We start from the raw sequence: 144,179 nt of genomic DNA on the forward strand, positions 1-144,179 counted from the left end.
TTCACAAGTTTATCAAATCAATAGTATGATGTCATTCACATCTACAATTTTGCATTAGCATGTTTATTCAATTGTTAGGCTATTGTTGCAAACTATACATATGCTTAAACTTACTTTTGGGCTCTAAATTTTTTAGAAAGTGAATGAATTATGTTTCAAATTATCAAAGACTAAAGGCTAACAAAGTGATTCAAGATGATTGCATAGACTACATTCCATGCATTCATTTAAATATTTATAATATAATATACAAAGGCATATGTTTTGGCAATTACTTCTCATGAATGTGTTGGATCTTATAGGGGCCATCCCATTTTTAGGATTCAAGATATGTGATTTTTGCCTTGCAATTCAGCTTTGTAAAAGTCAACAGCACAGGAGGTAAACATTAATTCAATGCAATTGCTAAATTTTGATATGTGAACATATGTTCTCAACTATATGTATTATGAACTAATGGTTTAATAGAAAAAAGTTATGGAAGAGTTTACCAAGCTATTGAGGAGTGCAAAGAAAACACCTGGCTTGTACTTTTCATATGATGCAAATTTAACTCGAAAGTAAGGTCACAATTTTTTGACATTAATTATTGGATAATATTTTGGGTGTATGCAAATTATATGAGTGTTTTTAGATTAAGGTAAAAATAGGTTTTGAAGGGGCCACGAAACCCTTTACATCAAAAAGAAAGATATACCATGAAGCCCTACCAGGTTTTAAAAGGACCTAAAACCAGTTGAACATCTAAACCAGGTTTTACTAGGACCTGAAACCAACAGACGTGTCCAAAAAAAGCAACCAAAAAATACGCTAAAACCTGGAAAGTAAATAGACTGGAAAGAAAAGCAACCAAAAAAACCTCCCAAACCAGTAACCAACGAGCCAGTGCCACAACCCGCTTACCACCACAAAAAAATCATTCAGAACAGGGGAACTTAAGATTTTCCTTTTGATTTGAAGTTTCCCTTACACGACAAAAGGTTCATATCTAAAGGGGGAGCATAAGGCTTAGATCTCTTACTCTTAACCACTATCCACCCATCCTCAATCTTCGCAGCCTCAGCAACCCAAGCCTTAGAGGAAATAGAACAGTGGAACCCTAGGGGCATCGAAGCCGTACCAATCTCCCTATGAGAATCAGACAACAACTGGCTCTTAGGAAGAGCATCCAAAATAGGGGTAGAGACCACCTCCTCTACCACCGGCTCCAAATGAACGTCAGGAGAGACCTCAACCACAAAATCCATAGAAGTATCCAAGGATTGTTTCACTGTATAGTGCTCAAAAGAGGCCCCTGACCACCAAGAAGGTGGTTGCCTTGATTTAGACTTCCCAGCAACACACCTAGCAGCAATGTGACCAGTCAAGTGGCAATTCTTGCAACGAAAGGGGATACCTTCGAAATCTAGCATTTGTGTCCAAGAACCCCTCAAGGAATCCAAGAAAATTGCCTCAGGGAGGTCCTTAGAAACATCCAACTCAACAAGAAAACATGCACAGGTCGAGTAGAAAATATCGGATGTGTCAGAATCCACATATAAGAAATCACCAATAGCATTCCCAATAGTTTCAAAAATTGAATCATGCCAAAGATGTATTGGGAGATTCGGAAGCCGGATGAGTGTTATGTCAATATTGTTCTATTATTAAAAAGTATCACTACTTATTTACTTGTATGTGCAATGCTCGTTCTAAAGTGCGCAAAGATCTGGCAATTTGAAGATTGAGTCCAAGTTATTGCCACTCTAACAAAGAGTTAATTAATGCAGATTGTTCAATTTAACATTAAACGGGATAAGCTATGGAATGTCATTTTATCTTTAGCCAACTCTAGCATTCACATTGTGGTCAACCATCTATGGAAAGAAACTTCAATATCCAATATAACTACTTCTTCTTTTTATTTTTCTTATTTCAATATTAATGAGTAAGTTCAAGTATAGAAGAGTTAATTCTAAATTATACGAACACTAAGAAACTATATCACAATCTTTGAACTTGGAGACCATGAACAAAATGTCTTTTCTAATTATTAAGATCAACTACATGATAAATCTTCCATTGGCTACCACAAAATGCATCTAAAAGTTGTTCTTCTTTTACAAGATAGAAACCTCACCAAATTTGGCAACTACTTGGTCTGCTCAAAAATTGGCTATGTAGACATCAACTAAAGAATTGTGATTTTTAGTCATTTTATGCATCTGAATTGGTTGCAAATTCAACTAGGATGGAGAACTAGACATGTGATTTCACTTTCTATATCTTTTTCAAGAATATATTGAAGATGATGTATTATTAATGAAGTCATCAATGCTATGTACAACTTTAGTCTTGCAATCATCAAATTAAATCTTGCAATCATCCGTAGCTTTCTCTTTGTCTAACAAAAATGATATATTTTTGTTTTCTTATAATAAACAAGTCATTTCTAAACCATACAAGGAGCATTTATGGAGACCTATTATGCATGTTTTTATTATTATGTACTCTAGCAAGAAAATGTTGGTATTATTTTTATATAAAAAAGCTTCGTTGAACTTAAAAATCTACCCACATATGTTGTTCAATTGTTTTATTTTTGTATAAATTTTTTAACTTTACTTTTCAACTTATGTGGAAGTTGGTTGCAAAATTTCTTATTACATAGGAAGTAAGATCATGGAAACAGTACGTTATTTATAACAAATAGTGTGAATTATCAAAATGAAAACCTTATATTTCAAAATTGGTGGGGATTAGTGGAAGTGACATATAATAAACTTGCAGATTAGAATGTTTTGAATATTTCTATAACAAATAAGTAAATGACTCAATGTTGAATTTATTGATACTTTATTACAAGGTGTAAAGGTATTGTAAACCAAAGTGGATGTTGTAACAAAACAAACTTTGTGGGAAAAAATGAGATCTCGTCTTCCTAAGTTTCATCCATTGAAGATACTGAAAAGTTTCAAGTCTTACTAAAAAAAACTATACAATCTCTTATTTTCTCTCACATAAATCACTAGAGGGATCTTCTAAAATTATAGGACATGTCCAAGGGGTTTAGCTTGGTTGGTTGAAGAAATGAGTTCTCATTGCGGACACCTTGGTTCAAATCCCAAGACGGATATTTTTGTGGAATTCTTAAGTTGTGACTCTTGGTCTTCTATTGATTGTATTAATCTCATTCTAAACCTTGGTTCAAATCCCAAGAGGGACATCTTTGTGGAATTCTTAAGTTGTGACTCTTGGTCTTCTATTAATTGTATTAGTCTCATTCTCAAAAGTGGATTCTAAATTGTGAGTCTTGATCTTCCAATTATTGTTTCTAGTGATCTTAATATAAAAATATAAGACATAGAAAAGAAAGAAGATGAACAAAGAAATCCAACTAAAATAAGTGAAGAATCAACTACACCAAAGAGTCTTTTGAAATTGCAAAGAAAAATGAACAAAGATAACACAATGATCTTTATATTTACATCAGAATTATCGGCTTTAATGTTATGCCAATATTCACTGCCTTCCTTCAACGTCTCCCAACATTCGTCGTCCCTATCTGTTACACAAGAAAACTCTTTCAATTTTTTCAATCGCTCCAATCCCACTCCCACTTTCTTCACTTCTGGACAGTTGTGTATCCTCAACACCTCAATTTCTGCCATGGCTCCATCCTCCAATTTTGATAACTCCTCTAGTTCAGAAAAACTCAAAATTTTGAAGAAGCAAAGGTTTAGAAACCCTCCCGACTTTCCAAACGCCTTTGGTAATTCTTTGCACCTCCTATTCCCACTCAATTCCAACCACATTAGATTAGTGAGTCTTTGAAACTCTGGATAATCACTACTACACTCACACAAATAGAGTTCCCTGATATTTTCCAAACCACAAATCCAACTTGGCACTAAAAACATCATGAATAGTTGAAGATATTCCATATTTTTCATTACTTTCATATTCTTTGGAAATTGATTTCTGATAATTCATCATCATTATGCATACTATCTTTCCTATCCCGCCCATCCCAATGACAACAATAATTGAAATGGAAGAATCGTTCAACAGGTTGAGTATGTCATCAGCTTTGGATTGTATTCCCACTGGGTGTCAATCGTTGGGCAGAAGACTACATCTCTTCCAGTTTGCGGGTGCATATTCAGATGTAATTGGATGCCAGCCTTCATATGAAAGATAACACAGTGATCTTTATATTTAGCTTAGAATTATTGGCTTTAATGTTATCCCGATATTCACCGCCTTCCTTCAACGTCAAAACCAGAGCGGATGTTGTAACAAAACAAACTTTGTAGGAAAAAAATGAGATCTCATCTTCCTAAGTTTCATCCATTGAAGATAGTGAAGTTCTATTCACGTTGAATCTGACAGAGTTTGTTTGTTCTTTGCAATTTTACAAGGAGTATATGCAATATTTTATAAGAGCTTGGTGCAAGCTTTCAAGTCTTATTAAGAAAAGATACAATCCCTGATTTTCTCTTACATAAATCGCGAGAGGGATCTTCTAAAAATATAGGACATAGAAAAGGAAGAAGATGAAAAATAAAAATCTAACTTCAATAAGTGAAGAATCAACAACACTGAAGAGTCTTTTAAAGATACAAAGCAAAATGAAAATAGTCTCAAGAATAATAATGTGTGATTCTTATAAGGTTTGTTAAAATTATATGACTTTTCATTTTTCTTGTAAATACATTTAAAAGAGTTGTTTACATGATTAGTAGATGATAAAATGAAGTTTTAAAATGAATAGTGATAATGTTGTTATCACAGTCACGAGTCATGGAAGACTATGAGCAGTAGTGGAGAAGGAGAGCCAAATAATGAGAAAATCAATGATTTTCCTAGTTACAAAATGAAGTGATAGTGTAAACAAAACTAAAGACAATGATAAGTCACTATTGCGGGACACCAATATCACATGAAGTTCAAAGCTAAACGAGAAAATGATTTCAAATAAGGCCATGTAAGTGATTCAAAAGAATCCCCATTGCACTGAGAGAAGTCAAACAACAATGGAAAATATGTTTCGTTTAATACATTAAAAATTGTGAATGCATATGATAAAACGCAAACTATTTTCTCAGAACCTGACAAGAATTTACCTGTCATAACTACCTGTTTCTGCTAAACTAGTGGAATAAATGATTTCACATAGCATAATATGTTGCTTGGTTTCTAACTTATCCTTGGTGAAATATGGCTTGCAAAGCTGATACCAGTTCTTACATTGGATGTTTTTGAATCCTTCTTTCTAACTGATGAACCATATTTGTTTTGCAACTCACTTAGATTTTCCTTTATAGAAGCCTGCCCTCAAAAATTTGTAGAATTGAATTTGGGGCTCGCCAAAGCTTTCTTATTAACAGATCTAGTCTTTTTTTTTTGTGAAGCTGGTGACGATCATTTTAAAGAAACTTCCAGTTGGAGTAGTAGCTATGGGTGAATTATGTTTTGTTGAGTATGTCAGAATATTCTTGGTACTAAGAACATTTTTCTTAGACAATGAGCTAAATCCTTTTCGATTTGTATTCATAGCAGTATGATATTCCATATTCTCCTCCTCAATCAGGTTTTCCTCCTAAATAGAAAAACATCCAATATGCTCTTGAACTTGCTTTGCAAACAAGTTGGAGGTTGTGTCTAGGGAATATGTGATAGTTTTGTCAAATAATATTCCACCTGCAGGGGCTAATGAATCTGAATAATCAATCTCTGATAGATATCCCTTCCCCCAACATTTGATGGAGTTTTATGAGTGATCACTAGAGTACCACTAATGAAGGCATGGCAACCAATAGAAGGATGAGTACCGCCAACCAAGGAACGATCATCACAATGAGTGTGTTGTTAACCACTCTATTATTCAGTGGATGCTTGCAAGTTGTGATGAGTTCATAGTCGATCCGGTGACTAATGAGCTACTCCTTCAATTCATCAATGCAAGATTCCACTATTTCCTTAGCAGGTAAGAGAAAAGAATGAGTTGAGAAGTGTGGGCTTTTAATCAAGTCATTGATCCCTTTGCAACAATCTAATAAATCTCTTAATAAGCATTGTCAAAAAAATCCATGGACATGTATACAATTCCCTGGTTATATTCATTAGGCATACTTTTTTTGCCACTGGAAGCAAAATTACTAACAATGTTAGGCTTTAGCACTGCAAACAACATCATGTTGTCCTTCATCCTCTTTTGAGAGCTCAAAATATGTGTTGTTCATTCTTATGCAGGACTGGATATATATACATAGAGAAAACACATGGCAAGCAGACAAACAGACATATAACATCTGATAACCAAAAACATGAAGAGGTCAAGGACAATCCAAGAATAGCTTGTTAGCCTAGCCTAGGCAGTAAAAGAAACTTTTTTTTCAATAATTTGACTAGCCATCACAATTTCGATGGCTTGTTCCAACGGCTAGCCATCACTTGCACAATACAATTGTCACAACAACATTGCAATTATGACAACTAGTCTTGATGGATGAATGTTGCTTCCACAGCACAACTGTAGCATTGATGTCACAATTGTCATCGTGGATTGGGTCGTAATTGTGATGGTGTATTGTCACAATTGTGACATCATGAATATGAATTCTTATCCTATATGTCTTCCAAGTTACAATAGTGTCATCTGTTGCTATTACGATGGATACCCTCGCTATCTCAATTTGTGATAGAAAAGGTCTGATAGTTGTCTGACATGAGCTAATTTGTGGTTCTATCACTAGTGTGACTAGTAGACGTCACAATTATAAGGGTTTGTTGTTGCAATTCAGGTCCAAATGTAGTAGTGCCATGTAAGGAACCTTTTAACATAGGACCACACACACTCGAGTGTACCCTTCAGATCTACTCTCACTACTTGGAAAATTGGTCATGACATATTTCCTAAGAGCACAACCCTTACATACTACATGCTTTTTTGCCTTCATCTCAACCAGACCCATCACTATTTCCTTGAGCACATTAAGTGCTCCATGTTGAAGATGAGTCATCCTCCTATGCCATAATCACCCTTGCCCTTTACAAATTCTTAACAATGCTTTTGCAGGCTCAAAATGTAACTGAAACAAGTTTCCAAGTCTAACTCCAATCACTTTTGCAACTTTTGAATCATTGGGATGAATATAAACTTTTCCCCTTTCAAAGGTTACAAAGTAACACTTCTCTTCCAAAGTAGAAACTGAAATTAGATTCATTGTCATGCCACGATCATACAACACATCCCCCACCAACAAGGGTTTTCCAAACTCCCTTTGAAACTTGACAGTGCCAAAACTAGTTGCATGGTAATTGGCATTGTCATTGAGCTTTATATAGAAATCCAACTTCTTCTCCTCCAACTTGATGAAACAATCTCTGACCCCCACTATGTGGCAAGAAGCCCCACTATCAATATACCAAACCTTTTTGGCAACTGAGCTTGAGAGACAGGCGATGAAGGAAAACTCATTTTCAATTTGTGATGTAAGCTCATCTGCCTCGACTATATAGCAACTTGCTTCTTCTGATTGTCCTTTTTCTTATTCCTATTCAGACATTGACTTGTGTAGTTACCCATTTGATGTTAGCACAAACATTTTATCCTGTTCAAATCTTTCTTATACCCACAATTAAAAGAACATTATGTTTTCCCTTTATTAAACTTCTTACCCTTGCTAGCAAGAGCAAGATTTTATTTTCCTTGAGCTTTCTTTGATTGGTCTCCTTGATGAGCACCTTCACAGATTTCTTCTTGAACAAAATCATCCCAAAGTCTTGGCCAATTAGGTAGTCTATCTCTGCCAACCACACTCTTGACAAAAACTTCCTAGTGCTTCAAAAAACCATTTAAAGCTATACACACCAACTCATCTTCGGCAATGGTCACTCCAACAGAAGCCAGTTCCTTATGTCAGTTTGGAAAAATAAGAGGTCACATTCTCACCTTTGGACATATCGTGGTATTATGTAATTTTTCCTTGAGCATCATTTGATGACTCTAGTATTCACTTGATAGAGTCTTGTAAGTGTATCCCACATCTCCTTGGTAGTTTCTTTCCTTGATAGATGAGGAATTAAATGATCTCTTACTCCATCAAGAATGATTCTTTGAGCTTTGGCCTCCTTGACTTCATGTGAATCCAAAGAAAAAGGATCACACACATGTGGTGTCACTATTGTACTAGCATAGATCCACAACCGGTTCTCCTTGAGAACGGATGTATTTTGAACCTTCTATTCCAAGAAGTTAGATGCACCCTCAAGTCTGTCCTCGTATCGAACATTGGTTGCCATAGCCACAAGAAAACCTGAAGACAAACATTTTTTTTGCTTCTGAAATATTCATCACAAATCTTGGCTCTGTAATCAAAGTTTAAAGCTCTGATACCATGTTAATTTTTTATAACGCAGTTATAGATTAATTGCACAATAAATTCATAAAAAGAGGTTCTATCTTATTTATAACAATTAATACTCTAGGTTAATTAACTGAAACTAAATAGCGGAAGCGAAAAAATAGAAGCCAAACACACAAATTATAACATGGATATACCCAGGAGACCCCATTTTGGGGAAAAAGCTGGAACTGTTGGATCTGTTATTCAGCCTAACAGAAAACTTTCTCTTCCAGAATACCATCGAGTTTACTACAACAACTTTACATATATAGAGCCCAGTTGCTTTACTTGGCAAGAAGGAAAAAAACTTTCCTTCCTTTCTTTAGCTTTAAACTCATATTAAATCATTCTTGCTTTATGCAACCTAACAAACTCATAATTATTATATATATGAATTAAAAAAACTAAAGTTGTCACTAAACAACTAGCTCGAGTTGTTGTAAAGCAACTCCACCTTCCAAGATACACAAAAAAAAATCAACAAAGAAGAGGTCCAAGTGGAGTGGGCCAAAGAATTATCAAGGGTGATTGTGCCCACATTAGAACAGTCACTCAATGGAAGAACTGATATAGAGATAAAATAAACTAAATGTTAAGGGAACAAATCAGTATGGATTTGCAATTTACTATTAACTTTATTCACAAGCTCGTTTGATTTCTATGTCCCATCTCTAACCTAGATAACATCATTTTGGACAATGTGTCTCAGATGCATAAAGTGCTTAGTGTCGTTGATATTAATGAAACTTGGAATCATTGTACCAACAAGAACATGATTTATTATTTGGGAGAGGTTATATATCTCTAGAAGGGTCACCAAACTATCCTTTAATAACATTTTGTGGTACACTCAAACAAGAATAGGATAGTTTAGTAAACACACAGTTATGTTGGATCTCGTGTGCCCTTCTTAGTCACCTACGGAGTTGTTATTACAATAGTAACAACTTTATTCTTCCTTGACCAACATAAAGAAGACACTTCTCAAAAATTATCAACTTGAGAATTTCAAATTAGAGCTTTCAATTCAACCAATGTGTGTTGATAATTAGTGAGATGAGTACAAAGATTGCATAAAATAAGGTATTTGTTTAAGGAGACCTCTCTTTATATCTATTGCAAACTAACAAAAATATTTTTTGGTCATCATCAAGAAAGGCATAAGAGATCTTATAGATGATATGTATTGTTATCTTGAGGATTAATTTGTTACCTTCTCATATGGCTATTGTTTACAATTGGCAAGGATAGCAATAAAAACCATATTGGTAATATTAGCCTCAAACCATTTAAGAAGTCCACCAACTAGTCAAACATTTGAATATAATAATCTAGTAAAGAGCTATATCATTATAATGTGGTCCCTTTGAGAGACTAACATAATAGTTTGACTAGAGATATAGTCCTCATTGTGGAAATCACTACAAGGACTAGTGAAATAATCTAAATGCAACTGAGAATATCCATCACCATCATATCGATCAAATTTTAGAATTTCTACCCATTAGAATCTAGGAACATTAAGGAAATGCAAGGCCAATTAACTATGGCAACAAATAAAGCAAGCAATGATTGTTTGGAAGCATCCATGATATTTGCAAGTTGTTATAGTTGGACCATATTTTACAATTAGGCATTTCAAAAAAAAAATGGGTGGAGTTGGAGGCAAATTACCCATGCCAAAAAACTTGGGTCATATAGTTACCTCTAATACCATTAATAGCATTGACATTGATATAAACACCAACATCGACACCAGTAGTAGAAATTCAAAGCGTAGAACTAGCAACAATAGAGCTAGGAGATGGCATGGAATACTACTATTGATTCTAACAATGCTACTATTAGATAAGGGTCCACACTAGGACCCGATTCTACCATATGGACTAACAACCCATGTATAGTGACACCAATTTAAGGACCGATGATGTTAGATTGAGTATCTTGGGGCTTAAGTGTAGCATGAGGAATGTGAGACCTTACAATCATGCTCAATGTCATTAACACTACAAGGCTCTTTTGATATGAGATAAGCATCTCTCATATTACTAATAGCAAAACCAACCCTAGGGAGGATATGATTGCTAAAATCCCTTAGGCCTCGTTTGGTTGTAGGAATTGGGCTAGAATAGGAAAATCTAAATACCTACATTCACCATTTTCACATTTGTTTTCAAAATACAAAATTAGAATTAGAATTCTCCTATCCTAATTTGACCCCAAAATGAGCATAGCGGAACTCCTAGAAAAAGGTGGAATAAGAATAGCTTATTCTTATTCCAATTTTTTATAAACCTAATTTAATGGGTTGTTGGGTCCATGACTACCGTTTGATTCTATTTTGCCACTCAAATGCATTTTTGGACCATTTTCTTCGTTCATCATAAGATATAAACTAGGACAACATTATTTAACGTTTAATATGTGTTTTATTTTAAATGACAAAAAAGACTAATATCAAATTTGGTATCTTTTCTAAACTTTCATAAAATTATCTTTACAAAGAAATCTTGTGTTTAATCTTATAATTAAAACTATGTTGAAAGATCATTTAAATATCATATTAATGATCTTGATTTATTTGTATTTTTTATTTTCTTTAATATATTTAGAAATAAAAAAATTATAGTTTTGACCTTATACTCATTAAAATAATTTGATTAAATTTATAATATACAATATAATATGTCCTTTGAATTTTGATGAATTTCAAAGGTTGTGGTATATCTTTCACTTATAAAGTCAATTTTAAAAATAAAATAAAGGCTTATTAAAATAATTTGGCTTTTAAAAAATTAATAAAAAATCAGTTTTTATAAATAAAAAATCTTGTTTATTTAAAATATTACCAAACTAAAATATATATAAATATTAAAATTTTAAAACAAAACTTATTCTAATTTCTATTTCAATTGTTGCAACCAAACATAGAATATGCATCTTTTGATGGAATACTTGTCCCATGAACCAGTGGTTTGATGATGCCTGTAAAACTTTCCACTGCTCCTTATGCTTGTCTTTTGATACTCATTTCCCCACTTTCACCAATTTACGACTCTCCTACAAATACTTTCTTCACCATAAGAAGCGATTATTTATTGCTTCATAGGGCAGATCACTCTGTAACATGCTTATTCAGTATCCCAAGTTATTTTGGTGCATCGTGTTCCCCCGGCATAGCCAAACCTAGTCCACCCCAGACCTTCATCTCCTTGCCTCTCATGTCTCCACGTTGTATGATATCTTGGGTCAGCTCGCTCCCCTTCCTAGCCCACTCCCCCATTGTCACTTAATTATCCACCTCCAACATTTACAAGGCCATCAGACTTATGAGATGCAGTAGGGCGGCTGATGAGGAAGGTTACTACATTTAACCTCATTTTTCTACCAAAATTTTCAACCATCAACTAAATAAGTTTAGGTTGTTCAAAATGCTAATGTAAAAAATTATTATTTTTACATGTAAGCCATGTGTTGGTCAAAATTTTGACCACCACCAACCAACACGGGGCTTATACATCAAAAAAAAAAAAAACAATTATCACTTTGTCTTTCACGCACGTAGGTTCATTTGGGTTTTCTATGAATTTTCACATGCTTTTTTCAGAGGGTAGGGTTGGTGTTGAAAGTGGATCTAGACCCTGCTACGACTATAACAAGATTAGCAAAGGGATGTTAGCTCTCCTAGGTCATCAACCGGTGAAACCCCATTATTGCTAGGGGTGCTTCAATATACAGGTTGGTCCTGCTTCTTCCTCTGTCTCCACCTTTGTTTATATCTATGCACCTAGCCCATCATACTCCCTTACTGGGGATGCAACTGTTGCTTCTGCATGCCCATAACATATAATTTCAGCTACAGTAGGGCAGCTACAACCACTAGATTTAACATAAGAGAATGTTAATCAAGTACTCGTCGAAGCAAAATTAGAGACTGCAGGTTATTTCTTTTTCCTTTTTCCTTTTTTTCCCCATTTTAGGGTTTATTTTATGTAGAGGGTTTTGGATTTATTAAAAAAAATTAACCATTCATAAGTTTTTTCAGGTGTGGTAGAGCTTGCAAAGTTGGATGGGTCATTGTGAAGCTCCATCTAAAGAGTCGCTTTTGGCACAAAAGATTCACAGTGTTAGTGAGGCTTGGCACTTACCTATAGAAGAGAATACCTATGAGTGACTTAATATGTATTCTTGAATAGAAACGCGTGAATTAGAAAAGAATACTAGTAGAAATGTTTACATTTTCCTTTTTCCAAATCCACTAAAGCCTCATTAAATTGGTTTGCAATAAATGGGGAAAATTTATAGTTTGTGATAAAGTGAGGATGCTAGATTTGAATAGCCATATAAATATACTCAATCAACATGATGGATCCTTCTAGACTATCCAACCTTAGCCAAATGTGCAAGCAATAGCCTTTCCCTAATCATTTCTCTAGTTTTTTATATCTGGCTACAAAACCCTCAAGCTCACTTTCTTCTATGAAGATTGTTGGATTTTTGGTATTAAAAAATTCCTAAGTGTCTTCTCTAGCAATTCCCAAAAATTTCTCACCACTATTATCCCTCACAATTCTTGTGTTTGGGTCACATGTATGAGAAACAAGCAACAAAATTCTATAGCTAAAAATATTGTTGACACCACAAATTTTCATAAGTCATACCTCCTTGCATTTTACTCTAAGTTTTCAAGGTTTCCCTACCCTAAAATTGTATAAATATTTGTAAACCCTTGGATGGTATAGGGGCATCTGAGATAAAACCATATTTATCAAACAATCCACCATCAACCTTCCAACCCTTAACTACTTTTGGACCTTCATATTTATCATTGGTCAATGGATTTAACTAGTACAAGAAATCATAAAATATGTTCCTTTTATGTAATTCATCTTGGTGGAGGATTGATGAATTCTAGGGCTTCTACAAAAATAATTTAAACTATATAAACTAGGGCTTGTGTAGAAATAATTTAAACTCTATAAATTAAGGATTTCTAACCTCATAATTTCAATCTAGTAAACAATGTACCCCAATTAAAAAAATTCACCTCACTACAATAGTTTACCAACCAAAAAACCACAATCCTCCATCAAAATTCAATATAAATTTTCCCAAGAATTATACGAACAAACTCTAAGAGAAAATCATACTTACAACTTTTTTGCTTAATCTTGCACTAAATTTTTCTTAGAAACACCAACTCAATAAAATGGATAGCTTCAAATAAATTTGAGGACTTGGTAGAATGTAGAATGAATTCAAAATTGGGCACTTCATGTCTTTTTATTACTTTTCATAATACCTTTTTGTCTTCTATTAATTCATGTGAATGAGAAATTAACTTGAAACCTTCAATTCTTCTATTTTAAATCTCCACCAAATTGGCTTGATCATACAACAATTATATTTCCAACCACAAACTTATTAAACATTCCCTCAATAAATCAACCAGAATGTTCCACATTATAAAAACCTCTAAGACAACATCCTTGTTAGGATCAAGCAATACTATGAGGGGGGTAAATCACTATTGCAATACTTTGCACCAATCAATAAATTTGAAACTTGGTCATAAACATCCACATACAGAAATATATACCTTTTATTGCCCCTGACTACTCTAGATATACTATTTGTTCAGGGATTGATGTTTAACCAATACTATTCTAGGCAATAAAATTCAAGTAAGCAAGAAGATTGAGTCCATATTAAGATCGGTCTGTAGGGATACCCATTAACAGGAGACACTTGATCCTATTAAGAATAATTTTCATGAAGACACAATGATATAGTATTCACATGAATGCTTCACATTTCAACTCAAAAAGCCTTGATGTTGTAGCGGGTTGTCTTTTGTTGGTATATCTCCAAAGCTTAATGGAAGAAATAAATTGCCAAAAGAAAGATTTCTGGTTATCGAGTAGATGGTAGCTACATCACAAAACTTCAAAACTTATAGTGTTGCGAGATGGTGAGGTTTTGATTGAAGACTTTCATCAGTCCTTGAACGAACGTGTCATGTTCTTGCACCCTTCAATTCTTCAAGGAGTTTGTAAGTTTGAATGCACATTACAAAGGCACTTGTTTGGTCAAAGACATAATTGTTTTAGCAATCAAGATATGTGGCTTGTCTCTTAAGGTGCAACAATTACTATGATTGCCTTATTGAGGTTCGAGTGAGTCAATGGGAAGTCAATGGGACATGTTTGATAGAATATCAACACCATCAAACAAGAAAATTCTAAGTTCATTTGCCTTGGCGAATCATATCACCATAATTGCACCATTGGGCATCTAAGATATTAATATTTGATTGATAAAATTCAAAGAATAAACACCTGCAAGAGCTCACATATAAAAAATGGACCTCAATTGGTAACAATATGAGATATCTGGTCACAACCTTCTATGAGATGATGTGACAAAGAACACACTTATTGTATCAAATATAGAAGCATGATTGCCATATGAATTTGGGATTTTCCACGTTTCACAATAATCACCTGAATAATGTAATGGATACATTCTCATGCTTCCCAGTAGAGGTGTCAACTCTTTGGCTTATTCTAATCAATGATAAACTAAGTAATTAGATTGTGAGCCATTAAAAGTCTTTAAAGGGGAGAAGATTCACAACCTGCTATTTCAAAATCTAATGTGATGAGTTTAGGCATCTTGTATCATACAACATGAAGTCTCTATTATTTATATGTCCAAAGTCATCTTCTTGCCAATAACCAATCAATACATATCATTAAATAATAATGTTTTATTCTTTTATAAGAATAAAATATTATCTTATCAATACAGGTAAAGTAATTTCAAGAATTGGTTACATAACCAACAAATTATCAAGAACAATATTTATTGTAATTAGAGGGGATATGCCATGGTTCTTTCAGGGGTTTTTTTACTTCAAGGAGGGAGTCTTTTTGTTATTGTTTTTCTTGTAATAGAGATACTCATTTTTTTAATGTCATATATTGTATAGATTCTAAAAATGTGGGTTCATTCTTTGGGATTGGATAAAAGGGGAAGCATTATTGAGTCTGTGAATTGATTACTGATTCTTTGGATGATGTTGAGTTGTGTCTTATTGTAATCATTTTTCAGTACCATTAATAATGCAAATGTGTATGTTAGTTTGGATTTTTATTTTCAGATAAAAGTATTCATTGAAAGGTAATATAAACTTTCTTGTGTCTTCTATTTTAATCTTCATTGGTGACTGTGAGGGAGCAAGTTGTGTACCAATTTCTTGTGTTCACTTTCTTTATATTTAAGCTTCTTCAATATATTCTATGTTTGTAGGTAGATGTATGTAAGTCTTTATTGCTTTCAAGTTTAAAGCATTCCCAGAATTTATATTTATCTGAAGAAGGGACATATACCTTCACATCAAAATTCAAAGAACATTTGCATGTAACCATTGTAAATGTCTCAATTGTTGGTTATAGATCTTGTCATAGATTTTAAGCATTAGAGGGTAATTTGGTTAAGTTTGTGAAAAGAAAAATCTATTCACTAATATCGTATCAAATGCTTCAAGGATCTGATTTTTCAAGACTATCTTCAAGACTCCTAAATGAAGGATTTGGTTTTGTAAACTTTAAAACACTTGGACTCAAGGGTTCTAAGGTTCCAATTCAATTCAAAGACCCCCAATCCACACAACTCTTCATCAAACTATTCAAACAACCTAGTAGGTTGTTTAGTAGACTAGCAGCAGAACAAAAAACTAAATAACTCAAACTTCTTCCAAGATACCTGACAAGGTAATGGTATTTATGGATACCCTGTTCAATGTTCTAAAACATATCAATGAATTTCATACAGTTACGTTGGACCAACACACCTATTCAGCATTGATGCCCTATTTTTAATGCATAAAAATGACCCAATTTACAACGGAAGTACCCCCCGATGATCTCCTATCAACCCCAACTACTGGACAATGTCTTCTTATGTCTTCAAAAGCTTAATTCCAAAAGGAATTAGACTCCAACACTTTTCAACCTAGAAATCCCCAAATTGTGCCTTCAAACCCTTGTAATCTAGGGCTTCCTCAATCTTCCATTCTCCACACTTTTGGTCCAAATTGGTGATTGAATCACCTTTTGTTCTTCATAATCAAATGTTCCAAAGCATAAAATGTATGCCTCAAGTGGACAGATCATCCACTGCTACAGGTTGGTGTTCAACTTCAATAACTTTCCCCACTATCCCAACTGTGATCACCTCTATTCAATCCAACTCTACATATGCTCAGTTAATCATTTATAATACAAGTTAAATTAATTCATTCCACAAGTATCAGGCCTTCATACTTATGGAATGTTATTCATTACTCTGAGAACCCTAATACAATAATAAACTTAAACAAAAACCCAATTGGTAACAGTTACTGGCACAACAACAAACTCAAAATAAATTGTGAAATTGGTCAAATAGAAAGTCAAATGATCAAGAAAATTATTGTCAGTGCATAAGGAATTCAAACCAATCCAATTGAGATTCTAGGAATCATACAATTTGTTGAAAATAGAGTAATTTTATTGCTTCGTTCTCCAATTCAATACACCAGTCTTCTCATACCAGTTTGTCTTGTAATAGAGACTTCACAAAAATATATAAAAACCTTCAAAGTAACTTCTCCAAACTGCTTCAACCAACTCTTATCGTTGAGTTGAATAGTTCAATCTTAAAGCAATAACAAGTTAAAAATTCCCTCTAACTTCCTAAAGTAGCCGTTATGATTTGAAAATTTGAATTAAAACATAGAATGGCTTTATTAAACATTAGAGCCTTTCTTGTTATTAAAGTCTTTCACCTAGTTTCCTAATACCCCTCCTAGACTTCTTAAACACAATTTAAGACTTGGACATCATTAGTCCATAACAATCAAGTTCTTAGTCCATAAGAGGACATTACAAAATGTAAAGTAGTCCTTTGAGGACATTGTAAATATGCTAATGTATTGTACTATTTGAAAGTCATCATAGGTGCTAGGATCCTCCAATTAATTTTTTGACCCTGATTGTGCATTCCATCCCCCAAATTTGCTTTGAAGGTCTTGAAAGTTTGCATAGTCTCCTTTTCCAAATTGGTTGTGTGAGGTGCTCCAACACCAATCTAGTTCATTTTGAAGGGTTTTTATTGTTAATATTACAACAACAAAAAAGACAGATTTGGAAGCGCAAGTTACAAATTATCCACCATCAATTGGCCATACCTTTTCCTCAACGATTTGTCCCACTTTCAAGAGAGACGTGGGAGTTTGAGTGCCAAGCAACTAGGGTTTAGGTGGTTTCTTACCATAATTGACAACACCTAGGTTTGGAAAATACATGGATATCGGTTGTGGGGAGAAGTGCAGATTTGGAAGGATTTGAACCATCATGGAACTGTAGTTTGCTAGTTAAAGTATTGCTTCATACCTATAGCAAAATCAAATTCCAAGTATGAGTTGAACATGTTGATTATTGTAAAACTCCATCTAGAGTCCTAAATTAATGTATATATTTCAAACATAACTGCATTTCATGAATTTATGGGCATTAGACAACCTATATATTCGCTAGTTAAATTGTATTAAATCTAAACTTGTATTGCAACCTATAGATAATGTGATTAGTCCATCTAGGTATTGGAAAATATTGTTCTATTTGAATATTGAGAATATTTGTTATTGGGAAACTCTGTAAGACAATTAGTAGTAAAGGTGTTCCATTTGCTAGTTTCCTTATTGGTTGAAGGAGAAACATTATCTCAGAAATGACACAATAAATATTTAGCTAGCATATAACTGAGAAGAAGATAATAAGAGGGTTGGCAATCAGTCAAAATTCACAAGAAGTTGTCATGGGAGTAACAAAGAATTTGTGATTAATCTCCTCCATCCTAAAATATCATTTACTAAAAAAGTTTTAACGACCCCAAATTAGAGTCCCATATCCATGATTAATCACTGATATCTTTCATAAATACACACATCATAGATTGAAACTGATCACACAAGCACAATAGCCAAATATTCCTCTGAGATAAGCCTTATCAATTATATGCTTTAAACTAGCTAAATTTTGACACATTTTCTGATGTTCTTTTGAAATTTCTCTAGACATCCAATGTCTAGTGTTGAAAATGTCCAAGTTACAAGAAATCTAGTTTAAGGTATTCAAGGTTCAAGACCTCAAAGATCAATGCTCAAATATAAATATAGAAGGAATAATGTAATTTGAATATCCAAGAGTCAAGTAGTTCTTGTCAAGAAATTCCAAAACAACAAATCATTAACTTTTTCCAAATGTTATAATTGAGAGTGCCCTAGTGGATATGTATGAAAAATGCAGAAGGTTGTAGAGGACACACAAACTATTTGACAGAAAGCCTGACTGAGAAGTGGTTCCATGGAATGTTATGATTGTGGGATATGCACAAAATGGTAGTTTTGGTGTTGCTTGTGGGATATGCACAAAATGCTAGTTTTGGTGTTGCTTTACTTATTTTTAGAGATATACCTCAACCAAATGTGGGATCATGGAATGCAATTATTGTTTGATGTCCTCAAAATGGGGTTGTGGAAAAAGTCTTGGATGCTTTTACTCAAATGCAACAAATTGGTAACAAACCCAATCAGTTCATTTTTTCTATCATCCTCTCAACTTGTGATAAAATTGAAGATTTGAAAAAGGGCATGAATATCAATCTGAACATAATAAAAAATGGATTTTTTTCTAATATCATTGTTGGGAATTCCCTGATTGACATGTATGCAAAATATGGAAGCATAGGGAAGGCATGTGAATTGTTTGACAGAATGCCTCAGTGTGACATGGTCTCCAAGAATGCAAAGATTGTAGGGTATGCACAAAATAGTGATCTCACTGAGGTACTAAGACTTTTCAAAGAATGGCCTCAACCAAAAGTGGTCTCATGGAATGCAATAACATCTAGATATGCACAATGTGGACTTATTGAAAAATCTATGGAGCTTTTTGAACAAGTACAATAAACTAATATCTAACTCAATTAGTTAAACCTCATTAGCATCCCCCCAATTTGCACTAAAATGGGAGCTTTGAAAAAGGGCATGGACATCCATGAAAGTATAATTGAATGTAGATTTTCATCAAATGTTGGAGTTGGGAATAGGATAATAGACATGTATGTGAAATGTGGTAACATACAGAAAGCACATAAAATGTTTGACAAAATGTGTCAACCTAACATGGTCACGTAGATTACAATCATTGCAGGATATGCACACAATGGGTTTTTTTGAAAGGGATTTGGAGATTCTTAAAAAAGTACAACTGTAAGGTACAAAGTGCGACTCTGTAACCTTTTCCAGCATCATCCCTATCTTAATCCTATATCCAAATAATGGAGCACATTATGTCTTTGTGCAAAAATGGGAGATCTAGTAATTTTCAAAAGGTAAGAGGATTGATAAAAGAAAGAGGAATAAAAGAGCTACCTAGATGCAGTTGGATTGAAATCTATAAAATGGTCCATTATTTTGACATAGGGTTAAGATTACCCACAAACATATGAGAGTATGCAAAGTTGGAAATTTATCTTGCAACATGAAGACAATGGATATATTAGTCTTTTAGCTATTTGTTATGTTTTGGTTGGCTAAAATGATTAGAAATCTTCTACTTTTCTTTTAGTTCCTCAAATTCTTTTGCAGTTTCGCAGTTTAGCTTGTTATGAAGATATTCTTGGTAGCATTTCAATGGTCAATTGTTAATGACTGATGCATTTCTTTATTACAGTAAATTATACTGAGAAGGAAAAACTTTTAACCCTACATGTAAAATTCTCATGAAAGTGATGCTTGTATGTGGAATCATCTTTGTGCAGGGCAGTGAGAAGTATTAGTCATGGAAGGAAAATAAATGAGTTCTACGATTTCCTACTACATAAATTTTGACACATTCTCCATGGTAACTACTGTTAAGAGCGACCTTGAAGAAACCATAAGCAATCCAACCTAAAATATTATATTGCGCTATTCAGGTACACTATATTATGTCTGACTAGATTTTTTTGGGAAAAATGGGCATGATTATTAGTCCTAATTTGTAATTGGGTTCTTTCATATTTTTGTTTGGGTAACAAAAATTCTAATTTCTTATATTCTACATCATTTTCCATCATTTATCAATAATTATAATAAAGAGATAAAGAGACCTCAAAAAAATCGTTGATTGCAGATCAATAAACTAAAAGGAAAGAGAAGGGGATGTCAGCCAAGGTTATAGGGAAAGGCCTTTTAGTTAACTATCAATTTTAGAATGGTCATTTGTCTGTCAAAGTAATGGCTTATAAAATAGGATTACTGTACTGAAGATTCAAGTAAATTTGATAATGAAAGATTATTTGAATAATTGGGGGTCACCACATTTCCTCTACTCAAGATTCAGGTAAATTTGATAATGAAATATTAATTGAATAATATGTTACATCGAATAGTTATAACTATATTCATAGGCTTCACTCAAAACATAAATTTAGGAACAATTACATTTTTTTAGAATATGGAAATCACATTACAGATTTGAAAGAAGAACACTTCAAGGGAGCACATAAATTCACGCCTTTACAATTTGATGATGAGGGAAGGGTTGCTCTATACACATTCTTACCCTTTTTGACAGGCCTACAAGTTTATGTAGGATTAGATTTTTCAAATACTGAGAAATTACTATTTGTATATCATTTCGTTAAGTTGTTTTCAAGCTTCACACCAATCAACCCAAATGAAAAAATATTAGGTTTTCCTATAAAACTTTTTGCCATATCCTAGAATCATTCCATGGAGGCAACCAAAATACATTTGCAAGTCACTCAAGTGTTGTTTTCAAATCTTGGTAGCTCACATATGCCTTATAAAATAGGATTATTGGATGGCTTGGAAAAGATGGAAGGTGGAGAATTTTTGTGGGAAACAAGGAAGATCGACATCTTAATGGAAAGGCCCTTCTTTACACAACCAAAGATTTTGTTCACTGGACCAAAAAGAAGCACCCTCTCCATTCCTCTAAGAAGACGGGAATGTGGGAGTGCCCTGATTTTTATCCTATTTCTCCATTGGGTAAACACGGTCTTGATACTTTTGTTACTGGGCCTAAGATCAAACATGTCTTTAAGGCATCCCTCGATGAAAAAAGATTTGAGTATTATACAATTGGGACTTACTTCACAGACATTGATAGGTATGTTTCGGACAATACAAATGTTGACAACAAATATGGACTGAGATATGATTATGGAAAATTTTATGCATCCAAAACATTTTTTGATAGTCATAAGAATATAAAGGTCTTGTGGGGATGGATCAATGAGTCGGACAGCGTCCAGGATGATATTGCAAAGGGGTGATCTGGTGTTCAGGTAAGGTTCAACCCAAATTTTCACTTCTATATATTTATGTAGTCTTATTACCTAGAAACTAATTGTATTGGATGTGTTTTGATGACTTTTAGTCTTTTAGCTATTCATTGTTTTTTGGTTGGAATATATTGTGTACATGTAAATTTGTTTAGTTGTCATTTGGTTGATTCTCTATTTTTTTTTTTGGTTCATTTTTATTTAAAACTGATGAAAGATTGTAGTAATGCAAAAATGAATGTTGGTCCTCATCTTATACTATTTTCACATTAATAACTTGTGGAGATTATATTTTTTTGGATTGTACAAGGTTTTCACAAGTGACCCAATATCTGATTGTTTTGCAAGAAGTGACAATGATTTAGAAGAATTTCTGAAGATGAAAGTGACAAGGATGTGAATCAGACGACATCCATGGTATGATGATGAATTGGACGGTTTCCATTTAGGAAGGTATTATTCAATTTTTTTATTCTAGCTTATAGCTCATTTAAGACCTTCTTGATGAAAGGTTGAGACTGCTAGCATGAAGAGGACTTTGTTGGAGTCATCTACAAAACCTAAAATTATTGCTAATAAAAAGGAAAAGACAACAGTAACTAGTGAAGCACAAAAGTCAGGTCAGTGCTTAAATACTTTCTCATTACCAATGTGTTGATATTTTGAAAACTAATTAGATATTGAAACTTAAATTATAAAATTGGTAACATGACTAGAGGGAAGTTTCAATTATTTGAAAGAAAATGGCTTACACTCAATTAATAATAAATCTAAGTGAAGATGAAGTTATTTTAGACTAAATTCTAGTTGATATGGGTGATCAACCTTATTTTTGTGTACTTGGTTACCTTCTACATCACTATTCTCTAGCAAATTTCATTTTCATGGAGCATTTAAGGAATTTGTTAGATATCTCCAATGTTAATGACTGAGTAAGTAGTTATAATTCCAATTGATTTATATTATAGGTTTTAGCATTTGTAAACAATCTTATGTATTCTGTATGGATGATGGCTTTTCCTTTGTGCTTGGTTAAAACACGGGGAATACACTAGTGGCTTTTCTGTTTACATTTGATATGAAATAGAAAAACAATGAGGATTTTTGTGTTTATTGTTGTTCCTATTATGTTTAGTTTTTATGATGGCAAAGAATTTCAAACAAGGAGGGACCCATAGTGGATACATTTACATCTTTTTCTGCCTTAGTCGCTGATTAATTCTTTTTAAACATATATGCACTTGAAGTACAAATATTTTCAACCAAGAAAGAGAAATATGGAAGTAAATAATAGAGCTTTAACACTATCGCATTGTTAAGCAATTAAGATTCATGAAGGCATCTACTAAGCTTGCTTCTATTCGTAGATTTGTCTCCAAAGATTCAAGGGAATGATGGGATGTCATATCTTTTTTGGTCTGAACTTGTTGCGACACAAGACAAATGGAAACCTATCTAAAGGTTTCACTTTGGCTTGATTAAATCATTTTGCTAAGCTTACTGCACTGAGTTGAGGATATTCAAATGAACTCAAAATCTTTGTTGTTGTCATGTGTCCAAATGGAATGTATTTTATATATTTTTATTTATTTATTTATTTTATTTTATTTTATTCTTCTGCTTGAGATTGACTCCACTAGTACATACATCTGGTGAACAGTTATTTTCTACATTCGTACGCTAATCAATTGAAATTGTAGAAGCTACTGTGAACTTGGGAATATTTGATTGAGCTTAGTCTTTATTGTAGTCATATCCTTCTAGGCCAAAAGAAGAAGCCAACAACTTATTTCCTCCTAGGGCTCTACATGTAAGAGTTAAAGAGGATGCAACGCTGTCCCTAATTGCCAGACATTGAAGAATTGCCCAGTCCATAGCCCTTAAATAAACAATGTTGTACAAGTTGAGATTAGAAACCTTATTCAACATGCTTTCACTTATTTTTTCTGCTTCAGCTTCTACATCAGCACTCACATAGGGGATAGGAGTCCACAACAAAGATGAATATTGTCGGTCTATGGTGCAAGTTAATCAATGAGGAGTTCTTAAACCATATTGTGGGATCAACAAATATGAAGTACCTCACACCCTTGTAAGTATTTCAATATTCTTAGCTTCTTTGAGGCATTCTATAAAATAGTTCACATGCCTTACCTATGATTTGACATTTTGCATGCATCCTGCACTCTCTCATCTGACTGATGATGGATTATAGAGAGTGATTTGAAATGATGGTGCTAAAAACCACACACAATCAAATCTAAAATGAACTTGCATTACAAATGGATTGTGAAAATCTAATATTGTTAATTTTGCATGCATGTCTACCAGGACAATCACAACTTAAACATATATAAATCTATGTGATTGTTCTGGTAGACATGCATGCAAAATTAACAATATCAGATTTCCTCAATCCATTTGTAATGCAACTTCGTTTTGGATTTGATTGTGTGTGTTTTCTAGCATCATCGTTTCAGATCACTCTTTGTAATCCATCATCAGGATGAGAGAGTGTAGGATGCATGCAAAATGTCAAATCATAGGCAAGGCATGTGAACTGTTTTATAGAATGGGTCAAAAAAAAAATTGACCAACCATTGGTCAAAATTTCGTCCAATGGTTGGTAGTTTCCTACCAAGCAATGGTCGAATTTTCATCCAATGCCTGGCAATTTTCTACCAATTTCGACCAATGCCTAGAAGTTTTCGACCAAGCATTGGTCGAAATGTCAACCAATGCCCGAAAGTTTTCTACCAAGCATTGGTCAAAATTTTGACCAATGCCTAGTAGTTTTCGACCAAACATTGGTCGAAATTTTGACCAATTCCTAGAAGAAATTGCACCATGGCTCTGGAAATTTTTCGACCAACGAATTGGTCAAAATTTTGACCAACTAGTAAGTTGGCCAAAATTTTGACAACAAAAACTTCGACCAATTGGTTGGTCCAAATTCAACCAACCTGAGTTGAAATTTTGACCAATATTGGTTGAAAAATGGGGTCAAATGTACTAGTGAATTATCTCTCTACACTCTTTAATAGAGTGGTTTGTTTTGGTTTTTCAGACTCTTGATCAAGACACGTTATTCACCTGATCCATTAGTTTGGGTTGACCTTCGATCCCAAAAACTATAGGACCGTGATGATTGGGCATATATTTGTCAAACTTTATGCTACAGCATTGAATACTGTTTTATCCAGTGAGCTCAACAAGAGGAATTGAGGGCTAAGGGTCAAGCAAGATTCAGGGCAGACTACCAGACCATGGATCATATCTTTACACTATGGGCAATTATTGAGGAGGCTCAGCATCACTCAAAGAATGTCTACTATTGTTTTGTGGATTTTTGTAAGGCTTTAGATTCCATCCCTAGAGCAGCCCTTTTTTAGAGATTGAGAGATATTGGTATTTCTGAGATCTTATTGACAGCTATCATGACGTTGTCTGACTCAAGACCACAGAGGACCTCTCCGAGCCTATCTAGAGCACCATTAGGGTGAAATAGGGCTGCCCTCTCTCGCCCACCTTCTTTAGGATCTACATTGATGAGCTTGAGGTTTTTCTCAGTGACTCCTCGCTTCCAGGTGATGGTTGTCATCCACACTAGGTATTGATCTCCATCCTTCTCTTTGTTGATGATGTGTTTCTTCTTGCTTCTTCTCTTGAGGGTCTTCAGAGGATTTTGGATAGACTTGCATCTTTTTGTGACATGAGACAACTAGTTGTGAACTTGGAGAAGACTCGTGTTATGGTCTTCAATGGTTTGAAGACCTCACATCTCCATTTTCACTTACAAGGTCGAGAAGTTGAGATTACACCATATTACACATACCTTGGGGTTAAGTTTTTTGAATCTCATTTCAACTTGAGATTAGCCATTTAGCTTTGGATCAGTAAAGGGTTGGGTTCCCTTGCCATGCTCAAGAGACAATGTTTTAGACACCACTTTCAAGACACATCGTCTAAGCTATCCCTCCTAGATTCTTTAGTAAGATCCACAATGCTTTATGGTGCGGTGGTTTGGGGTCCTTCCCTTTTAGACTCAGATTGGGCCATGATTGAGCGTACCCAGACTCTGCTCCTTCGTCAGATTATCAAATGTCACAGATCTACCCCCCACAATATTATTTTGGCTGAGTTTGGAGCTCACCCATTCAAGCTTGCAGTCATTTTTGACATGATATGGTTTCTCCACCATCTTCGTGGTTTTGCAAACTTCGTTGAAGGCCAACACAGATATCCTTACTTAGCCTATTGCTCCTCAGTTGATATTACAGCTCTGATCGAGCCACTAGAGCCCAATGTTGGTATGCTCAAGCTACTATCCTACTAAGTTCAATTGGAATCAACATTGACCATCTCCCTCCATACTAGTTCTCATTAGATGCTCTTGCTCATCTACTTCCCTCTCGGTAGGAGTTGAATGGGCATGTCAAACTTGATGTTTATAGGCAATATATCATACGGACCTTGGTGGATCCTCTAGGGGGACTATGTCCGAGGATGGTTTTCTAGGCTGAGCACTACTTAGATATTTGGGATGGGATTATTGTTCACCCTGAGTAATTACACAGATACTGGACACATGCCCTACGTATCTCCCTTGGCTCCTTCAAGGTGGGCTCACATAGACTCCGGATCTAGGTCGATCACCATATTGCTAGAGAGGATCGGGTGTGCACACTTTGTACCTTAGCTAAGGTAGAATCTGAGACACATTTTCTTTTCAGATGCCCCATATACTACGAGATTATAGGGAGATTTTACTGTCTGTTTAGAGATTGCAGATCCCTCTCAGATTTTTTTAGGTACACCGATCAGCATTGCATTGCGCTCTATCTGTGTGAGTCCTTGCAGCTTCGTGATCATACATTACAACTTTCATCTCCCAGGAGTTAGGCCCAAACACAACTTATTACGACCTTCTTCTCACCCTTAACTCTGGTTAGGGGTGTGAAGCATTCGTACAATTTCCTTAATACGGGTCATTCCATATCTGTGAGACCCCGCAAGGGACCTCTTTGCCAACAACACTCGTCTTGTAGCACTCAGCTTCATCACAAGGCCTCTAGTAGCCGCACTGATCAATTGATGTTGGACTTTTTCCCTGCGAGGACGAATACCTAATCTTTTCTGTGATGTCTCCCGCTTTCTTCTTCTTCTGTTGTACTTGTTCTTTTGTGGACATCATTTGGTGCTCCATTTGTCTGCTATTTTCTTGGTGTAAACTTCTAGTCCCATAGACCCTCGTTCTGGTCTTTTGTTGGACATTAATAATATTATCTTATCTATCTTATCTTATCTTATCTAGGTCAACCAAATAGGTCTAAATGATATTCCAGAATTTATATTAAGAATGTACAAATACCATAAGAGAGCTTATTCCAACATAGATGAATGTCGCATTTAGCTATTCTTGCAACCAAACAGACCCTTAGGTTCTCCCCAAGGGATTGAATATAATTGAATGGAATTGTCTAAGCAAAATAATGATTCAAAGATGGGGAGAACTTAGAGGGGAATTTGTCTGGTATTATGCTCAGAACTAGAATGTGAATGAGATGTAGTTAGATTTCATAAACTTAGAGGAAATGAATAAGAATCAAAAAGATTGTTACCATAATCACTAAAATAGTCTAGGTCACAAAGCTCATAGAAGACCTTCACAACACTCTTAGAAATATCATTAACGAGCAAGAAAGAGATATCAAGAAGGGAAGTTATTGTGTGGGTTATTAAAGTCTTTACTACTTTGGGCAAGTTTGAATGGAAGGTGACTTCATGTTGGCTCTCTATCCATGGACAAGGTAAAACAAATTGTACCAAAAAGTATACGGCAACCTAGACTTGAAACTAACTACTAAATATGGTCGATATAGTAAACAATAAGTTTAAAAAATATTAAGTAAATGGATGTGAAGATTAAAGAAAGAAAGAGATTACTCGATAAAGTCCAACATTGAAGCTTCTATTGCACACCACAATCTTCTTCCTTATACCTATGCACAAACAAAGGAAGACACATATTGGGTGGTGGTAATTTAGAGTTTTGTCACAATAAAACCCCTCCTTTGGTGTCTCCACCTCCAAAAACACCCAGATCGATGATGACAAAATTATATTGCAAATACAAGTAAAGAAGATACAAAGAAGCTACAAATGGAATAAATAATGCAATAACCCCAAAGGAAAAAACTCAATTCAACACCACAAACCAAAGGCTTGTTAGTGTGAGGAAAGACCAGAAATCCCAAGGCAGAGAAGATTTGATACATATGATAATGGAATTAAGCAATGGATGAGCACACAAAGCAACGTAAGGTCAAGACATCTAGCCCAAAGCAGGAAAATGTAAATCCTAGAGCTAAAGAGAATCCAAGAGAACTAGGGGCACCCAGAGACATTTTACTTTCAAAATTAGTAGGTGTAACATTTCAACAACCACCTCTAATTGCAATATTCACAAGATAATATGTGCAAAGCACAGATGTCTCCATGACACAGGTGCTTGCATTTAATATTTGTATCACAAGGGTAGTTGTCTCATTGCATGAGATTAAAGATACATGTAGACATTGGCTAAGCCTTTCTCTTATCTTGGCTATCAAAACCTTACACGTTTTATTGATATTAATATATTATTCAATCAATGCATTATTAAAGTCTTATATTCTCTCTTTGTAAGCTAATAGGGATCATTGGAGGTGTTACAAAATTATCTATTACTCCTACATGGTATCAAACCTCTCTAGTGATGTAAATATCTTGTAAATTAGAGAGTGGTCACATGGCTTAAAGATCTTGTTAGGTGTGTTATATTTATCAAATTTTGTTATCATTTGCAAGATTGAAGTGAATTTGAAGCCAAGATTTGTTGCCAAAATAAGAGTTACAATTTTGGAGCAATTTTGTTATCAATTAATCATATTTCACTTATTATGGGCTTTACAACACACCCTTAATTTTCAAATTTGCCCTTAATTTTCTTCATAAGAGAGTAGATGTTTTGGTTATAAGGGTACAACATTAGTTTAACTTTGTGTCTTAATTAAAACTTTATAATATAGATTTTATTTTGATAATATATGTTAATTATTTGCATGGATTCTTAGAACTTTGGTTCCTTAAATGAATCAAAACCCCAAAAGACTACTTTCAGAAGTTTTATTACTTGATCACAATTTCATAAGTATTGTAAAACTCAAGGAGCTTGTAACTCCTTAGTAGCTATGAAAATACATGAAATTTACTAACAAAAACATTTAAATTATAAATTGCACAACGAAAATCCTTCATGGTCATAACTTCAATACAAACTAGCGCAATAATTCTAAAACTCCCCCATATTTGCAAGTTGCATTAAAATTTTGGAACTCCTCAATAGTTACAAATTTGCACAAGAAGTTTGAAACCCTAATAAAGGTATAAAATTGAGCAAAAAAGATTTAAAATTCTCACAATAACAAACTTGTGTGAAAGTCATTGTTTCTCCCACGATGCCTCCCGCTACTGTTTCTCCTACTGACAGCGATGCCCTTTTTGGGTTTGAACTTGTATCTTCTCCTGCCCATTCTCTGGCAAGCTATGGCGCAGGATTTCGTCCTTTAGCCAAGGCGGTGGTTGGCCCTTCTGCTTCGTTTCGACGTGGGGCTTCTGCTCCTACGATTCCTGTTGGGGTGGCTTCCCCCAATGCTCTACCTCGTGGTGTTTTGGGAAGATCAACCATCTCTTATGTCGATGTGGCCACCTATGATGCAGGTATTGGAGACCAAGTTGTGTGTTTGGAGCTTCATGTTGTGTCGGTTGTTGTAACCTGATTAAAATTGATCTAGAGTCTAATATAGTTGATGAGATTTCTACATATGTGGTGGACTTCTCTTCTATAGTTGATATCTTTCATTTTAAGGGATTTTGGCCCTCTGTCAGATATGCATGCTTGGATATCCCAATATTAGGAGCCTACCATTTTGGATTTAATTCAAATTTACCCTGCGACAAGGAGTTAATTTATTGTGAAATTTGCTACTACTGAAGATAGAAATGTCATCCCACACCGTAGTTTCTCTTGGGAGGAGAGGTTCCCCCTAATGGCTAAACCTTGGTATAAGGATTTTGACCCGTTGACTGAATCCTTCAACAAGATTCCTTTGTGGGTTAGGTTGTTGAATCTTCCCCTTCACTTATGGCCAGATTTTGCACTGGAGGTTGTGGGGGAGGCCCTCGAGGACTTCTTGCTGGTTGATTTTAAGTCTTCCAATGTGTTTTGGATGACATATGTTGGCATTCTTGTGTAGATTGACGTCTCCAAGGGGCTCTCTGAAATGATTATGTTGGCCTCTCCTAATGGCTCTTGGATTCAGCTTCTTGATTATTAGGGTATTCCCTTTAGATGCAAGAAATGTCATAAGACCCACCACCTCGCTAAGTGATGCTCCTCTGAAAAGGTTAGATCAAAGAAGTCACCTTCTTGGTGGAAGGGGGTTTCGGATGATCATTACATGGTTTAGAAAGTATCAGCTGATGGGGATGGTTTGATTGGCTCCTCTCAAGATTCTTTGGTGGCGGATTATGTTGTTATCTCTGATGTTTCAAAGGATACCCCTAAGGATACCCCTATGGCGGTGATCAATACAGTTGTCCCTCCTTTGGATGTTTTAATTGTTGATCCAATTGTTGCCCCACTTGCGGCTCTGTCTTAGAACGGTGCTACTATCCCTTCTACTATTGTGGCCCCATCATCATGTGGTGGTGTTGTTTCTTCTCCTGCCGCAAGGGTTTTAGAGGTTGGTTGTGGTGTTGCTGACCTTGCATGGCAAAAGGTTGCTAGGAAGGTGGAGGATGGATAGACAATAGTAAAAGGAAATAAGTTAAACTCTGCAATCCTTTATTTGATGTCTTTACGTTCTCAAAAGACGGGACTGAAATATAAGTCTTGAGGCATGATTTTTTTTACTTAGTGCTTGCCTGTTCTTTTTGAGGTTGTCCCTTTTTGTTTGGTTCTCCTAGCTTTTTTGGCCTGTTATTCTTTGTAGTTTGACATGGTTCAAGATAGATCAAGCACCTGTTCAAAACCTATTTTGATGGTAGAAGTGTATTGTATTATCTGTGAGGCCACCCCGGTCACCTTGTTTTGGTTGGCAACCTATTTCACCTTTGGGCTGTAGTATTTTTTGTTCAGACTTCACTGAAAATATTTAGATTTCCAAAGGGTTTCAAGGAACCTTCAAAACCTATTTTGCTCAATCAAAAACTTGTGTGAGAGTCCAAAACTTTCATATAGTTGCAAAATTTGTGAGATGTCCATAATTTCCTTCTCCCTTGTTGTAAACTTGTGCAAAATGTTTGAAATACCCTTGTAAACTTGTGCATAAGGTTTGAAACTCACTCATAGTTGAAAACTTGTGCAAAATATTTGAAAATCCATCATAATTACATATGAATGATTTAGAGAATTCTATGAGAACACAAAATAGACATTCAATATCAATTTTGAGAGTTGAAGTAAACGGGTTTGATGGTGGTGCTAAAAACGAGGACAAATCATACACCGACGAGTTGTCACTATATCAAAGCATTCAATGCAAATTCAATCAAATCAAGAACATAACCCAGTAATCTCACATGCAAACACTCAGATATCAAACAAAATAGGTTATTCCTAATATCAACGAATACAGTTATATCATTACATTCAATATTATTGCATTGATCCAATAATTTAAGGGAAAAAATCTTAAAACTAAATCAAATGTCAAAAGACCTGATAGTCATATACTAAGAAACCCAACCATATCTAAGCATACAAAGAATCTTACTTATACGAAAGAGAATAATGTCTGATTTCTGGAAATTGTTTCAGAAATCAGATTTTTTCATATGATGCCTCAAAAGAATCCAACTCTCAATTAGAATCCCAACATCATTTACAGCTTTGGGCCCTCTGTATAAGGTTAGCCATATAAGATGCCATTTCCCTGCTTTACAGCTATCGTTATCACACCATACAGCATTCGATGTAAAAATTGAAGGAAAATATATATCCAACTGTTAAAAAAGTGAGAAAAGCCTCTTAAATATATTTTTAATCTCTCAAAAACTTACATTCTAATGATTGGATGCAAAATAGTTAGCTTCATAACAATTACAGTAGAAGCAAAAACTATTTTTCATAAGAGAACACTTCCATGGGAATATTCCTTAGCCCCCACCAGCAGTGTCCATGTCTGTGACATCATCTGAGATTCCCCGAAAAGAAATCCGCACTTTTCTTGTTGTTGTGCTCTTCTTATCATTAGTAATTACAGTACCACTTAAATGTACAGAGTCTTTTGGAACTTTGCCCATAAGCTCAAAGAGAGGAAGTTGTAGATTGGATCGTGTCATTTCCTCGAGGACAGGAGGTGCTTGAATATAAAGATTGTTTCCTCTATGCATCACACTTGGTCTTGACAACTTAAGCCTTGGATGTTCTCCAACAAGATCAATAAACTGTGACAGAAAAAATAAACAAACATCCATGAGCAACAAATCAAGGTAAACAAATTTGTTTTTGCATTGAAAACTTATGGGCACTATGGGATAATTTTTCTGCAAATAGTGAGCAGGTACAGGCAATTTCCGATGAAGAATATTCATTCTTACATTAATAATTATCTATTATGATTAATAAATTAAAGAGCAGTGCTGACTAGTATAAACTGGTCACCGTAAAGAAGGCATTTCAAGTGTACATACCTTCTGCAAAGTAGCACAGGAATCTAGTTCCATCAACACTCCAGGGCCACAGACCAGACAATCCTCATCTTTTGACATTTCATCTACCCTTGTATGAGTACCTTTTTCCCCATTATAACTGCCCATTATATAGTAAACAAATACATAATCATTTTAGCAATTAAAAAAATAATTGGGAAAATTCCAAACCATGTAAAAGTTCCAAATTTCTCTTCCGAAGTTTCTAACAATATGTCCAGATGGTTCTGTTACACTAATAGTTGATAGAAATAGTTGCAAATGTAGAATGTAACCCACAGAAACAACACTACCACATATTATACAAAGGCGGCAAATAACACAACCAAGATTAAAAGGAAAAATAGTAGTTTCTAACAATCCAATAGGAGTAAAAAAAAGACCAAGACTATCATATTTCCAATTACAGTTCGAATCAAATTGTCATTTTTGTCATGTCTCTTGACAACTTCGTTATGCATTTCCCTTCTATATGTGCATGCTAAACGTACCATGTTAAGAAGACGAGCTCACAACTAAATGAAATTTATGCAATATAGTTGATTTTCAGGAATGGGCAATTTCCAACCAGAAAGCACAAAAAATTACTCAGAGATGAAAACTTCAGACGCATCTTATATATCAGATGCCATCACCTGTAAATTCGAAGACTAGTTAAAACATTTAACAGCTGCAAATTACAGGATGTAATATAAAATAAATACATATAATTTGTCTTAAGTCTAAAGAAAAGCCATTCAACAAATGCTATGAAAATGACTCCGTTTTAATTGTTCTCACATAAATAGTAGATTATTTCAAAGACCTGCAATTGGAAAGCTCATTAACTCTAGGTCATCAGAGCAAATTGTAATTTGTGTCATTCCGAGCTTATAACAAAAAACATGAAAAGCTAATGGCCCAGTTTGCAGAGACCACCACATCATGCAGTACGTACCCAATTAACATTTCAGTATTTAAACTTTAGGGCATAAAGGAAACATACTAAATACAAGGTTTTGTGCAAATTGTTGAAATATTTGCCTTGGTTGTATTTATGATGCGCATACTAATCTTAAACAGGAAACTGCATCTTTTTTGTTCATTTTACTCTTAAAATATTTAATACCAAGAGAGCTAAAAAATATAAGTGCAGTGCATGAAACTGTAAACATGATATCAAAAAATCTAACTTAATATTTACATTCTTCATTTTGAACATTTTATGCCTTTGTAAAGCTCCTGATTTTGAGTATATATAAGAATAAAAGAAATAGGCATTGATGTTTTTAACCTACTTTAAATAATTTGACAATGATTTGCTGCATCCTGTTGCAATTTTCAGTGCCTCCAATGCACATGCAGATGATATGATGGCATTTGTTGATGCAATGGCTGGTATGATATTTTTGACAACACCCTGCAAAGAAAGTTCCAAGAATATTAAAAATTCAGACGAAAAGAGAGTTCCAAAAAAATTTAAAATCACACATTTCCATCAAAAGATCATACCATCTGAATCTAATGATAGAAGAAGCATTGGAAAGCTACTGTTAACCAATTTTATGTTTATCATATAAAAAATGGTCAGATTGCATGAGAATCTCTAGCTGAATTGGTACTCAGTCCTTCCCATAAGGTGAAATATTGAACCTTGAGTATGACATTTTAAAAAATGGTGCCTCGCATAATAAGCTATATAATGCTCTGTACATCCTATGTCTAGGAGAGTTTATGATATCAAAGTGGGCTAATTAATTTCTCATACCAAGAACGTATGCATTGAACGAAGGTATCAACTAAGTGAATGTTCAAGCTGTCGCATTAGCCTCCTTGCATTTTTAGGATTTTTCCATGGTCTAGGAACACCTATCACAAAGGCACAACAAGAAGCTCCAGAAGAATAGAAGAAATTTAATTATTTAGTATAATGTTTTAAATGTATTTTGAATCCAAATGAGTTAATATGTAGGGCTAAATAAAGCCATTTGTAAAAGATTGTCAAAGTTGCCTAGTGAGATCATGAACTGGTCCATATGGTCAAATTATGCAAATAAGCCCATGGAAGGGTTATAATGTTTTAAAATGTCATTTATAGTCTATTTTGATATGTTAGAAAGGGCTTTGCAAAGTTTAGGGGTCATTTGTATAAAACATGCACAAGCGTCAATATGTAATAAAATGTTGTCAATGCTGGATTTCTTTGTGCATGAGCTCTACTAGGGTTTGTTGGTTTCCTTGTACTGTAAGTCACCTCTTGCGTCCATACCCTATCATACTGCATTTATTGTAGGATTTCTCAATTTATATCATGCTTCTGGCCAGCTTTAGCCCAGTTGTTGATACTGGTGCTAGAGTTGCTGCTTCGGATGTTCATGGCACCTCCACTGAACAAATGTCTCCGCAAGTTCATCCTGAAGATTTTTCATGAGGTATGTCTTCTTATGTTGTGCTTCATGTTAAAAACTTCAATAAACCCTAAGAGTGGCTTGAAAATTTTACTTTGATAGGTTATTTTATGGGAAGGATCCCCCCACAAAGCATGTTGCAGGAATGGATTTCCAAAGCTTACTCGCCCCATGGCATTCACCTTGAGGTTGTGCAAAGCCTTACTGTTTCACTTTTCCAACACTTAGCATGTTGATGTCATTCTTGGCAATGGGCCATGGTTTGTCTGTTATTCTTTGTTGGCTTTCCAACGCCGGTCTCAAGACTTTGCAATCTCTGATGAAAAAAACTTTGTATTCATATGTGAGTTGAGTTACCTGGTCTTCCCTTGCCTTGCTTGTCGTTTGTGCAAACCATTGCAAAGTTTGTGGACAAGGTGGTTTGTCTTGAACCCAACAATTTTTTTAACACTCATCCCCAAAGAAGGGTTTGTGTTGAGATTGACCTTTCGTGTGACCTCAAAGAAACTATTGAGATTTAGGTGGGCAGCAATTCTTTCGCCCAGAAAGTTTTGTATCTCAAACTGCCCAATACTTGCTACCACTGTCAATCAGCAGATCACAAGATTAAGGATTGTCTATTGGTCATCCCTCGAACGAAATCTCCTACGGAGGACATGACGGATATGAAGGACACAGGTTATTGACCAACAAATACAATCAAGGAGTGGACTATTGTAGTCCACAAAGTTAGGCAACCCTTGACTCCCAAGTTAAACATGGTTCTGATGCTTCCAGCCCTTGCACAAGGTGCTTCTTCTTAGCTTGTGGTTGTTTCAAACCCTTACCAACAAGGGGTTTTGGCACCCAATGTGACCCTTGTTGCGGGAAAGATGCTTCACCATCAGATTTGAGGCCTCCTCAGGTATGCACACCTCAAGCAGCTTCAACTATTAGCACCTCTACCTCTCGACATTGCTCCCGTAGTCCTTTTGGGCGTGTAGAGGCTACTGATGGTTGCTCTGATAAGCATAGGCTTATTGATGGTTAGGATCCTTCCATCAACTCCACTCCCATTGTTCCTTTTTTGCATAATAATTTCTCCTCCTTGGGGGACAAAGATGGCATGCAAGATTTTTCATGGTGAACTTCCTCCCATGGAATGTTCAAGGTCTCACAAACCTCCATAGAAAGTATTTTTTCGTGATACCTGTCAAAGAATTGGTAATTTAAATGTACTTTGCCAATACAAAGTCAAAATCACAAGGTTTTTCCTTAATGTAACTTGCCACATGATCTGGCCTACTAGTTTTGTTTATTCTTCTTAGCATGAAGCTAGTTGAGGTGGTCTAGCTACTCTTCTCTCACCTCGTTGGCATTCTACAATTGTTAATCATGGTTTTGACCCCATGCAGAGAGTGGTTTGGCTTTTACTGTCTGTTAACAATCATTCCTTTAAGATTGTTAATGTTTACACCCCTCCATGATGCTATTGAGCCGTCATATCTTTGGTGTTGGTTTGCTGATCACCTACCACTTGGGTCATCTATGGGAACTTCAACATGGTTGAGGTGGCTTCAGACAAAGATGGGATTTTAGCTTTTGGCTAGACAATTGGAGAGTGGAAAGTTTAGTATTATATGTGCAATAAATTGGGTTTTTTTAATCCTAATAAGAATCGTCGTCGTTCTGATATGGTGTGGCGTACATGGTGTAATTTTAGAGCTAGGTCTGACAGAATATTCAAGATACTTGATAGTGCTATGATCTTTGCTGAATCCTTTTTTCTCTTTTTCTAAAGAAAAGGATTTACGTGTTACTTTGTTGGTCGATGTGACATTGTTAGAATACTATCCCATCACTTTTTCTATTTTATGGCAAATAGCTCATGAACGTCCCTCCAAGACTCAATTTTATTTCAACACATCATTGTTGCATCAACAAGCTACGTTGGCTCATATCCAACACGTCTGGAACTTAGAACCCAAGCCCCGATTTCATTTTTGGTGGATTCAATAGTGGAATGATGACATTGCTTGTACATGCGAGGTTTTTGCGCATTTATGGCAAACAACTTGCAATTTAGTAGTGGAGATCTTATGAGACTTCTGTCAAGGATCTCAGCGCTACTACTGATGCTTTGGTCATGAATCCATTTTATACTTATCTTCAAATCCAATACTCAAGCTCAGCATTAGAGGCAGATTGTTGATAACTACAATGCCAAGGGTGCTCAGATTAAGGCTCATTTGCACTAGCTTAATGTTGGAGACCAAGCCTCCAAAGAATTTTCCAAGACCCTACTGGGATTCAGAGGATCAAAGGTCGTCAAGTTCTTACTGAACTTCCTAAATTCTCCAAGCCTTTGTCCGCCACAATGAGCAAGTGTTCACCGCACGAGGAAATTTGCCTGCCCTAGATCAAGCCTTGCAAGATTGCTTAGTTGTTGTCCCTTCTCGACTAGCTCCTAAGCATAGAGCTTTCTGTGACCAAAAGCTCACTCAACAGGATCTTATAGAGGTTGTTTTCTCCATGGCTAATGACAAAGCCTCGAGTTTTCCTTCATGAATTCTACAAGGCCTTGTGGGATCTTGTTGGCCCTGACCTGCATAAGGTCTATGTGCAAACTTACCATGCTCAAACCCTGGGAGAGCTCATCAACAGAGGTAACATTAAATTCATTTTGAAGGCAGGAGTTCCTGAAGGTATTTGCAATTGGAGACTTATTACCTTGTCTCTTACGAGATCATTGCTAAAGCTTTGGCTCTCAAGATTTGTCACATCCTACATTCGTTGATCTACCATGGGCAGACTGGTTTTATCAAATCCCATTACATCCTTGACCACATTATTGTTGTTTGAGAAGGTATGGAATGGGCTAGGAAATCCAAGCAGTTGGCTATCTTTCTTAAGATAGAATTTGTTAAAGCCCATGACCGCATTGAAAGGCTTCTTATTCTTGCTATGCTTAAAGCTCTTGGCTAATGGGATTTCCATGCCTAGTTTTGTCAGAGCGATCGCTGAGTCACCTGTCCAATTGGTTAATGAGCACTTTGCGGATGATTCCTTCCTCACTCTTGCAGAGGATAAGGAGAACGTGAAAGCAACTCCCCAGTGCCTAGACACCTTTTGTCTCGCTTCTGGGTCGGTTATTCAATGGCACAAAACCCTTTGTTACCACCAATCTTTCCTTCCAGCTCCTCCCCAGCTTTCTCAGTATGGTTGGAAATGGATTTAGCATGGTGAAATCTTTACAATTCTTGGCATTCCTTTTGTCGTCCCAACTAATTCAATGGATATTTGGAATGTGGTTCTTGCTCAGATAAAGAAAAAGCTTAAATATTGGATCACTAGCCGCTTTCGCTAGCCGACAAATTCTAGATTTGCTTCAAAGTCCTTGCTGCTACCCATATCTATTATTCTTTTTGTCGGGTTCCTTCAAAGGCCTCCTACCTAAAGCTTGAGCATCTTCTTACAGACTTTCTCTTGGCTTCTTCTGATCATCATGGGTTTCACAAAGTGGCTTGGGATTTATGTTGTTTGACCAAGAACTCTAAAGGCCTTGGCCTCTTATCCACCCAAAAGCAAGGTTTAGCTTTGTGTGCCAAATGGGTCATTCGTGCTCTTACTCGCAACGAAGCTTGGAAGATCCTCGCCCACTTGGAAGGGGATTAGCTTTCAAACCCTTCTGGTTATGAAAGAGCCAATTCAAATCGAGGGTACTTTTGTTGCTAAAAGTATCCGGAAAACCTAGAAAGCTATCAAACCCTTGCTTCAGTGGGATGGGAATGGTTTTCGAATGGGCTTTCTATGAACCAACAAAACATTTGGCGGTCCCCTCTTTTTTTATGTTCAAGGCTTTCCTCTTGCCAAGCTATCACAAGTCAGTGCTTTTCTTTTTCACAAACGTGGCATTCGAACTCCCCATAATTTGTTTTCTAGAGCTTCTATGAGCCTTCATTCCCAAGAAGATATGCAGGTCTAGTTTCGTTTGTCTCGCCCAGATCTACAGACTCCTAACTAACTAGTCTTTGTTTTGCCTCCACGGTTGATTCATATACTGGCTATTGAATATGTTAAGCCTTGGTGTAAAGATTAGAAATGGTATCTACGTACTCCTCTTTCCAGTTATAAACCCAAGTTGGGTTATAATTGGTTGGTTTCCCATTTTCCTATGGTCATCATTCTCAATCAGTGCTAGCATTTGACTTGGTGTCTAAGGTTTCTTGCTGTGTGGTCTACTACCATGGAACCTAAAATTTTCCATTTTGCTTGGTGTATCTTGTTTCAAGGTTTGCCTATGAGTTCTAGACTCAAGCATCTGGGGATTCTTGATTCTCAATGCCCCTTTTGCAAGCAATAGAAAAGTTTCATATATATTTTCTGGTTTTTCCAAAGAGCTCAACATTTCTGGAGCTAGATACATGATTTTTATAGTTTGTTTAGGCCTGAACAGTTTTCTTGGCATATGGCTTTGTTGGGGGACCCAACCAAGCTTCCTCACAAGTATTCTCAAGTTTGGCATGCTTTCAAGATGGAAATCTTTTTCACTATTTGGAATGATAGAAATGTTGTCATTTTCAATCAAGTTTACATGGATATTCATGTTTCTATGTACACTAAAGCATGTATTTGTAATAATGTTATGTTACAGATTCAAGTGTAGGCTAACAAAGAAGCTTTGGAGGTGGCCCACCTTCAAGAGCTCCTTGAGCATTGGGGAAATGCCCCGTGTACAGTGGCGCAGGTGTGACCAGCCGCTCCTTTTGCTGACCGCACTCCTCCCTTTGCTGGCACTGCTCTTGCACCTTGAGGGTTTTTGAACTGGTTTTTTTATGAAAAGTTGTTAGTTATGGTTTTCCAACCTTGGTGTTGAGTGACTCTCGCAAGGTGATCTTGTATCCCCAGCCCTTTTTCTATGAATATATGAAACTTAATATTTTACGTTAATAGAAAGCGACTATTCATCAAAAAAAATGTTGCCAACAAAGGTTGTCACTATGCAAAGATTGATGTAATAGAAAAGGTGAACTGTCATGTGGGGTGTCTAATAAGTTAGAGAACTTGGAAAGGCTTTAAAGTATGATGTATTGGTCTTCATTTATAAAAATGAAAAGTTGGAGAAGTTTGGAGAAGAATAGAAATGTAAAGAAACTTGTTCTTTTATGTTTTATGCCAACTTTCTATGTTATCTTTCCAGAAATTTGTCTGATGTTTGTATTGGTACGACCAAATGTGAAAAGATAGAGACCTACAACTTATATTTTTGAAAAGGTTTACGAGTTAGCTTTCTTTTCCTTTTGGTTTGATCCAATTTCATTAAGTTTTGCAGAGGTTATGGTCGTTTTAGTACAGGAGGTTCAACTCTGAATCTGTTTTTGGATTAGCAGTTTGGGCAAAAGTGTAATAACTTTTATTCCACATATTGGATTTGGTTGTAACTTTGGGAAAATGTCTTTAACTCATTCCTCTCCACTCTGGTAAAAGGAATTTGTTTTATCAGTTCATTTGTAAAAGTTATGAACGATTGTTTGAGGAATTCTGATTCTGTCCTAGATGTTAATTTGTGAAGAAGTTTGCAAAATATACAACTTTTCTTTAGAAAGTTATCAAGCATCAATTGTTTGATTTTATGAATCCTTGTGCCTCTGAATCATATTGAAAGTGTCAATTGTTTGATTTCATGAATCCGTGAGCCATTCAATGAGGATACAAAGTGAAGATGGAATAGAGATCTCAGTTACCAAGGAAGAGAAGAGTTGTCCATTGAAAGGACAAAAGGCACAATTGATGGTGATATGATTTTTTATCAGAATATTGATGAGATAGTAAATAAACAGTGAAAAATACATATATGCAAGAGGGAGTAAAATTATGCAAAGGGGGAATTAGGAAAATAAACAGGGATTAGTCAGATATGGATAAAGTTCGTAGTTTTGGAATTATTTTGAAGTTTTGAAAATTTTGCAACTCAGCCAATTTTTCACTAAGTGTTGCCATCAATGCCAAACGGAGAGATTGTTGGCAAGTTGGCTAATGTGAATAGTTAGATGTTGTCATTAGTGGCAACACTATTGTCAATTGAAGTCGCATGATGTAAAGATAAAGTTTTTGTATGTTGTGATGAAAAAATTGTCCAAGTAAAAGTAGGAGAAAATGTCATCAGTAACACAGTTTTAGTCAGTGAGCTTCAGTGGAAGCAGATGAAAGGCCACAATTTTGGTATATGGTATTACAGAAAGTATACATGATGCGTTTATATTTTCTGATGATGATATGTCAGTTGGGATGAGAATTGGGTAAATAACATGAGGATAGTCTGTTATCGCAAAACCAAAGTATATGGTAAAGAATGGTTATTTAGACTAAGGAATTGAATTGTCTTGAGAACTAAATAACTTAGTAATGTAGGGACAACATACTAGTTATTTACCATCATCTAGCAGATTGTGATATAAAGTTTTGGAAATGTGTTGCAAATTTTGTTATTCAAGCCCAATAGACGGAGTTAAAGAAAAGGGTATATATGGAGATAATTTTGATATGCGAAGATAGACAACATGATGCTATGATATGATAATGCTATGTGAGCTTTGCTTATGCTAGGATATGTATGATTTGATGGTCAGAGCAGATCAGAGGTTATATGGGCATGATCAGATGAGAGGAACACAAGGACTAATCGGATATTGAAGATATCAGTACAAACAGCTTTTGGTACAGTATCTATATCACATGTATAGATTGTATATTGTTGTAAGAGCAATGAGCTCCTTTTGTTATACAACTCCTAACAAGGTTGAGGCCTCTAATAAGGTCAGGTCCTCTAACAAGGACTAATGTACTAAATGTATAATAGACTCCAAACAAGGTCAGAACTCTTGACAAGGTATTTTGATTAGTCCATCATTTTGATTATCCTGGGTTTCCCTAGTTAACAAAATATGGTGTTATGAATTTCTTTGTGGTATGCTCTTTATTATTCAGTTTATTTGTTTATGCATGTATATGGTTAAATGTTGATATCCTTAACTGGGCAAAAAGGGTTGGAATACTAATTCACCCGCCCCCCTCAGTTCCCTATTTCTAACAAGACTAACCACCAACATTTTGCCTCAAGATTCGTGACATGGCTTAACCGCTCCTATGTTCTATAAGCCTAGTGGTTGTATCACAGGTCGATCTTTTGGTGCAACAGCAACCCTCGCTTATAACAATTCCCCTTTGCTTGTCTTAAAAGTTAAAACTTTACGCCCCTCTATAGGACCCAAGTTGCTTTTTTTGTACTAGACAAAGTGTGATACGTCTTACACTTCCTTATTTGTTATCATGCTCTTTTATTTGTCGTATACAATGTTTCAACATTTGAGGGCAATGCAAACATTGCAAAGTGTTGGTGACATTTAGGCCTCCTTCCATTTGACCCAATTTTTTTATTTGTCTTAGTCTTCATGTGCTCTTTGGATCCAAAGACCTCATCCTTGATGAAATACCCATTAGCAATCATATATCAAAAATCTCTTTACTCCTATGGATTTTGATGTTGGATAGTAGGAACCCTCTATCTCTACTTGCTTATCTTGATTTTGTGGATATCATGTGTCACTTATTGTGGAGTGACATTCCATGAAAACATCTTGTTATTTTGACATTGGGCATGACACGATATCTCATTTCTCCTTATAATATATCACATTCCATTTTGTGCAACGTATTCCATTCTAAGGGCTATTATATCCTACTGTCTATACTATAGGATTTTTTAAAAATTTAAAAATATTTAATCTATCAGTCTGCCTCTGTGGGGGCACCTATTAAATCATTCACCCTATCATATGACCATTAGATTCTCTACCCATACCACCCCCTATCGTATGACTATCTAGCACTGCTAATTGTATCAAGAATATCAAAAACCTCTCACCCTATCGTAATACTATCTAGTCTTTGCTACTCGTACCAATACAATCAAAGTTGCCCTATCATATGACTATCTAGCCTTTGTTATCTATATCGGTGCAATCAAAATCACCCCATTACATGGCTATCTAGCATAATACAATTTGCTATTCATACCAATAAACCATTAGCAATCATTATCAAGTAACATTATCTCTTTCATCTAGCATGCTTGTCTACAACTTGTGTGTTGGATGCAATCTTGCGACACTCAAAGGCTTTTCCCTAGGGCAATTCCATGAGGACAAAAGACCCTTAAGTTTTCTCTAATCTAGCTCGTACATTCAATTATGATATGCAGACTAAAGTAGGGACAAAATGTAGAGTCATAAATTACACCATGTGTAATTCCTCATTACATAATGATTTTACCCCAGCCAAAACAATATAAATTCCACATAAGCCTATGTATCCCCCATTCCGCTTTGTACCAACAAACCATTAGTCATCATTATCAAGTAACATTATCTCTCTTTCATCTAGCATGCTTGTCTACAACTTGTCTGTTGGATGCAATCTCGTGACAATGAAGGGCTTTTCTCTAGGGGCAACTCCATGTGGGCAAAAGAACCTCGTGTAAGTTTTCTCTAGTTTAGCTCACATATCCAATTACAATATGCTCCCTAAAGTGGGGACAAAATGTAGTGTCGTAAATTACACCAAGTATAATTCCTCATTACATAATGATTTTACCCCACCCAAAAATCTAAATTCCACCCAATGCCTCTTGACCAACCACTGACGTCAGAAATCCTCCACTTGCTTAAAAACATCTCAAAATGTCTAGTTTGGGCAACCTTCTTAACCATCTAGGATGTTCTACACAGCAAATTTGCTCTCCTTTATGTTGCAGCTCTACCACCTTTTATTGTTCACCAACTCAACCTCACCTTCATCCTATCAAACTTTAGCTTTGTGTCTTCAAAAAGGAGTTTTCTCATCTCATCCCATCACATTAGAGCATATCATACTGTCTTCATCCTACTCTTGCTCCTTTTATTATCTTTGATCCATTACCTTGGCTATCTATGGAGATGGAAACATCAATGAGAGGATCTGACTGGCAAGCCCCTCACTTAAGCAAACCCAACATTTGTCATCTATTTGTGTGTTGGTATTTAAAGGAGGATGGAATGGGAAGACTTCCGATTAATCTACCTCCTTTCTATGAGCTTTCATCTTCCTTTGTTTGCCTAGTTATATTTAAATTTGTCACTTAATTGTAATAGTCTAGGTTTATTTTCTATTTAGTGAGTTATTTGTCTCGCACTTTTCTATCACAATTTCTGTATTTTCTATACAGGATGTACATGTGAGGTGTTGTCGTCCTATATACACGTAGTCCTAAACTTGCACTAACATCTAGTATAGAGAACTCAAGGAGCCACAAAGTCAGTCTTGACAGCTTGCTTTCCTATTTGTCGCTTAGTTACCGGATTCGCGTGTTGGACATCGGATCCGGATTCGGGTCCGATCTGGATGCGTGAGGATCCGAGCAGTCTCCTTGAGGCTCCAGCACAGATCCACATGAATCCGCATCAAAGGGAGGCAAAGAAACATAATCAAGTGGGCCCAATTAAGTTTTTTAATATTTTTTTCTTGTGCATATTACAGAAGTAATTGGTAAATATTTGCTTCTCTATTAATAGAGACCAAAAGGTCAATTTATACAAAAGAATAAAACGATGTTTCCTTAGGAAACGATCGTAAAGAATAGAAACATTTTATGCTAGAGAAAGCAAACTAAAGCTAACTAGATATTTACAATAGATAACCATTAACTAATAATAGAAGACTTATCTATTATTGTAATACCCTCCCTTAATGGTTAATCTATCTAAAACACCAAGCTGTCCTCAGAATTTGACAAACTTATCAGGACCAAGAGGCTTGGTGAGAATGTCTACAGTCTGATCTGTGGTAGGAACATACTGCAAATCTATAGTCTTGTCTTCAACCAGCTGTCGTATGTAATGACAGTGTACATCCACATGCTTGGTTCGTTCATGGAAGACTGGATTTCATGCTAACTTGATAACGCCTTAGTTATCAACAAATAGAGTAGTCGGTCCTGTTGGTGACATCTACATACCCCCAAGCATCCGACGAAGCCAAACAGCTTCACATCCTGCCTTAACAGTCCCTCTGTATTAGGCCTCTATGGAGGAGAGAGAAACTGCCTGCTGCTTCTAAATGGTCCATCTGACTGCATCGGATCCCAAACTGAACACATATCCAAATGTTGACTTTTTATCATCAACGGAGCCTACCCAATCTGAATTTGTGAACCCACTGAGTTTAGGATTAGAACTTCGAAAGTACAGAAGTCCATAATCTAAAGTGTCCTTCACATAATGAAGCACATGCTTTGCTGCCATCCAATGATCAGCCTTAGGAGCTGTCATAAAGTGTGAAGTATAGCTGACTGGAAAGTTGATATCAAACCTAGTAGCAGAGAGGTAGATAAGGCTGCCTACTAGTTTCCTGTATGTAGTATCATCAACAGAAGGAGAATCAGACTTTGCGGATAACTTGAGACCTTTCTCCATAGGTGTAGATGCATCAAATAATTTAATTTGATCAAAGAAATTAATGATGCAAATATTGATTTAGGCTTGACATAAATTATGAAACCGGGGCACATAGTCAAGGCGACCATTCTTGTGTGCTTACATTAGCCCCTCTTTGACTAATGTGTCCACATACATGAAAAGCGCATTAAGTCAAAGAACCATAAGATAAAGTGTGTATAAAGATTGATTTATTAAAAAAATATAAAGATTAAGAATCCAACTCTTTTTCCCTCAACATGTCATCAGGGGTCTTATAATGCCTGGAACACAGTATGCCCCTACAGGTCTTATAATTGTAGCTTTGCCCAAAGATTTTTTAGCAATACTATGTGATTTGAAATTCTAACATGAATCTTCCCAGATTTTTTTTTAAAAACTTCACTCATGTAATTTTTTATTTATTATTTTGGCATAAACAAAACTAACGATGTAATGTCCCCATTGGTTGCCAGTAGCAGAATTTCAAGGATTAGCCTAATATTGGATCCTTGTAGGCTAATGAGGATGGTTAGAGGGCCTTCGGAGGATTGATTCATCTCCAACATTCAACGATTTATGGATCTGCATACAAAATTTGTCTAACAAGGCCCTGGCATATTTGGACAAAGAGATGAATATACCAGAAGATTGTTGCCAAACTTCAACACCTAGCCAATAATGCATGAGCCCAAGGTCAGTCATATCAAAAGACTGGCATAAGTTTTGTTTAATTCCCCGAATCAAAGATGTCGAGCTACCAGTGATGATCAAATCATCCACATAAATAACTAGAAGGATGATGTCACTATTAGTAGTCATGATATACAGATTTGACTCTGAAGAACTCCTCTTGAAGCCTTGATCACAGAGGTACTTATCAATTTTTATGTACCATGCCCAAGGGGCCTGCTTTAAGCCATAGAGGGCTTTTACCAATCTAAGAACCTCATGGTCTTTACCAACAACCTTGAAACTAGGAGGTTGCGTCATGTAGACCTCTTCATGGATATCACCATTCAGGAAAGCACTCTTGACGTCCATCTGATGGACCTTCCAACCAAACTATGCTACCATGGCTAGGACTAATTTGATGGTGCCCATCGACGCTGAGAAAAGCCCTTTGCCACTAAACGAGCTTTGTACTTATCCAAAGTACCATCTAATTTGTATTTGATTTTGTAAACCCATTCGCAGCCAATGGGTTTCTTCCCTAGTGGAAGATCAGGAATGACCCAGGTGTTGTTCTTCAGCAGGCTCTGGTGTTCAGATGTCGTGGCCTATTCCCACTCTGGAATTCCTTTAGCCTCGGAATATGTTTGAGGTTCAAACACACTGTGAATGTTGTCCATGAGAACAAAGTTAACAAAATCTATGGTTTTTCTCTTTTTCCGAGCAGTTCTCCCATCAATGTGCTCATCATCATGAAGATCAGCAAATGTCTCAGCCTACCACTTAGGCCGTATAGGAGAATGACCAACATCAGTACCAAGAAATGCTTGATCAGCAAGATCCTCATCAGAAGAATCTTGATCAAACTCAAGTGAAGCATCTACAAAGCGAGGTGATCGTACAGGAGAAGCTGGAGGTGTCTGTACAAGTATCATTGGTATAACCAGAGCCGCAGGAGCTACTGGAGCTCTCCCATCAGATGGACCTAATGGAAGCCAAACTCCCAAATCATGAGCCTACATAGGCTGGTCTGTTTGACCAGGAACAGAAGAAACAGGCATGAAAGGTCCTCGTTGCTCATCAAAGACTACATCGAGACTATAGATCAAACGAGATGTCTCAACATCAATTAGGCGGTAGGCTTTGTGAAGACTCGTATATCCAACAAGCATGAGTTTCTGACTCTTGGCATCCAACTTAGTGTGTGATGCATCAGGGATCCAAACAAAAGCAAGGGAGCCAAAAAACCTTCAGGTGATTGATTCTGGGCTTGCGACCTAACCAGGCCTCTTTTGGAGTTTTACCTTTGACCGCCACTATGGATGATCGGTTCAACAAATAAACTGCAGTGTTAACTGCTTCTGCTCAAAACTGCTTTGAAACATGTTTGTGTTCGAGCATGAATTGAGCCATCTCGGTGATTGTCCTATTCCGATGTTCAACTACACTGTTCTGTTGTGGCGTGTGGGGTGTGGTTAACTGGCGTTTGATGCCATGTGTATCCAAGAAGCTGTAGAAAACATTAGAACAAAATTCCCCTCCATTGTCTGATCTAAGAGTAATAATAAATTTCCCAGACTCTTTTTCAACTAAAGGTTTAAACTTTTGAAATAAAGGAAATGCATATGATTTCTTTTTAAGGAAATACACCCACATTTTTTTACTGAAATCTACTAGGTGGATATTTTGCAACCAACAATTTTGGGTAAAAATCCAGTCGCAAAATAGGATGACCAGCCACAACGTGTGAGACAGAGTCTCTCCTACCTTAAAGGGAAGGCTCCCCCTTCTCACCATTCCTTGGATCAACTCAAGGTAAGCAAGAAGTCAAGAAATCTCGTAAATAGGGTGTTTCTAATATCCTTTCTTCTTAACTTTCAAGAAAGGATCCACTTACTTGTAGAACGAATAATGGGCAAGGTAAATCTCTAACTACACTTCTTTCAAGAGCTGGAAACAATGATACTAATAAATTTTCACTAATTCAAAGGCTAGCTAAAAATGTACCGGTTTGGCTCTAAGTTTGGTCGTACTTCTAGGGCACAAAGACTCCTCAGAGTAAGAATATTACTATTTTGCGAATTAAGAAGAAAATATAAGCTACAGATGAAGCTTCTAGATATACACTTTCACACTTACTCCTCGTCAAAGCTCTGACTTCAATTGTTTCTTAAATCTTTTCAATTCAATTCACTAGAACAATTGCCAATAACACAAAACAATATGAATCAAAGACAACCTGGATGAATCATAGACAAAGCTTATAATTCACTCAAATCACGATCTCACTTAATCAAAGTTAAGTCTCAAATGCTTCTTTGTATTCACTTTCTCTCAAAATAGTGCTTACACAAACAAAGTTATGCTGGCACAATTTCTCCAAAGTTTTCTTGCACAAAAGATAATGATGATTTTACAATGAAGGGGCACTCCTTTATATAGGCAACGAAGTTGAGAAAAAGGTGGAGGAAAAAGTGGGAGCCTTCAACCAACTTTGACCAAGTCTAACTACAAAAAATAAAAGATTACATGCAACTACACATGCAACTTGCATTACATCTTTTTACATACATGTAACTCGCATTACATGTAATTACGCTTTTTCACATAATGCATCTTCTACAACTACTAACATGAAACAAAACAACAATCTTAGAGATTGTTTCTTAGTGCCTTGAATTTGACAATGATGTCACGCACTGTGGGAAGATCAACAATTTCCATCATCTTCGATATGGCTTCAACTCTTACTACATTTTCATGTGTTGATTGCACAACTTTGGAATTTGTTGTTGTAGTATCTAACAAGTGTTTTGTCAAGGATTTGTACAAAACAAACTTATTCATTGTGCACGAACCAAAATCTTTAGACTCTACATCAGCATTGATTCTGATTGTATATTCGGAAGTCACTCTCTCTGTTGCCAAAAGATTACCAAAATCATCAGTAACACGGCATCTTATTTGTTCCAAATCACAAGTAACACTTGTCTCAATTGCTTGACAATCTCCCAGAGCCACCTGCATCTTCCTAATCAGCTTCCTTAACATCTCTTCCTTATAACCAATGAGCCCTTGAAATCTAAAGAACATCTCACATGATGGAAGAATATCACATGAGACCATAGCATCTAAATCAAATTTTATGATTTCATCCCAATCATCAAGGATTTCTTTTAGGTTATCTGCTTCCAGGGACAAAGAAGAAATCAAGTTTTGTTCCATTTCATCCATCTCTTTGACACATCTAAGAACTGCAAATGTCTCTGTGATGGCTCGAACTCTTTCGGAAATGATTTCTTGTATCCAAGACTTGGTAGCTTCAATTAACCTTTTCTCTTTAGATGTTTGAGATATTACAACAATTTGAGAAGATTGTTTTTGGATAACCTCATTTAAACGAGAAATCTCTTGTTTTAACTAATTCTTCTTTTCCCAAAGTTCATGATTGCTTTTTGATACATTTGTCAATGCATCTTGAGCATCTTGCAAATAACCCAAACGAGATTGCTTTCCAACTTCAACTTTAGTAAACTTGTAGTTAGAACAAGTAAGTTCTTCAACAGGTTTATCTACCAAAGGCTCAGCTATCTCAACAAATTTGGTTTTATCAGAATCAATTAAAATTCTAGAAACAATCTTATCTTTCAAAGATTTGAATTTAGTTTTCTTCACAGGAAGATTGTCAAGAGGAACAACCACTTTCCTTCTCTTTGTTGTTATTCTACTCAACCATGTAGGCAAGCTGAAACTTTCATCTACAGAAGTAGGCATAGTGGAGACCATTGGCATTGATCCAAATTGTATATCTGTAGCAACTGAGCATGATTCAATTTGTACTGCTTAAGGCATAGGAACATGTTGAGAAGACGTTGTCATGAAGAGTTCAAATCCTGTCAAAGATGTATCAAGTTGGAAAACTTGACCACTGGTAAGAGTCAAAAAATCTTCAAACACATTTGCTAAGTGATCATATTGTTCATGTGCAAGAACACAAGGAGCAGCAGATGAAATAGGAAGAGCCATGGTGTTAACTTTCAAAACTAGAATGGAATGAGTGAAAACAGTAGAGAATGAATCTACATCATCATCAAGCTCCTGCAAAAAGGGTTCTTCATGTAGAGAAAACGTGCAGGCTTTGGAGGAGATATGATCACAATTTCTCCTTCACCTGAATCTTCCTTATCAGATTTTGTTTCCAATTCTTCTTCAAACTCTGCCGCTGATTCTTGAATTGGCTCAAGAACTTGAGATGATTTAGTTCCTTTTCCGCCCTTTAATTTGAATTTGAGGGCACTCTTGGCATTTGAGGATGAGGCACCATCTTTCCCTGTAATTTCCAATTGTGATTTCCTATCAGGAGAACCAAAACTTCCACAATCCAAACCCATCTTAGGATTTACTCTTTTGAGGCCTTTACTTTTCAACCATTTGTTAGTGTTTACTAAGATGGATTGAAATATATCCACAATAGATGTACCTTCCTTTTGTTGCCATTGAATAGGGAAAGGGCACATCTTGTCAAAACCGGCCTTATGAAATTCCAGATCAAGAATGTCACCATCATCTTCAACTTGAAAATCTAGAGGGATTTCCAACATGTTAGGATCAATTATTTGATGCAATGTTAACCTGCAGTAATCCATCCTCATGATGTCAATTTCTATTCTCATATCAATCCAAATATCCTCAATGCAATGAACATGAGTGTAGGCTCTTTTAAACTGAGAGTTCATCTCTCGATAATCAAAATCAAATCTAGCCTTGAACTTCTTCAATGTAATCAACTGCAATTCTACTTCCATATTCTTTGCTTTAGGCACAGAAACAATTGAATAATTGCCAATAGACAAAGGCTTAGCTGAGGTAATGCCAAATCCAGGCCTATGTGAACCATGTTGATCACTCTGCACGTCCATGAGTTGTCTTGCTAATGCCATCAGAATAATTTGATCTATAGCATACCTAGGTAAGGTATACGGCTCTCCTTTAAAATATCCAACTCTCAAGTATGTGAAAGTGGGAAACTCAAGAAAAATACAACTGTACTGGTTCACCTTCTCCCATGCTGCATCAGATACTCTTTTGATAGACAATTGCTTGTTGAACAAACACTTGTAATGTCCAAAGAAGGCATCTTGGACTCTTATGTAATGGAATTTATTATTAGCCAAAGTGATTTGGTCATAGTAATCTCAAATAGGTACTTGAAGACGATCTCTTTTGGTAGAAAGACCCGAAAAAAATCCCACGGCAGTAGCGATGTAGACTAGATAAGAATTCATATAAAAAAGCACTGATGTTCCTACATTGCATATCTATTGGCAGAGTGCAATACTGATAAGTTCCCCCCAAAAGATGTGTTCTTTATTCTCCATTATTTGAAACATAAACTTGTACATCCACGACTCAAAATCAGAAGAATATTTAAGACCACAAATCCTGCTAAGAAGGATGAGGAGATCCTTGTACTCTTGTTTAAAATTTGATCGATGAAGAGTCTTTGGCCATCTAGAAAAATTGCTTCTTTTATTGTCTAACCAGTAAAGGTTGACATACTTCTGATAATTGCTCTTTTGCTCATTCCAACAAGCCAATGATGATTCTTTAGTTAAATCAGCACATACTGATTTATGCAGAACTTTGAAAATTTATTCAATAAATTCAGGATCAAGGCTTGCCGTCAGCATCTTTGATAGTCCTCGTCTTAGGAGTAAACTGCCGTGCACATCCATAAACAAAATCAGGTTCTATAGCTGCCATAGGAAACGTCGACACTAAGTGGATGTTGCTTCTTTTAATAAATTTCATTTCATGAGCAACCAGAGCTTCAATTCTTTGTAAAAAATCAACCATGTCTACATGACCAATCTTTGTGTCTAGCACGTTATCCAAAACAGAAGTGACTGAAGAAGGAGATGCATGCGCTAATTATTTATCATATTGATATTTCATTTTGCCTTTGGACTTAGGTGGCGAAGACATATCTTGTGCTTGTGCTGCAACACAAAAATCCCAAAACATAAATACATCATCAGAAGGAATCTCCATGCAAGTGAATTTTGGATCAGTAGTGAAAATTCGAAAAAGGAGTGACTTTCAAAGAGAAGGCATATACATATGCAATGGAATGGCAAGTGAAATGAAATGAACGGAATGCGGAATGAAATGATATGAAAGTGCGAAAATGGAAAATGGAAAGGAATGAAAATGTGCGAAGGTGAAACACATGGGAATGCGTGCAAAGTGAAAGTTGTTGATTTCAAAAATCACTTAATGTTTTCAAAGCTTTATTGTATGAAAAGTGCGTACATGTAAATGCAACATGTAACAGGAGGTAGAAGGTGAAATGAGATGCAAGTGTGAGTGAAAGATACACTTTACGTGTATATGCGGATGAAGGTTAAGATGTAAAACATGGAATGAGGTGGAAACATTTATTTACTCATGTAAGCGCGAATGCATATGAAGAGATGGAAATGAAAAATGGAGGTGAGATGATGAATTTTATAGTCACTTTTGGAGAAAAGAAGTCAAAGTACACAGGAAATGAAAATGACATCTTTTTGTCTTTTCAAAATGTGTTTTTTGATCAAAATCAAACTTTTTGGATGTAATTACACGTAAGACATTTTGTGTAATCGTATCATGCGAATGGAAGCGAAAAGTGAGATGGGTGAAAATGGAAATGGAAAATGGGATTACATGCATGTGCGGATGGCGAACGAGATGGAAAACATGTAATTGCATTTGTCGGTAAGATGGAAAATGTAATGACATGGAAATGGAAATAGAATGTGAAAGATGACGATGCTTTTGCATAAAAACAAGTTTTTGAGGGAAAAAACTAACTTCTCCAAATGGAGAAAAACCGACAAACAAGCACACAAAAACAAAACAAAGAAAAAACGTACCTTTGAAAACAACTCAAAACATGCCAAGACACAATGCACTCCAAAGTCCAAATTCGAAATTGGGACTTGGTGAAGAACCAAAAACATGAAAATGAAAGAAAACTTCATATTTAAAAGAAACAATGCACTTTCTAAGGCAACGATTTTTACAAATGGCAACCATCTAACGATTTCATGCATAAAATCAGCAAAGATAAACATGAATTAAAATGCAAGAAGGAAGAAGTCCACTTACATGAAGAATAAGTGCCAAATTTGAAGGAAAAAGATGCTCTTTGTTTGAAAAATTCATCAAAAATGATGAAACCTTTTCCAATCTTGCAAATTCGAATGATAGAGGGTAGAAAACAAGGAGATTAAATTGCAAGATGCCAAAACGTGCCCTAAATCCTCTCCAACTTCCAACGTTTTCAAAATTTCATGCTCTTGAAACGTTTTTGGAAAAAAAATGTTTCTTCAAGGTTTGCAAGTAAATTGATTTGGTGTTTAAACACCAAAATATTTATCACAATGCAATCCAATCCACTAATAAGGCCAAAACAACTAGTCTCCAAGCAAAAACGTTTTCAAAAATTGAAGATTTGTGGAGTTTTTTGCAAAAATTTGCCCTAGATTGGGAGATCCAAAAACGTTTTTGAGCTCATTAAACTCATTTTTTATGGAGGCAAAATGATCACCAAGCAAAAACGCCTTGAATGTAAGAGATTTCATTCAAATCCATGGAGAAAATCTTGAGTTATGGCCAAAATCGGATTCTTGGGGAGCAAGAACACATTTTCTTCTCAAAATAGGACATTTTCATGGCCATTGCATATTTTAAAACATGTCTTCATGTAAAATCGGACCTTTTGAGGTCTATTACATGTTTTAAAATAGGCCTTTATGCAAAATCGTACTTTTTGGAGTGCATTGTGTGTTTTAAAACATGTTGATAGGAAAAGTCGGACCTTTTGAGGCCACGTACATATTTTAAAACATGTCTCACCTTTTTGATGTTTAAGCATAAAAACTCTACTTTTTGTGTCATTACATCAAAAAGGTCCACTTTCATAAACTTTTGATGTAATGGCATGAAAAGTATCCTCAAAAGTGAGTTTTATATGTGTAATAACATGAAAAGTTTCCTCTTTTCATAGTTTTAACATGCAAATGCACATAAAAATTCCACTTTGAGGCCTTTAAGTCATGTATTTCACTTAAATTTATAAAAACAATATCAATATGGGTCAAAAATAATATTTATGTATCATATTACTCAATATAACAAATAAACATTAGTTTAAAATGACATTTAAATAAGTATTTGATTTTAAAATCAAAAATTAAAAATGTAACTAAATAGTTCTATAGTCACTTTAAGTGAAAAATTAAAAAGTAACTCAACTTAAAATTATAACATAAAGTGCACTATAGTCACTTTAAGTTATAAATTTAAAGTAAAAGTAACTTAAAAACATAACAAAAAGTGAGTAAAATGTTATATTTTTAAAAAAGTGAATGTCAATTTGAAAATATAACATCATTTTTTAATTCGTGTTGTTGCACCTAAAATGTCCACTTTTGAGGCACTAAAACGAGCATAACTCTTGACTGGCAACTCCGATTGACCTCTAGGTTAGATCGAATCAAAGGGGAAAACAAAAGGCATGACATGAGCAAATCCAAAGGACTAAAAACAAACAAACACAAACTCAAAAGCAAAGAATGGACTTGTGAAAGCTTCAAAAATCAAGCACAGGCTCGACAAAAAGAAAAACAAAAAACACTTGACGAAGGCCTTCAGTAAAACAATTTGACATCCAAATTGAATTAGATCAATTGATCAACATTAAGCAATTGAATATCAAATTCAAGCTTAGAGAAACGTGAAACTAACTTGAAAAAGTTTCGTGTTGTTACCAACATTTTGTGGTGATAAAATGCAGGACAACAAAATCAACAAACAACAAAAAGTACCTACACCCAAGAACAGGAGTGGCCATAGGGCCACAAATATCGGCATGGACAAGCTAAAGTACCTGAGAAGCTCTCCATGAATCGCCACTGGTGAAAGGTGTGCAATGTTGTTTCCCAACTTGGCATGCATCACAAACTCCAAGCTGTTGAGTCTAAATCTCTGGCAATCCAAGAACAAGCTCATCTCGACCAAGCTGTGAGAGATAATGCACATTTAAGTGCCCATATCGCCAATGTCAAAGTGTGCTAACAGAAGATCGCCAAGCAACCATAGCTAAGTCTTGAGAATCACCAAAATCAGTAAGTCTGAAAAGACCATGATCCTCAAGACCCATTGCAATAGTAGACTTAGTCGCCCTATTAGTAATGGTGCACTGATGTGAACTAAAGGTGACTGCCAAGTGTGGAGAATGTCGCAGCAACTAACTGACTGAGAGTAGATTTAGTTCCATCCCTGGAACATAGTACACATCAAAGAATATGAGATTCCTCCCAATAGACTGAATTTGAATGTTACCTTTACCGACAACCGTGTACTCTTCTCTGCCACCAAAAATAAGAGAGTCTAAATAAGGCTGGTAGTCAATAAACCAATCTCTGCAATGAGTGAAATGACGAGAGGCACCTAAATCAATGTACCAGGCAGACGACTTCACATGATCTACAGGTCTTTTAGCCATGAAGACGTAAAAGGCAGATTCTGCCTGCTCAATGTGCTCTGCACTGTTCGCTTTGGGCTGCGAACCTGATTGCTTAGACCGTGTAGCTAATCGTTTCCGACATTCAACCTTCATGTGTCCAAACTTGTGGCAGTAGTTGCATTGAATGTTCTTCTTTCAAGAACCATCTGATGCTAGAGCAAAAGACTTCTGCTAAGATGGCTGTTGAAACTTGCTTTTATCCTTCTGAAAGGATTTCGCAGCAAAGGCTTGCTCTGTGGAGGTGGAACAGGAGCCACTACCAAACTATTGTTTCCACCGATCTTGCTGAAACAACAGGGTCCAGAAATCAGTGAGCTTCAAATCAACACTAGAAGATGTGATGTTGAGAGTCTCGATAAAATGCTTGTAGGATTTTGGTAAACTCCGAAGAGTGATAACCACAATATACTCTTCCTCCATCTTGCAACCGATGGCAAGTAACCGATCACGTATTTCCTGAATCCGATTCAGGTGTGCCTGGAGCGAGGTGCTCATCCATGACAATAGAAAACAGAGTTTTTTAGAAAGAAGGCTCTACTTTTGTCAGAAGTCTCATGAAGACCTTTGAGATGTGTCCAGATCTCGACAGTTGTCTTGCTAGATGGAATTTGGGAAAGTTGATCATCAGCCACGGATAATTTGAGAAGCATCATTGCCTCTCGATTATTCAAATCCCATGTATCTTGATCAAGACCCGGAGAAGTCGAACGCTTCGTAACACCCAGAACAAGTTGATCAATGTTACGATATTCAAAAATTGTGATGATCTACTGCTTCTAGGTGCCATAATTTTGACCATTGAATTTTGAGTTATGCTCCAGCAGAATGTTTGTCAGAGATGCCCTGGCACATTTTTCAATGAAAAACTGTGAAAATCTGTAAAGACACGTTCTTTGAGACAAAAAAACAAAAGACCCAAAAAAATTAGAGTGACCTAGAAGAGAGCTTGAAAAACCCAAAAGGAATATGTTGTCATTTTCTGGACCCGTTGGCTTGAAAATCAAGGCACCCAAAGAAATCTAACAACCCAATTGAGCTCTCAAAAAACCCACCAAGAATCTATGATCAAAAAAATTTCCGAGGTCAAAAACTAGGGTTTCAAGAAAAACCCTAGCCCGCTGCAAAAAACTCCAAGTAATGGCAGTTTTGAGCAAAATTGATGCTCAGCATGAACAAACGACCAGTGCTAGAAGGATTTAATGCCAGTACGGAGGAAGAAGAATGTGGATTAGCTGATAAACCCGACGCCCAAAGGTTATGCAAAAAATGAGCCGTTTTTAGGCATGATTTGGTCCAATTTCGTTTTTAGCAGTGATGGTGCTTAAAAAATGCCTGCAAAAAACCATAAGGTGTATATTCAGACGCGATTTCTAGACAACCAATGAAATCGTATTTTGTAGATGAGGGGCAGAAAAAATGACCTCCAAAAACTTCCAAATTTTCGATTTTCCAGACTCTTGAAACCCTGGTCAAGAACAGTCAGCAACGAACTTCTCAAAGCAGAAAACCCTTATTGGTTTGTTGAGAAAAAGAAAAGAGTTCAGAAATAGTTTCGAAAATTTTAGAGCAAATAATTTCTAAAAAAATTATAAAATTTTTGAAAAAAATTTGAAGTATTGGCTCTGATACCATATTACGGAAGTAATTGGTAAATACTTGCTTGTCTATTAATAGAGACCAGAAGGTCAATTTATACAAAAGAATAAAACGATGTTTCTTTAGGAAACGATCGTAAAGAATAGAAACATTCTATTCTAGAGAAAGCAAAAAACGAAAGCACACTAAAGCTAACTAGATATTTACAATAGATAACCATTAAATAGACGACTTATCTATTATTGTAATAGTGCAAACTCTAAGAATGACCCTTTACGTCATTATGAAAGTTCATTTACACTCACCTTTGCTCTCCATTTTGCTCTCTCATAATTGCTAGTTTGAAGTGAAGTGCTTGGAATCAAAGGAGATTGGTTGTGGAGCTCCAAATACCTTGCAAAAAGTGTTTAAGGTACGCATTTGAACCATATTCTTTAGTTCTTTCATAGATTATTGATTTATTTCTAGTTTTCCTAATTTTCAAGTTTTTGTGTAAGTGTTGGACATGGTTTTCTTTCATTTTTTTTTCTAAATTGCAAGAATAGAAGAATGAGTAGTCAAGGCTCAAGGTGGGGCTGGATCACCAAGATTCAAAATCGATAAGGGGTCTCCTTTATGGAGACACAACAAGAATCACACAATGTCCTAGGGATGGGGAATACATAGGGAAATGTAATTATTGCAATGTACAACATAGAAGCTCCTACTCCTGAGTGAAACTACATTTTTTGGGCCCTACAGGTGAAGGAATTAACATGTGCAAGGGTATTGGGCCAAATAAGAAGGGATTACTAGCTACACAAATAGCAGCATTAACAAAAGAGCAAGAAGATGTTGATAGAGCAGTTGCAAAAGTAAAATGTGGTGTTTCCAAAAGAACAAATACACCAACACCACCATCCAATCATATAAGCACAAGAACACATCCTTTTTTGCCTATGCCAACTACAAATGATGAAAATGCAGACCCATCTCCACTCACCCGCAAGAGAGGCCCACTAGATTGGGCTTTCCAAAATGAATTGGGAGACATTGTTTATCACAAAATTGGGCGTTGTTTAATTGTAATTGATGTTTTATTTAATTTTGTGAGATCACCTTATTTTAGGGAGATGGTGCAAGCAATAAATGAAGTACCTCGTGGTTACAGACCACCTAGTTATGAGAAGTTGCGCTCTACCATATTAATGATGAGAGCAAATCTATAGAGGTTGAACTTCAAACAATAAGAAATTCTTGGGTTCAATCAAGTGTCTCTATTAATGTTGTTTAATTGCAAATGGTGTTTCAATTAATTTTGTGAGATCACCTTATTTTAGGGAGATGGTGCAAGCAATAAATGAAGCACCTCGTGGTTACAGACCACTTGGTTATGAGAAGTTGCGCACTACCATATTACATGATGAAAGAAAATCTATTGAGGTTGAACTTCAAACAATAAGAGATTCTTGGGTTCAATTAGGTGTGTCTATTAATTTAGATGGGTGGAAAGATTGTAGAAACCGTCCATTGATCAATGTTATTGTTGTATGCCCTAAGGGGGCAATGTTCTTTAAGGCAGTTAATTGTGAAGGGCAAGTGAAAGATTCAAAATTTATTTTGTGCATTCTCATTGATGCCATAGAGTCAGTGGATCTTAATAATGTTGTCCAAGTGGTCACGAACAATGCAAAAGTTTGCAAGGCTGCAAGGATAATTGTAGAGTCTACATATGATCATATCTTTTGGACATCATGCACCGTCCACTCTCTCAATTTGGTGATGAAATCAATTGGCACTGAAATAGATTGGGTGAAAAGATATATGAGGAAGCTAAAGAGATTCAAATGCATGTGACAAATCACATGTCAGAAGCAATTTTTAGGAGTTTCTCGGGCTTGAAATTATTGAACGTAAATTTGTAAATTTAATATTCAATTATATATTATTGGATTCCATAATATTTTTTTGTTTTTTACATTAACATTTTTTATTTTTAAATGTATTACTAACTTGAGTTTAACATGTTCTTAATTTGCCTCTCACAAAATCCTTTGAGACGACTTGTGAAGGTCAGTAAAGGAAGCATTGAAATAGTATTACTAACTTGAGTTTAACATGTTCTTAGTTTGCCTCTCACACAATCGTTTGAGACGACTTGTGAAGGTAAAGGAAGCAATGAAATAGATGGTCATTAGCCCCCAATGGTTCATTTGGAAGAATTCCAATACAGCAAGGGCCTTAAATATGAGAAGAATGATACTAGATGAGGATTGGTGGACTCTTGTGACTAATGTGTTGGAAGTCACCAATCCAATAATGGCAATGCTTCGGTTTGCAAACAGTGATGAATCATGCCTTGGGGATATTTATGATTCCATAGACACTATGTTGGAAAAGATTAAAATGATAAGTTCTACGCTCTTTTACAACAATTGTTTATTTGAGAGATATCTAGATTCTAATGTTTAAATTGACATAATCACTAATTATAATTATTATTCATATCTCATATCCTAGGTTATACAGAGGAGGCAAAATGATCCTCAAGACACCTTTTACAACAAGGCGGAAGCAATTGTTCATCATTGATGGAACAAGATGACCACACCTTTGCACCTCCTTGCATATGCTCTATCCCCAAGGTACTGTAGTGCTTATCAAATGCTTGTGCTTATGATATCCAATGTTTGTGCTATTGATATTTGATAGTGTTCAATTGTCTTTCGTTATCCCCAGGTACTAAAGTGCAAATATAGTTCACCTTCCTAGTAGAGTGCCACCATTTAGAGATGCAGAGGTTGCAAATAGGTATAAGAGGGCACTAGCTAAAATATTCCACGATCCAGAAATTAGGGCAATTGTGAGAAATGAATTTGCCATAAAGGTCCTATCCCAAGTTTGTAAAATTTAGCACCTAAAGTTGATTTCTTAAGCTTAAAATTAACACTCTCAATGCTGTGAATTTATCTGGACTATTGTATTGATATTTTTTTCTTTTTTTGATTTCTCTTTATGTTGCCATCTCTTCTGCGGTCGAGCGGAATGGAGTACTTACTCCTTTATCCACTCAATCAAACCCAACCGATTGGCTGCAAAAAAAGCAAAAGACCTTGTGTTCATTCACAACAATTTGCGCTTGTTGTCACAGAAGGATTCTAAGTACAAGAAGGGACTTGAAAAGCTTTGGGATGTAGCACCCAAGACACCTGATTTAGATATGACCATCCGGAATCTTGCTAGATCCACTTTGCTTGATGTGGATGATGAGGAGGATGATTATGAGTTCACAATCCCCTCTACTACTAGTGGAGGTGGTTTGGGTTCCTCTAGTGATACAGATATAGCACTTGCGGCTCATCAGTACCCCTCTGATGTGGATTTTCTTGAAAATTCATTTGATGATTAAATCAAAAACTTTAGTCTTGACTCTTGACTCTTTTATGAGTAAATCATGTTAACAAACTTTATGTTTAATGATCTATATTTTGAATGTTACAAACTTTCACTTTCATTAATTCAATGTGAATGAATTGATTTTCTTTATAATCGTGAAAATAGATCAATTATCAAGTATACTAGATTCATAGGTGCATGCTAGAATCATAGATTCATACTATGAAATGATTTAGTTTTAGAATTATGTGTATTTCTCTTTTTTTTTAGTATATATATATATATATGTGTGCACGAATCATAATTGGGAAAATAAAAATCCCAAATCCACGGATCCGATTCACATGCCCAAACCGGATTCATTTCACGAATCAGCAACTAAGGCTTGTCATAGTCAGAATATTTTTATTTGTTATTATCATAGATTTATTTCAGATTCTTTATCTTGCATTCCAGTTAACCAGTTAAGCTTGATCACTTTAGAATAAAGGTTTCACATCCAATAAATATTATAATAAGAAATGAAAAGATCTGTAACATTGCCATTTCTCATAGCAACAGAGGAGCCTTCATAAAGTTACTCCTTAATATCATATTCTGCCATGATCTTTTGCACTTTCATTACATATTCACCAAACATCCTCGACAACAGATACAAAATCTTGATTTTGTCATTGCTGACATGAGACACCGAAGACAGCAGCAATGTTGCATCCTCTGCTATCATTAATTGCACGAGTTCCCTGAACACCAAGCTCTGGCTCCTTTGTGCATAGCCAATCATGTATTTCAATAAAATGATCTAGTTGTCCTTTACTGCAACTCGTGTCTTTCATCTATGGTGTAGAGTTAGTTATAATATTATAATCTCTTTCATATTTTGAATTGTACTCATAGAAAGGAATAGAGTGCTTACTTTTTTCTTCCTTGATAAAGTAAACAAGACTAACCTTTCCTAGTCCTTGGAAAATAAAAGGGTCAATAACTCCAACTTGAAACCCCAAGACTGAGTTCTTTGTTATCACCTCCACAGGTTCCAGTGCAGGATGTAGGAGTACACAAGTTAGTATCTGAAGTCTTGCCTTTGTTATCCATGTAAGCAAATGTTTCCTTAAATTCTTACAAATGTTCTTTTGCTTGAGCAGCTATTAAAACTTAGCTTCGTTTACCCTTCTTTTCCAATCCTTCATAATTTCAAGATCACATCTGTTGTGATTAGCTGAAATCCTTTTTTTGCTGATTTTAACGGTTTTGAAGTGATACAGCAATCCTTGTGACCTACATCTGTAGCTTGAAGATTACTGAAGCCAAATTCCATATCCTCAATTGTTCAAACGTGCATGAAATTAAGAATGAATTATCAATTAAACAGAATGTAAGTTTGAATTTCATAATTGCAACTACCAAAATTCAACTTGCAACATGAACAAAATTTCCTTTTGCTTTTTACCACTTATATACTTGAATTTTAAATTAATCAGTAATATATTCTATGAATTCCATAATGTGTTTTTTAAGAATATTTCAAAACTTAAAAGGTATTTTCAAGTTTCAAAACTTAAAAGGTATTTTCAAGTGTTCGATAAATTTGTCAGTTTTCGTTGTGTTTTTCTCATTTTTTTGTCAAGACGTAGTTTAATAAAAACTTGAGCCTGGCAAAACCCTAAAAATAACTACTCTCCCAAGATGTGGTCTGTGCATGAAACTGCAGAGGCTAGGGTTTGTACAAGTACTCCCAGGCAGCAGCAAGCAGACAAATACAGCAGTGGGGTGAAGCCACATTTTGATGTCAGTGTTCTACAAGGGGTTCAGCCTTTGCCTGGTCCAACAGGAAAAAAGTATTTTTGCAGATCTGGCACAGATGGGAGATCCTAGTGTGCAGATCTTTGGCTTCAACCATTCAATTCACTCGCTCCTTTGTCCTAGTTCCTCCCTAATTGTGGTTTCTGAAGATGAAATCGAAAAACAAGTGACTGAACAAGAAAATTATTTTGCAAAATTGGGTTTGGTTGGAAGGTTTCAAGGGGTTTGGTTGTGCCTCTATTACTGGAAAAATGGATCTCAGAAACATGGCAGCCCAATTTACAAGGCAAAATACAAATTTATCCTTGTACACATGGTTTTTCATAGTAGTACTTGATGTCCAAGATAGACTTACAACCCTCTGTAATTACCAGTGGACTTTTGACAAATATTTCCTTATGTTGAAACCTTGGCACCCTTTGTTCAACCTTATTACTGAATCTTTTGTTGCTACTCCAAAATGGTTAAGATCCCGCTATCTTCAATTGCAATTTTTGTTTAAATCTTGCTTTGAAGCTATTGGCAATTTGCTAGGGAAGTTTCTAGGGCTGGATGAGGGCTCTTCAAATTCTTACCATACCAACTTTGCATGTATTCTAATAGAATTGGATATTACCAAAGAGCTTCTGGCTGATATCTTTCTAAAACCATTGATCGGGTATATTATGAGGATTTAACCTTTCATTGTTGTAGGTGTTTCAATGCAGGTCCTATTGTTGCACATTGTTCAAAGCAAAAGAGTGACTGCTGATCTTCATGGTGGAAAAATGCTTCCTTCCATCACTATTTGGTATAGAAAAAGGAAAATACATGGGGAAATTATTGGAATAATATCTTCATTATTCCTTATTAAATGGTCAATATTGCAACTTAGTGTACATATTAGATACTTTCTATTTTATGATTTTCATTATGGAAACATCATCTCTTGTACTCCTAAATGATCACTTGATCATTCATTCAAAATTTTATCATCTACTTGCATAATCTGGTATCAAAGAAAAATTAAAGTTTTTTTCAAAAATATTATAATTCCTAGGGCCAAGGATTTTTTGAAAATAGTTTTTGCAGAGTTTGTATGTTAACACATACAACCTTCTTCACAACTAGGTCTTGTGATGCGTTTAATATTTGCATTTTTTGCTAATCGTGCAGTTTTAGAGAAAAGGAGATTTCTTTCTCTAAGTTTTACAGTCATTTCTTTGCAAATCAAAAACGTGTTTTCTCATTTTCATGGTCTGTTCGTGGTCGTATTTCTTTTCTATGCTTGTGATTTCTTAGAACATAACCTCTCTGTGGAGTTTATTTCCATCTATAGCGAGAGTCTTGATGACGATGACTCTTCTTTCACGTGATTTGAAGATTTTAAGCCCTTCTAGTGTCACTTTCTACATTTCTTGAAATGGATGGTCGTCTTTTCTCCATTTTCTAGCTATCACAACCATTTCTTAGTTGTTTCTTGTTGCAAACAAGTTCTTTTGCTCTTGCAAAGCCGTTTTATACGTCTAGGGTTTAAGAAAATTTGATCCAACAAAATTTCTCAGATTTGTGTCTTTTCTCGCTAAAACCTAGGGTTTCCACTTCTAGCCAACTAGGGTTTTTCAAAAATCCTTTAATTTTTTGGTTGTATCGAAATTTTACCAACATATTTATGCATTCTTCACAAAGATTTTTGGGTCTTTGTTAGCTTTTTTTGGGTGTGTGAAAAATATGTACATTGGGCTTTGCACTCATCGTACTTCATCTTTCTTGAAGTATGTACTTGAGTCTACCTTTGTTCGTGCCTTGGGATTTGTGCATCAGTTCTACACATTTTTCTACATCTTTGAAATTTCTCATTTTTGTGCATTGGAAAATGTGCAGATAGCCCTTTCGACCATAACGTTCGAGGGCAATCAACGATTCAACAGCACAAATTACAACACATGGAGGCAGAAAATAATGACAATCTTCAAGTATTGGTCACCTTGAAGAGTTCGTTTTGGGAAAACAATCTCTCATCCTAAATAAGTTGGACTAAATCAAGATATGTTTGAGGAATGCAACCAAGAAGCGATCATGTTTATCAAGCTTTCAGTGATTGATGATCAACTGCCACAAGTACCATTAGACAAGACAAGTCATATTGTTGCACGTTGTTCCAAGCAAAAAAGTGATTGCCAATCTTCATGGCAGAAAAATGCCTCCTTCCATCACTATTCACTACCAAAAGAAGAAAATAAATGGGGGAATTATTGGAATAATATCTTTATTATTCCTTATTTAATGGTCAATATTACAACTTGGTTTACATATTAGATACTTTCTATTTTACGATTTTCAATCATTCAATATTTTACCAATTACTTGCATAATATGGTACCAAAGGAAAATTATTATTTGTTTCAAAAATATTATAGTTTCTTTTTGAAATTCTCTGCCTTCAAATTTTTCCAAAAAAAAATTCTTGGGCCAAGGATTTTTTTTAACTAGTTTTTGAATAGTTTGTATGCTAACATATATGACCTTTACAACTAGGGCTTGTGACAGGTTTAAAAATATGCAATTTTGTGCTAATCATGTGGTTTATAGAGAAAAGGAGATTCCTTTCTCTATGATTGACAATCATTTCTCTGCAAATCAAAATGTGTTTTCGCATTTTCTTGGTCTATTCGTGGTTGCATTTCTTTCCTATGCTCATGACTTCTTCTACAACTCGAGAAGCAATAGTCTAAGCTCTCTTTTTTGCCACTTATACATTGTGATTTCTCACAACGTAACCTCTCTGAGGAGTTTATTTCCATCAGTAATGAGAGCCTCAACGACTACAACTCTTTTTGCCAGTGTTTTGAAGATTTTCAGCCCTTTCTACTGTTGCTTTCTAGATTTCTTGAATCTGATGGTCGTTGTTTCTCCATTTTTTGGCTATCACGGCCATTTCTTAGTTTCTTCTTGTTGCAGACAGGTTTCTTTTGCTCTTACAAAGCCATTTTATAGGGCTAGGATTTTGTTATTCTGAAATGCGAGTCACCATTATACAAGACTAGAGCCTTGAATCTTTCTCGTCCATTCCCTTTTGCCTCATCTCACCAAGCGTATCCTTCGTAAGTTGTGTTAATCCCCTCAAAAGCCCATGTGTCATTTTCGGTATATAGGATCAAACACATCGTGAAGTGCCTATTGTCAAGTCCCTTTGAACCACTTTGTACCAAGGTTCAAAGGGGTTCAAACTGGTTCAATTGAAGATTTTTGGACTAACATTTGTCTTGCTGGTGGGACCTACCAAATGAGTTGTGGATTGTTTATGAACCACTATGTATCGAGGTTCAAAGGGGTTCAATTGGGTTCAATTGATGAAAGACAACATTGAAAAGCGAATTAATCATTGATGAGACAGCTATTTTAAAATGCGGAGGTAACACCCCTAATAATGATGGAAAAGTCATCTCGGAATCAGGACCACCAGGTACAGATGGTGAGTTGGCAGCACGGGCAAAAAGCTAAATCTTTAACAAGGACAAAAATCTAAACTGTCAGAGATATTAATGATGATTTAGACAATCTTCTCAAGTGACCACATAATGAAAAGACATCATGACGTATTGGAGGTGTATTCTGTGTTGGGATTATCTCATCATTAATTCCCAAATATTTAGCGGTACTTCAGAGGTATGCAAATCATTTTTTAACCAAGTCCAAGCTCATTTTTTCATTCTAGATAGTAGAATTGAAGGTAAAATTGTGGACAAAGAAAGCAGGAGTTTCTGGTGTACAGTGATTTGCAAGTGAGAGTCAAAATCTTTTGTTTCTGTTCATTTTATGCAATTTTTCTTCAAAAAGAAAGAATTTGAGAAAAGCTTGTTCTAGTTGTAAGTATGAAGTCCGTCATGCATTTCTTCGAGAATACTTCTAGTGTAGAATGTCGACGACCTGTAATTTTCGACACCAATCTAATGGGGGTTGAAGTAGACAAATTGACAGAGAAATTGGTTGATCTTGCAGAGAACAAAGGCTATCCTAAAATTTTGACAAGTGGGCTTTAAGTCGTTGCTTTTCCTCCCGCCTTGCCAAGCCTGGAGTTACTCCAATACTAAGTCTTTGAACCATTATGATGTCAAATCCAAGAGCATAGTAAGAAACAATGGTGATATCCTTCTTTCAATTTCTAGAGAAACTATCACATCATTCTTCAAATTATCGAGGTAAGCCTTTTCTAGTTTCAGTCCTACTCAGTCCTTGGTTCAATTTCAAGAAGACCCTAAGAAGAACAGTAATCAGATAGTGAGAAAGTGCACCGAAACTTTCTACAAAGGAGGTTCAAGGCTCCCAAAGGTGTTGACTAAGGATCATATGAAGTCTCACATACATGACTTGGTAGTTTTGTTACACAGAGTCAAGGGTTCAGCAAACGTCCTTGTTTTCAAAGATTGGATGTTCCATTACATAGACATTATTTTGGCTGGCACACAATATTTTGATTGGGCCGAATTGATAGCTAGTTCATTAAGAAATCAACTCAAACATTCACAAGCTATCAAACAAGAATTCTACATGTCTTCCTATTTGACTTATTGTCTTGCATGAGTGTGTTATCTCACCGCAATTCCTCATGAACCATGGAGTGGAGAAGACAGAGTGTTGGAAGACTTCTGTAAACTACATGATGTCCTTTAGGAAACTTATATTTTAACCTCACTGGAACCCCAATGCAGAGGATATCTCTAGAAGCCCAAAATTTGGTTTAGAGTTATGGGAGCTTTTTATATACAATTCCCTAGATTCACTTATATAAGGGTGGGGGGTTTGAGTATGGACCACTCAAGTTGCCAAGATACGCATTGGATTGTTTTGGTCTTGCTGAGGTGCGTAGACAGATGCTTTTTGTGGTCGAAAACACTCTTCCCGAAGAAAAATGGGAATCCATGTTCCCCATCAAACTAGGGTCCCTGACTTGTAATACTATGATTAATGCCTCAGCCATTGGGAGTGATTTGTTAAATTTCAACTTGGGTTTCTATCACTAGAGGAAGAACTTTGATAACAAGAACTTCACGAGGCTAGTGCTTGGCATGGGGGATAGTATACAACCAATTCCTCACATTGAAGACCTGTGGGAAGATTGCAATAATGAACAAGAGGTCACGAAGAGGGATCATTCAAGGCTAATAATTCCCCAAATCAAGACACTTCGGTGAAAGCTTAATGCGAGGGGCATCACCAAAGACAGTTCAGACAATACTGAACCAGGCTATGAAGAAACAAATAGACAAGCCCTTCTCGAAATTAATTGGAGCCGAGATGAAGATGACATAAATCTTAGGTCCAAATTCATTCTAGGATGTACTAACAATTGGTTGTAGGGGAAAAGGCACAGATCAGCCAGTTCAACACAGATAGAGAAAGCCAAAAAGGGTGTTTCTTCACCTCAATTCTCACCTTTCAATGTTCCCTTTTTGTCGGATGATGCAAGTAATATTTCCTCAGCCAAGAAGAAAAAGGTTTTGGCCCCGCCTAAATCTGCCACCAAGACATCTTCGGTCCATCCCACAGCTCTCAGAGCAAGATCCAAAACTAGGTCCATTGCACAGGTTCAAATGGCAATTCAAGGTTCTAACTTCATAGATTTGGAACCAAACAGCGAAGATGATCCTACAGCACCTGAAAACCAAGAAAATGGTAAAAAAGTGTGTGATAATATGAATGTTGTTCAGCAAGGTTTCATAACATATGCTAAACAGAGTGACAATAAAATGGCTACAAGTGTTAACCCTCCTTGGCTATCTAGTTCAGTAAACAAATGCGTAGCCTGAGACCTATGAAACCACTGCAATAATCATATGCACTACATAAGGAAGGATTGAATAGAAGAGATACTCAACTAATCGCGCGGAACAATAAAAGCCATTGTATCGAATCAACTTATGAGTTTCATAACCTGACATAGGTGCTAGAGAAATGAGAAAACATTATAAAGGGAGTTGAGCATATGAGCTTGCGATACTATCAACTATGAACATGATATTCAGTGATAACAACAGAGGACATTAGCAGAATATCCAACATGGACTCCACTTCAATAAATGAGCAAGGAGAAAGAAGTATATTATATATACTTCACCCAAATATCAACCCTTGCAAACAAAGAGGGGAGATCAAAAAGAAGAGAAGGAAACAAATAATAAGAGGTTGCTAAAGATTCCTAAAATAATCCACATCACCATCAATCAAACCAATATGCATGATGCGTTATATATCCAAGCAATACACGTGGAGGAACAATTCATCGATCAATGGAAGAAAAAAAAACAATATCTGAAAATCATTTTAAGAAGGGACACATGAGAAGATGATTATAGATTCACCACAAATAATAAATAATAAGTGTGATTAATAAAAGGCAAGAAATTGACACTGGTTTGAAAAGATTGGTCTCTCTACAAAGTGGTGAAACATAATGAACAAAGAGGAGTGGAGCCTGACATAAAGAAATCATTATCCACGTTCTCAAGGATAAAGAAGAGGTAAGATAGATCTTGAGAACTAGGGACCCACCTCCGATCGAGGAAGTATAAAAAAAGTGATACTTGGTAGGGTTATATTCTATTGAGTATATTCATGTTTGTATATATTTCATATAAGTTTTGAAATATCATTCTCCTCTTAATTAGTATAGCTAATTATTTATATGAATATGAATTAGGATTGATGTATAAAATAAAACAAGTTCATTTCACATAGTATAAGGAGATAATGATAAGTTATATGGAAATTAATAAAAAATAATGAGATGAGTATTTTCATTATATCCTCAATATTACTTTTGTGGTCAATATTTTTATTTGGAATTCTATATATATATTATAAGGGTTATTTGCATTGATTTTTCCCCTAAGAATGTTCTTGCAAGAAGAGGGAGACTTAGTTTCACAGGGAGCGTGACATTTCATTAGAGGCAACCTTGAAAGAGAGGGAGCAAACAAAGGATATGATTCAATCAACCTTTAGTGATCTCGCTCATTAGAGGGAGTAAACCATGATGTGATGGATTCTTTAGTGATCAATAAATTGTTGTAGTCAAGAGGACTGTGGCTGATGTATATACCTCACGACTATGTGATTTTAATGGGCCTACCCAGAGGATATGATTCAATCAACCTTCGGTGATCTCACTCATTAGAGGCAGTAAACCATGATGTGATGGATTCTTCAGTGATCAATAAATTGTCGCAATCAAGAGGACTGTGGCTGATGTATATACCTCATGACTGTGATTTTAATCGGCCTACCCCCTATATAAAACATGAGGAAGTGACAACTTCCAAATGATGTCACTTGTATGTGCAGAAGTTACTGTAAGCTGATGATCTTACACTAGCTTGTATTATGAGATAAAACAAATTGAGTATATGGTGAATGTCTTGCATCTCAACATTCTAAAGGCCATTACTCAAAGAGTATTTGGTGAATATTACTAATATTCTAAGAGGCCAATACGCTTGATATCAGATGTGATATCAAAACCTTTTGAGTACTTGGCAAATATCATTGATATTCTAGGAGGCCAATACTCTTAATATCATATGTGCTATCAAAGCTTATTTGAGTACTTGGTGAATATCATGTGTTGATATTCTAGAAGACCGATACTCGTGATACCGAATGCGATATCAAATGGTGGAAAATTTTTGAGATATCAAATGATCCTCAAAATTTATCTTTCCTAATACTACCAATGGTGTAATATTTGTCATGTTTATCCTCCTTGGCTAAGAGGGAGTGTTGATGTTTGATAGCTTGTATCAGATTAACATATATATAATTATATAAGATATAATTGAGATATAAATATATGAGAGAAATTAATATAATATATATAAATGCTTAAATATATTTTTATATTAATTATCTGATTAACGAATAGACATGTCCCATGAAGGAACATGTCTATTCATTGTCTAATCTTAATATAAATCTCAAAGGATGTTGCATTTGGAACATACATACCAAAATATGACAGTGCTTAATAATTTGTAGCAAATCCTCAGAAAACTAACAGTCAAGCAAAAGCCAGCAAATCATCAGAAATACCTACATCAAAGGCACCACTAATAACAATTAGTACCGACACTATGAACATTGGCAGTACCAACATTACTATTGATACATCTGAAGATCCTTTTAAGGATTATAGCCCCAGCGTTCACAATTTGGTAGTTTATACGAGTTCTGATGATGAGGAAAAGAACAATGGAAAAGAAGAGAAAGGAGAAAAAGAAAAGATAGTTGACGAGAAGAAAGGAGAAGAAGAAGAAAAGAAGGATGAAGATCTGGCTACTTTAGCAGATGAGCTTAAGAGAGTGGATAAGAAGCTCCAAGCTAGTTGGAAGATAATTACACAAGAAACATCTCATTTCTCACCACAGTGAAAAAATGTTGAAACATAAAAAAATACATCTAACATTTAGCCCCAACAACAACAAGAAACAAAAAAAAAAAAAAACAAATAAAAAGAATCAGAACAGTCAATGGCAGAAAAGGAAAGGCAGAACAAAGACCAAGAGCACAATCAGAATATGCAAATCCAATCAGTTACTCCTCTTAAGACACCTAGCTCTAACATCCCGTGCACCCAATGGAGTTATTCTTAGCCAACATGACAGGAAGTACACCTTTGACACCTACTGGAGATCCTGAGGTAGACATATTCAGCCAAATAATAGCATTTGCAAAAAGAAGAATTGTGGATAAGACCAAAAGCGTAAAGAGGACACAAGAAGTTCTTGAAAAAATGATAAGCAAATTGCAAGATATCATTCAGTTAAAGGTCACAGAATCAGATCCCGAGAAGAAAGCCAAAGAGGTGATTAAGATCTTTGACAGTCAGATTAGTACTCTTGAGGAGATTGCATCTACCAAGGCACAGGTTAAGCATGATGCACAATTATTTGATACTATATGCAAAAATACCAGAAGTGATTTGGCAAATCTTGACTCTTGCATTAAAGAGTTAAGAAGATGTTTAGCTGAAGGAAAGACTTTGTATAAACAGTGCACTCTGTCATACAACTTCATAAATGATATTACTGAAGAGTTGAAAGGAAAACAAGCAGAGCTAAAAGGCATTGTCAATGAATTGCAGCTACCAAACATGCAAATTGAGGATTTGGAGAGCAGAATTGGGAAGTTCAGCGATGAGATAAGCTTGATAGAGCTGAAAAGGATAGTAAAGAGGATTTCATTGTTGAGAGAACATCTCACTTTGAAGATCCGTCATATTCAGAAACAGTTGGATGAATGCCTCAAGGCCAAGGCATCTTATGAGAAATTTGTATATTCAGACTTGAATGCAGTAGAAGTCGAGAATCTGAAAACAAACTTTGATGATTGCATTTCACGCATATCAAACCAATCAGCATGAAGTCAAGAAGGTAGGTCCAAAAAATTTCTTTGTATATAGTTTTTGACTCACCTTTGTCATTGATGTCAAAGGGGGAGTATAGTATGGAAAATTGTATATGTAATATGTAAAAGGAGATATAAGGTAGAAGTATAAACAAAGGGGGAGTAATATGATTATTGTAATTAGGAGATATAAGGATGTAAAAATAGTATAAATAGAAAATGATCCACATTTTGATATTTTGTAATGGCCATCCGAAGAACTTCACAATTTTGAATTTCTGAGTTTTCGGGACACAACCAATTTTCAGCCAATTTTTCCTTTTCCATATGTTGCCATCAATGCCAAAGGGGGAGATTGTTGGCAATTTGGCTAGGTAGATAGTGAGGAGTTGTCATTTACGGCAACATATATTCAGTATTAAGTGAGCAGATTCTGAAGATGAAGTTTTGGTAGAAGGACTTAACATTGTCCAAGTGTTATGAAGTTTATCAGTTAGCGAAGATACAGTTTTGGCTTGTGAAGTTAACAGACAACAAGTTGGCACGTGCGAAGTTACCTAGTGATAGTACCAAGTGTCAGGATACCGTACCTAAGTGCACAAATCAGTATAAGCAGTATGGACAGAGATATGAAGGATTTATCAGTAACAGGTATGCACGGGCAGAATAGGAGAGAGTTAAAGAATTGGATATTTTAAGTTAAGGAATTGTTTTGTTTAGCAAAACAATTACTTAACTAATTAGGGACGACGTCCTAGATGTTAACCCGAAGTGACCAAAAGTCAGTTTTGCATTTTGGGACACGTGTGATGGTATGAAGGACGACAATACAAAATAATATGGTATAAAGGACAGATCTTTGGATGCGAAGTTTTGTGATGTTTTTGTGATGGTTATGCTATTCTTATGTGATGTGAATTTGATGTTGAGAGCAGTAAGAGGCAGTATATGTGAAGATAGTACAGTTTGCAACAAAGGTCAAATCAGATATTGAAGATATCAGCATTGATAAAAGGTTTTTGTATCTATACCTTTTTGTGTAATAAATATTATTGTATATTGCATGTTTGGGCAGTGGCCTCATCTTGCATACATTGTATAATTGTAATAACAACTCCTAACAGGATTGAGGCTTCTAACAAGGACTGATCCTCTAACGACCAAGACACTATACAGATGTAATAGGCTCCTAACAAGGTCAATATCTTTCATAAGATAACTTTTGATTAGTGGATCATTTTGTGGGTACCATCCCCATCAGGGCTTTCCCTTGGCCAAGGTTTCCCTAGTTAACAAATTAATGGTATTATGAGTTAAATTGATTTCCTATTATGTTTACTTTTCAGTATATTCACATATGCATGTTTTAAAGTTAAAAAAGATATCAACAGTTGGGCAAAAGTTTGCAAAATACTGATTCAGTATTTCCTATTTCTGACATGGATCCCCCACTTTGGGGCAAAGTAAATAAAACATTAAAAAATTAAAGAGCAGATGCATGGGCTGACCTGCTTGAAGGGGTGTAATTTTTGGTTTAAGAGTTGTTTTGAGATATATTTCTACAAGTATTCTTGCATATTACTCCAATTCGAGCAGAACTTAGACCAGATCTGAGAGCAAGATATTGTCAGATTTAGAATCAGATCCATAAGCAGAATTGAGAACAGTTATAAGGCAAAAATAGAGTAGATCTTGAAGATGAATTGGAACAGACCTTTAAGATAGATTTATTGCAGATCCTTGCTGTTGAATCAAAGCAATCAGCATCACCACACGGTTAGATTAAATCATCAAGCAATCATCAAACTATCAGAAGGAACACTCCATTCAATAAAGGAATCACCAAACTTCTTAGTAGATTTCAGAATTATTAGAGAGGAAGCCGGCAGACTTTGCAAGGTGTTCGAAATAATTAGGCATAATGAGTCATATACTATATATTGCTGTTGTTTAAATTGTTGATGTTGCTATTATTATATGCGTTTATTCTTGCTATCATGTTCAATAGATGCATAATTAGTTGTATTAATAAGGATCCCCTTTTAATATTTTAACCTGAGCAACCTGGACATTATGGGGTGAAGGCAAGACATTAAGAAGGCAGCAGTGACGACACCCCAAACAAGTACGCCACTCATGGGGTTGATTGGATAGGACAAGCTCCTGGCATCTTATATAATTCTCCAAGGGCTGCCATATTGTGGATTGGTTGGTAGGCAAAGCCTTTGATTGAGAAGGAAGATAAGGAAACATGAATAGGGGGTGTAGATACAAGCTTCCCACTAGGTAGACCACCCCAAGATGGATGTCCAATGTACCTACCATTTGGGACCAAGAGGGATGGTATAACCACTCATGGGCTTAGTGTAAAAATTGCTTCTAGCTGATCCTACCATGCTCCTTCATTAAAACTCTCTTGTTAAGAGGCATTTGAATAGTAAAGTTATGCTTCTAAATTTCTGTCTTAAATTTCTTATTTTAATAGAATTTGTGATTTTAGGGAAGATTTAGGTCAAGTCCTCTCTATCACAAGCTGAGAAGATCTAGCTATGGTACCATTGCCATATACAATTAAAATTACTGCAACTGCAAAACTCACGAGGGGGCAGCTTAATAGGTCTAATGGAAAAAAATTATAAATGGCATCGGACTCGGACAGAAATTTCTTTAATGTCTCCACAAATTCTGTCATACAATGATCAACACCAAGTCACATATTATATGACTGTTTAAATTTGTATCTCTTTGACTTGGGTTCTGAAATATCTGCAACATATCCAGAAAAAAGTCATTGAAGATCTAAATAAGATAATCAGAAAATTCCACTAAAAAATAATAAATCGCACTGCCCTGATCAATCCGCCCTAACACCCTAAGCACAATTCGGCCTTTCAGCCCTTCAATATGAAAAGCAGAAGTCACCATTATAGTGTAAAAACACAGATTTTCTATTAGAGGTATTGCACAGTTTCAAAATTTAAACCATTGTTCATTATGTAATATTAGCCATTCCAACTCTGCCAATACTATAAATTGCTGCACCAATTCATTGTAGATTTGAAAGGATATTTCTTCAATTAATCAATTCTGAACAAATAAGTTGCAGGGTTCAGCCCCTGACACCCCCCGCTGAACAATAGCAATCTGTGTAAAATCACTCCATGAAATTATATATCCAAGTTAATCAATAGCAATCTGTGTAAAACCACTCCATGCAAATACCTAATAACAATCTGTGTGAAATCACTCCATAAAATCATTCCATACAAATACTTCATAAATTTAAAATTACACAAAACTTTTCAATAAATGTTTACTCTCAATCTAATTGACTGAAAATCTCATGTCCCTACAGAAAGGAAGAAAATTAAAATGGCTGGAAAAATTATATAGGATTCACTAATACATTCAACAGTACTGCTACTATGAGCAAGTAGAAACTAATAAATTAAACAGAGTTTCATCAAGGAATAACTAAGGTCAAAAGGCCCTACCAAATTATAAGTGAAGATTACAACAGCTGTAATTCTACAATCCTTTTAAGATAGAACAAGTAAAACGAATAGACAGAATAGTAAGTATGCTGCAATTTTTTTATCACACCTGAGTTAAGGAGTAAGTGACTCCACTTATACCAAAGGTGTCTGCTCTTTCAAGTGCCTGTAAAATAAGAAACACCTTAAATTTTATTTAAATACAGATTTAATCCTTGAAATTAATGAGATGCTTCATAATTTCCTTAATGTTACACCTGTGAATAGATCCACTGCATATGCTCTGGATTGTCTGCATCAAAAGTTTTTCCATGATGTACCTAAAGACAGAAAGTAAACATTTGAATTCAAGTTTGTGATTGTGGAAACAATAGTTTGAAATGCAAAGCCTGAATAAGTATTTATTAAATCTCATCTGACCTGGTCCCATTGGATTAGATGAGCATACTCAATGCAGTGAGCAGCTGTACGAGGAGTCTCTGCAAGAGTACATAAAGGAAATTTAACCTGAGGTGGGAAAAGATATGCAGTACACTCAAAGCAAGGTGTGACTCCAGGTAAAATCACTCTGGCATGGCCTTGGAATCCTTCAGTACCCCCATCAACCATAGGTTTGATTGTTTCCGGACGTGATTTATCATCAGAGTCATATTCTGTATTTGAAGATGAGAAAAAAAAAATCTTATATATGAGAGACAAGTTTAACCAAGAATAAAATCTATCCTTCATATACCAAATGAAATAAAACAAGAAGAAGCTGAGATAAAAGAATGTGATTTTTGATATCGGACATGAGGTTGACATTCAATCTATAACTGACTCTCAATCTATAACAGACCTAATTAACACATTAGACTCTCAATCTATAACTGACGTACAAATTCTTTTTCCACATCTTAATCTTAATCAAGAGAACATATTCAATTTACATGTTTAGACAAAAAATTGGAAATTCATGTACAAAAATCCTTTTCACTCTCAATCTATAACTGACGTACAAATCCATTTTCCACATCTTAATCTTAATCAAGAAAACATATTCAATTTACATGTTTAGATAAAAATTCATGTGCAAAAATCCTTTTAAGTTTGTACAATCAAGGCTGTAAGTCCAAGGAAACAGTTGGCTAGGGCCATTTAAACCACAGATGGGAAGTATAATTAATCATGGCTCAAAATCTTAGTGTGTTCTTGCAGAGCAACTTGGTAAGTTTTCTCTAACAAATCATACACCAAAAAAAAAGAAGCATACCCCCATGTTTTCATTATTTTTGTCTTCGGTGATTACAATCTCAGTAGCATGAACTAGTCTCGCTGATTGTGCATGGATATAAAGACTGGTTGATGATTGGAGTGTGTAGGAGTTGATGAAACAACCACAGGAGTCAAGGTTCATTTGCAAGAACAATACCTACCACACAAAAGAAATCAAGCAAAGATAATATGCTCTGTAACAGCCCTAGAATTTCGTATTGGTTGCATAATAATAATTGGAATACAGCCACAATGAATGAATGTCATTGCTCTATAGAGAGCAAGAGTACTAAAATTATCCAAAAGCCAGCAAAAAGTTAAAAATAGCAAACGGGAGCTAGATATGCAAACTAGAAGTGCGTGATATGCACAATGTGCAAACTGGAGCCCAACTAGACCATACTAACCTAGATTTGGACTCAACTAAATGAATTAAGCTAGAGCAAGAATGTGCAAACATATGCTCAATTATGCATGATATTGTGCACAAGAATATTCTTGAGCGCGTGCACAATTACTTAATGAAACATATTCAAATTTGCCTAATACATCTAACATACACGCTCCAACACAGTGCACTCAGTCTGTTTTGTTTTCTATTCTTTTTTTTCAAGACACGTGCCCATTTATTTTACCTTTGATCCTATATTGCCATATCAGACTCATAAAGATACCTTGGCACTAGTCACTTTGTCTATTTTATCTTTGATCCTATATTACCATATCACACTCATAAAGATGCATTTATACTAGGGACTCCATCTCTTCCCCGTATTCTATGAGCTTACACTGTGATGTCCTTTCTTATTTAAATCTTCAAAATCAAAAGACCAAAAATCCTTGCTGTCTTGCTGATGCAATTTTCTTCTTTTATAAAATGTCTAAAATCTAAATTGTGCAATGCAAGGTCCTCATGCAATGTGCTAGATGAAAGGACCTTGCATGGGTCATGAAAAATGAAAAGAGTAATGAATGTCCTACTCTCTATCTATGAGAAGCAGATAGAACAGAAAAAAACAAGGGATGTGGTTGCATTGATAATGAATTCCAAAGGCACTTCAACAATTACCAGTATATTTAAATTTCTGGCCTAGAAATTTCATTGTGTAGCCAAGTGTATGACCAAGTGAAAAGAGAAATGATGTCCTGCTCCCCAATCTATTAGGAGAATCAAATCAAGGAAAAAAACAGGGGATGTGGTTGCATTGATAATGAGTTCCAAGACCACCGCACAAGAAATACCACTATATTTCAATTGCTGGACAAGGCATCTAGTTGTGTAGCACAACATACGAACAATTGAAAACAAAAATGAATGTCCTATTCTCAAGGCATGAGGAGAAACAAATTGGGAGGAAGAAAACAAGGGGTGTGGCTGCATTGATAATGAATTCCAAGACCACACTTAATTCATCTCGAGATTCTATTCTTGGCCCATATATATGGCTTTCCTCCACTCATATTATGAAAGATTCAAGCCATCTAAATCATCTATATGGCTTTGCTGGACAAGGCATCTGGGTGCATAGCCCAACGTATGAACAATTGAGAACAAAAATGAATGTCCTATTCTCTAGGCACGAGGAGAAACAAATTGGGAGGAAGAAAACAAGAGGTGTGGCTGCATTGATAATGAATTTCAAGACCACACTTAATTCATCTAGAGATTCTATTCTTGGCCCATATATATGGCTTTCCTCCACTCATACTATAAAAGACTCAAGCCATCTAAATCGCTTACGTAATTTTCATTTGTTGTGATGTTCTAGGCCATAGATGTACTATCGACAGAGTACTCTCTATGTTTCAAAATCTGGCTGAGCTTTCTGGCTTGACGAATTTTCACGATTTTTACTGGCGCCCAAAACTTGAAGAATTTTTGGCAAAAACTCATCGTGTACTTGAGGATTTTTGCCAAAAATGCAACAAGTTTTTGTTAAAAAATCAGTCGCAGTTTCATAACAACACTTAAAAGGCAAAAAAGGACCCAAGTTAATTTCATTTCTCAATCCTTTACCTGCATTTGTTGAGAGGGGAAAATTAGTCTTCCAAACACTTGCAAACTCATTTATATCGCTTTGAGGCTAATTTGAGGCAGGTTTGAAGCAGATTTCACATTGCATGACATTGAGTTGAAAGAGTACTCATTACTAGTGCCAAGAGAAGCTAGAGGCAGAGCTACATCCAAGCTAGAGGACAAGCAATAGACTTGGTCAGACATACTAGGCGAGGAGGCACAGTGATGCCCAGTCCAGAGTTCTAGGACTAGACCCTAGAGTTCTACCTCCCCCTTAGATTTTACTAGATCTGGGAAGGAGAAGATGTATTTGGAATGATGTATTTACTTTTTAGTTTTACATAAATTATTTACTATTTTGCTTACAACCCTCAGTATTACTCAAGAGAATGCAATTTTGTACCCACTTTGTGTTTAAATATATCTAGACTAAGCTTGTCTCTTTTTTGTTCTCATTTATTGACTCATTGGATGCTTCCTCTCATTGAATTTTGCAAAAAATTCTTCTCTAATTAAGTACAAGCAATTTTTTAGTTACCGAGTTTTAGCCAAAAACTGGCCAAGTTTCCCCCAAATTTACTTTTCAGGCCTTGGGGAGTTTTTGGCTTTGGCGAGTTTTCCAACTATGTTCTAGGTGCACAACCTTTGCTTGAAGGTATTGATTGAAACAAAGAGAAGAATCATGATGTAAAGATGATGATTTTTTTTTGCTAATACAATTATATAACTTTTAATGTGGCCAATAGCCCGTATTTGGATGCACTGCCAAATGCATTAATCATTGCTGCTGCAAGTTTGACACCAACTCGACATGATTCCAATGGCCTGATTTAGGGGAAGCCACCAAAAATACACTGCTAACAGTAGAAGATACCTAGATGCCTCACACTACGAAAAGTTCAGGGCATCTAAATTACCCACCTAACTTTCATTAGTTGTGATGCTCTAGGTGCACAACCCTTGTTTAAAAGTATTGATTGAAACTAAAAGAAGAACCATGAGGCAAGGATGATGATAACAAGTTTTTTCTGATATAATAATATAAATATTAATATGGCTAATGGCCCATATGTGGATGCACTGCTAAATGCATAACTATCCTGCTACAACTTTGATACCAACTCTGCATGATTCCAATGCCTGTTTTTAAAGGAAGCCATCAAAAAAACATGGTTAAAAATAGAAGATCCTTGGATGCCTTGTATGAAGACAAAAATGAAAATACTTTATGCGAGCTATTGTAGGGGATGATCCAAGAGGTAAAGTGTAGTACCTTATTCAAGTTGTCATGGACAATGCAGCCACATTACAGCCACAAGAAGACTTATTCAAGAGAGGCACCCTACCATTTTTGAAGCCCTCATGTTGCTCAAGTCCTAGTTTTTATGCTCAAGAGCATTGAGAAGTACAAGTGGATCAAAGAAGTGGTGCAAGTTGTGTGAAACATTCCAAAGTTTGTCATGTCCCCATTTTGGAGGCAATTTGATTTAATTAAATTAATTAATTAGGTTGTCCAAAATTATGAATATTTTATGAGGATGACTAATTAATTATTTTAATTAAATAAATAAGTGGTATTAAGTTAATTATTTATAAAGTTATCAAATAAATAAATATTAAAAAATAACTTTATATTTAATTAATTTAATAAAGTGACTTGAATTATAAAATATTTTATAAAGTCACTTTATAAAAAAAATCAAGAGTTCCCCTTTTGAGTACATACATAAACTTTGTAAAAGGAAAAAAAAAAAGTAATATTAAAACTCATGTATTATCCCACATTGGCAAGACGGAAGCGTGGAGCAAGTGAGGAAGGGATTAAAAGGAAGAGGATAGCTCTCATTTATTCATGCTTGGAAATATCAAAGAAATTGGAAAATTTTCTGGAGATTATGTCTCAATAGTTTGGAGGACGAAATCCCTTCAAGCTGAAAATCTTGACGCAATTGAAAGATATGGTCTTGAGATTCAACATAGTAGCAGTCCGAAAAAGCGGAACCAAAAAAGCAGGCTGAAAAAGCGGGTACGAAAAAGCAGTCCGAAAAAAGCGGGACCAAAAAAGCAGGCTAAAAAGCGGGCACGAAAAAGCAGTCCGAAAAAACAGAACCGAAAAAAGCAGGCCGAAAAAGCAATTCGAAAAAAGCAAAGTAGAAAGGGCAGCATAAAAGGAAATTATTATAGCCATCTACTGTTACAAATGTAAATGGCGGAATACTTGAATGAATTAATCAGAGATCAAACTGATCTATATATACAAAGAGGGGAGTCGAATAGAATAGAAACATTCTATTCTAGACTACAACTAAATATTAGAAACATTCTAATATTTACAGAGATATAATAAGATATAATAGTGAGCATTAAAAAGAAACATGAAGGTTATTTTAATACCCCCCCTTAATGCTCAATCTATTTACTACACCAATAGATCCCCTGAATTTAACAAACTTGTCAGGACCAAGGGGTTTAGTGAAAATATCTGCTGATTGCTCTGAGGTAGGAACATAGCGTAACTGAATAGATCCATCTTCTACTAATTGTCGGATGTAATGGCAATGAAGCTCTATGTGCTTGGTTCGTTCATGAAACACTGGGTTCTTGGCAAGTTTGAGTACTCCCTGATTGTCTGAAAACAAAGAAGTCGAACCTGCTTGAGGAATATGCATATCTGCAAGCATCTGCCGGAGCCAAATTGCTTCACAAGCTGCCTTGACAGCTCCTCTATATTCTGCTTCTGTAGAGGAGAGTGCATGTGCTTGTTGCTTCTTACTGGTCCAAGTAACTGCTGCAGATCCGATACTAAACACATAGCCAAAAGTAGATTTCCTATCATCAACTGAGCCGGCCCAATCAGAATCAGTGAATCCACTGAGCTAAGGAGTAGTACTCCTTGTGTAAAGAAGACCATAATCTAAAGTACCATGTACATAGCGTAACACACGTTTCGTTGCAATCCAATGATCAGTCTTGGGGTTTGTCATGAACCGTGAGATGTAGCTGACTGCAAAACTGAGATCAGGTCTAGTACTAGTAAGGTAGATGAGACTACCTACTAGCTGCCTAAAGAGTGTTTCATCTACAGGAGGAGAAACAGATTGTGCGGACAATTTCAGACCAGTCTCCATTGGAGTGGAGGCAAATTTGCAATCCTGCATTCGAAACCTATCAAGCAAACTTCTGGCATACTTGGACTGGGACAAAAAAATACTATTGTCAGTCTGCCAAACCTCAATACCTAAACAATAATGAAGCAATCCGAGATATGTCATATCAAAAGTTCTGCATAGATCTTGTTTGATTTCTGAAATCAAATGTTCTGAATTTCCAGTAATGATCAAATCATCCACATAGACAACAAGAAAAAGAATATCATTACCAGAGTGTTTAATATATAGATTACTGTCTGACGGACTACGCTGAAATCCTTGAGCAACCAAGTAATGATCAATCTTTATGTACCAAGCCCTAGGGGCCTGTTTAAGACCATAGAGGGCCTTCTGGAGTCTACATACTTTGTGTTCTAAACCGGCAACCTTAAAACCTGGGGGCTGCGTCATGTAGACTTCTTCCTGTAATTCACCATTGAGAAAGGCGCTCTTCACATCCATCTAATGAACTTTCCAACCATACTGAGCTGCAATTGCAAGAAGAATGCGAATAGTGCTCATCTTGGCTGTCGGTGCAAATGTCTCCTCATAATCAATGCCTTCGCGCTGGGTGAATCCTCGAGCAACAAGTCCAGCTTTGTATTTGTCCAAGGTACCATCTGCATGGTACTTGACCTTATAGACCCATTTACAGCTAATGGGTTTCTTCCCAGGAGGGAGATCTGAAAGAACCCAAGTGTGGTTCTTTTGAAGACTCTGAAGCTCAGAATCCATTGCTTGTTCCCATTCTGGAATTCCTTTGGCCTCTGCATATATCTGGGGCTCAGGGATACTGTGGATGTTGGCCATAAGAGCTATATTAACTGTGTTGTGCTGAAGGCTCTTATTTCTGGAGGTTCTACCCTCAATGAGTTCATCAGGACAAAGATCACTAATCGTTTGAGCCCACCATTTTGGCCGAAGAGTCGAGGAGCCAATATCAGATGTTGACGGAATAGCTGGATGAGAAGCAGGAGCAGGAGTTGTATTATCTGGAAGTGACTGAGGTGGTGTATCAGTAGCATCAGATGACTCATATAAAATAGAAGAACCCCAAGTCAAAGATTGCTGAAGACTGAATCTCGGAATGTGGTGGGGAGTCAGAGAACGGAAATGGTCCAAATTCCTCATCAAACACAACATCACGACTGAAGATTAAACGATCAGTATTTACATCAATCAGTCTGTAGGCCTTATGTGTGTGACTGTATCCTGTAAACATAAGTTTCTGGCTTTTGGAATCCAACTTAGTGCGTTTGGCATCAGGAATCCATACATATGCCAGAGAACCAAAAACTTTCAAATGGTTGATCCTAGGTTTGCGACCAGACCAGGCTTCCTCAGGAGTCTTATGATTAACTGCAAGGGTGGGTGATCGATTAAGAAGGTAGACAGCTGTGGATACTGCTTCTGCCCAATATTTTCTGGGAACATTTCTATGTTCTAGAATAGTCCTAGCCATTTCTGTGATGGTACGGTTTCGACGCTCTACAACACCATTTTGCTGAGGGGTGTGAGGTGTGGTGAACTGACGTCTAATGCCATGAGTAGTACAGAAGGCAGAGAAAGCAAAAAAACAGAATTCCCCCCCATTATCGGTCCTAAGAGTACGGATGGAGGAACCAGACTCTTTTTCTACTAGAGCTTTAAACTGCTGAAATACAAGAAAGGCATCTGATTTTTGCTTAAGAAAATATACTCACATTTTGCGACTGAAATCATCCACAAAGAGTAAAAAATACCTGTTCCCAGTAATAGAAGGAGTATTCATAGGACCACATACATCAGCATGGACTAGCTGGAGTACTCTGTATGCCCGCCATGATTCACCATTCTTAAATGGTGTCCTATGTCGCTTCCCTGCTTGGCAAGCTCCGCAAACGCGATGGTTCTGGGTCTGAATATTAGGTAGGCCATGGACTAAATTATCTCGAGCAAGTTGTGCTAGATATTGAATGTTCAGATGACCGTATCGCTGATGCCAGAGACTGCTGAGAGCGGATGATTTGGCGATGAAGGCATGCTCAAGGGAATCGCCTAAACCTACAAGCCTATAAATACCATGATCCTCAAGACCGAAAGCAAGGGTAGTGCGGGAAACACGATCAATAATCGAACACTTATTTCCACTGAAAACGACATCCAACTGAGGAGAGTGCTTCATAATCTGACTAACAGACAGAAGATTATGTTTCATGCCAGGAACATAACATACATTGAGAAACATGACTTTTCTTCCTCCAGACTGAATCTGAACATTGCCCTTGCCGACAATATTGTATTCTTCACCGCCTCCAAAGATTACTGAGTCAGAATAGGGAGTGAATTCAACAAACCAATCACGCCTATGAGTGAAATGTCGGGAGGCACCAGAATCGATGTACCAAGCAAAAGATTTCACATGATTTGCAGGTATGCTGGCCATAAAGGCATGGTAGATAGATTCTTTCTGCTCTGAGTGTTGGGCAGCATTGGCGTGTTGTTGATACAGATGCTTATAATATGTGAATATTTCAAATGGCACAAACTTCGAGGTGAGAAAATGAAAGACCCAGAAAAATTGGAGAAGTAATCAGAAAAGAGCTCGAAAAAATCATAAATAAAATGTTGTCGAAATCCAGATCCGCTGGCTCGAAAATCGAGGCACAAAAAACGAGGCACCCACAAAAATATGATGAAGACCCATTTGAGATTTCAAAAAACCCACCAAGAATATGTGCTCAAAAAAATTTTCCGAAGTCAAAAAATAGGGTTTCGAGCAGAATAACAGTCGGCGGCCAAAAAGGTTAAAAAGGCAGAAAAAAGATGTTTGCAGGTGAAAAAAACAACAAAACCCAGCAGCTGAAACGCGAGCAAAATATCCAACAGGGATAGACAGACCCGTTTTTGAAAAAAACAACCAAAAAATCCCACTTTTTGAGATCTGGATGTGAACAGATTTGAAAAAACGGGTCTGTCTATCCCTATTGGATATTCTGCTCGCGTTTCAGCTGCTGGGTTTTGTTGTTTTTTAGGGTGTTATAAGCTTTCAGCTGTAAGTGTTACCAGCATTATCATTTTGTAATCCATGTAAATGCCAAAGTCTTGGCCATATTTCATGAGCATTGTAATTTTCATTGCAATTAAGAAGATAATAGTTGTTGATGTCATTTAAGCAATTTAATATCATTATTTATCAGCTAGTTAGTTTGCATACCAACTGTTTGTAAAAATGTCAGTTGGCTGTAGGTGTTCATTTCTCATGCTTAGATCATATATATGCACTGAATATTGTCAAAATTAGTAGCACACTCATGTTAGGTCATTGTGTATTCCATTGTAGTCTTCTAGCACAAGATTCTCATTGATGCAAATTGAAGAAAAAGTCATTTGAAACTAGCTGAAATACTATATCAGTCATACGTCCCTTGCATGTGAATTGTCTGATGAAATTCCTTGAGCTTTCATCAGCAGTTTTGAGGGCAGATTTGAGGAGGGTCATTACAGTGGTATCAGAGCTTGCTTGCAAAGTGTTTGACGAAATGTCAAACCACTGAAGTATAAAGTTTTTTGGTGTTTGAAGAAGTTATAACCTATTGGGGTTATTACAGGCACCCTACCATTTTTGAAGCCCTCATGTTGCTCAAGTCCTAGTTTTTATGCTCAGGAGCATTGAGAAGTACAAGTGGATCAAAGAAGTGGTGCAAGTTGCGTGAAACATTCCAAAGTTTATCTGCAAATATACTCAGTTGTTTAGTTTGATAAGGGAGCACACCAAACACAAGGGCCTTCTGAAATTAAGGGTGACATGATTTCCCACATAATTGATCACTAGGAAAAGCATTATAATGGCAATACTTTCTCTCAAGCAAATGCTTTTGAGAAATGTGGGCTTGGACTCTCAATATTTCAAAAGGCCAGTAGAGAAGGTCATGAGGATAATATTTGATGAGATGTTCACCAAGTGCATAGAGAAGATACCCAAGATAAGAATCAAACTAAGCTGCCAATTCAGGTGTGGGTGCATGTACTAAAACACAGTACGGCAGTACAGTGAAGAAAAAAAACTTCAGTAACAGGCATGGGAATATATATATATATAGAGAGAGAGAGAGAGAGGGAGAGAGCTCTAAATTATAAATTATAAGAACAGTGATACTCGTAATTTCAATACATAGATATTTAAAACTCATTTATAATTTGCAAAAATGAAAATTCAAAAAAAACATACATTTGTTATATGATAATTTATGTATATTTATAAATTTATATGTACTACTATATGAATAAATATTAAACATACATTTTATTTTATTGATAATAATAATGAACAAAGGGGGTTAGCCACAGGGTGTAACTGTGGAACAATGAAAAAAAGGCATTGCTAATGGCATCAATAGGTTCAAACCCCACAAAGAACGAAAAAAGAAGATGAGGACGCGAATAAAATGGAGGTCTTGGAGTAGGACATAAACGAGGATAATGCATAGCACGAGGATGTGTATGAGGAGTAAGGTGGCCAAGTGTTAATGTCAAGGATGAGGTCCTCAATTTGTAGCCTCTCATAGAGCAAGGGCCAGGCTAAAATGCCTTGTGCTTCACATAGATACGCATATACATATATATTGTAATGGGCACCCCTGAATGTCCCAAAAACTAAACCAAATTGCTGAAAGGAATTATGTCAAACAGTTTGCATTCAACTTCTTATTTCTCCGTTTAATGTTTTAAACCCCTTATAACTCCAGAAATCAAACGTTTATTTGTTTGTTGTGTGTGTGCATGGAATTGGTATCATACAACATAAACAAGAAAGAAACTACAATAATATGCAAAGTGGAAATGAACTACAACCAAATAAATGTTATTTTCAGAATTCATAAAACCAAATACATGGCAGATTTATCAACTCACTAATTACTTCAGCATTATTGACATAATACTCCAGCCCATGCTTTCAAACTTGCTGCTACAGTACTTTGTCCTTCAATCAGTCCACTACCTTCGTAATATCATTCTCTCAAAGTGGCATAAACGTCGGACAAGTAGTGAAGAAGATATGAGCAAAATACCAAATCCGCCTGTAGCCGGAAATGCAACTAAACTGCCTGATAATGAAGCCGATAACAAAGAATTCCAAAGGCCAAACCCCAAGGGAATGACGTCTAGAATGTTACAAGAGAGGATAAACGTCCTCAAATGCCAAGAACAGAGCTGCAACTCACACGCCAATTTCTTCTCATATTCAACCTGCTTAATGAAACCACAAATGCTTCATTTTATTCTATTTCCAAGGGTCCGCTCAACTCATATGGGCAATGTGGGATAAAAGATGTGTAATATATAAAACATATATTAAAATACCCCTTATGTCTCCCTTGGGTACACATCACCATAAAATAAATATTTTACAATTAAATTAGACGTTACTTTAATAAAACTTCAGGCATTAAAATGTATTAGCAATCGGACTCCGAATAATGCGAGTGATAGCTCATCGGAAAGCTCTCACCAAGGAGTATCGAATCCAATCACCAAAATTGACCTGCACTGTGTCCTGCTGACTTACTAAAAATAATAAGTATACCTGAAACTGAGTAAATCAACTTCGTTTTGGCCCAAACTGGAAATGACTAGGCCAAAACACTCCAGGATCCCATTAAACCCTTCATTAGCCCTCGAGACCATATAGAACAAGGCTAACACACACACACTTGGTCAACTGCTAAAATGGGGACATTACATATATATTGAATAAAGAATATTTTAGAATACTATTTATAAAATAGAATTAAAAAAGTTATTTTAAAGATAACTAATAAAAAAAAGTTCTAAAAACATTACAAAATAAAATATAAAATTTATATTATACTAAACATATAGTAAGGGTAAATCTGAAGTTGCAAAGCACACAACATACTCAAATAGCAAAGAGTGAGTGATTTGGTGATTGGAAAAAAGTGAGCAAAATGTAGTGAAGTGAACAAATTTCCATTGGGTTCTCCAGATTTTCATAGAACTCTTCTAAAAAGGAGCTAGAATCTGTACCGAACCTAAACAGGTATGGCAGGTTTGCTCGCCAAACCTATTTGGGAATCAAATCTAAGTTTTAGAGGAAAGTTCTTATTTGCTGTTTCTTTTTTTTCTATCAACTGAATTTTTTATTTTCAAATTTTTAGGTGACAGAGCTTTTGATAAAGGTTTCATGTTTGGTCAATCGAGACAAAATGACAATGCATCATCTCTATGAAGCCATGGATAATGCCTAGAAGACAATATACTCTATATTGAGAACAAGAGAAAATATTGAACTTGGACCTATTAATTGCTATTCTGAGGGAAGCTTTCTAATATTATTACAATTAAAAAAACAGGTGTTTCTAAACTAGCACTAACATAAAAAAAATTCTTAAACAGTTAATTATAAAAAATATTTTTAATAGTTGGAGAGAAAATAAAATAAGTGGAGGAGCTGAAAAAGGCAACTGTAAAAAGAGCATGTTTGCTCATTTCACTATCATGACTTATCCTTTTGCATCCAATTTTCAAATTTGAGACATTTGTTCAATCTAGGGCATCCAATGAAAAACTCCCTTGCTTTGTTTGAAGAGTGAGAGGAAGAAAACCCTCCTGGATTTCACACTTGGGACAAAGTACAAAAACACTTGCTTCCAATTTTGGCTGATTCCATCCAGGAATCAAAACTATGCTACTCTGTGGAGGATTTGGAAATATTTTTATTTACAATAGGCACACAACAGTGTTTTGCAAACAAATATCATATCATTGCCATATTATGGTAAAATAATGAATGTGTTATTAAACTAAGATCGTGAATGATCTATATATACAAGATACAAGAGAATGTTTCTATAACGAACAAGAGAGGAAATATAAACATTCTTGTAGAGTGAAAAAGAAAGTTTCAATAACGAACAGGAGTTTATGGAAACATTACAAAAAAAGACACCATAAGAAAAAGACGGACGATAGAAGAAATAGAAACTATCTGCTATCATAATATGCCAAAGCATATTTGAGGGTTTATATATTGAGTTCCAGATTTTTGATGGATTTTGGAGATAGTGTAAATTCAAACATTTAGGGCACTTTATCAGCCAAACTCTACCCACAGGAAATTTCAGTATTTTCCTCACCAAGATTTGAACCTTGGTCTAAGAACCACATCCAAGGAAAGGTAAATATAAAAGTCAAACAACAGAGCTACACCAAGTATTGGGAGGCTATTCTTCATAAATTTTAATAAAATATTGACAGAAACCTTTTACTGATCAAAACAAAAAGTATTAGTAGGTCGATCACTGCATTTTGACTAAACACCAAACCCCAAGTAGAGTCTGTACATATGTGGGTGGCAGATTAAGGCAGTTGCTACCATTATTAATGTTGTTGGACCTTTTGAATTGCTGGGACAATTCAGCCTATTGCCATATATTTCTTGTTGACAACTTGGACAATTCGATAAAGTCACAGCAACAAGAAGTAACCAGACAAGTTGCAGATTGTGATTTTTAGTGCAGTATAGAGTACCAGCACTTTCAGGGAGTTTGTGAGTGGATTTGATGATGCAAAAATTCGGAATTTGTTTTCAGCACCTATCCAGCATTTAGTCTAAATTTGATAGATTGTCTATATTGAGGGTTTTATGATAGCAGTTGACAAGATAACAATTTTCTATAATATATGTTATGGTAAATTGATGTTGTTGTTGTTGTATTAAACAAAGGAGATGAAAGCTCCTTCAATAGATTTACAATGACGATGTTCCTAAAAGAAACAATCATAAACTCAAAACAAAAATAGAAACTACCTAATAAACTAAAGACTAACTACGATGACCATTAAAGAAACATTATAATTTTTTAATACCCACCCTTAATGGTCATTGTCTAACAGTTGTCTTTTGGTCACAACTTCTTCAAAACATTTTTCTGCTGTTGAGACCATCCCAAGATCTGCAAAATGTAAATGACCAAGAAGTCAAAATTTGCTCATAAAAGAATAAAGAAAGTTGCCCCCTTCTACCAAATGCTTTGCAACAAGAGACAGGATTCTGCCACTAAGATGAGTCTGACACAAACTGTCCCAAAATCAGCAAAACATCTAGCCAGAGATCATCACAAAATATCCAACCTAATGTTGGATAATGCAACTGCTCTTCCTTGGAGACAAAGACAAACACTGAGAACTGCTAGCACGATTATGATGAAAAGTTGGCAAACCCTCTAAACTTTGCAAGCGAGCATGATGCTCCAAAGCAAACTGCAAAAACCACGATTTTTTAAAAGAAAAATTGATGAAAAACCCAATACAATTTTTGAGGTGGAAAATTGATCAAAACCCAGCATGATTTTTGAGGTGAAAAATCAATCAAAACTAGAAAAACTCTAAAACATCAATAATAAAATACAAAACTTTATTTTTTGAAAAAATGGTAAAACCCAACATTTAATTTTTGAGGAAAATATTATAAACTCACAAAGGAATCCCACGCAACTTTGCTAACTACAAAATCACAAACCTTTAAGGGAAAATTTATAGAAACCCATAAGAAAAATTTTAAGGGCAAAAAATACAAAAACCCATCAAATATTTTCAAGGATGGTAAAACCAACACATGCAAGTACATGCAACCCTAAAAAATCAGAGGCTTTTGCTGCAAACAAGAAATTGTGGGATCAACACCCTTAACCAGGCTTGCAATTTCCAGCAAAAATCCTAGAGGATGAACCACAAAAGTTTCATAAAATACCTCTAACAATTTTTATTTATTAAAATTGAAAAGGAAATCTCTAAGAAAAAATCCAAATCAAAAGAGGCTCGAATTTTCCATAAAAAATCTGTCAAATTTTATGAAATCCTATCAACTTGCTCTGGTACCATGTTATGGTAAATTGATATTGTTGTATTTGTATTAAACAAAAGAGATGAATGCTCCTTATATAGATTTATAAACACGGTGTTTCTAAAAGAAATAATCATAAACTAAAGACAAAATTAGAAACTACCTAATAAACTAAAGACCAACTATGATGACCATTAAAGAAACATTATAATTTTCTAATACCCTCCCTTAATGGTCATTATTTAACTATTGTTTTTTGGTCACAAATTCTTCAAGACATTTTGCTGCTGTTGAGACCCTCCCTAGATCTGCAAAATGTAAATGACCAAGAAGTCAAAATTCGCCCATAAAAGAATAAAGACGAATGCCCCCTTCTACAAAATGCTTTGCAACAAGAGAAGGGAGCCACCCACTGACTCTGCCACAGAGATGAGTCTGCCACTAACCCTCGCAGAATCAGCAAAACATCTAACCAGAAATCATCACAAAATATCCAACCTGATGTTGGATAATGAAGTTGCTCTTCCCTGGAGACCGAGACAAACACTAAGAACAACTAGCACAATTTTGAGGACAAGTCGGCAAACCCTCCAACTTTGAAGTGAGCATGATGCTCCAAAGCAAATTGCAAAAAACCACAAACTTTTAGAAGTAATTTTAACGAAAACCGAACACAATTTTTGAGGTGGCAAATTTATCAAAACCCAACATGATTTTTGAGTTGAAAAATCAATCAAAACTAAACAAAATCTAAGGCATGGATAAAAGATTACAAAACTTCATTTTTCAGAAAAAAGGGTAAACTCCAACAAATAATTCTTGAGAAAAAGTTATAAACCAACAAAAGAATACCACACAACTTTGCGAATTACAAAATCATAACTCTTTAAGGGAAAAATTAGAGAAACCCTTAAAAAAAATTTAAGGGAAAAATTCAGAAAACCCATCAGAAATTTTTAAGGGCGATAACACATGAGAATTCGCATGGTAAACCAACACATGCAACCAACATGCAAGTACATGCAACCCTAAAAAATCATAGGCTTTTCCTACAATCAAAAAATCGTAGGATCAAAACCTTTAAGAAAGCTTGTGATTTCCAACAAAAATCATAGAAGACAAAATACAAAAGTCTCATAGAATACCTCTAACAATTTTTATTTCTAACAATTGAAAAGGAAATTTCTGAGAAAAAATCCAGATCAAAAGAGGCCCAAATTTTCCTAGAAAAATTTGCCAAATTTTATGAAGTCCCATCGACTAGCTCTGATACAATGTTATGGTAAATCAATGTTGTTGTATTTGTATTAAACAAGGAAGATGAAAGCTCCTTATATAGATTTACAAAGACGATGATTCTAAAAGAAATGATCATGAACTAAAGAAGAAAATAGAAACTACCTAATAAACTAAAGACTAACTACGATGACCATTAAAGAAACATTATAATTTTCTAATACCCTCCCTTAATGGTCATTATCTAACTGTTGTCTTTTGGTAACAAATTCTTCAAAACATTTTCCTACCACTAAGACCCTCCCTAGATCTGCAAAATGTAAACGTCTAAGAAGTCAAAATTCGCCCATAAAAGAATAATGAAGGGTGCCCCCTTCTACAAAATGCTTTGCAACAAGAGAAGGGAGCCACCCATTGACTCTGCCACAGAGATGAGTCTTCCACTAACCCTCCCAGAATCAGCAAAACATCTAACCAAAAATCATCACAAAATTTCCAACCTGATGTTGGATAATGAAGTTGCTCTTCCCTGAAGACAAAGGCAAACACTAAGAACAGCTGGCACAATTTTGAGGAAAAGTTGACAAACCCGCCAAACTTTGCAAGTGAGCATGATGCTCCAAAGCAAACTGCCAAAAGCCACAAATTTTTAGAAGAAAATTTGACGAAAACCGAACACAATTTTTTAGGTGGAAAATTTATCAAAACCCAACATGATTTTTGAGTTAAAAAATAATCAAAACTAGACAAAATCTAAGACATGGATAAAAGACTACAAAACTTCATTTTTCGGAAAAATGGTAAACTCCAACAAATAATTTTTGAGGAAAAATTATTAACCCACAAAAGAATCCCACACAACTTTGCGAATTACAGAATCAAAAATCTTTAAGGGAAAAATTATAGAAACCCTCAGAAAAAATTTTAAGGGAAACATTATGAAAACCCATCAGAAATTTGTAAGGGCGGTAACACAAAAGACTTCGCATGGTAAACCAACACATGCAAGTACATGCAACCCTAAAAAATCATAGGCTTTTCCTACAACCAAAAAATCATAGGATCAAAACCCTTAACCATGCTTGCGATTTGCAACAAAAATCCTAGAAGACGAAGCACAAAAGTTTCATAAAATACCTCTAACAATTTTTATTTCTAACAATTGAAAAGAAAATTTCTGAGAAAATATCCAGAACAAAAGAGGCCCAAATTTTCTTAATCCCATCGACTTGCTATAATACCAGCTATGGTAAATCAATGTTATCGTATTTGTATTAAACAAAGGAGATGAAAGCTCTTAATATAGATTTACAAAGACGATGTTTCTAAAAGAAATAATCATGAACGAAAGACTGAAATAGAAACTACCTAATAAACTAAAGACTACAATGACCATTAAAGAAACATTATAATTTTCTAATATGCTCCCTTAACGGTAATTGTCTAACTGTTGTCTTTTGGTCACAAATTCTTCAAAACATTTTGTTGCTACTAAGACCGTCCCTAGATCTGTAAAATGTGAATGACAAAGAAGTCAAAATTTGCCCATAAAAAAACAAAGAAGGGTGCCCCTTTCGACAAAATGCTTTGCAACAAGAGACAAAAGCCTGTCACTAACTCTACCACTAGATGAGTCTTTAGCTAACCCTCCCAAAATCAACAAAACATCTAACCAGAAACCATCAAAAAATATCCAACCTAATGTTGCATAATGAAGTTGCTCTTTCCTGGAGACAAAGACAAACACTAAGAACAACTAGCACGATTTTAAGGAAAAGTCGGCATACCCTCCAAACTTTGCAAGTGAGCTTGACGTTCCAAAGAAGATTGCAAAGAGCCAAAAAAATTTAGGAGAAAAATCAACAAAAACCCATCACAATTGATCAATTGATCAAAACCCAGCATGATTTTTCAGTGAAAAAATCAATCAAAACTAGACAAAATCTGAGACATGGATAATAAAATACAAAAATCCATTTTTTGGAAAAATGGTAAAACACAACAGATAATTTTTGAGGAAAAAATCATAAACCCACAAAGGTATCTGACACAACTTTGTGAATTACAAAATCAAAAATCTTTAAGGGAAAAAATTATGGAACCCATAAGAAAAAATTTAAGGGAAAAATTTATGAAAACCCATTAGAAATTTTTAAGGGTAGTAAAACACAAGACTTCGCATGGTAAACCAGCACATGCAAGTACATGCAACCCTAAAAATCAATGGCCTTTGCCTCAAACAAGAAATCGTTGGATCAACACCTAGAAATCGTTATATCAACACCCTTAACCAGGCTTGCAATTTCCAGCAAAATTCGTAGAAGACAAACCACAAAAGTTTCATAAAATACATCTAAGGACTTTTATTTCTAAAAATTGAAAAGGAAATATATGGTAAATCGATGTTGTTGTATTTGTATTAAAAAAAAGAGATGAAAGCTCCTTATATAGATTTACAAAGATGATATTTCTACAAAAAATAATCCTGAACTAAAGACGAAAATAGAAACTACCTAATTAACCAAAGACCAACTACGATGACCATTAAAGAAACATTATAAATTTCTAATACCCTCCCTTCATGGTCCTTGTCTATCTATTGTCTTTTGGTCACAAATTCTTCAAAACATTTTGTTGTTGCAAAGACCTTCCCTAGATCTACAAAATGTAAATGACCAAGAAGTCAAAATTCGCCCGTAAAAGAATAAAGAAAGGTGCCCCCTCTACAAAATGCTTTGCAATAAGGGACAAGTGCCTACCACTTACTCTGCCACAAAGATGAGTCTACCACTAACCCTCCCAGAATCAGCAAAACATCTAATTAGAAATCATCACAAAATATCTAACCTAATGTTGGATAATGAAGTTGCTCTTCCCCGGAGACAGAGACAAACAATGAGAATAGCTAGCACGATTTTGAAGAAAAGGTGGCTAATCCTCCAAACTTTGCAAGTGAGCATAATGCTCCAAAGTAAACTACAAAAAGCCACAAAATTTTAGGAAAAAAATTGACGAAAACCCAACACAATTATTGAGGTGAAAAATTAATCAAAACTCAGCATGATTTTTGACCTGAATAATCAATCAAAACTAAACAAAATCTGAGACACGGATAATAGAATATAAAACTTCATTTTTTGGAAAATGGTAAAAATACAACAGATAATTTTTGAGGAAAAAATTATAAACCCACAAAGGAATCCCACACAACTTTACAAATTACAGAATCAAAAATCTTTAAGGGAAAATTTATAGAAACCCATAAGAAAGTTTTTAAGGGAAAAATTATGAAAACCCATCAGAATTTTTTAAGAGCGATAAAACACGAGACTTCACATGGTAAGCCAGCACATGCAAGTAAATGAAACCCTAAAAAATCAGAGGCTTTTGTTATAACCAAGAAATCGTGGTATGAAAACCCTTAACCAGGCTTGCGATTTCCTAGAAAACTCCTAGAGGACGAACTACAAAAGTTTCATAAAATACCTCTAACAACTTTTATTTCTAAAACTTGAAAAGGAAATTTTTGAAAAAAAAACTAGATCAAAAGAGGCTCGAATTTTCCTTAAAAAATCCGCCAAATTTTATGAAATCCCATCAACCTACTATTATACCATGTTATGGTAAATCAATGTTGTTGAATTTGTATTAAACAAAGGAGATGAAAGCTCCTTATATAGATTTACAAAGATGATGTTTCTAAAAGAAATAATCGTTAACTATAGATAGAAATAGAAACTACCTAATAAACTAAAGACTATGATATCCATGAAAGGAACATTATAATTTTCTAATACCCTCCCTTGATGGTCGTTGTCTAACTATTGTCATTTGGTCACAAATTCTTCAAAACATTTTGTTGTTGCTGAGACCCTCCTTAGATCTGCAAAATGTAAATGACCAAGAAGTGAAAATTTGCCCATAAAAGAATAATGAAGGGTGCCCCCTTCTACAAAATGCTTTGCAACAAGAGATGGGTTTTTTAGGTAGAAAATTGATCAAAACCCAACATAGTTTTTGAGTTGAAAATTCAATCAAAACTAAATAAGATCTAAGACATGGATAATATAATACAAAACTTCATTTTTTGGAAAAATGATAAAATCCAACAGATAATTTTTGAGGAAAATATAATAAACCCGAATCCCACACAACATTGCAAACTACAGAATCAGAAATCTTTAAGGCAAAAATTATAGAAACCCATAAGAAAGTTTTCAACGGAAAAATTATAAAAACCCATCAAAAATTTTTAAGAGCGGTAAAACACAAAACTTCTCATGGTAAACCAACACATGCAAGTACGTGCAACCCTAAAAAATAAAGGCTTTTGCTACAACCAAGAAATCGTGGGATTAGAACCCTCAACCAAGCTTGCAATTTTCAGCAAAAATCATAGAAGACGAACCACAAAAGTTTCATAAAATACCTATAATGATTTTTATTTCTAAAACTTGAAAAGGAAATTTCTGAGAAAAAACCAATCAAAAGAGGCTTGAATTTTCCTTAAAAAATCTACCAAATTTTATGAAATCCCATCGACCTACTCTAATACCATGATATGGTAAATCAATGTCATTGTATTTGTATTAAACAAAGGAGATGAAAGCTCCTTACATAAATTTACAAAGACGATGTTTCTAAAAGAAATAATTGTGAACTAAAGACGGAAATAGAAACTCCCTAATAAACTAAAGACTGATGACCATTAAAGAAAAATTATAATTTTCTATTACCCTCCCTTAATGGTCATTGTCTAACCATTGTCTTTTGGTCACAAATTCTTCAAAACATCTTGTTGTTGCTGAGACCCTCCCTAGATCTACAAAATGTAAATGACCAAGAAGTCAAAATTCGCACATACAAAAATAAAAGGTGCCCCCTTCTACAAAATGCTTTGCAACAAGAGACGAAAACCTGCCACAAAGATGCGTTTGCCACTAACCCTCCCAGAATCAGCAAAACATCTAACCAAAAATCATCACAAAATATCTAACCTCATGTTGGATAATGAAATTGGACTTTCGTGGAGACAGAGAAAAATACTAAGAACAACTAACATGATTTTGAGGAAAAGTCGGCAAACCCTCCAAACTTTGCAATTTTGCATAATGCTCCAAAGTAAACTGCAAAACGCAGCATGATTTTTTAGCTGAAAAATCAATCAAAACTAAACAAAATCTGAGACATGGATGATAGAATACAAAACTTCAAAAAATGGTAAAATACAACAGATAATTTTTGAGGAAAAATTTATAAACCCACAAAGGAATCCCACTAAACTTTGTGAATTACAGAATCAAAAATCTTTAAGGGAAAAATTATAGAGACCCATAAGAAAGTTTTTCAAGAAAAAATTATGAAAACACATCAAAAAATTTTAAGAGCAGTAAAACATGAGACTTCACATGGTAAACCAGCATGCAAGTACATGCAACGACATGCAACCCTAAAAAATCAAAGGCTTTTGCTGAAACCAAGAAATTGTGGGATCAAAACCCTTAACCAGGCTTGCAATTTCTAGCAAAAGTCCTAGAAGACGAACCACAAAAGTTTCATAAAATACCTCTAACAATTTTTATTTCTAAAAATTGAAAAAGAAATTTCTGAGAAAACATCCAAATCAAAAGAGGCTCGAATTTTCCTTAAAAATTTTGCCAAATTTTATGAAATCCCATTGACCTACTCTTAAGACCATGTTATGGTAAATTGATGTTGTTGTATTTGTATTAATTTATTAAACAAAGGAAATGAAAGCTCCTTATATAAATTTACAAAGACAATGTTTCTAATAGAAAATACTGTGAACTAAAGACGGAAATAAAAACTACCTAATAAACTAAAGACTACGATGAACATTAAAAAAAACATTATAATTTTCTAATACCCTCCCTTAATGGTCATTGTCTAACTATTGTCTTTTGGTCACAAATTCTTCAAAACATTTTGCCACTACTATAACCCTCTCTAGATCTGCAAAATGTAAATGACCAAAAAGTCAAAATTCGCCCATAAAAAAACAAAGAAGGGTGTCCCCTTCTACAAAATGCTTTGCAACAAGAGACAAGAGCCTACCACTAAAATGGATCTATCGCTGAACCCCCCAGAATCAGCAAAACATCTAAACAGAAATCATCACAAAATATCCAACCTAATGTTGGATAATGAAGTTGCTCTTCCCTAGAGATAGAGATAAACACTAAGAATGGCTAGGACGATTTTGGGAAAAAAGTCGGCAAACCCTCGAAACTTTACAAGTGAGCATGATGCTCCAAAGCAAATTGCAAAAAGCCACAATTTTTAGGAGAAAAATCGACGAATACCCAACACAATTTGAGGTGGAAAATTGATCAAAATCCAACATGGTTTTGAGTTAAAAAATCAATCAAAACTTTAGACAAAATCTGAGAAATGGATAATAGAATACAAAACTTCATTTTTTGGAAAAAAGGTAAAACCAAACAAATAGTTTTTGAGGAAAAAATTATAGACCCACAAAGGAATCCCACGCAAGTTTGTGAATTACAGAATCATAAATCTTTAAGGGAAATATTATAGAAACCCTTAAGAAGATTTTTAAGGGAAAAATTATGAAAACCCATCAAAAAATTTTAAGAGTGGTAAAACAAGAGACTCCGTACCGTAAACCAGCACATGCAAGTACATGCAACCCTAAAAAATCAAAGACTTCTACTGGAACCAAGAAATCGCAGGATCAAAACCCTTAACCAGGCTTGTGATTTCCAACAAAAAACCTAGAAGACAAACCACAAAAGTTTCATAAAAAATACCTCTAACGATATTAATTTCTAAAAATTGAAAAGGAAATTTTTGGGAAAAAATCCAAATCAAAAGAGGCTCAAATTTTCCTTAAAAAATCTGCCAAATTTTATAACATCCCATTGACCTACTCTAATATCATGTTATGGTAAACTGATGTTGTTGTAATTGTATTTAAAAAAGGAGATGAAAGCTCCTTATATAGGTTTACAAAGGCAATGTTTATAAAAGAGACGATCGTGAACTAAGCACGAAAATAGAAACTACCTAATAAACTAAAAACTAACTACGATGATATATATATATAACTAAAAGATTTTAATTATGTTAATGAACAAACATGTCTCATAAAGGGACATGTCCATTCTCTCACTCTCTTATAAAATACAATGGCAATCCTCAAAAAATTAACATGGTATCAAAGCCTAGTTGCAAATGTGAGAAAGAATTTTAAAAAAAGACTTCGAAAGAAAATAATATTATATTTGTTGAGAGAGAAAAATTATTGTCAACGAATATTTTAAAGTTTAGGCTTTATCGGCAAACCAATATTAATATATTGTAGGATGATCAAATGGAATAAGGTGTAAAAGGAGCTATGGTTTGACATTATGATATCCTATTATTTCTATAAAATTCATATATTTTGTTGCGATGAAGAATGTTATAAATTGCATCGGCACTTCAAGCATGGAAATCAACTTATAAGATTTGGTTGGGCCCTCATTTATATATTATAAGCTGTGCATTAAAGACCAAACAAAAGTAAAAATAGTAAAATTATTAGTGGACTATAGACAACACATATACTCTTGGTTTTTCAGAAAATTGGGCAAATTAATTTGTGGTCCCTATCTTTATTTGATATCCTTGTGCAACAAAAAGAAGAGTGAAGAATTCATATTCTAATATCAAAAAAAAAATTGGACAGCAGCCTTACTATTGGCCCCAAATATTATGATTTTCAACAAGCTGATTTGGTGGAAATTATGATGATGTTCACAAGAGGTAACTTTGATGGTGGAAAGAAGACTCATTTACAATTCGTACATATTAGAATGGTAACTTTAATGGTCGTTTAATTTCTCTGTGCCTTAAGCAACAAGTCTTGGTGGGTCTTTGGCATTGCGAATACAAAAACTTGAGCAACGTATTGAGTGAAGCATTATTCTCTTAGTTGTTGATTCATGAAACGAATCCGATTCGGGCATGTGAATCGGATCCATGGATTCGGGGTTTTTTTCCCCAATTATGATTAGTGTGTGTATATATATATATATATATATATATATATATATATACTAAAAGATGAGAGAAATATACATTATTCTAAAACCAAATCATTTCATATGAATCTATGATTCTAGTATGGATCTATGAATCTAATATACTTGATAATTGATTTATTTTCACAATTATAAAGGGAATCAACGCATTCACTTTGAATTACTGAATTACAAAATGAAATTATGATCCTTGAGGATCCTCGGGATGTGGCTTGGATCCTTGAGGATCTGGCCAGGATCCTCGATTCTGCGTATGGATCCTCAAGCTGTGGCTTGGATCCTTGAGGATTCAGGTAGATCCTTGACTCTGCCTATGGATCCGTCAAGATCCGTAACAGGATCCTTGATTATGTCTGTGGATCCTCAGGCTATGGTTTGGATCCTTGAGGATCCAGGCATGATCCTTGATTCTACCTCTGGATCCGTCAGGATCGGCAAGTTGGATCCTTGAGGATCCAACAAGATCCTTGATTCTGCCTATGGATCCATTAGGATCCGCGGCCTGGGCAGGATCCTTGATTCTGCCTGTGGATCCATCAAGATCCGCGGGTTGATCAAGGATCCTCAAGGATCCAAGCGGGAATCTGGATTTGGATTGAATCTGAATCCAAATCCGGCTTGTCTAAGACAAATCTGGCAACTAAGATTATTGTCATCGGATGTAACTGGTGCATTTGCGTGGAGTGTAGAGAAATCCCAAAAAATATCGGGAGTTGCCTGTTGCTATTTTAACAGCCTCTTCTATTTTTTGTGTTTGGAGTACTTGTTGAATTCCTCAGGACCGCTGCAAATGGAATAGCTGCCATTATGTTGGTATGTTTTCCAATTCCAGCCACCTCTTATATTTATAAGAGAGTGAGAGAATAGACATGTCCCTTCATGGGACATCTTTGTTCATTAACATAATTAAAATCTCTTAGTTATATATTTTATTATAAATATATAAATCTCTTAGTTATATATTTTATATTATAAATATATAATCTCTTAATATAGATATTATATATATATATATATATATATATATATATATATATATATATATATATATATATATATATATATATATATATATATATATATATATATATATATACGATTATATATAGATCTCATATATATACAGATATCTATCTCATATATATACATATCTTGACATAATTTATCCAAGTAAAGCTACAAAACATTAACACACCTTAGCTAGGGAAGATAAACACATGACCATATATTAGCTCAATGTAATATATGAATATCTTTGATCAGAAGATATTCAACATCTTGATATCACATTTGATATCAAGAGTATTGATCTTCCAGAATATCAACACATGATATTCACCAAATATGCAAATAAGGTTTGATATCACATCTGATATCATGAGTCTTGGTCTCCCAAAATATCGACATTCAATATCCACCAAGTACTCCAAAAGTTTTGATATCACATATGATATCATGAGTATTGGTCTCCCAGAATACATGATATTCACCAATTACTCAAAAATATTTTATATCACATATGATATCATGAGTATTGACGAAATACTCTTTGAATAATGGTCTTCCAAAATGTTGAAATGCAGGATATTCACCAAGTATTGTGAGTAATGGCCTTCTAGAACATTAAGTCGTGTGATACTCACCAAGTAATCTATGGGTAATGGCCCTCTAGAACATCAAGTCGTGTGATATTCACCAAGTACTCTATGTAATGGCCTCTATTACATTCCAAATTTTGACCTAGTTTTAAAATTGCTCATAGTCGTTGGATTTAACGGAATTTTCTTTCATGACCATGTGAAGTAGGTAGTTATTTATATCCATTGTATTAATTTTTAATGAAGATGGTCGTTAACCATTATTGTTATATGATGTTTAGCAACTACTTGATTTTGGAATTATGGTTAATAATTTAAAGTCTTCTAAATGTTTATATGAAAATAATTATGGAACTGTTATTATGGTGGAAGTGTTTCACGAGTGATTGCAAGAGAAGATGAAGGGCGGACGCATTGCTAAACGAGATCAATGGAATCAACGGAATGGGATACTTGCTTGGTCCAGTCAACAGGATTGGCAAGTATGACCTTAAACTTCTTTGGTAAGGACCTAACAACTTGAACTCAGGATACATTTGTAGGACCCACATGAGCTATTAAATAAATAATTCAAGAAACATAAAATAATTTAACTAAACTATAATACGCGCCTCAAAGGATTTTAAATAATTGTTCACCATATTATTATAATATAAATCTATGTACATACACAGATATAAAAATGAAGTGACACCATCATATTATTTTCTTATAATAAAATGATGCCACCTCACCAATATATTTACATGTACATATATAAATATAAATCATAATAATTTTCGAATTATAACCTTCAAACTTTTTCCATCCTTTTTATTTTTCTTTCTTGTTTGAAATCAATTTAACACTTTGCATTTTTAAGGAGTCGCGTTTTTTCCTTTTTAGTGGAGTCGTGAGTGAGAAACGGAGACATCTCTTTTATTTTTCAAACTCCCGACTTCTATTTCCCAAGTATCCGTCTTTGATATCATTTCCAGACACCCGACTTCTATCATACAAGCATCTAACTTCCATCTATCCCACAAAATCCCTACATTACCATCTAATATACCTCCATTCAGCTTAGCATTGCAAATCTCTTCTCTAATTGAATACTATATACCTTTCCGGCTAAGAAACATGACTGAAAATCACCTTGTGGGTTTCGCCTGAGGATCATTCAAGAAGAGAATTGGATCATTAGCGTTTGGCAGGGCTCCACACCTTTCTAGAAATATATCAGGTTATGTGGTCCATCAACCTCAAGCAATTTATGAATTTATTTATCAGCTACTCTTGTAAACCGAACTTCTTAGCAGTAGGCAATGGCAATATATCCATCATGTTTAAGTACCGTTAATTGACTCACTTAAGGAGTTGTTATCCATAGTAATAAAGTATCCATGACACAGAGTCGTATTTCTTATGCCTTTGATAATCAGAACCAAATGTTATTTGCTACAAGATTTATAGAACATGCTCTTCTAAATCACAGATTGTGATACGCTGAAAAATATATAACATTCTTGATTCAGTTAAGAATCATTAGCCAGAGTTGATTGCTTTGAGAATCTGAGCATCGAGGACTCGCCAGTTGAATAGCCATGAAAAAGGTGAAGGGGTGAGATGGTATCTACAAAGACATGAAAAGAATCAAATATGATATAATAAAACTAAATACATTTACTTAATAGCTCATGCACATCCTTATTAATGGTTTTTTGTTGTCAAGTCGAACGGTGGTGATCGGGTCATTGAACCCATCAAAAAACTTTGGCCAAGGTAGTTTAAAGGCATGTTTGCCATCTTTTGATCACTTGATGTCAGTGGTGCCAGTTATGCAGACATGACCGTCCATAACTGTGCAGACATTCTAAACACTAGAATGCTCAGGTGGCTAGACTAAGAATATCCCAAGCCCAATCCCAAGGTAGTGAGGCTCTTTTTAATTCAATAGATTGTGTGGGGATAAGTATGATCCGAGGTTGGGAGGTTAAGCCTAAGTCAATGCTTCTCCTCTTACCGAAAGTCAAGGCTTGCAAAACCAGCTAAAGATTCATCAGATGATACTCGTACGTTTCTTTTCTTCTTCCATGATAAGCATTTACTTTACTTGTATATAGAAAAGATAGTTAATCTTTAACTAGTTGTTTCAGTTGATCATTAATACGGTTATTTTCAATTAATCGTTAATCTAGTCATTTCAATTGATCATTAATATTGTTATGTTCAGCTAATCGTTAATCTAGTTATTTCAGTTGATCATAGATACAATTATTTTCAATTAATCATTAATCTAGTTATTTCAGATGATCATGGATACAGTTATTTTCAATTAATTGTTAAACTAGTTATTTTCAGATGATCATTGATATGGTTATTTCAGTTAATTGTTAATAGTTAAAAACAATTAATGTCATATGAAAAGGATTTCAGTTATTTATTCAATGAATGTTGGAAAATCTCCTTATAAAATGTCTTTGTTTTTGTTATGAAAAAACATTTGTTACAGCCTCTGTAATATCCTCCCCTATTTTTCCCAAATAAAGAAATTTGCAAGCTACTTTATGATATCAATTAATTTTCTTAATAACTCAACATAGCATTTTTGTCAAACACTTGACACACATACTACAATATATAGGAAAATCTGAAACTTCTTATTTGCTAATTAAATATTGATTTTTGTCATGTAAATGTGCTCATACAATTGTTTAACATGCTGCAACAAACATCAGTCTCATATTCAACAACTCCAATGCAAAAAGTATTAAAATTTGACAGAAGAAACCTGGAATTAGTTGTTGTAGTATATTTGCAGATGTAGTTGGCAACCTTCCAAACCCTCAAATCAACAAGAATAAACAATAAACTTGTTGCAAATACTATTCACGCACTGTAGCAAATTCACTTTTCATTCGCACTGTTGCAAAACACTATTCATCCGTACTGTAGCAAAACACTATATGAAACCCAGTATGTTTGGAAACACCGTTAATCCTCCTGACTGTGTCTTTCAACAGCGAAGAGAATGCTAGCAAGAGGGATTCCGTCCTCCAAGCCCGATAAACAAATATCCAACAACATAACATTAATCTTCATCCAAGCATACTAAAAAGAAGCTCTTCCATTTCTTTTATAGTGTTCTCACAAGAACTCAGTCCTTCGTTTTCTCAATGTGGAATAAAACATAACTCCCTTTATGTAACTTATGTCTCCAATGTGTTATAAAATAAAGGGGACTCTTTTAATTTAAATATTTTCCACAAACTATAGTCTATGCATTAATAAAGTTAAATATTTAAATTTAACTTTATAAAATAGCTTTATTAATGCATAACAAATCTTATCAATGATAAACAAGTCTTCTTGTCGATTTTAAACAATTAACATCGACATACCGCTGCCATTGGTTGTCCGACCATGTCCAAGATGACTTACTATAAATAGTAAGTATGCCCAAAGTTGCCTCAAAACCCCTCAGAAAGACCTGCAACTGAAACTATCTAGGCCAAATGGCCTCTAAGTCCCTTCAATGTCCTGGTTAACCTATGGGACTATGGGGAAATAGGCTAATGACAACATCATGCTATGAATGCTAAAAAGGGGACATTACAGTCCGCCCTTCCCAAAATTGCTTGTCCTCAAGCAATTTCAACTCTGGATGTTGTAATATCTGCTCATTTTCCCAAGTAGCATCCTCCACTGGTAAATTCCTCCACTTGACCAAGTACTCCTTGATGATCCGCCTGCGAAGCACCCTCTCCCTGGAGTCAAGTATAGCCTCGGGAACCAAGATAAGCTTTCCCTCATCATCAAGAGATGGCAATACTACTGAAGGCACCACATTGTGGCCCAATGCCTTCTTAAGGCGTGACACATGGAATACATTATGCACTTTACTGTCTGCAGGCAACTCCAACTCATAAGCTACTTCGCCCACTCTCCTAATTACTTTGAATGGTCCATAGTAGCGTGGTTTCAATTTCTCTGCTCCACTCTTCTTGAGAGAGGACTGTCTATACGGCTGTAACATGAGGTACACCATGTCTCCTACCTCGAAAGACCTCTCAACCCTGTGCTGATCAGCATATTGCTTCTGCTAATTTTGTGTTTTTTGCAAATTTTCCTTCAAAGATCGCATAATGTCCTGACACTCCTACAAAATATCCTTGGCCTTAAGCACCCTACTGTCCCCAAATAACAAATCCAAAAAATTAGGAGCATCATACTCGTACAGTGCCATGAAAGGGGACATTTGAATAGACATATGGAAAGAGGTATTATAGCAGTACTCCCCTAGATGTAACCACTTCACCCAAGCCTTCTGCTCTCCTGCAATGTAGTTTTGAAGGTACCCCTCAACCCATTTATTCACTATCTCTGTCTGCCCATCAATTTGGGGGTGGTAACTGGTACTCGGAGTTAGCTCTGTTCCACACAACCTGAACAACTCCTGCCAAAAGTGGCTCATAAACCTACTATCCTTGTCGCTGACTATGCTCCGTGGCATCCCATGTAATCTAAACACCTCTCGAAAGAATAGCTTTGCTGTCTGTACTGCTAAATATGTGGATGAAATCGCAAAGAAATGTGCAAATTTTGTCAATCTGTCTACCACAACAAAAATACAATCCTGACCCTATGCCTTTGGAAGGCCTGTGATAAAATCCATGGAAATGCTATCCCACTTCTTCTCTGGTATAGGCAGGGGCTGTAGTAAACCGCCTAGAAAGGAATGTTCCTGTTTGTTCTGCTGACACACTGGGCACTCCCTAACAAACTGTAGCACTTCTGATTTAAGCCCCTTCCAAGTGAAGTGCTCTCTCACTTGCCAATACGTCTTAAAAAATCCTGAATGTCCTACTAATGGTGAATCATGAAATGCTCTCAAGATCTTTTGCTTCATGGCAGAGCCAGGTACCAAATAAATCCTTCCCTTGTAAATGATCAAATCATTTACAACAGTGTATCAACTATCCTGAATAGCTCCTTCAATAACACTAGATGCCCAACTATCCTTGGCATACTCTCCCAAGATCAACTCTCTCCAATCATCCATGACTATCCCAACAACAAGCAAATGAGGCCTTCTGGATAAAGCATCTGCGACAATATTTTTCTTCCCTTTGACATAGACTATGTCAAAATCATAGGCCTATAACTTACTCGCCCATTTCTGTTGCCTGTCATTAAGATCCTTCTGTCCAAGGAAATGTTTCAAGCTATTATGATCTGTTTTTACTGTGAATCGGCTCCCTGCTAAGTATTGCTTGAACTTAGCTAGCGCGTGCATGATTGCTAGCATTTCTTTGTCATAGATGCTGTAAGTTCTCTCAACACCTCGTAATTTCCTGCTCTCATATGCGATGGGATGTTTGTCCTGCATAAGGACAGCTCCTACGCCCTCTCCTGAAGCATCACACTGCAGCTCAAAAGGCCTGGTGAAATCTGAAATGGCTAAAACAGGACATGTACTCATCAGCTCCTTGAACTTGTCAAAACAATCCTGAGCCCTCTCTAACCACTTGAAACTGTCTCTCCGTGTCAAATCTGTAAGTGGTGCTACTATCTGTGAAAATCCCTTCACAAATCTGCAGTAGAACCCGCAAAGCCCAAGAAATCCCTTGAGTTGTGAAGTGTTCCTCGGCGGTGGCCAATCCAGAATGGCCCCAATCTTGTCTGGGTCAACCCGAACACTTCCTGCACTAATAATATGCCCTAGATAGAGCAACTCTGTCATCCCGAACTGGCATTTACTCATCTTGGCATATAATGACTCCCTCTCTAGAATGCTGAGCACTGCATCAATATGCTTCAAATGTTCCTCCCAAGTACGGCTGTATATCAGTATATCATCAAAAAAAATCAACACAAACTTCCTCAACTGATCTCTGAACACTCTATTCATACAGGACTGGAAAGTGGCGGGGGCATTAGTCAACCCAAAGGGCATGACTAAGAACTCAAAATGTCCGTAGTGGCATCTAAAAGCTGTCTTCTCCACATCCAACTCTCTAACCCGTATCTGATGGTAGCCAGATCTCAAATCAATCTTAGAGAAGTAGCAGGCACAGTGCAATTCATTAATAAGCTCATCAATGCGCGGAATAGGGTATCGGTTCTTGATTGTCTTCTTGTTTAGCTCCCTATAATCAATGCACATCCTCATTGTACCATCCTTCTTCACCAATACTACTGAAGAAGCGAAAGGACTCTTGCTTGGCCGTATGTGCCCCATGTCAATCAACTCCTTAATTGCCTTTTCTATTTCATCCTTATATCTCTTTGGATGGCAGTAAGGTGTGATGATAACTGGCTTAGCCCCTTCCTCTAACTCAATAACATGCTCGATTCCCCTATCCAGGGGTCTCCCTGGAGGTATCTCACCAAACACCTATTATTTTCTGTACATCAGGTGGATACTCTTGTTTGTGCTGCTCTGTCACCTCAGGCATTACTCTAAACTCTGTTGTCCACTGCACCTGGTCGTGTCTGAAGAAACTCTGCATCCGCTTGAGTGACAACAATCAAAGTCTCCCATCTGACAAACCTCTGAGCACTATCTTCTTACCATTTGCCTCAAACCTCATTTCCATTTTCTGGAGGTTAAATGTAAACTCTTCCAGAGACTTCGTCCAATTCATCCCAAGCACCATATCCTGATCACCAATGTTGACCACAAAGAAATCTCCCACCATGTCATAATCTCCCAAACGAAGTTGCAAGTTGGTGATTTTCTTGGTACAGTCGATTTTGAAGCCATCAGCAACCATCACCTTAAATCCTCTATGCTCCTCTGTATGTAGCCCTCTGCGTGACACAAACTTCTCATCAATGAAGTTATGTGTTGCCCCTATATCAATGAGTGCCACAAATTTTTGTCCATCCAAAGTACCCCTAACTCTGAAAGTGACGGCTTCCTGTATACTGGACAACTAAGCTATCGTGCTATCACTGCGTGCTTCCTCATGTGAAGAATTATCATCTCCATCTGATTCTGATGACTGCTCTGAATCTCCCTCCACTGACTCTTCGGCTGAAAAGTACTTCATCTACTTAGCTTTTGCTTTCAATGGACACTTATGTGACAAATCCCAAGGCTCCCTGCAATGAAAACAAAGCTTCTTCTTCCTGAGATCATTAAGTGTCTCATTGTCCAACCTCTTACTTTCCTCCTTAGGTGGCTGAGCCTCTCTATGAAAAGGTTTACTGTCCTTATCTTTCCTCGAAGGGAAACTCTTTGCCTGGAATTTATTTTTAGAAGCTAAAGAGGAATCCATGTCATGAGCTTTCTTAATGGCTTCCTGCAAAGTGGGAGGGTTGAGAGCTTTAATCCACCCTCTCAACGGATCAGCTAACCCATCCATAAATAGAACCAGTATCCTCCGTTCAGATACATCTATTACTAACACTGCAAGTTTTTGAAACTCTGAAATGTATGTTTCCAATGATCCCCACTGTTTAAGCTGAGCTAACTCCTTGAAATGGAGTTTTGGATCCTTCTTATCAAATCGTTCAATCAGTCTCTCCATAAACTCCACATATGAGGTAATGTGTGCATGTCCCATAGTGACCATGCCATGATGCCACCACTCGTGTGCTAACCCATCCAGATGAATTGCTGCATACTTAATAGCTTCTTCCTCAGGCATAGGGTTCAATTGAAAGTATGTGTCAAGCTTTTGAACCCAAGCTCTTGTTGTAGACTTTTCCGAGCCATCATAATATGATAACTGAAGTTTCCCTACTTTCTTCTGTAGCTCATAGCTCTGGTTCCTGTCATGTCCACGTGGCATATGTTTCATCCACACATCCATATACTCCCTAAAGGTAATTGCAGCAGTAAAATCTGGACCTCCGGCTTCCTAATCTCTCCTCAACTGGTCCTGTATATCAGTGATTTGGGGCTCTGGTACGGGCTGCTCTGGAGCTCTAGGAGGAAATGTGGGAATCATAGGCCTCGAACTCATTGTCCTAGTTTGCTGGGGTGCATGACCGAAATTGTTCCCAACTTATTCGCCTCCATTATGTGTCCCATCCTGATTATTACCATTCTAATTATTTCCTCCACCCACATTAGCATTCAACCCCATTTGACGAGCCATCATTTGCATCATAAGCTCCAATCTCTGACTCTGTTCCTATACTCTCTGCTCTACTAATCGTTGTCCCTGTGCCAAGGTGTCTAATAACTGTAAAAATCTTTCCTCTCCCTGATCTTGACCGGCATTCCCGCCTTTGCCTAATCCTGTATTCCTGTCATCTCGGTCACCCATATTGCTGTCTTGATCAAAGAATACCTCCTCTGTGTTTGTATGATTGGATTCTATGTCCACCTACACGGATGAACTAGACTGTTCGCTCTGCAAGTTTGAAATCCTATGTTGTCTTGCTCTGGTACTGCAGAAATTATAAAGCCCCTGTCGCATGCTCAAACATAAATGCTCTGATTTTAGTGTTTTGACATTTCGTCAAACAATTTCCCCTCTATCCGACTATTCCAAATTCCTTATAAGACCCCCACAGGATTGCAGGACTTATAGCTTTGATACCACTGTAATATCCTCCCCTATTTTTCCCAAATAAAGAAACTTGCAAGCTACTTTATGATATCAATTAATTTTCTTAATAACTCAACATAGCATTTTTGTCAAACACTTGGCACACATACTACAATATATAGGAAAATCTGAAACTTCTTATTTGCTAATTAAATATTGATTTTTGCCATGTAAATGTGCTCATACAATTGTTTAACATGCTGCAACAAATATCAGTCTCGTATTCAACAACTACAATGCAAAAGTATTAAAATTTGACAGAAGAAACCTGGAATTAGTTGCTGTAGTATTTTTGCAGATGTAGTTGGCAGCCTTCCAAACCCTCAAATCAGCAAGAATAAACAATAAACTTGTTGCAAATACTGTTCACGCACTGTAGCAAATTCACTATTCATCCGCATTGTAGCAAAACACTATTCATCCGTACTGTAGCAAAACACTATATGAAACTCAGTATGTTTGGAAACACCGTTAATCCTCCTGACTGTGTCTTTCAACAGCGAAGAGAATGCTAGCAAGAGGGATTCCGTCCTCCAAGCCCGATAAACAAATATCCAGCAACATAACATTAATCTTCATCCAAGTATACTAAAAAGAAACTCTTCCATTTCTTTTATAGTGTTCTCACAAGAGCTCAGTCCTTCGTTTTCTCAATGTGGGATAAAACATAACTTTCTTTATGTAACTTATATCTCCATGTGTTATAAAATAAAGGGGACTCTTTTAATTTAAATATTTTCCACAAACTATAGTCTATGCATTAATAAAGTTAAATATTTAAATTTAACTTTATAAAATAGCTTTATTAATACATAACAAATCTTATCAATGATAAACAAGTCTTCTTGTCGATTTTAAACAATTACCATCGACATACTGCTGCTACTGGATGTCCGACCATGTTCAAGATGACTTACTATAAATAGTAAGTATGCCCAAAGTAGCCTCAAAACCCCTCAGAAAGACCTGCAACTGAAACTATCTAGGCCAAATGGCCTCAAGTCCCTTTAATGTCCTGGTTAGCCTACGGGACTGTGGGGAAATAGGCTAACGACAACATCATGCTATGAATGTTAAAAAGGGGACATTACAGCCTCCCAGAATATCAATTTGCATAACATTCACCATGTCCTCCAAAAAAGTTTATAAGGTATATGCACATGCATTCTCATATTGGTTACTATATAAGCATCGAACATGCAAAGTATAATCTATCATGATCTATATAGACATCGTAAGATATCCATCATAATAAAAATTTAAATTATTGTAAGATCGTCACCTTTCAATAACTTCTACAAATACAAGTGACATCATTTGAAAGTCGTCACTTCCTCATGATGTACACAAGGGGTAGGCCCATTACAATCACACAGTCACGAGGTATATTCATGAATCACAGTCCTCTTGACTACTACAATTTATTGATCACTGGAGAATCCGTCTAAACATGGTCCCTCCAAATCACAGTCTTCCTATTCTTGTAATAACATTCTCGGAGGAGATCAAGGCATATAGCTCTTATTGTACATGTTAAAAATAGGAGTCTAAAATAAAATCATCCCAATATTCTGCACACATATTCTCCTCACAATTCTTATTTCTTTTACATATAGAAGAACTACATTCCTTATAAATTTCCATATATATACTTACCATGTAGATATATCTGATTGATACCCCAACCTTTAATCCCTCCTTAGTTATGTATTATCTTATTATTTTCTCTTAAAATATGAAAGAAGTCTTCTCTCCATGTCTTTCCTCAATCGTCTTTGCCTGATGACGTTGATTTATGATCTTTTGGTTGTTGCTTTTCTTTTGTAATTCTCAATGTCCTTTATCTTCCATTCCATGGGAAGACATTGCTTTGAGAGACTCTGGCCAATCTCCAACCACACTGCAACCTTCTCTAGATTCTTTTGTTTATGGTTGCCAGTCCCTTGTTTGTACACGCGTAGTAGCATATATGTGCTCTTCCTTCCACTTTGTTAATCGCATTTGATGCTATCCACTGACTTGAGTGTCTTGAGCCTAGTCTCCTTAATCTCCAACCACACTACAACCTTCTCTAGATTCTTTTGTTTATGGTTGGCAGTCCCTTGTTTGTACACGCGTAGTAGCATATATGTGCTCTTCCTTCAACTTTGTTAATTGCATTTGATGTTATTCACTAACTCTTGAGTGTCTTGAGCCTAGTCTCCTTAATCTATGTGCTATCATCACCATGGCCAAACACAATGATATCCCATTGTCCATATATTTGTGTTCAATCCATAATGTTTCTGTCGCTAAAAAAAAAATGGTGTTTTGCAATGTAGCTTTGATCCAAGCAATCATTATAATCACATTGTGATCCATGCATGACATAATCCAAATCACTCCACCTTCAAGAGCAAGAGCCCCACGCAGGCTCAACCAAATTGAATGCCTTTGAAAAGGTGTTAATAAGAACTTCCCTCGACACAAGGTTCGTTGACCCCTATCAGGTTGTCACATCGGTATAGTCTCTGGTGGATTTCCTCTACATACTTTCCAACATTTCTTTTCTTCCCTTATTTAATTTCATGGTGACATGTCTCATCTTTACAAAGACTCACAAGTAAGGAAGGCGTGGATTTGGCTCGCTGAACTTTTAATTAAATATTCCTCATAACTTTATCGATAGCCAATAATACTAAATAGACTACAATAATCACTGATATGTATGGCCACCTTCTTTGTATCCCGTAGGTATCCCTTTTGATATCAACGTCTAAGACGTCACTCCTATAATCGTTCATCTCAGAAATACAAGTCGTCGAGTATACATGAAGTATGTTCCATCTTCAGTCATAATGATGAAGTGTGTATTGACTTAATACTTTCTCCACCTAGTCACTATTTCAAGTTGACCTGTCTATACCTTGATTCTCTATGGCTCTATATCTGCAGATGTATCTTATCTCTAAGTATGAAGAGTTGGGTGCTTTGAACGTCTTGATAGTTATGGTGTGCTTCAGTATGAATTGACACCATTCTCTACTTTCCCTATTTGGCACATGCATTGAGAGCGCTCAGGGATGTTAGGCAGTAATCTTTCGTGGTGTCTTGTCATCTAATGCTCTTTGCAAGAGAGATGACATGAAATCAATCAATGCAAACCTTGTCATTTGAAGTTCTAGAATTTCATTCAATTTTTTATTGATATTCTAGGAGACCAATACTTGTGATTTCAAATTGATATCAAACATTTTTGAGTAATTGGTGAATAGCATGTATTCTAGGAGACCAATACTCATGATATCATATGTGATATCAAAACTTTTTGAGTACATGGTGGATATCGAATGTCAATATTCTCGGAGACCAATACTCATGATATCAGATGTGATATCAAAACTTATTTGAGTATTTGGTGAATATCACGTATTGATATTCTGGAAGACCAGTACTCTTGATATCAAAATATTGAATATCTTATGATCAAAGATATTTGTATATTACATTGAGGTAATATATGGTCAAGAGTTTATCCTCCATAGCTAAGAGGGAGTGTTGATGTTTTGTAGCTTTACTCAGATAAATTACATCAAGATATGTATATATATATATATATATATATATATATATATATATATATATATATATATATATATATATATATATATATATAAAACTAAATGATTTTAATTAGGTATAACTCAATGATTTTAATTAGGTTAATGAAAATTCTCTCACTCTCTTATATATATAAGAGGTGGCTGCAATTGGAAAACATATACCAAATACAATGGCAGTGCTTAGTACATTTGCAGTGATCCTCAGAAAAATAACACCAAAACCCATACCCAAACCAGTAACTTAGCAAATTAATAATCAAAATAGACCTACATGTTCTCTACATTCATTGATTATCCCTATCCTGCATTAATCTAAGTTTAGTTTGTATATTAATGTATATTTACTATTTTTTTTATTTGTAAAATCCCATGCCTACGTCCAAATTTGGGCTGCTGAGATTTTTCCAGGTCTGAGTTTTCAAACTATGTAACTAATGATAGAAAAAACAGAGAAAATGAGCACAGTTTTCTCTGTTGTAAGTGATACCACATGTCTAGTGACAGTTTTCTGCATCGTCAGTAATCAGTAAAAAGGCATGCTTATGATGGGTACATAATGAAGACAACATAATCACGTAAGTCAAAAGATTAAATTTATGTAATAATGCAATCACGCACAAACCATTATGTAATGATTGATATATCATCTATAATTTTTAAGGACCTTTCATCTATATAGAAGTCTTCTATGAGTTTAAGCGGGTATATATTATTAGGCTAAATAATTAATTAATGACAGTTTACTGGTTATTTTAATGACTTACTTCCCATATTTTATTGGTCTCTCTTTGAAGATTATATTTTTTCCCAATTTTGTGTGCATGATATGAACTACTTGTCAATTGTCTATTAGGTGGCATAGCTTCAGATAAACAGCACAGAGACCTCCTCCGAGCCATCAATGCTGCATAAATGCAACATGAAAGTCAAAAACTATTCTGTAGAATACATGAAAACATGTTTGATTTCAAACAGGAATATTTGACAGTTTTCTTGCATAATGAAAAAAGATAAATGATTGAAAGCACAAAGTACATAATATGATTAACACCACTGCAAGAGATTTTTAAATATGCCAGAAAATTTTAAAAACAAGCATATGTTAAAGTACCAAGAAAGCTACAAGCCACTGCATTGATATAGCTCCGAGCCTCAATTGAATCAAGACCAAGTGCAATTATATTAAACTCGCTGTAGAAGTCAATTTCTTTCTCCTCAATCCGACAGAAATGGGGTACAATGTTTACCCCACTAACTCGCTCCATGACTCGCTTTGCAGCTACTTCCGCCTTTGGCTTCCCCACATCTTGCATCCTGCAAAATCACAATCCTAAAGGTGAGGACAAATGTTCTGCATGTAAATAATCAATCAGAAACAGTTACATCAAATTTAAAACAAAATGTTCAATAGTGGACACAGAATATATCTCACAGTGACAACCATAACCAATTTCATGGAAATTAATTTATTTTAAATGTCACAGTGGACTGAAAATTCCAAAAAGATGATTTTTTACATTATGCAGTCTTCAATAATGCATCCCAACGGCATGTATGAATTGTTTTAACAAAAAGAGCACATCACTATTCACTAGAATCCTACTCCATCTCCACCTCTCAACAGTTGGGCATACATAAACTTAAGGAGCCACTGACATTAGTTTGTTAGAAACCAACCTTGCCAAACTTCCCCTTGAATTAAAATAGGGGTTCCCTACATTGCCCAGCATTAAACTACTAGCCACAGTGCATTATACTTAGAGCTTTACTCATTATATTAAAAAAGATTTTTTGTAGCAAATACATCTGAGATGCCAAAGTTTCAATAAAACCTGAAGAGGAACTGCCGATTGAGATTGGATACATCAATGGTATCCATATCTATCACCTCTATGTTCTTAAATCCAGACAAGGCAAGATCTTTTAGCAACTCGCAGCCAAGACCCCCAGCTCCTACAACCAAGACCTTGACATATTCTTGCAAATCACTTCTCAACTGCAACATAAAACAAAGATAGAAATGGAAATGACACTTAGAAAACAGTAATCAATAACAGTAAATATTTGAAAGGAATAGCTGCCCTCCTAAATGTATAAGAAGAGAATATTGACTGTGAGTTAATTTAGCTGAAAATTTAAACAAACAAATATTCCAAGATATCCAAAGAAGTTTGAATGCAGAATAAGAGTAATTAATTAAAATCCAGAAACTGCACTTGGTTGTCTTGGAGCTCTACAGAAAATAGAGGACTCTTAGCATAATGTATGCATAAAACTTTTAAAGTTGCTATAATGTGCAAAAGTATTACTATTGTTAAACAAACTAGAACCCCTCCAAATAATTATTAACTGCTTGTTTTTTAGTCTTACCAATATGCAAGAATAGAAATTGATAAAACAGCAGATCATGTGCATATCCCACTGCAAAGTCCACCATATCATTGCAGAAAAAGCATAATTATGAAATAGAAGAGCTTTTGCCAACCATGTGGTTGAACTTGACTCATGTCTTTCCCAGTGGCGTGCATCAGGGATCAGAAAATCCCATCTTACAAAAAGCATTGGAATCACTTGGGTGCAGTGAACCCAAAACATTCTATTTTTGCTAGGAGGAGAAAACACAAAACATTTATTATGGGAGAAAGTGTTAACTTGTTCTGATACAACGCCACTAGCAACTGTCAGCAAGTGTTGCAAGCCAATGGCTAAATTCCATATTGCTTGATTTTACAGGTGTATAGGGATTAATTAACTCACAGTGTTGCTTCAATAGATCACGTAATAGAAGGCATGGGCTAAAAATGGTTTACTCTAATCGTGACAAGTGGTAAGTCTCTGCCAATGACCACAATTTGATATGCAATGGCATTTGATAGTTACATAACCAAGGTACTCAACAGATCCAGACATGTTTATGAAAAGTTCTGTTAGCTGCTTTACTAAGTGAAGTCATCCTATAGATAAAAATATTAAAAACATATTTCCTAGAACTCCAAAGTCAGATGTTCGAAAGTTCTAAGTGTGGTATCTTATTTGCATCAAAACAAACCAATTTGGAAGCCTTCATCTACCAGGTTGGGTCGCAGTTAATTCAATCTTATAGGTCCAAAGTGGTGCAGTTAAAATCAGAATTGAATTATATTCTGATAAAATGCTACTTTGAGACCCGGAAGACCATATTGCGTGCAAGTCAAGCTAGCGAACAAAGGCCTCTGAAGAATTATAATTATAGCCATTTAGTCTTTAACCAAACCAATTTGTTCTGTGTTGGGGTTAAGAAAGTATATTAGCGAAGCCTACTAGAGTAGAACATGCAATCCCTTAGTCACAGACAGTAATACAGAGATATAATGGATAGCGAGCATCCTGGGAGATGCTCTACATCATAGAGATTGACGACAACCACCACTATAATATATACATGGCATTACTTGGCTGTTCTATGAAAACGATAATGGCCGTAATAACAATTGGGTATTTTCAATTTACTCAACTGGAAATTCAGAGGATCGTATTGAAAAAAATTATGATAAAACAAAACGCACAAAAAAAAACCAAACGCAAGAGAGCGTAAAAAGCTACTCGGGAGAACTATTTGAAGGAAAACCATAAACTTAAAGATGTCTTCCGATTCCTGGTTAATAAAGCTGCGGAATGAAACCAAACTCCAGAAGAGACGATCGAAAGAAAGAAAACCATAACCTACCTCTGCTCCTGGCTCAAAATTTTCGCCGACAAGGTTTCCTGGCCTGAGAAGCAAGCAATCAAGATCTCTCCATCTTCCACTGTCAACGTCCTCCATTTCTCCTCTTTCCTAATGATTTTTGTGCTTCTGCTGCAAATGCAATTTGCTTTTGAGAAAGCGAATGACAGTCTTTATTTGTACTGCTAACCACCCAATCGAAGTGCGGAGACTGTTTTTTGGGAAGTGGTTTATAACTAGCTGTAATATTCAAGTAGCTTATAACGTGAGGAGATCGTTGAGAGTGTGATAGGGATTGGAGAACAATCAAATTTGTGAGGACTTTAAAATGATCATTATGGGTTGGGAAATTTGAAGATGGGTTTGTGATGAGGTCAACAATGGTTTGAAATAATAACATTATTTTTGTTTACTTATTCTTTAAAAAAAATTAAAAAGTGATCTGAAAATCTTAATATTTGTGGGTAGTTTTGTAGTTAAGAGAGTTAGTAAGGTTATATTTGAGTTTTAACATGTAGGTTTAAGATTCAAGGTTCAATTCTCATTGATAGGGATTGGAGAACAATCAAATTTGTGAGGGCTTTAAAATGATCATCATGGGTTGGGAAATTTGAAGGTGGATTTGTCATGAGGCTAATAATAGTTTGAAATAATAATATTATTTTTGTTTACTTATTCCTAAAAAAAGTAAAGAAGTGATGTGAAAATCTTAATATTTGTAGGTAATTTTTTAGTTAAGGGAGTTAGTAAGGTTATATTTGAGTTTTTTCATGTAGGTTTAAGATTCAAGGTTCAATTCTGATTGGTAGATTAAGTTTAGACACGATTTTGTTCTTTGATATAATATACTAATAATATATATGACTTTAGGTGGTTGTGTCAAATCTAGAAACAGGTTTTTAATAAAAAGTCTTTGTGATGGAAAAAATTCATAGGTTAAATTAAAAGTTATTTGTGTTCATTTGGAGATACTCTTAGGTCTTTAAAAAAAATCAATACTAATTTGTTTCTTTACCTTTCTACATATCAACTTTCCTTTCTTCCTTTACCTAAGAAGGCTAACAAAAAATTGGAAGGTAAACTCGGAAACTTCTTCTAGAGTGGAATAGAAGAAAAAAAGAAACAAGCATTAATCAAGTGGGAAAAGATTTGTAGCCTAGAATATAAAGGGGGATTAGGTATTAAGAATTTCAATTGGCAAAACGAGGCTTTGGGGGCAAAACTAGTTTGGAGAATGTATTAAGAAAGGGAAAATAAGTGGGCAAAAATTTTGTATTGCAAATACTTAAATCCGAATGATCCAACATCTTTATTTAGAATTAAGAATCCTCCAGCAAGATCAGAGACATGGAATTTTATGGTTAAATGTTGGTCAATGATCAACAAATATGTAACCTAGGATCTAGGTAGGGGAGATGATGCCCTCTTTTGGGAAGATTCATGGGATGGACAGCCTCCACTCATCAATTCAAACATCCCTGGAAGTGTCAAAAATGAGCTTATCAATTAATGGGGTACGAAGGTTTCAGATTATAAATACCTTAAAAAGATAGATAGGGATATGGAAAACATTGGAGAATGTAGATATATCTCCTATAGACAAAATCAATTTTGAAAACACCATCAAAGATCGACAAGTGAATCATAAAAATAGGGAAGACAAACTTATATGGGGAGCATCCAAAGATGGGTCATACAAAGTTAAGATGAAAAAAAAAATTGTAGAGATGGGATAACCTTAACATTCCTTTAGAATTATGTTGGGATACAGCATGCTTACCTAAGGCAGGGATCTTCTTATGGGTTGTGATCCAAAAATGTATCCTAACAGTGGATAGATTCACAAAATTGGGATTTGAAGGTCCTTCAAAATGTTGTCTTTGTAAAGTAAACTATGAGACATCGAAACACCTCCTGCCCATTCACTCAAAAATGTTGGAATCGGCTTAGAAATAAACTTGAATGGACCTCTCCCCTTCCCACGGAACTATGTAGCCACCTAATTGGCTGGCCGTCTAAGAATAAGAATAGCATATATGATAAACTCTGGAATATATGACCAGCTATTCTATTGTGGGAAATTTGGAAAGAAAGAAATAGATGAATCTTCAATAACACAGAACTAAGCTTGAAATCTCTTCTAAACAAGATCAAAGCTAGTATAACGAAAGTTATGAATAGCCACTTACATAAAGCAGTAAAAATAGAAGGGACATTTTCTAATTAGGACAAAAGTATGAAAAAGAACTGGGTACATCTTATTAACCCTCCTATGTTATACGAGAAAAAGGACCCAAAAGCTAGGAAAGAATGTAAATGGGAAGCACCCCCAAAGGGATGGATGAAATTAAACTTTGATGAGCATCAAGAAGCAATCCAAGGAAAGCCAAAATAGGATGTATAATTAGGTTAGAAACTGGAGAATGGATATTAAAAGAGCCAAAACTCTTGGGTATTGCTTCAAACATCATAGCAAAATTAGATGCCCATTGAGAAGGATTACAATTAAGTTTAAAAAATAAGATTTAAAGATTAGTCATAGAAGGAGATTCTGAAATAATTATTAATGCTATCAAAAAGCGCCAAACTCCGAATTGGGTGATGAATTCCAAACTCGAGAGCATCCTAAGTTTGGTCAATCAATTTGAAGATACCAAATATCAACATATTTATCATGAAGGTAACATGAAGGCAAATAAATTAGCAAATAAAGGGGTAAAAGGAGAAGACTTTATTCTTCGTTCATCAGCTTAAATTCTAGATTTTATTAAATATCCTAAATCTTTATTAATCCTTCTATAGATAGGATTTTGTAATTTCTTCTTATTTATGTCAACGAACCATCATTTTTTTATGCTCCCAATTTGCGAAGTACTTATATTTATTAGCCAAAAGCATGGTAATTATGTGCTGCTAATATTTCCTGGTATGTTTGGTCATGATTATTCATTGGGAGGTGTGCTCAGCCCATCCCCATTATTAATTCTAGAGCTTTCCAATTTTTTTAGTATCCTTATTTAGGTTTCTCTGATTCTACATTCTATTAGTTGCTTTTAGATTTAAAGGATTATCGATATCTTGATCATATTAATTCAGTTCAAGTAGTTTTCTAAATATCATCAAGCTTATTCAGAATCAAAACAAACAATCATATAAATTAGGCCTTTTAATTTTGAACTCAAGACTAATTTAAACTATACATGAACCTTTTAGTAGAAGTGTCTTCATTTTTACCCTAACTTATTTTAGTTCAAATAAATTTCAAAATTTTAAATATATTTCAATTTAATATTTTCTAGACGATAACCAGTATTGTAGTTATATAGTAAAATTTTCATAAAATGTACTAACTCTCAAAACAAGTATGTAGTGATTGTGATTGCAGAACTTCGGTTTGTGTCCCCAGTTGGATGATCCAATTTTCTGTAAGGAGAATGAATGATTTAGTATGCGATGCAAGTTACTACAAATATTAAGGTCAACGGTTTCCCTAGAAACCAATGTAACAAGTTCTAAAGTATACAAGAGTTAAGATAGTTAAAAGCATTGTAACATTTTATCAATTGGGGTATGCCCCTTTAATGTCTATATTCTGTATAGAACCTTGGTCCCGCTTGGTCCCGGGCTAGACTAGAAGTTTTCTTCTTCGTTCTTTCCCACTAGTGCCTGTTTGAACAAAGATACTCAAAATTGCAATTTTGCTAATTTATAAATATAATCTAAGGCCTTTGCTGTTTACCGATGAATATATATATATAATGCTATTGTAGTCATTTAAAGTTATTTAAGTTAGTGGGATTAATTGATTGAGATTGATTGAGTTGTCTTTTAGTTTGATGTTAAATATTTGTAATATTAGTTCCTACTATGGCATGGCAAAGAAACCATTGCATTTGTGAAAAGTGAATGACTTATTGTACTTGTCGTAGGCTATGCTATTGCATTCATATTCCACAATTACTTAATTAGATTTAAACCAATCAACTATTTTTTAGTTAGTCAAACATTTGTAAAGTTAATATTCTAATTTACTGTTCTAATATATTATTTATATTGTTTATCTCAATTATAATTGGTTCATTTCACTTGGTCTTATAGGACCCCCTTTTTTCGGGTTTCTTCCATATTCATTTATTTCCGACTAGATTTTAGGCTAGGTATTAAGTTTGATGTATGTGGCAAACTATTCACAATAGGTGGATAGGCCCTTGATATGCGACCTTCCTCTGCTTTAAAGGGAGCAACTCCCTCGTGTGATGTAAATTTTGAGTTTTAAAAAGATTTAAGGGAAAAAACAAGAATTAATATTTGCAATGCTTCATTCTTGCTTAAAGAATATGTAAACTTCTAAACAAGAACTCACACTGATAAAGTATTAAACTCCATCATGAATACCAATGAACTACGCATATAGACATCGAATGAAGCCACTTCAATTTTCTATATCACACACACATGTTCAAGATACCAAGAAAAGTACTTGATCACATAGAATAGATTTTAAATTGACTATTTGTCACAGAGAGAGAGAGAGAGAGAGAGAGAGAGCGGGATGTTATATCCTCATACGATCAACATAACTGATAAGAATTTGAACCAAAGGTATTGAAAATACTTTCAAATTAACTTTGTTCTCGATACATAAAGCTATAGTACTTCAATAATAAAGTTGTCCTCTCAAATCTTCAAGTTTTAAAAGGTCCCTTTACAAAGCAAAATGATCCCTTATATAGACTTGAGGTTAAGAACTACTCATCTGTGGTTGATAACTACCTCCCAATTATGTGATTTTGGTGAAGTTAATTAACCTTGCGAAAAATAACCTATACAAGGAAAACATATAAAACATGACTTAAACCAAAATTAATAAAAAATACATGAAATATACATATGATCACTAAGACTTTTAGCTGTTGAAATCCATCTACAAGATGTGATAGATTTATTCTTGAAAGCCCTATAGGCATTAAGTATTACCACCATTGAATCATAATTTGGAATGAACACATTTTCCATCATGAGTTTCGTTGTAAAATATTTATCCTTGATCTCTTCCAACTCTTGCTAATACGTTGAAATATTGCACTCCTCAAGAGTGACAAAAACTAGGTTGAGCTTCTTCATAATTTTAGCATTTGACACTCAATTCTCTATCTTTGAATGAATTCTGACAGTGAAGCAATCTAGAAGAAACTAACAATCAACATGTTGAAGGTCATTCATTGTTGCTCTACCTGTAATAATTGTGACCACTTCATCTGAGACTTTCACTTTTGTATTTTCGCACACAGCTATCAACTTTTCAAATTTAGTGATCCCTTTATAGATGTTTATTACTTTCCAATTGATACTTTTACTCCATATGTGTAGTTGATTATCATTTGGGTCAGCAATAACATTTTGAAAGATTAGAGTGTTCACATCTACCATTGACATCTCCTGCAATTCATCACCTACTCCTTGCCAAACGGTTTTTTGTTCCTCACTGATTTCAAGCTCTTTAGACATCTCTTGTACTTGCACAATGATCTTCCCACATATTTCCTTCACTCCACTTATGAACATCAAAGAATCTTCTATCATCCTATTTATCCATGCTTCTATCATCACGATGTGAGACTTTTGTTTGTTTACATTTTCCACCACTATATGATCAAGAATACCTTCATGACTCATTAGATACGGTGAAGTAATTATTACCAGAGTCAAAAGAAGAACTGCTAGCTGAATTAATGTAAGATACCAACATTTGAACATATTCCTTCGGTTGCTCCTTTAATCTTTTTATTTCTTCACAATTGATTTACATGCCCGTACTCAAATGAAATAGAAAATTTTATGCTACCTATTTCAAATGCTCCCTACTCTCAAATATTCTGCCCCTCGCATTCAATTCTATGACTGCCTTGGGGTTTGAACATAGATGATACTTATCAAATGAATTATGCATATCCAGAAGGTTCTGACAAATAGTTTGGGTGCCTTATCCTTTTTCTGTATGTGATTATTGAATAAGACAACCATGCGCATTATCCCTCATCATAGCAAAACGGTCCCTTCTTATACATGGACTCTTAAGTCCTGGATGAATGGCATGTTGCAGGCTAAGAGTTGGGTATTCCATCATACGGATAGCACATGCAATTTCCTTCATATTGCAGGCTGCAGATCGAAGCATTTTGTCAAACAGTTCAGGTGCAAGGTCACCTTTGCTACTTCAATGTTCAAAGCCTCCTTCAATAATTGGAATACTGAACTCGTTGCAAACATAAAATACCAATTTCCTGATATTGGGTAGTGTTACAGATTGGAAGTGAGGCGCAATCATCGATTATACTCCCAGAGACTCCAAGTTTCCTACGTCAAATATTTTGGAACTATCAAATATGGACATGTGTTGGGAGGAGTAAACCATATATAACCAAGATGGGCTTTAATAGCCTATTTTAGGGCTAATTAATCTTATTTTGGAGATAAATCATAAAGAAAATGTTTAACATCAGGATTATGAAAAATAGTTTGATAGAAAGTGGAATGTTTAAGATCATCTAAAGAGATGAATAGAGTAGCTTCCTTAAGCTCATCTACTAAAGTAGACTTGGGAGGAGGGCTAAAGTAGACTTGGGAGGAGGGGATATAGGTCTTACCAATATGGGATTGAGAAGCATGATCTCTATCCTTGTGGTTAATAAATATTAATCCTAGGAGTAAGGTTATTTGTGCAAAGTCACCTTTCTAGGTTCCACATTTTCACTATAGACCCTTATGTGATCAACATACTCTGTGTATTTTGTTAAAAACTTTATGAAAAGAATACAAGAAATATGGATATAAGTTGTGCAAAATTATTTATAACAAGGAAGAAATTTTGAAATTCTTATGATGCCATATATAAGGATACCACGAAGCAAAACTAACACTATGAAATGAAAGAAAGTATTATCTACTTGATGTGATTGATAAATGGAAGTAAGAAGAAATGTAATTTTAAAATGAAATATCATACAATAATCTAACTTAGTAAACTCCATGATGAAAATGAAAGCTACCAAATTATATCTAAGAATGTAATTTATGAGATTCAAAGGCCAAGTCAAAATGGAAATGTTGTGCATTGAGTTCACAAAAATATACAGTAAGAAATGAGATGCAAGGGGGATTGATTTGAATTTCCATTGCACATTAGGAAGGAAAATGGACCACACAACTTAAGAGGACCTGAGAATTGAATGAGTGCAATTATCCTTTGTTATAATGATTAGATGGGTTGGTTTAGAGGAATATGGTTGGATGATACAAGGTAGAAGATAAAATAAGCAAACATTAAAAGTTGCAAAATATATAGACTAACATAAAACAAACAACTATGTACGGGTACCACAAATAGAAACCAGATAACAACATTGACATGTGATTTCATTCAAGGCAAGGAATAGAGTGCTCAAGACATCTTGTTCCTAGGGAGAGGGTGCATGGGACATCCTATTCCCAATACTTTTGATTAAACTCATTTGCAGACTACTTGTTAGGTTCTACACTTTTTAAATCTAAAGTTGTACAAGTGCCCCTTGTACCTACACACAAAAAAATGGGAAAAATGTTGTGCATAGGGGGGCATGTGTTGGTCAAACCCCTATTTGGAATCAATATTGAAATGAAATGAAATAAATAAAAGCATGTGTTGTAATATAACAAAGGCTAGATCAGAAAATGAAATGTATAACACCTTGACAATGTGAATGTTTCTTTGAATGTGATTATGTATGTTGATGCAATAGCTTTGACTTCACACATAAACCCAAAAAGAAATCAGGAAAGGCAAAACCCTTGTGAAATAGATGTTACAGTTCACAAAATGTTCTATATGAGAGAGAAATGACTTGAAGAGTTACAAGCTTGAATACAAATGCTTGAATGTATGTAGATGAATTCTTGTATACTCATCTTCTTCCTTAATGGTAGATTGGCTCCTTTGTCTGGCCTTCAATGAGGGAAAGAAGCTTGATCCACAAAGAAGATTGGCTTAAAAAAACCATAGAATGTTTAGAATCTTTCTTGAGAATGCTCAAGATGCCGAATTATAGGACAAAACTCAAAGGAGACCAACAAAAATTTAGAAATCTCGCTAAATCAATAAGACATGCTTCCAATTCAAATTTCAAGGAGAAAATAGGGGAAGAGGTCAACTTGGGTGTCTTCTTCCCTCTATAAGAGACCAAAAATGATTTTGGGAGTTAGTAAGATGCAAAGAAAGTTATAAATGTAGACAATGTGACATAATACTCTAGATTAATGCATAGGCCCATACATGCTAAAGTGGGGCTAATTGAGCTTATAATTATAGGTGCTTACAAGGGCGATACAATATCAAATTTTTAGTTTGAGGCGAGGCCACAAGTTGGGATCTCATCCCTAACAAAAACCTCAATAATATTTAGTATTTTAGTATTTTTAAGAATTATTAAAAAGCTGGATCATACATTTTTTTTAGTTGTTTACTTTTATTATTTTAGTATTTACATATTTCCAATATAATTATGCTACCAATCACTATTTACCAATCAAATATACTTTCAATTATATATCTAAAAATAAAATGTCAAATTACCGATCCATTTAATAGAAGTTGAACATAATATTTTAATTAATGGTATTAGATTTCCACAATCCATATTGTTGATGTTATTGTTTTTGAACTCTAGAACCAAATTAGATGAAAGAACATATAAGAAAAAGAAAAAGAAAATATTCACACAATATAATTAAGAAACATTAACATTAAACATATTCAACTTTTACTACTTATCAATGTCTAAAAAGTAAAAACACAAAGCTAGATAACAGTGTCTCTAACTATCCGTTCATTTTATAGAAGTTAAACAAAACATTTTAATAAATTGACTTTAGATTTCTATAATTCATATTATTAATGTTATTATTTTCAAATTAGAAAAATAGAAAATTGCATCAAAATTTGAGATAACACTCTTGATCCATCTCACATTAAAAAAAATACATAAGAAAAAGAAGTAGAAGTTCAAATATTTTGCATCGATATCTAAACACCAATAACAAGCCATAATACCTCTATTTTCCTTATACTTCGCTCATTTGGAACCCCTTTTTATAGCAGCGTTTAACATAACTGTAAACTTCTTATGGGCCTTTTCAAATCTCTTCCAATAAGCTTTCATTTGGCTATCTGTAGTCTTCTTCAATTGTCTTACAGAACACCAACCTCCTCCTCCTACAAGTGCCTTGGGAATTTGTGGGTAAAGAATGCTCAAAACCATAGTTGAAAGTAGGGCTCCTGAAGTTATACTCTTTGGCAGTGACAAGGTATATTTTCCTCTTGGTGGAAATAAGATGAATTTAGATTTCTTCATGAGAAATCTCAATGAAGCAATCAAAATAGAACCTGTTAGAGCCACTGATCCCACAATGACAAGTAAAATCAGGGCAAAGAATCCAAATGAAGCTGCTTTTATAACCAAGCCTTCTAAACTTTCAGAGAACACAACTAAAATAAAGAAAACTGTAGCAGCAGTCAGAACCCACCACCATTTCCAAGAGCTCTTCCTCCTCCTCCTTGAGAAATTATCTCCATCCCCAACTCCCAAACCTGGAATAAATGTAAATCCACCCCCCTTTCCCCCATTGTCACCAGGATTAAGGACATTCTTATCAAATTCAGACCAGTTGTTCAATAAAATGTCAAACAAGAAGTTCTGTTTAGAGACAAAATAAATGGCAGATCTGATCAATAATGACTGAAGATTCTTGGATTGTTTCTGTGACCTCTTCTTCCTGAAAAAGTCCATCCCTGCTTCTGCTCTATTGGAAATTTTCACTGAAGAAGAAATGGGTCTACAATTGAGAATGGAAATAGATTGCATGCATGTGGAATCCTTGTTCAAGGATACTACCAATGGCCTATTTTTGCCATGAAACAAGGCACAGGACAAATATGAAGGACTGGAACTTTTTAATTGATTCAAGCTACAAGTACTTCTACATAGAGTTGCCTTTGGGACCTGGAGGTGCAACCCACTGGATTCCAACAAATGCGCCATTTTCTTTTTTCTTTAGGGTAAAAGTCTACAATACAACAGTAAATTTGTGAGTCTCTTATCTGGGAGGTCTTGAATATGAATATACCCCAACTTAATTAAATAATAATAATAACTAACCTCAGCTTCGGCAAGAAAACCCACCTGCTTTCAACACTAAACCTGTTTCAGTTGCAAATAAATCATTCCTTTAGTATCAACACAATCATTCTCCAAGTCTTAAGCTTTCACCTACTCAGAAATCTGTGCCAAAACCTTCTTGAAATCTGTGAATCAAATCCTTATTTCCCAAATGCCCAATCCCCTGTATCAACTAAGAACACATATAAGAACACCTGCCTGCTTTCAATTTGCAAATAAATCATTCCCTTCAATATCAACACAATCCTCAAAGTATTTAGAAATCCCTATCTGAAATCTGTAAATCAAACCTTAAGTTTCCAAAAGATGGCAAGTATTGCACAAATCTTGAAGCTTTCTCATCAGAATGGATCTATCCAATGATCATAACCTTAAATTTTTGCGCGGTCTTGAGAAATTCAGAGACCCAGAAGATTAAACCTTCATCTGCTCAGCAATCTGTGCCCAACCCAGTTGCCAAAAAGTCCCAAACAGCCAACTCAATTGATTTAAGCTCGTGAAAAATTGGTTCTAAAAGCCCAAATCCTCACACCATCGAAATCTTGATCCTCAAGAAACCAGTAGATTAATCGTTTTGGTGTATCTTATCTTTGTGAGATTGCTTGTTCATGCGTGAGAACAACTTATTGCCGACAAAATGAAAACAAACGTCTGTAGAAGATATCACACAACACACGAGTCGTAACGGTTAGATTTTGAATGTTAGCTGTTTTGTTTTGTCTTCAAACGGTCACTCTTTTTTGAATCATATTTTTGTTTAATCAAGGGTGCACGAGGACGAGATTATAAGAGTTTTGAGTCTTCCTTTTCACCTAAATACAACCAAATACAATTAAGAGCATATAGATTGGTAGAGTGTTCATGGAAAGGGAAGGATATAAAAGGGAGTGTTGTTTTAAGATTAAATTATGTTCAAGATTTTTGTATCAATGTTTTAAATCATATTTAGTAATCTATCATCAAATTGAAGAGAGTCAAAATCCAACATTAGGATGAAGCCTATAACTATCTTCATCCTAATGATCTATTTTGAAAGCATAGAAAGGAAAGAATAGAAAGAGAGCTATTTTTTTTTATGCAACCAAGTTCAAAATTTTTGCATTAGTGTATCAGATCACATTTTGTGATCTAACATCAAGTTGAAGAGAGTCAAAATCCATTGTTAGGATGAAGCCTTTAATTTCATTAATCCTAATTATCTATTTCAAAAGCATGGAAAGGGAAGGATAAAAATAGTGTTGTTTTTTTATCCAATCATGTTCAAGATTTTTGTATTAGTGTATCAGATCGCATTATGTGACCTATCATCAAGTTGAAGACAATCAAAATCCATCATTGGAATGAAGAAGTGAAAGGCTTCAGATCCCAATAATGGAGTTTGACTCTTCTCAACCTAGTGATGGATCATGGAATGTGATCTGAAACATTGATGCAAAAATCTTCAACTTGATTGAACACAAAAATAACGCTCTCTTTATATCCTTCCCTTTCCATGCTTTAACTCTCTTCATCTTGATGATAGATCATAGAGTGTAACTTGAAACATCGAAACAAAAACCTTTTACACAATTAAATATAAAAATAGCATTCACTTTCTCAAACAGATTGTAGAAGTCTGAGTATATAGTTTAGTAGTATTGGTGATATTATTAGAAGATGAATGAAGATGAATGAAGATGAATGAAGAATATGGAGTCTAAACTAGTGAGAGGTTATTGGAAATTGCATGCTCAATATGCAATAAAGAAAAGGTAGAATCTTTCATTGACCCCTTTTTTCCACATCATATTAGCTCATATGGCGCATTCTTATTGCAAATAAATGTTGAAAAATGCCAAAAAAATTTACCCTACATTTTCCCACCTAAAGAACATAAGTTATGCAATACCATCATTAATAGAGTATTCTAAGATGTGTGTATGGTGATTGGGGAAATAATAAAAACTTAAATAAGAGAGAGTTTTTTATTATAATTCAATAGATGGAGTGGTATTCAACATTGGTTATTAGCATCATAGTCACATGTACAAATAGCTCTTATTTATTTAGAGATGTTAATTTAGGGAATTTAGGGAACTACAAATCTACAGACATTTAATTTCCAATTTTGAAATAGTTCATAAAAGATATTGAAGTTTTAAATATTGTATAGATAGTCATTGATTCAATATTTGTGTGCAAATTAACTAGCATGTTGATAAATGATGTTATTAGTACACCTTGTAGACCCCATGGCATGTTCATGTTTTTAAAGAATGCAACAAAAGATACATGAAAGACAGATTTGTTGAAGAAAGTGATAATGAAATCTAAAGATATTTAAATGTTTAGGGACAATTTTGCCTTACTTGTTTCCTTTAGCTCTTTATCGAGGAAGAAATTTATTTAGTTTGTGGACATTTAGTATGTTAATTCCTTCATTTTGATCAAGAAAGAATTTTGGAGGTAAAAGGGAATCTATAATTGATGTTGGTTAATCTAGAGAGGAATAAGAGGTCTGGCACGAGCACAACTAAGTAAATGTAACAAAATCAAAATATGCTTGATGACAAATACTACTCCATTATGAGGTGAGAGAATTACAATAATATTATCATATTGCCATTTTTTATGTTTATACTTAATAATAATATATTCATACTCTGTATTAGGGATTACTCTTTTTTCATTTGAGTCTTATAATCTTGTTATTTTAAGAAAATCTTAGCAAATATGTTTGTTTCTTTATCTCATCTATTGTAGATGTCATTAAAGATGTTGAAATGGGATCTCATAGACTTGAAGAAACTTATGAAATGTTTGGCAAGATGCTTGGATAGATGAAGTGACCAGTTTATCACAAGGATCCAAATCTAACATATTATGAGGAGCATATCATGCCCATTATCATGCAATGATTGAGCACTATGAACGCCCTATTTATATGACAACCTTTGTTCTACATCCCAAATGATGTGTGAAGATTGAAATGGTGCCTTCCTTTGAAGATGAAGAGGTGAAAGAAGGATTAGTAAAGACCCTTGAAACTAGGTTCATTTAAGGAATCAACTAAACTTTCAACACATTGTCTTTCCTGTATTAATCTTTATAGTCCAACTTTCAACAATGCATAGAGGAGGTCAAGAAAAGTTAAATATAATCCTAGTTAATAATAAAAAAGACATGTTAAGGACAAAACTAGAGTGGAAGACACTTGTCATTTGCCTCCTTTTAGAGGTTATGGATTCCTTTGTTGCAAAAATGAATTGGGCCCATGTAACTTCTTCCATTCTAGCTTAATAAGAATAAGATTACCTCTTGGAAAATAGACATAGTTCAATGAACTATTGAATGGATAAATTAGACTAATCTTTGATAGTCTCTAGCTTTACAATGGGATATTGATCTTCAATATGACACATGGATTGATAAGGAATCACACACAGGGTTCGTAAGTGTTCCATTAAAGGAGGTATTTCCTACTATTGGTAGTGAATCAAACTACATTGGGCAAAGATTAACCAAATATACATCAAACATACATCATAAGTTATCTACACTTTTTAAATTTCATGCTTAAAGTCTTTTTCATATTTTCCTTATGTTGTATTATGTATATACACATCATTAATTAAAACTTATATTGGAAAGATGTGAAATTGAAAGTTTGATAATTCTATGCCAATACTTGTGGATCTTCATCCATCTCTAGTGTTTCATAATTTGGTTATGAAATTTAAATCATATATGCCATATATAAATTGAAATCTCTTATATTTTTATATGTCACTTTATTTTTTAAATTATCGTTAATTAGCATGCTTATAAAACAGACCTCTTGTATTGGATGTCATATGAAAAACAACACAACCTCTTCCTCTATCACGCCCATACCAAAAACTTGGTCTCATGTAGGCTTTGATGTATCATCCCATCCCTTACTAATTGATTAAATGACTTCAAAAACTTATTAAGAATGTTGCATATTTTAAAAGAAAATTTATCTTTTACTTTTCAAATTAATATGATTAATGTTTGGAATTAAGCCTTATGTGTGTGGAAAAACTCATTTAGTTGAGAGCATGAGTCTATAAATTAATTAAAGAAGGCAAATTCGTATAAGACACACACCTGCACACACACGCGCACACACACACGCACACACACACACACACACACACACACACACACACACACACACACACACACACACACACACACACATTCATTTAGTTGAGCATGAATCTCTAGATTAATTAAAGAAGAGTTGTTTGTATGATGTCATGATTTTTAATTTTTAGGGAGAATTCTTGTAAAGGAAATAAACCTTTTCCTAGATTATGTACTCTAAATCAATGAAAACTTGAATTAACCTAGACAATAGAGTTTGAATTGATAATTTAGTATAAATTAATGAAGAAAATTGAGAGATTTATATATTAAATTAATATTGGAGAAAGGATATTGATGATGTGTTAAATTGACTCGAAAACTTTTTTAAAAAAAATAATGAAATGAGGTTGATGACTATATCAAGTTTTGAATAAGCATATAAAATGACGAAGGAAACCCAACTATTCTAAGCATGCATGATCTACCATGTAGATTAATTTATAATGTGTATGATTATACTAAAACAATAAATGCATCAAAATGATTTTGATTTTAACATTGTGATGCCTACAAACACCATTGTAAAGATTATTGACTTGATAGTTTAGTGTATTCTCCCAAGTCTAACCCCTTGGGAAATCATATAAGTGTTAAGATAACCAATATTGAAGAAAATAAATTAAACCATGCAAAAAATGGTATATAAATGATTATGATAATTTGATTCTCTTGAATTTGCATTGTTTTTCCATCTCAATTGAAAATGGCTCACCTTACACTGCCTCTAAAGAAAATTGAACATTAGGCGTAATGTGTCTTTTAAGTGCAATTATTAATTTAGAATTTTCATATTCTATGTAAATTCAAATAATATCTCAATCCAATATTCAAAGATCCATGAAGATGTATTCTTTATTCCAAAATTTTCCATTTTTTTATCCTAAATGATATTTGTTGATGTAGAATTTGCCTAGGTCAATTCATAATTTAACCTCTTGTTATATTTAACTTTTTTTTTTAAAATCACTTTTTGTATATTGTTTTACTAATTCATTGAGCTAATCTAGTGTATGTTTTGTTAACTTATAGGCCCAGACCTCCTATTTAAAAAAATGGCCTCTCTCATTTTTTGTTAGGAATTATAAAAAGAAGCATGTTAGCATTTGATTAGCAGGGTGTTTGTGAGATAATTATAGCAAAACTATTAGAACATTTATTAGAGCACACAAATCTAGATATTTTTCATACTTGCTTGTAATATTTTAATTTTCACCTAAAGATATAAAGTTGTTGCATTGAAAAGTTTGGCAAAGAAAAAATGACCATTATGATAAAAATGAATTTTGAAAGGTACTTACAAATATGTCAAGTATTTACAAGCATTTACACATCATAGATTGATTTAAGCTATAGTAACCTATATAATGGTAGGTTGTTCTCATGACTTATAAGATCAGTTGTATGGAGAAGATCAATTCCTTACTCATGGTGATCAACTTGTAGTCACAAATATAAATAACTTCAAATCAAACATATTAAGATATTTTAAAAATGCATGAAAGATAAAAATCTAAAACATTGACGATAGATCTCTAATTTTTTTCTATTGCTTCTAGATTGATTGTGTTAAAGTTTATTCATCAACATTTGGGACCACACTTCATGATCCATCATCAAAATGTAAAAGAATACTAGGAAATGTAGATTATAGACTTGGCTTGAAACAAGATCATATTTGAAGAGAAATTGTGAAGGTGCGCAAAAATCAAGAAAGAAAACAATAAAGAATAAAGGGAAAGCCTATTAGAGAGAAAACAAAGACCACAAGAAAAATGAAGTGCTAAAATAAAAAACTTTATAAAAAACACAAAAAGGAAGCGATCATTATCTATTTTTACTTGGTTTTTGTGCACCTTCCCAATTCCCCTTCAAATACATATTATGCACTACATATTACATAAACTATACCTATATATTATATTATGTTTTTATTTTAGTGCTTTACTTTTCATGAAACTTGTTTTCTCTCTTTTAGGCTTTCTATTCATTATCCATTATTTTATTCTTGGTTTTTGTATAGCTTCTCTATTCCCCCTCAAATACAACCTCATGCCAAGTCTACATGCTACATCTCCTTGCACTATTTTGCATCATGATGATGGATCACAAAGTGTGATCCAAAATGAATATGATAAAACTTAAACACAATTAAATCTAGAAGCAATATCAAAAAATTTAATCATATATCGTGAAAATATTGTATCTTAAGATCTCAAAAATCAAGGTAAACATTTTTTGATTATAACTGAACTTTATGCCTATACATTTATTTTATTTTATTCTCTTATACATTTTTAATATTTATTTATTTTTGTGAAAAACCAACAACTTAATACAAGAAAGTGCCACATGGTGGCAAGTGCTTGTTGTAAATAGTGGAATAGAAATAATAAATAAAATAATACACTTTAAGTTTTTTGTGTATGTTTTATGTAAACATTAAAAGCAAAATAATTATTAATTTTTTCTATAATTTTTTATTCAAACAACAATAAAAATCTTAATTTAATTTGTGATTTTTTTAAAAAAGGGGTAAAAAATTATTCAATCAAAGCAATGGAAGTACAAAAGGCCTTAGGCCCACCAAGATATGAGCACAACTCAAAATAAACACCACCAAAACTACTCAATTTCATCCTCTTCCAATAACCACTTCAAGGTCGGAAGTTAATCAGTAGGAAGCTTATCCCTTCCTATAATATACTAGCCATCACCATTCTCTAATGTCCATTTAGCCAAGAAATCTACCGCACCATTCCATTCCCTAGGAATATGACAAAAAGAGATAATATCCACATACTTGCAAAGATTTAAAATCTCCCTGACCACAGAGGCTAATTTCTAGCTAACGCCATCCACCCTCTGGGTATTTAACATATCCACAATGATTTGAGTATATGACTCACATATAATCTTCTTCCATCCTAAAGAACAACCCCTCTCAAAAATAATCTTAATAGAAAGGGCTTCCATCATATTGTTAGAATAGTTACCTTTGCAAATAAAGAAGAGAAAGATAACCTCTTAATCCTTACCTCTTCCTATTCCACCAATGCTAGCATGCCTAGGATTCTCTTAAGCAGAACCATTAGTATTAATATTTAGGACACCTACTGGGGGAGGCATCCACCTTCCATTACTGCAAACCCTTCTCTTAACCTAATGAGACCTCGTGTCGCCATTATTTCCCACTCTCTTGTCCACCAAGCCCAAGTTCCTCACAATATTATAATCTTTAGGATCAACATTTCAGACACATCACACTTGGCATAGATAGACTCCTGAAGCCTGCTTATAATATTTTGCCATAGGGAGATAGTGTGGATGCATCCAATGTGCCAATCCTCCCACCACCTATGCCATATTTATTTGGAAAAAGGGCAAAGAAAAAACAAGTGGGAGATATACTTTTCATTACACATACAAAGGAAGCATAAAGAAGGGCCCTAAAAGCATCTCTTTTGAAGGTTATCCCATGTAATGCATTTATTTTGAGCAACCAACCATGAAAAAATGTATTTAGGCCAAGAAATATTATTCCAAACCTTCTTCCACCATGGCACTTCAGCTATTCCATGTCGGTGTCTATCTAACCAAGCATATTCTTGAGTAATAGTAAATTTTCCTTTTGGACTAAAGCCCTAGGAAAGGATGTCCTATCTGTAGTAGAACTGCATGACCTTCCCTCAAGGATGCTAGCTAGCTCTGCCTGACTCTCCATGGAACTACCCAGAGGCCACTTATGTTGTTCCTTCTAGCAGGTCACATCCACCAGTCCACAATGTTGTATATTCTTAAAGTGCTCCACTTAGTTCATCCGACATCTGTCAAAATATGGCTAAGAGGTTGGAGTTGGGGATGACTGAAAAGAATGGGGGATATCCATCCCAAAAATCCTACTAGAACAAAGCACATGACCCTTCATTACATATCCAAAAAGGTCATCCTTAATAAGTGGAGCTCCCTTTTTTTAGTCTCCCAAATGTAAGTCTTTTCCAACTAGAGCCAAGCTTAGGATCTCTTGACATTTAACGCCTAGAAAATACTTTTGAGCTAAAATCTTGGCCCAATCTTGATCTTGATTATTGCACCATCTCCAGTATAACTTAGCTATTAGGGCCTAGCCGAGGAGAGCCATACACTTGAGGCCAAGAACCCCAACAAGCTTTGGGTTGCAAATTATTCCCTAATTAACTAAAATCCACTTAGAATAGTGAAGGTTGTTTGACCAAAGAAATTGATGAGACAGGGCATCAAATTCTTTCATAATAGAGGTTCGAGGAACTTGTACAAGACACTTGTAAATAAGAAGAGCATATATCATAGTCTTAAGAAGAATCACTCAACTTGCAAAAGAAATCCACCTGTAAGTCCAAAGGCTAACTATACTCCACAATTTATCCAAAAGTTCATGCCAATAATCCTTGTGTTGGGCTCATAGTGTCAAGGGGATTCCTAGATACATCAAAGGAAGATAACCAATTTAAAATCTTAACATCTTGGCAATCCTGATATGAATAAGCAAAGGAGTATTGAAGAAATAAATGGAAGATTTATTTTCATTTATTTTCTACCCTGAAGCTTTCAGATAGATGTCTAAATCCCTTATAAAATTCATGGCCTCACTAATTCTATCCCTACCCACCAATCCAGTGGCATCCACAAATTGAATATGAGAGTAAGGTGGGAGATTATTGTTCCATTTCCAACCTTGGACAAGCCCTTAGTCAGCCTAAATTTTAATAAATCCACTAAGGCCCTCCACCATAATAATAAACAAACAAGGAGGCAAAGTATCCCCACTTTGAAGACCTTGAGAAAGAGAAAATATCTCTGTAGGCTTCCCATTAATGTGAACAGAGAAGGAGGGAGTAGTCACACAACTAAGAATCCAAGTCATGCACTCCACATCAAAACCAAAAGAAATTAGAATTCTATTAGGAATTCTCAGCTTACCCTGTCATATTCTTTAGCCATGTCCAACTCGATAAACATATCCTTTTCCTTGGATTTGGCCATAGAGTGAATAACTTTCATTTCAATAGTAACACCATCAAGGATCTGTCTACCACCAACAAAGCTTCTTTGCTCCTTAGAGATCAAAGTGCCCAGAAGAAGCTTGAGTCTTTCACAAATTAATTTAGTGATGATTTTTTTAAGTAACATTACATAAAGCTAGTTACAGAGAATGTTATGGTGACCAAGTATAAAGCCCATTCACTTTTTTATTACAAACCATCCCCTTAGGAGACACATTATCAACCCTAGATTGATAGTTACCAGCATGTCCTTTGGCATCAATTTGAGCAGATGGATAAGGGTCAGCTATTTCTAAATAAATCTTATTGTAAATTAGTTAAATGTATGTTAGATATTATTTTAAAGATATAATGAAAAAACATGTTTTTATAATCATAATTTGAAAAACTAAAATAAAATCATACATAATGAATGTATATTCTATAATTTAATAATCTATAGTAAAAATAAATAAATTATTCAAATTAAAAATTGTAAAAATAAATATTTTTCTAGAATAATAATATTTTAAACCTAATTAAAATAATATACCTTACATATTTAAAATATTTTAGAATAGAATGTTACAATTACATAATACTCCCTTAGATACTTTTCGAAACTCTCTTCAGACATTTTTAATAACATATTTTTATTGAAAAAACTCCTAAGATAAATTATGCACATGCATTTGTAAATGGGTTAAGTTGTCATACATGGAGAAAATAATTAGGAACAAGGACATAGGAAATACATGGCCATAATATATAACAAATAAAATAATTTACCATAACAAGAGCAACTAGTAGATGATGTAAAATTTAACAAAGGGGATTAGTCAACCAATGAATGTCAACCCTTAAGAATAACACTTCAAGAACTTCAATAAAGTAAACAAGTCAAAACAAGAATATAAGTTGGCTTGAGTCAAAATTGGCTCTATTTTGAACACACTAATGATTTTTGTTGAGAGGTGGGGTTTAGTTATGTTTTTACATTCACGTGCATAAAATGAGTTGATTTTCATAAGTTTTTTCTTAGTGAAATTCTACACAGTAAGGATCAATGCCACACATCCATGGTTATAGATTCAAATATCAAATGAACCCACTATTTACCGTGCATACTCTCATAGATGTTAGTGTCTTGCACAAACATTCAATTGCATCTAACCATGCATCATTCTTATATAATTGTTTCCACTTCTTCGAACTATTGCAACATATAAACATTAATTTATATTTCCCCTAACGTAATGCCTTGTACTAATCAAGTGCAACAATGAACTAATATGCTCTACAACAATCATACATAATTACCAAATTCATATAAGTAATTCAAGAAATATTTTAATCTCTACTCTAGAGATCTCCAAAATTACTCACAATCGCTAACATAGAGCAATAGAGAAATCATAAATCTTTGACTCAATTTAGAAATGATATTTCAATTAATTTCTTCAGAAGTATTCATGTACATTTCACTTGATACTAGATCGTGTCATTTCTATTTCTACAGAATGATCTATTGCATAAACTATGCTACTTGTCCATATACAAAGAATTTTTAGAACCCATAAAATTGACCTTGGTGGTCCTTTTATGACACAAGGAATATTGCAACATGATATGTTCCATATCTTATATATACGATTACCTACTACCACTAGACACCTAGATATTACTATGACAAGGAAAATAAGGGAATTTCAATAGTGATTAATAACTTCAATAAACCTCCACATTTTATATATGATATTTTAACCATAGATTTGATTCAATCTAAACTCTTATTTACGTAGAAAAAATTCACTCCCAATAGATCCACTGCCTCAAAAATTAGAAGAAGCACTAGTATTGTATTTGTTTCTATCATATTGTTTGAAAATTATATGTAGAGTTTAATGCCTAACATATAATTAAAGGACAATATAATGTTGGTTTGATTATTTTTAAATGATTTGATTAAGTGTGATGCAATCATGTATAAGCAAGTCAATTTGGTCAGTGAATGAAGGAACATATTATTAACTGATCAACTACAGTTGTCACCAAGCACATAAAGAAGAGATGTAGAAAGTGTAGTGTCAATTGAGCAAATTCAAGTGTTAAATGAGTCTAGTATTGAGTGAGTGAGATGCAATGTTAACTAAACATGGAAGTGAGAACAATTTTTTAAAAATATCTAATTTGAGGTTGACGTTTAACAAAAATAAAGATTCTTCGAGAAGTTTTAAAGATAAGGATGAAGTTTGTTACAAGATCAATGACTAGAGAAATTCAAAGAATATCTAATGAAGGAAATTTAACAATTAGAAATAGAGCACAAATTTCAAGGTGAAATTATTTTTCCTGAGCATCTAGATTCAATGAACATGAACCTAATGAAGATCTAATGATTGTGATTAAGAAAAAAAACTTGGAAGATTCTAGAGGAATGAAAAAAGTTTTCTAGTTTAAGAGATGAAACATGATGTTTATTTTTGTTAGTTGAGATGATCAAGTTGATAAAGGAATAAGGAGAACCGAGTAGAACAATTTGTCAAGATCCAAAAAAGGAAGTGCTAAGTTGAAGTGTTGAGTGTGTAAATCAACCAGTAAGGGATCAGAAGACAAAGATTGAGTAATGTAGATATCTATACAAGCAAGGTAGTGCTAAACCTAACATAACATTTCACCATTATTCTCTAATAATTGCAATAGAAAAACATCTTAACAAGTAGTAGACCTAACAATCTTTTGAAATCCTATATGGTAACATTCTATTAAGTGTTTGTAAGTCCTCTAGAGTAGGTCATTCTTTAGAAGTGTCAAAGAATGAACAAGGTCTAGATAATTTTTGGTGAAAACCCTCTAACAAGGTCACATTAACAGTGTGTATGTAGCCTTTAACAAGGTTGGCTCCTAATAGAACTCACTTCAGTAGAGCAAAAATTTTGGGTTGTCAGTTCCTAGGTGATTTTTCCCTTGATAGGATTTCCATATTTAATTCTTGTGTCAAATTGTGTGAATTCTTATGATGTTGCAAGTTCATTTCAAATTTGTTTTATTGATACAACTTGGTATAAGCTTAAAGACAACTTTGATACTCGATATATATATATGTTAAGTGGCAGTTTATTGCAAAGTTTATATCAGTTTAAGTTATGATTCTAGATCTGGTTATCGAGTTAATGATATGAAATATTAAAGTATTTTGAATATGTGAAAAAAATTTAAGGCCTATAGGATAATTGGATATAACTAATTTACACCCACCTCTCTCAGTTATCTAATAATGGGCATCAGAGCTGAGTGCTTGAAGGAAAAGTTTTAAGGGACTTAAGCTAAAGATTTGAAGATGTAAAGGAGAGAGGTATCAAAGATGAACAAGGAGAACTTATCCTCATGGAAAAGAAGGGTGATACTTTATCTATATAGGATTGGAGACAATGCACTATATTATCTAGATAACTAGTACATCCCTCCTAACCCTCCTATGGTAGTTGATGAGATGAACCAAAATAAAGAACACAATAATTTGATGATTGCTTATCCACTAAATGATGTTGAGTTTAATGATGTTAAAGATTGTGTTACTACTAAAGAGATGTGGGAAAAGGTGATACCTGTTCATGTTAGTGTAAATAATTAATTATTATTACACTTTACTTGAGTTTACTTAGGATAATGCATTTTTATATTAGTTGTCATGTAGACACTTAGGCATATGCATAGACATACGAGTTGTCTTGTTGAGACCACAGGAGTTAGCAACTTATTAGAGCACGTGGTGTCTACAACATCTCTTTATGAGATACACCTATGTAAACTCTAGAGTCATTTGATTTTTGGAGGTGTGACGACGATGATTCAGGAAAAATAATTACAGAGGTGATTTTCAAACAATGATATCTCCCTCATACAGACTCCTTTTTTTGAGCAATTTTTTTTGTTTTGGGGTAGAATTTTGTGATCTACACATTGTTGCAGGTTGTTTGAGATCTCTATTCCTGAATTTTTCTGAAAATTACCAATCCTGATTTTTACAACTTTGGAGGCTTCATTCAGGCTCATATGAACACATATTCAGGAGCTATTTTTTTGAAAGTGCATAATTTTTGTCTACTTTCCAGATCTGGTATCAGTTTGGAGTAATTTTGAGTAGACATAGTACTTTCAACATTTGGTCATTTTTTGGCCTATTTTGGCACTTGTAATTAAGTAGATCCTTGAGAGGTCTTGTGTCTTATCTTTATGAGTCATATATAGCTTCATATTTGTTGTTGTAACTATCAAAATTAGAAGTCCACTTTGGCTCATTTTGAAAAGTGGCAATTGTACACACACTTAGTAGTGCCAAAAATCTATTTAGGGGGGGTTGCATTGATTAGTACATCATGGATGAGGGAGATTTAATTACCTTGACAATACAAAACTATAAGCAATGGAGTGAATTAGTTCTCACTTATCATAGTGAGCATAATGCATTGCCATATGTGAAAGAACTTTGATACAATGGTGACACTTTAACAATCATTGTCATGCACTCTTTCTACATATCAATATGGAGATTATGGATTCACTTGATGACATGAAGTCAACTAATTTTTATGATATTTGGATCTATCTTTGGGAGATGTATGGAGATCCACATGTTCGTCCATTGCCAAAATATCTTTTACCTCCAATTGCAACTACTAATTATCCTATTGATATTGCATCTATTGTTGCTCTTGATGATGTTTGTATTCACACAGTCATGGATTCACATGATTCATTACAACGAGATATTCATTGTCTTCCAAACTTAGTTCCTTGGGATGACTTCTTGACAGACATTGCAAGTTTGTTTGTGGAGTCCTACATTAAGGATATGGGAGACACTATTGATGATATACATCTTCTCTTTATTGGGAATGATCCTTCTTCAATTATTGTGAGGGAACACTCTAACCCTCATGATTCTCCACTTGATCTTTCTTTCAATTTTGACATGATTGTGGATACTTTCTTACAACATTTGCAAGAGGTCCCTTTCACTTCAGAGAAGACATTTGAGTCTTTGGACATTGCTTTACATAAATCTCAAACTTCACTTGAGATGTCAGATTACATGGTTAATCATACTCATGTGTTGTAGATTCCTATGTAGTTTCCTAAGACAAATTACATTCTGAGAGTTCTTCATATTGATTGGGAGGATTCTTTTGTACACCCATGCCATCATTTCTTCCTCGAGGGAGAAATATCATTTAGTTTTCATGGTGTAGCTTCTACATTGATCCAGGAGCATATTTCATGGGTATAGATTCTACATTGAAGGGGAGCTTCTTTGTTTCTCTTCCCACTTTTTCTTTTGAGGAGGCATCTTGGTCTTTGGAGTTTGATCCACATTCCTATATGAAGTAGTTTCCATTGGTTCCTTATCTATCACCTTCTTCTATTGGACTTGATCTTGATTGGTTTGTGACATCTTCAGTATTCAAGGACATGGTGACACATCTTCGGACTTCAAAGACAACATACTTCATATGAATTCCCATTCCATCTTCCTATCCACAATGGGAAGCCTTCTTGCATTTGTATTTGGTGTATCTTCTTCCTAAAGGGAGAAATGTTGTTTGTAGGCATTGGATTCTCTTTTGTCTTCAAACACTCATCATTCTTGTAGGACATCATTCACTATGGGGGGAGGGGGGATTTCATTTTTTCTTATTTCCTTCCTATGGAGGGATTCTTTATTGTATATGCTTGATGTATGTCATAATAAGGGGGTCTTGATTACTCCATCCATACATGCATATTACTTTATTTTTCTTCTCCCTTTTTGGGGGAGGGTTTTTCCCATGTGGTTTTCCCTCTTTCTCCACTTTATGAGAGATTGCATTGCATATCATTTGTACTTGTATATTATGCATGGGTACCTAACATGGCCTAGTAGCCATGACCCATCTTGCATTATCATCTATCTTAAATTGTGAGCTAAAGTGCATTCCCCTAAGTTGCACTTGAGGGGGGGTGTTGGTGTAATTAAGTATTTACCAATTACACTTTACTTAAGTTTACTTAGGTTAATGCATTAGCATATTAGTTGTCATGTAGACACCTAGGAGTTTGCATATTCATATGAGTTGTCATGTTGACAACATAGTAGTTTGCACTCCAATTGAGCACATGTTGTCTACTACATCTCTTTATGAGATACACCTTTGTATTCTTATCCTCTCATTGTCGCATGTACATTCATGCACAATGGAGGATAATCCACTCTTGGTGGACATGTGCTTTTGGTATGCTTATATCTTTGCTGACTCCTAGTCATATCAGTTGCCTTTATATACAAGGCACTTCTATAATGTATTCATCCAATTATCTTATATCCAATTATCTGATATCTAATTATTTGATATCTCATCATCTGATATCCATTCTCATTTGATCATCATTTGTCTCTCTTGTGCTATCTACTGAGCTTCTTGATCTTGGCATTTCATTCTTGCCTTAGGATAATTCTTACAGTTCATGGTGGAGATCATAATGCATTTAGAGCCAAAGAAGAATGTCTAAGAGGCAAGTATGATGAGATGGAGATGAAGGAATGAGAACCATTGTTCAATATGTTAACTGAATCAAGGAAGTTGTGTGTGTTATCGAAGTTGTTGGAGGTATTATTAGCAATGAAGAAGTTGTAAGTAAGATTATGAGAACTTTATTTCTTGTTTATTCTATAAGAGTATATGCTATTCAAGAATTTAGAGCTATGCTTGGTAATGATCTTACATTTGATGGTTTGCTCAATTGATTGTCTACATTTGAGTTAAGTAACTTTGACAATAGTGTGCCTAAGATTGAAAATACTTTTAAGCCATCACTAACCATCAGAATTTCAAAGAAGGAAAAGAGTAGCAAGGATGAGAGTGATTAAGATTCAGGTGAGAATGAGATGGATGAGATTAAAGCTCTATTGGCAAGAAGGCTATCGAGAGGCAAAGGTAAATTCAAAGGTAAACTCCCTATACTATGCTTTAAATGCAATGAGGTTGGTCATATTGTTGCCAGATGTCATTACAAGAACATGAGGGATAAAAAATACAAGGAGAAAAGATACAAAAAGAACAAGGACTATAAAGACAAAGAGAAGAAGTCATTTTGTATTTATGAGGAAGAGCACATTGAGTCAAATTCGTGATGATGAGAATGAAGGTGAAGAAATGGTATATGTTATTGTTAAAGAAGATCTAATAAAAGGAAAGGTATGTGGAAGAAAAATCCCTTATTTCTCGTGTTAGTAAAAGTGATACATGGATTATTGTAGTGAATGTTCACATCACATAACTAGTAATATTAGTAAGTTTGATAAACTAGAAGAATATGAAGGTGAAACTGTCAAACTTGGAAGTGATGTTCCATGTCTTGTGAAAGGTAGAGGATTATTGATGCTAAATGATAAAATTATATGTGTTGATGCTTATTGGGTTCAAGGACTAAAGTATA

General features: G+C 35.0%; 3 protein-coding genes across 6 annotated transcripts; 1 reads left to right on the forward strand and 2 right to left on the reverse strand.

Annotated features, from left to right (window-relative positions):
• Positions 1 to 21,452: 21,452 nt before the first annotated feature.
• LOC149542057 (beta-fructofuranosidase, insoluble isoenzyme 1-like) lies at positions 21,453 to 21,779 on the forward strand. Its single transcript, XM_089795685.1, has one exon. It carries the CDS (start codon positions 21,453 to 21,455, stop codon positions 21,777 to 21,779), a length of 327 nt encoding a protein of 108 aa, XP_089651811.1.
• A 9,827-nt stretch (positions 21,780 to 31,606) lies between these two features.
• Positions 31,607 to 117,555, reverse strand: LOC149542058 (NEDD8-activating enzyme E1 catalytic subunit-like). The gene is made up of 9 exons (XM_089797097.1): positions 117,326 to 117,555; positions 115,452 to 115,615; positions 114,731 to 114,933; positions 75,730 to 75,962; positions 75,567 to 75,629; positions 75,419 to 75,475; positions 33,821 to 33,942; positions 32,526 to 32,643; positions 31,607 to 32,279 (listed from the first exon to the last, which is right to left on the reverse strand). The coding sequence occupies exons 1-9, from the start codon at positions 117,419 to 117,421 to the stop codon at positions 31,989 to 31,991; spliced, it is 1,347 nt and encodes a 448-aa protein (XP_089653223.1). The 5' UTR covers positions 117,422 to 117,555; the 3' UTR covers positions 31,607 to 31,988.
• Positions 117,556 to 126,295: 8,740 nt separating this feature from the next.
• Positions 126,296 to 128,175, reverse strand: LOC149542059 (uncharacterized). Of its 4 annotated transcripts, none has more exons than XM_089797101.1 (3): positions 127,824 to 128,175; positions 127,513 to 127,554; positions 126,296 to 127,420 (listed from the first exon to the last, which is right to left on the reverse strand). In XM_089797101.1, exon 3 carries the CDS (start codon positions 127,393 to 127,395, stop codon positions 126,430 to 126,432), a length of 966 nt encoding a protein of 321 aa, XP_089653227.1. In that variant the 5' UTR covers positions 127,396 to 127,420; positions 127,513 to 127,554; positions 127,824 to 128,175; the 3' UTR covers positions 126,296 to 126,429. The 4 variants fall into 4 exon arrangements, with proteins under 4 accessions (XP_089653227.1, XP_089653226.1, XP_089653225.1 ...); XM_089797100.1 differs by having other exon boundaries at positions 127,537 to 127,696; XM_089797099.1 differs by having other exon boundaries at positions 127,537 to 127,705.
• Between the last annotated feature and the right edge of the window lie 16,004 nt (positions 128,176 to 144,179).

The sequence above is a fragment of the Cupressus sempervirens genome, chromosome 8, assembly GCF_028749045.1.
Source record: "Cupressus sempervirens isolate cs-2001-9-10 chromosome 8, ASM2874904v1, whole genome shotgun sequence".
NCBI classification, from domain to species: domain Eukaryota; kingdom Viridiplantae; phylum Streptophyta; class Pinopsida; order Cupressales; family Cupressaceae; genus Cupressus; species Cupressus sempervirens.

Coding starts and splice junctions, on each gene's coding strand:
- LOC149542057 (XM_089795685.1), top strand. CDS start 21,453: ATGTGGGAGTGCCCTGATTTTTATCCTATTTCTCCATTGGGTAAACAC.
- LOC149542058 (XM_089797097.1), bottom strand. CDS start 117,421: ATGGAGGACGTTGACAGTGGAAGATGGAGAGATCTTGATTGCTTGCTT. Junction 114,934..115,451: donor AATCGGCAGTTCCTCTTCAG/GTTTTATTGAAA, acceptor GTGATTTTGCAG/GATGCAAGATGTGGGGAAGC. Junction 75,476..75,566: donor TGCAGTGGATCTATTCACAG/GTGTAACATTAA, acceptor CTTATTTTACAG/GCACTTGAAAGAGCAGACAC.
- LOC149542059 (XM_089797101.1), bottom strand. CDS start 127,395: ATGGCGCATTTGTTGGAATCCAGTGGGTTGCACCTCCAGGTCCCAAAG.